This window comes from Hyaena hyaena, unplaced genomic scaffold (assembly GCF_003009895.1).
Source record: "Hyaena hyaena isolate Hyena2069 unplaced genomic scaffold, ASM300989v1 scaffold_75, whole genome shotgun sequence".
In the NCBI taxonomy this organism is placed as follows: Eukaryota; Metazoa; Chordata; class Mammalia; order Carnivora; family Hyaenidae; genus Hyaena; species Hyaena hyaena.
The window spans coordinates 3,782,802-3,926,980 of NW_024080707.1; the positions used below are offsets into that span (position 1 = coordinate 3,782,802).

A 144,179-nucleotide genomic window follows, 5' to 3' on the forward strand; every position below is an offset into this window, starting at 1 on the left:
AGAGAGAGAGAGAGAGAGAGAGAGAGACAGCGTGAGCAGGGGAGGGTCAGAGAGAGAGAGAGGGAGACACAGACTCTGAAATAGGCTCCAGGCTCTGAGCTGGCAGTCAGCACAGAGCCCGACACGGGGCTCGAACCCACGAACCGCAAGATCATGACCTAAGCAAAAGTCAGACGCTTAACCGACCAAGCCACCCAGGCGCCCCTCCAGCTTTTTAAAACTATTAAACCCTTTCCTGTAATAAATTTTTTTTGTATAGATCTTTACACACACATGAGAATTTGCAGGGAGGAATAAATAGATGGATACCAAAATGGACACAGCAAGAATGGGAATATGAGATACGCCAGAGGAAAGAGAGAGTTGGGGGATGTCGGTAGGGATGTGGAGTAAAGAGGCGGTGAGGAAATGTCATCTGAGAGTCTGCAAAGCCTGCGCTGTTAGGAGTGCAGGACCAGTCTTGTCCACTGAGCAAGCAGCACCAACTCCTACCCTACTGCTTTGTTTCAATGTTCCGGACTTCCTAGTAAACATGCAAAATTGGATATTCACTGGATACTGATTATGTGATACTTATCCCAAACCTCCTCCTAAATGAAGTTCAGCACTGGGTTTACTTTGGTATTCCATGTAGAAGGCTTTCTTTTGTCTTGCTTGCCGAAATTGAAAATCACTTGTATTTCATTAAACGAGAAGATTAGGATTTTTAGAAGCTGCCAGCTGCCACATATGTGCAGGTTCATTTTTCCTCTTTTAGTATTCATTGCACATTCTGTTCAATGTGCTACTTTGAAGATTTCATTTGATTGAATAGAGGCAGCCTATGCAAAACCCTGTGAGGGACAGAAGGGAGCTTGCTAAAGCCCGGAGCAATGCAGAAAAGCAATTGTAATGCAAAAAAAAAAAAAAAGAAAGAAAAGACTACCGAGAAGCTCTTTGGAAAGACAATATATGATAGATTCAACCTATCTTCATCACTTCAATGAAATGTTCATTTGATTAAAGCCGTCTTTAAAACTCTTGTGGTTTTTTTTTATTTCCATGTTGTTTCTTTTGCTTTACTAAGCAGTGGAAATCCTCATTTAGTAAAAAATTTGAAAAAAAAAAGCACATAGAACAAGTATAACTGCTATTGCAAATAGGTGGACTGAACTCTCTTCTTTTATCTTCCCTTTAAGAGCTCAGGTAAAGGTCAAACAATCAGAGTTTTTGAATTTCAGACCTATCACACGCCAACTGTGTGAACTTGGACGATCACTGGAGTTTAAGGTGTTAACCTATTTAGGTGTACCTCCTATTTTCTGGGACAGGGATACTGACCTTGGTATACCTTGCTAAAAAAAACTCGATTAGTTGACTCTCTCTGCTTCCTGCAACACTTTCTTTACTCCAAGGATACCACAAACCCATGACCTCTTTCTCTGGTCACTCATTGTCAGCCTCCTCTCCTGGTTTCTCCCCCAATGTCTCTGTCATATAAACATTGGAGACCCCACCGCTCAGGCCTTAGTCTCTCCTTTGGTGATCTCATCAATTCTTGAGGCTTTAATTACTACCTACATGTCATGAAAACAGATTGGTCCAACCTCTACCCTGAACTCCAGACTCATTCAACTGTCTATCTGACACATCCATTTGCATGTCCTCATGGCCTGTAGCTCCTAGAAGAGATGATCTCCCAGGTCTTCGGTTCTCACAGACATCCCCATCTCAGTAAATAGCACTGCCATTTTTCCAATGCTCACAAATCCAGGTGTTATCCTTGACTTTGTTTTTGTTCTCACACTTCATGTGCACTTAACCAGGAAATCCTATCCAGATCCTTCAGAATAAATCCAGAAATTAAATCACTTTTTAGCAACTTGAATTGATCACCCTAGTTCAAGCCACCGTTTTCCATTGCCTGGGTTATTATAAAAGTCTCCTAAGGCCCATCTTTGAAAGCACAACTATATGTAACTAGATGATTCTGCTAAAACAACATTTGTCTGTTCAAAACTTGCTAACAGCTTCCCATCCCACAAACACCAGTAGTCTAAGTCACTATGATGACCTATGAGGTCCTACCTGGTTTATCTCTGTCTGTCCCACTGACCATGTAGTAAGTACCTCAGGGCCTTTGCTGTTGCTATTTCTTCTTCGTGGAATGCTCTTCTCTGAGATTATTGCTATTGCTCACTAACACACTATCTTAAAGCCTTCCCTGGTCACTCTAAAATGGCAATCTCCCTCCCTTACTCCATATTTCCTACTCTCCTCCTCTACTTTTCCTTCATTGTAGCACTCACCACCATCTAAAATCAAGTATGTCACATATTTTATACATTGACCTCTTCATTGTCACCTCCTACAATATAAGATCCAGGAGAGCAGGAATTTCATCTGCTTTCTTTCCCCATAAATCTTGTGGGTTTGTCTGTCCGTTTACTTAAGAAGAGAGAGAGGGTGAGTGTGAGCAGGGGTGAGGGGTGGGGGGAAGGGAAAGAGAGACAGAGAGAAAATCTTAAGCAGGCATCATGCTTACCATGGAGCCCAATGTGAAGATCAATCCCATGATCCTGGAATCATGACCTCAGCCAAAATCAAGAGTCAAATGTTCAACAAACTGAGCCACCCAAGCTTCGCTTTCTCCATAAATCTATAACGCTTAGAACAGTGTCTGCCACATAGTAGATGCTCAACAAATGTTTGTTAAAAGAAAGAATGAGTAATAAACAATGATCCAATTCAATTCTGCTTCACATGAGAAGTAAATCAAAACAATGTGAAGGCATCCAAGAACTCTCAGACCTCAATGTGTTTTCTGAGGCTTTTCCATAATTCTACTATTTTATCACCATCATTGTTGCTTCTCTCTAAACTGCCACCATGTCACTGATGAGAAGACAATAACACAATGTAAACATAAGCATTTTTACTGTGCAGTATTCTTTTATTCTTTAGATCATTTCAACATGACAGTTTTTTCAACCACCTTTTTTACTTTTGACCAAAACCTTTATTTCAAAGAGATGCATAGGGCGGAGTTAACAACACCTCATTGTGCAAACAAAATCTTTCATTTCTTCAGGAGGAAATGTTTCTAGCCACCATACTAATTAGATACTTCTCGGCTTATAATCTGAGCCAGATGAAATGTGCTATGTGTTGAAGAAAATGAACAAACAAACGGGGGTACTCACCTTACAGAACATTAATTAAATAGCTTATTAATAAAAAAAACAGCTAAATTCTGAAAGACTGGGCATTCTCACAGTTGATAGGAACTTTGGCTTAAGGAAATATCACTAAATTCTACCTGAAAGAGTAGTAGACTAGAGATAATGCATTGAATTTACTTATTTATTATTTGTTGTTGCAAGTGCCATTTAATTTTGCTTCAATCTAGTTAATCTTCGTTTTGTAAACGAAGCTGAGGTTAGCTTGATGATTTGTGCAGGGGCAATTCATACCCTCCTGACTCCTAGTCCAGAGAGTCCTTTTACAACCTAAATCAAACTAGCTGTTTAGAAATGGACCAGTGGTTCTCACTTAGCTAAATATTAGAATCATCTGGAGAACTTAAAAAAACTGCCAAAGCCTGATCACCACTGCAGCCTCATTGATACTTTTTTAAAGGTTCATCAGGGGTATTTTATTCACTCCCAGGGTTGAGAACCATTCACTTAATTGTTCCTCCTTGCGCAAAGAAACTTTTTGCCTTTGTCCAGTATTATATAGCAGCAATTCTTCCTCTACCTCTTCTTCTCAGAGACAATAGATGTGGAGTAATGGAAGCCCCTGCACTTCACTACACCCCAGCTACAAAATTGCTTTCACTCGTCCTCTCCTTAGTTCCACAAAACAGAAGAAGTACAACTTTCCCTGTCAGGCTAATCTCTCTACTGGACTCTTCCCCTCATCTTGTGCCTCCTTAAGAACTGGCTAGAGTTACCTGTTTATATATCCTATTCATCTTGTTCCCATTTACTAGTTTCTGTGTCATAGTAAATATGGTAGAGATTTCTAAACATCTATTCAACATCCATTCTCACATTCTTACTAACAGAACCCCTCTATTGATGAGGCAACAATGCATTCCCCACTAAAAGACACATTTTCTAGTCTCCTTTGCCACTAGATGTGACCATGTGACTCAGTTCTGTTCAATGGAATATAAATAGAAGCTGTTAGAAAGGTTTCCAGGAAGTTTTTTTTAAGGGAGAGGCAGACAAATAGATAAATCTTTTCTCTTCACCCTCTTCCTTCTTCCTGGCTGGAAAATAGACATAATAGCTAGAGCTCCAGCAGCCATCTAGGACCATAAGGTGACCCGGAGATGGAAGCCATGTACTGAGGATAGTGGAGCAGAAAGATGGAAGAAGGCCATGTCCCAGACGATCTTGAAGAGTGATCCTAGAGCACTTATCTCCACTTGTAGATGAGACTAATGCTTTTAAGTCTTTATTATTGGTGATCCTGCCATCTGTACCTGAATTAATCAAAATGGATGCAACAGGAAATCAGAAGTTATTTTTTCGAAGAATGGATGGAGAATGCCCCTATCGTGGTCATATATTGTCTCCCAAGTTCCCCTTTTCTGGGAACTACCCCTTTCTTCCTCCACGTGTTCCTTCAGTGCCATCCTGCTCAGCTGGCTGCAGTTGATTGGTGTGAGGTATCCTCATTCAAGGTGGGCCAAAGGCCTGTCCCAGGACTTGTCTCTGGTCAGAACAATTGGGATGGAGGTGCGCACCCGACCTAAGCCAGACCCATTAAAGACTCTCCCTAGGAATTTTGGAAAAACATAGACTCTCCAGTAACAGAATTTTAGTTTCAAAGTTCAGAAGCTGTTGTCAGTCACGTTCTCCTCAATATGACCAGAATAAAAGGACAGTCTGCAGACATAGAGCAAGAAGAATAAACCAATGAACAGAAAAGGGCAAAGAGGAGAGATGGAATAAGAACCCTAAATGCATCTGAATCCCTGTTTTTTTTTTAATGTTTATTTATTTATTTTGAGAGAGGGAGAGAGGGAGAGAAAAAGGTAGAGAGAGAATACCAAGCAGGTTCCACACTGTCAGTGCAGAGCCCAATGCAGGGCTTGATCTCATGAACCTGAGATCACAACCTGAGCTGAAATCAAGAGTCAGTCACCTAACTGACTGAGCCATCCCTGGATGCTCAGGTGCCCCATGATTCCCTGGTTTTAATTGTTAATAAGGTTCAATCACCTTCATGACTTACAGTGTATGAGAAACTTTTATCATAGTCTTCTTTTTGCTTAAGCTTTTTAGAGTTGTATTCCTGTTATTTATGATTGAGAGTTCTATTATGATCCTCTAGAATTAAAAAGAAAAAAGCTTTGTATTTTGCTCCTAGAATATATATCATTTTCTTTCAATGATGATTAGCAAAGATGGTGTTTGCTTTATCCTGTACACTAATTTACCTGATATTGAATAGGAACTACTGCACAAAGATATAGTTAATGTTGTTTCCAGTAAATTGTTTCTGGAGTTAAATCTCAAGTCATCCTCAGTATGTCTCCTTAAATCAATTTCTTTGCAATTACAGACAGATGAATTGGTGATAAATGCAATTCAGCTTAAAGAAAACACCATAGGCTTAAAAAGCCTATGAAGGACTACTGACTGCATTATCAATTCATTGTGCATTCTATTTAAAAGACTAAGTTGTAATGTTTTTATTTTTATAAATGTCTATAATTATCTTCTTTCCATCTCAACAATTATACCTGGATAAAGGTATTGCACATTCTCTGAAAAAAAGAAAATTTCTTTAAATTATAGGACTGAGTTTCAGAATGTGAGTAAAGTATGGCTAACTAAAATGTTCAAGTGAACTGATGCAAGTTTCCTTTTCTATGCCTACATAAACAAAAATCTTTTGCACGGAACCACATTTTATGTGGTGTAACATGTAAAAGAGAAAGCACTTTATCTGTGTTTGCACGGGAACCAGGTAACTTTGTCATAAACTGGGGAAGAAATGACTTAAGTGTCACCTCCCACATCTCCTGGTGTGAATAGACTTAAAGGCTATTAGTTGCCATAACTGTTAAACACATAAACTTGACAAACTAAATCTCAGTGCACAAATTGGAAAAAAAAAAAAAAAAAAGCATCTCCTATAAATGAGTTCTACAAATACATACTGGGCTCTTCCCATATATTATTTTACTTCCCAATAACTTGTGAGGTATTATCATCACCACTTTACAGCTGAGGAGACTGGGTCACAGAGATGCTATGTCTCTTACCTAGCTTCTGAGCATAGGTCACCTCACCCCCACCATGTACCTCATTTAGCACTGTGTGCCATACTCCGAATTCAAGGTATGAGAGTTGCTGTTTAAGTTGTTTCTTCAATATTTCCCATGCAAGGCTGGAATCTTCTTCTTGGTAATAATAATGTACAGCACCAATAATATAGCAGTTATACTAAGAATATATTAAAGTCAGCAGGTATGTGTAACAGAAGAATTACAAAAGGCACACCTGTGAAATATTTTCAGATTCTGTCATAATAATTATTTAAAATCTAGGCTTAGGGCACCTAACTGTCTCCGTTGGTGAAGCATATGATTCTTTGGGTTGCAAGTTCAAGCTCCATGTCAGATATAGAGATTACTTAAAAATAAAATCCAAATTAATTAATTTAATTAATTTTAAAAATGAAACCTAGGCTTGACCACAAATGTATCACATGATCCTGAATTGAATTCTTTACCAAAGACAAGTAAGGAGAGGTTTGCTGGGGTGCTTGGGTGGCTCAGTCTGTTGAGCGTCCAACTTTGGCTCAGGTCATGATCTCACAGTTTGTGGGTTCAACCCCCACATCGGGCTCTGTGCTGTCAGCTAGCTCAGAGCCTGAAGCCTGTTTCAGATTCTGTGTCTCCCTCTCTCTCTGCCCTTTCCCTGCTCATGATCTGTCTCTCTCTGTCTCTCAAAAATAAATAAATGTTAAAAAAAAGTTAGCCAATGTTTATTCAACAAGGCAATATTTAAAAAAAAGAAGAGAGATTTACTATCAAGATTATTAGAACATTCAACAAAATCTTAATATAAGTGTAGATTATTTTCATTTTTAAATTGATATCTCAGAGTTAAATTTCCTACATTCGATACCTGTAATGTGAATACTTAAAAATGTGGTTTTATCTAAACAAAAGCACTCTGGTGTACAGCTAAAGGGCCAAAATATATGTAGGCAACCTCTCTTAGATGGCTCAGTAAAATAATTATATCCAACAAGCTTCCAGTTATGGAATGAATAAATCGTGGGAATAAAAGGTACAGCATAGGGAATGTGGTCAGTGATGTGATAGCATTGTATGGTGACACATGGTAGCTACACTTGTGGTGAGCACAGCATGACATACAGAGAAGTTGAATTACTATACTGTATTCATGAAACTAATGTAACATTCTGGGTCAACTACACTCAGATCTTTTTTTTTTTTTTTTTTTGAAGAGAGAAATTGTATCAAGAGAAAAAGCAGGGGGTAAGGAGGGAGAAAGAAAAAGTGACAAAATGTTTTAAAATAATCTGGTAAAAGTTATATATGAATTCTTTGTATTGCTTTCATGATTTTTCTGTAAGTTTGCAATTATTTCAAAATATGAGGTTAATTAAAAAGCAGCATTAGGCTTAGACCTAGAGCTCTGGGTACAAGCTCAGGCTTCCCATTACCCTTGTGAGTGACGGCTGTCCTTTCACATAACCTCTCTGGACCATGTAAAACAGAGAAGTTCTGTTTTAAATGTGGATTGTCATCCTATTATAGGAAACAGCTCACCCATTTCCCTACATTGGGTAGTTTTGACTTTTTCACTATTACTAACAGTGCCGCAGCTGCATACATGCTTCCTTGTGCTTGTGTACAAGCTTGTCCTAGAGTTAATCCACATGTATCAACGGGGATAAACTCAAGAGTATAAGACTGAGCGGGAAAGAAAGCATACCACAAAAGGATAGATTAATATGATTCCATTTATAAAAATTTTCAGACTTTAAAATATATCATAAAAATATAGAAACATACACTGGGTTGATATACGCCAACTTCACCAGACAGCTTACTTATAGAGGGGAGGGCAAAGGAAGGGAAGGGTAGAGTGGGATTTAGTTGTATCTATAATGTTTTATTTCTGAGAGAGAGAGGGAGAGAGAGAGAAAGACAGAGAGAGAGAGAGAGAGAGAGGATGGGGGAGGGGGGAAGAAGGGCAGGAGGGACAAAGGGAGAGACACACAGACAGACAGAGGGAGAGAGACAGAGTGTAATAACAAGATTCAGCTAAAGAACTTCTCAGTCCCTTCCAGCTCTAATGATCTATATTCAAGTTAGATTTGTTACCTTAACAGATATTATAAACTTTAGCCTCCTTGAGTGTATGTAGACTTAAAATAATGCAATGGGCACATACTGACAAAATACTTTATTTAAGGCACTGAGCTACCTACGAGGTAGTGAGAAATAAATAAAACTTGGTTTGGAATTCTTTGAAGGAAAAAGGACTCTGATGTTGTATTAAAGGAAAAATGCTGGTTAATCATTTCCTTGAGAAATTAAAGGAGAAAATGAACAGGGTTGGGGGTGCAGGGATAGAGCAGACTGTGGTTGGAGAAATGCTTTTAGCCATGTATTCCTGATGTAAAAACAGGAGCTTTTCATTCTTAGCATTGTTGGCTCAGTGAACTGCCCAAGGAAGTTACAGCCCAGAAGGAAACGTTATTACACACTGAAATTGGTCTTTCATTAATAACTACAATGTTTTAAAATAGCAGAAAAACACAAAGAAAAAATATTTTTTTTTTGATCCAGGACTGGTATTATTTAAAGTAAAATGAAGGGGACATTTGGTAATTATCCACTGAATTTCTGCAACTTGATAACCAAATAGAATAGTTCACGCAAAAAAGTACATCTATTGTTGTGTACACACAATTACATGTAGCAAAACATATCTCTCCACCTCTGAAAGCCACCTTCTATAGACATGAACGGGAGTTATCCATCAGTCTCTCTTGATACTAAAGAGCAGAAAACTTGACTCACCCTCAGATGAAAATGGGAATTTATCGGATCAAGTAAGTAAAAAGTTCAGGGATAGATTTAACTTCAAGTACACTTTGACCCAGGTGCTAAGGCAATGGCATCAAGATTCTCCCCATCTCTTAGCGGGCCTTTCTACAATGTTAGTTTTATTTTCAGGTTTCATGTGATGGCCTCAAAAACTCCAAACTCAGGTCACTCAACTGCTAGCAGTCCCAGGGAAAAGATATGGTGTCAGCTGAGTGGTTCCCACATAAATTCCAATAGTGTATTTGGCATGACATGTATCACATACTTATCTATAAATGAATCAATCACTGTTGCCCAGGAGTACAATGCTCTTACTGACCAGGCTAAGTCACATGCCCACCAGAGAAGTTGCAGGGTGGGGGTGAGGGGTTAGCTTCACTCTCAGCACATAGAAGGGATGAGGTGTTCTCAGTGAACATTTCTCATACCTTAATGTACATTAAATTGCCAGGGGAACTTTTAAAATACAGATTTCAATTCAGTAGGTCTAGAGTAGGCCCAGAGAGTCTGTATCTACAACAATCCTGGCCACAGGAAACTCCCAAAGAGCATGCTAAATGGCTATTTTAGGATTGCAAGTATAGTTAGTTGCAGACTGGACCTGCTACAAAAACTGAGGGGTCTGTGCAAAATGAAAATGTGGGTCTCCTTATTCAAAAATTATTAAGAATTTCAAAAAGACAGGGGTGACTGGATGGCTCAGTTGCCTAAGCATTTGACTTTAGCTCAGGCCATGATCTCACAGTTTGTGAATTCGAGGCCTGTATCAGGCTCTGCTGTTAACACAGAGCCTGGTTCTGGTCCTGTGTCTCCCTCTGTCTCTGCCCCTCCCCTGCTGGCCCTCTCTCTCTCAAAAGTAAATAAACATTAAAAAAATAAGAAAAAAGAATTTCAAGAAGACAACAACAGAGTATTAAATTAGCCGACTGATTTTCTCAGTGTAGAGCCTGTGTAATTACACAGGTCACACATCCCTGAAGCCAGCCTTAAATTGCAGACTTCTTTTGTGATGAATTTGAGGCTAGAGCAAGGTTGCTGTGAATAGTAGGGGAGGGGTTGAGGCAGACCTTGTGATCTTCTCTGCTTTACTCGCAAACAGATGCAGCTTCATCTCATCACAAATGTTGAGCAGTTATCTGAAAACTGTGCCCGTGAAGGATACCAGGAGCCTGCTTGTCGAGCTCGCATATCTCAGTCCACCTCTCATTAGAAGAGCCCTGAAATGCTTATCCACCTCTCCTCAACTGCCACTGAGCTTACTCCCACATCAGGCTAGGTATTCTTGCTGTGTGTCCCCAAAGCACCTTATACTTTCCTAATCACAGCACCTGGCACATACTACTTCTGTTAACTAGTTTAGTTATCTATCTTCCCTCTTGGACTGTAAGTTCAAGGAGGGTAGGGATAGTGTCTGTCTTGTTTATCTTTGTGGCTCCTTTCTCTAGTACAGTGCTTGGGATAATGCTTTATAAATATCTATTAAGTGGGTCAAGAATTATAGTCGAAGTTAATACTTTAGCACTGTTAGATGTTTAGCACTATTAGATGGGTGAGTGGTGTTATCCACGTGTGGTTTTAATTTCGTTTTCTCTGATGTCTAATGAGGTAGAACACCTTTTCATATATTTCTTGGCCTTATGAATACCTTCTGTATTAGTTGGCCGGGGCTACCATAACAAGGTACCATACACTGGGTGGCTTAAACAATGGAAATGTATTTTCTCACAATTTTGGAGGCTAAAAGTTCACAATCAAGATGTCAATAGCGTTGGTTTCTTCTGAGGCCTCTCTCTTTGAGTTGTAGATGTCTGGTTTCCCTGATTTTTAATAGTTTTCCCTCTGTGTATGTTTCTAATCTCCTCCTCTTATAAGAACACCAGTCATAATTAATTAGAGCCCATCTTAATGACCTCATTTTAACTTGATTACTTCTTTAAAGACTTTATCTCCAAATACGGTCATATTCTGTGGTAATAGAGGTTAAGAATTATACATACCAGTGAGAGAGCACAATTCACCCCATAACACCTTCTTTTCTAGAAGTGTCTTTCACATCTTTTGCCCATTTTTCTTGAGTTGTCTGCTGCCAGGAGGGAGTTCTTTACCTATCCTCAATTCTGTCCTATTAACCCTCTTTTCTCTCTATGGACTCCAGCTAGATGTATGTTAGACTTTTTTATTGTGTTCCATGTGTCCTTTATATCTTTTGTCTCTCCCTTCTTTAGTCTGGATATTTTATTCTGACCTACATTCCAATTTACAGATTTTCTCCATAACTGCATCTAGTCTAATATTAAATCAATCCATTCAGTTCTTACTTTGTATTTTTCAGTTCTAGAACTTTCATTTGATTTTTATAGTTTTCAGTCCTCAGCCAAAATTCTCCATCTTGTCATTTAATTTCTTAAACATATTCTCTTAGTTCTTTTAAAATCATTTCTAAGAACTCCAATATTTGGGGGCACCTGGGTGGCTCAGTTGTTAAGCATCTGAATTCATCTCAGGTCATGATCTCACAGTTTGAGAGTTCAAGCCCCACATCAGGTGAGCACAAGTCCCACTTCAGGTGAGCATGAGCCCCACTTGGAGTAAAACATAAACCCCAAGTGAATCCTGCTTCTCTCTCTTCTCTCTCTCTCTGTCTCTGTCTCTCTCTCTCTCTGACCCTCGTAAGATTCTTTCTCTCTAATCTCCTCTCCTTATAAGAACATCAGTCATAATTAACTAGAACCCATCTTAATGACCTCATTTTAACTTGATTACTTCTCTGCCCCTCACTCACTTGCACTCTCTCTGTCTCAAAAAAATTAAATAAATCAAATAAATTATAAGTAAAAACTCCAATATTTGTATTTCCTGTGGCTGTGTTTCTTTTGTCTTTCTGGTTTGAGTCAATTATTATTTTCACTGACTTTGTTATTTTTTGTTGAGTTTTAGACATTGTATATGAAGAATTACAAAGGCAGTTTGAGGCTCTGGGTTGACTTTTACTTCTGATAAGAAGTTTGGCTGAGCTCCATCTTTTTGTCTCCCCATTTTTTTGTCCCACTCCTCACAGAGCTTCTCAGTCACCACTTTTGTCAGACATCTCTAAAAGGAAAGAGAGTTGAAATTCCAAACTCACATATCTACTGAGTTCTTTTTTTTCCTAGCCTTGGTCCTGCAACTTCTCATTGTCTTCCCTGGTCTCTTGCCAGATGGGTTTGGATGGGAAAATAAATAACCAGAATCAGCTTTTTGGAAGCTGACTTTGAGAAAGTGTTCCACTGTCAGAACACACTGGCTGGTCTGCTGAGCTGTGCTCAGGTGTCTCATGGAACCACTGCCATTGCCTTAAGAACAAGGAGCCCCATCACCATCACCAAGGAGCCCCAACCCAACCCATCACCCTTGGCTTTCTCTAACTGGCTGGTGTACACACACCTGGGGAAAAGTAAGCCTTAAAAAATATGTTCTCCAGGGCTGCCTGGGTGGCTCTGTTGGTTGTGATCAACTCTTGATTTTGGATCAAACCTCATGGTTTGTGGGTTCGAGCCCCACGTTGGGCACGTCACTGACAGTGTGGAGCCTACTTTGGATTCTGTCTCTGTGTCTCTCTCTCTTTCTCTCTCTCTCTCTCTCTCTCTGTCTCTCTGTCTGTGCCCCTTCCCTGCTCATGCTCTCTCTGTCTCAAAATAAATTAAAAAATACTTTAAAAATATGTTCTCTATAGAATTACTGCTTTGAAAACATTCATTTTCAACAACACCTCAGACAAATCTATATATTTTTTAAAGTTTATTTATTCTGAGAGAGAAAGAGAGAGCAAGCAAGGGAGGGGCAGAGAGAGAGAAAAAGAGAGAGAGAGGAGAATCCCAAGAAGGCTCTGCACTGTCAGTACACAGCCTGATATGGGGCTTGATTCCACAAACTGTGAGATCATGACCTGAGCCAAAATCAAGAAGTGGATGTTTAACTGACTGAGATACCCAGGCACCCCTGTATATGTTTTAAAGTAGATAATAAACTTCATCATGAAGCTGGGTTTTGGATGTAAGCATAGCCAGCACATGAGGACTCTACGTGAGCAGCCCAGTGTGACAACTCTGCCTAATAGCAGTTTGGAGAGCGACTCTACTAGGTTGAATAGTGTCCCCCAAATATTCATGTCTACCCAGAATCTCAGAAGATGACCTTACTAGGGAAAAGGGTCTTTACAGATGTAATTAGTTAAGATAAAGTAATACTGGCTTAGGATGGGCCCTAAATCTAATAACTGGTGTCCTCATAAGAAGGTCATGTGAAGACAGAGGCAGCGATGGGATGCTGCCACACCATAGAGTGCTCAGGACCACCAGGAGCCACCAAAAGCTGGAGAGGAGCAAAGTATTGTTCTTCCCTACAGGCTTCAGCCTTCAGAGGTCCACCTTGATTTCAGACTTCTAGCCTCTAGAACTGTGAGAGGATATATTTCCATTGTTTAAATCACTCAGTTTGTGGCTATTTGTGACAGCAGCCCTAATTCAGTTCCTTAAATTGTTAGCAACTAATGAATTTAATCATAACTTCTCTCATTAGTATTAAATCTGAGACATTGTGCTGATCATGTGCTCCAGATTTAATTTATAGAGGCAACTGAGTGATGACATGAAGAGGTTAATGCCATTGAGAGAAGCTTTATTACTCACAGTTCCCAATAGAAGGGGCATATCAGGCCAGCTGGGACCACACAGAAAAGTTTTGGGACTGGCAGGAGGCAGAAGGAATAAAGGGATAGCATGAACTAGAGACATTTTTGTGGGGGGTGTGTGTGTGTGTGTGTGTGTGTGTGTGTTTGTGTGCGCGCCTGCATGCGCATGTAGAAACAAGTTTAGAATTGGGATAGTTGGAATAATTTCAGTGGGCTCTGGGCTACAGGGATAGTCTTCAGTCGTCTGATACCTGGGCATGGGATGGTTTGAGGCAAGAGAAATACTGACTTGATGCGTGGGAATGAGATAAAATTATGTTTGGAGATACGGGGTTTGGATTAATTGGTGTTATAGACTGAATGTCTCCCCCCACCCCACCAAATCCATGTTGAAGCCCTAATCCCCAGTGTGATGGTGTTTGGAGGTGGGGGCTTTGGAAAATAATTAGATTTAGATTAAATTATAAAGGTGGGACTTTCATTACAGAATGAATGCCCTCATCAGAAGAGGAAGAGAAAGAGAGATTTCTCTCCATGCACATGTACTGAGGAAAGGCCATGTCTGTATACAGTGAGAAGGTAGCCATAAACAAGCCAGGAAGAGAGCTCTCAGCAGGACCCAAATTTGCTGGCATTTTGATATTAAACTTCCAAACCTCCAGAACTCTGAGAAATAAATGTCTGTTTTTTAAACCATCTAGCCTGTGCTATTTTGTTATAGCAGCCTGAGCAGACTAAGACAGTTGGTTTGTACATAGGAGGAGTGTTTTTAGGCAAGTTGTTCACTATCTCAGGAATCAGTTCTGAGAGGGGTAGTATCTCCCTGTGTCTTCAAGGCCCCCAAATGTCAAAGCATCATAAAATACAGAAAATGAAAAACATGGTTAAGACAAACAGACACAAGTCCCCACAAGCAGAAGCAGTAGAGACAAGTTGAGAGAGAAGGAGACAGAATTTCAAATTTCTTCTTTTTTTCAGAACCAAATTTACTGGAAGAATAACTTATATTTCTTGTTTATTTCTCATTTCCTCGCTTGACTTTTCCCTTACCTAAAATCTAAAAATTCCCTCTTATGCAGATAACTGACTTCCTTAATGCCAAATTCAATTAATAATTTCATTTATATCACCTTCTGTGTGAATCCTTTCCTTTCCCCCTGCCACAGGTAGAATTGGTTTTCTTTTGCATTGGTTCTCTTTCTGTACCTTATGGAAATTTTTACCAAGCAACTTAAATATTTCATCACACATATTTGTTTATATCTATACTCCCTCTATTAGAATGTAAGCTTCTGGGGTGCCTGGGTGGCTCAGTCTGCTAAGAATCCGACTTCAGCTCAGGTCATGATCTTGCAGTTCGTGGGTTTGAGCCCCACGTCGGGCTCTGATCTGACAGTTCAGGGCCTGGATCCTGCTTCAGATTCTGTGTGTGTGTCTCTCTCTATTCCTCCCCTGCTCATGCTCTGTCTCTCCCTCTCTCTCTCAAAAATAAATAAAGCTCAAAAAAAATTTAGAATGTAAGCTTCCAAACTCTGAGTTTCTACCCCTAATGTTTAGAACTGCTTCTATTCTTAATGTTTAGAACCTAACACAGACTAAATTCCCAATTAACCTTTTACAAAGGAGTTAAATGATTAAAGGTATTCTTTCAGTGCAGAACTTAGCATTTTGGACTGTTCCTTCCCTTCTTAAGCTAGTTCCTCCCTTAGTTTCCACAGCCTCAATCTCTGCCCCTGTCTCTTACTGCTTCTTGTCTCATATTTTCACATCCTTTAAAGACTGGTATTCCTAAGTGTCCCACGAACTTTATAAAATACCCCAGGATGATTTCATATATTTTCATGTTTTCGATTACCACCTTCATGCTGATGACTTTAATATCTTAAGTCTTGGCTAGATCTCTCTTCAAAGTTTCAGTCCTATATAACATCAAGCCGCCTACTAGACATCCCCCATTACAGCCCCAAAACTGTCTCAAACTCATCATATCCAAAGATGGATTCATTATCTTCTTCACCAGACCTTATGCTCAAGTTTCTTTCTTTCTCTCTTCCTTCATCCCTTTCTTTTTTTAAGTAGGCTTCATGCCCAGTATGGAGCCCAATGTAAGGGTTGGACTCACCACCCTGAGATCAAGACCTGGGATCAGCTTAAACAGCTGAGCCACCCAGGCACTTGGCTCCTTAGGTTTCTTAATCTCCCAATACATCCTAGACTCATTCTTCTCTGTGACTTTCCATAATATCCTGAACAAGTCTTAGAGTGTGTTCCTAGATATTTCTTAATTCCACCCTCTCCTCTGCATCTCTCTGCTCCACCTGCAGTGTAGCTATCCTCTCCTTCCTCTATGTCATTCTCCTATTTATCTTAAAACTTAGTGACTTAAAAAGAGGATTTGGTCGATGTTTTCAGTCCCTCCAATAGCTCTCTATATACTTCAGGATAATTATCCTTCCTTAAACATAACATGTCCTTCCTTTATACTCTCCCTGGAAGACCCTTCCCATTTTAACAGCCTGGCAGTCTTCTGTCCATGTAATCATTTAGTTAACTTTGATAAGTGCTTTCCATGTGCAAAACACTGGGCTCTGTATCCTCCTTCAAAAAGCTTCCCTGATCTGTCGTCCCATTTCACAAGATAGGTACTTTCATAGGTTTTATCAGACTCTATTGTGATTACTTGTTTGTATGTCTCTTTTTTTCTTCAGCTCTACTTAAGTATAATTGAAAACTAAAATTGTAAGATATTTAAAGTGTACAACATGATGATTTGATATAAGTATACGTTGTGAAAGAATTCTCTCCCACACCATCAAGTTAATACATATATCCCCTCACATATTTACCTTTGTGTGTATGAGTGAACATTTAAGCTTACTCTCTAAGCAAATTTCAATACATCTCTTATCTCTTTCGTGGGGTTTATCATACTGTTCCACTACACCAGAGATTTAACAAATTGTTATTAGTGGAATGGATGCCTGAATCTTTTATGGATCTTCACAAAGTATCTTCTCAATCTGATTCACCGACATTTCAGCTCATTTCCCAGCACTCTACCCCATGTATCTTGTTTCACAGAAATTACTCAAAACTTCCCAAGCTCAACCTGCACTTTGACTCCTAATTCTAATCACACTATTCCATCTCCATGGACGGTCTCTCCACACTCTTTACACCTGCCAATTTCCTATCCAGACCCACCTCAGGTGTCACATCATGTGAAACTCTTTTTTATCCCTTCAGAATGAGTTACTCTTCTAATTATTCCCATAACAATGCATACATTCTTTCTTTTTTTTTTCTAGGAGAGAGAGAGAGAGACAGCGTGAGCAGGGGAGGGTCAGAGAGAGAGGGAGTCACAGACTCTGAAACAGGCTCCAGGCTCTGAGCTGGCAGTCAGCAAGAGCCCGACGCGGGGCTCGAACCCACGAACCGCGAGATCATGACCCAAGTGAAAGTTGGACGCTTAACCGACTAAGCCACTCAGGAGCCCCACAATGCATACATTCTAAAATTTACTCTTGCACATATGCTATGGGTTTTATTAATATATATATACATATATATTTTTTATATTTGTTTTCTTCACCAAAATGAGAAAAGATAGAGGACACGCAACATCTACACATCTTGGTGTTGTCAGCAATTGGCACTATGACCAAATGAATGTTGAATGGCTTTAAAAAAATGTTCCAATATGGGCTTTAGGAAGATTAAATTGGCAAAAAAGTAATTAGGAATGTAATACAAAAACAATGAAGACCTGAATTAGGATGCTAGTAGTACTGATAGAATTACTAAGAATATCATGGTGGCAAGGTTGAATGGATTTGACAACCAAGCAAAAGTTAAGAAGGAGAAAGAAAAAAACAAAATTAAATATAAGTCCATTTTTATTCAATTATTCACCTCTTTGAAAATATGAAGAAAGATAAGGGTATTCAGTTTTTACAAAAATGTACATGTGCTCATTCACAAACCTTTTTGCACATTAAATCAGGAGATCACCTTCCTAAACCCAACTCAAGTTCACACACTACTATTTTAAGGTTGTGAGATTGGATGATTTGAAGGATGGTGACACAATTAACCACCTGTAAATAATGAGAAATAGCTGGTTTAGAGGAGTGGAAGGAAGTTGGGTTTTGAGAATACAGAAGACCTTAGAGTATGCATGGTTTTGACATCCTTAGGGAGACCCTTGGAGAGCATAACATGTGTAATTTCTAAGAATGCTGAAGCATATTTGAATCCTGAGGCACTACTATATAATAGCAAAGCTCTTAGAAGTTAGCCCAGCTGAGCACCTAGCAAATACAATTTAACTTCTTTATATACCTTCTCTAACAAAATAAAAAAGATCAGCTTGTGGAATGGATACATTCAAAAGAAAATTATGACTTTAAAGGCTAAATTTAAATTCTTTAATGTGTATTTATTTATTCTGAGAGAGAGAGAGAGAGCACAAGTGGGGGAGGCACAAGAAAGGGGAAGGGAGAGAATCCCAAGCTGGTTCTGCACTGTCAGCACAGAGCCTGACATGGGGCTTGATCCCATGACTTGAGCCATAATCAAGAGTCACACACTTAACCAACTGAGCCATCCAGGAGCTCCAAATGCTAAATTTAAATTATGAATCCAAACAAGCATTTCCTTATGAGAGAATTAGTAGATATATTCCTTCATCTAGTGTATTGAGTTTGAAATACTAATGAGTCACAGAGCTAAGGATGCTCATTAGATAGTTGAAATAATTATTGGAAAAAACACTGAAGGTGAAATACTGATTTGAGAGTAATTTCTGCTGAGGAATGAATTTCACATACCTAAGTATGAGATTACCAAGTGCGGTAAGCAATAGATGGAATTCGACAATGGCCCATGGTTCCTCCTCTCTTGTATTCACACCTTTGTATAATCATCTTCCCTTGAGCGTGGGTGGAGGCTGTAACCTATTTACAACCAATAGAACATGGTAGAGGTGATAGGTTATCACTCCCATAATTATGGTACCTTATATGGCAAACATAAAAGTATTTTGCAATTAAGGTCCCACATCAGGTATCTTTGAGTTAATCAAAATGGAGATTACCTTTGGGGGAGAAGGGGTGTCTGCGTGGCTCAGGTGGTTCAACATCCAACTCTTGATTTCAGCTCAGGTCAGATCTCATGGTTCATGAGTTCAAGCTCCCCATCAGGCTCTGTGCCGACAGTGTGGAGCCTGCTTGGGATTTCTACCTATCTCTCTGTCCCTCACCCATCTCTCTCAAAAATAAATAAACATTATTTTTTAAACAAGGGAGTTTTTTTGGATGGACCTGATCTAATTAGCTAAGCCCTTTCAAGAGGCACTGAGGCCCTTCCTGAGTTCAAGGAGATTCTCTCCTTGGAAATGAATTCTGCCAACAACCCTGTAAGCCTGGAAGAGGACCCCAAGATTCTGATCATATCACAGCCCTGGTCAACACCTTGACTACAGCCTGTGAGTCCTTGAGCAGAGAATCCAGTTAAGTTGTACCTAGACTACTGACTCACCAAAACTGTGAGGCAATAAACGTCTATTGTTTTAAGCTGTTACCCTGTGGCAATTTGTGATACAACAGTAGAATACTAATACACCAAGGGAAGACTACAGAGAGAACCAAAGAGGGTCCAAAAAAAAAAATTCTGTCAAATATACCTACATTTGAGAGACAGGGAAAAGAAATAGGAACAATAATGGGTATTAAAAAGGGTTGGCTGCCAGGTGGTCATTAGTTCGGGCTGCTATATCAAGAGTATTGAAGACTGGGTGGCTTAAACAAAATTTATTTCTCATTATTTTGGAGGCCATAAGTTTGACATTAGGTTTCCAGCATGGTCAGATGCTGGTAAGAGTCTTCTTCTTGGTTTCAATACAATGTGAGAAAGATTGGTCTCTTCAACCTTTATAAAGGTACCAATCCCAACCTGGGGACTCAACCAAATGACCTCATGCAAACCTAATTACTTCCCAAAGGCTCCATCTCCAAATACCATTACATTGGAGAATAAATCTTCAACATATGAATCTGGGGTAGAAAAACACAAACATTCCATTCATACCAGGTAGAGACCTCCAGATAATATAGCAGCTGGCACAGGAAGCTGTCTCTAACTCCAAAATTACAGAAATTCTGAATATTTTTTTAAAAAATTGTTAAAATACAGAGCCAAGCCAAAAGCAGGAAAGCACAGCCCCATTGGCCAGAAATGAAGTCAGGCCAAAAGTAAAAGCATCTGGTAAGAGCTAACACTGAACAGTTCATAGGGTAAAGGAGATTATTATACACCTTTAGGACTAGAAATTTACTATCTCTGAGAATAAGCAGATAGCTTAAGACTCATGCTTGATGGAAAGCTTGAATCATCCTGTGAATGACACAAGTTTGTCCTGTTAGTGAAAATAGACAAGGAAAACTCTACCAAACCAATAAATTAAGACAATAAAAACAAGTGAGAAATAAAAGACTTAGAAATGATGAGACAAAAGGTGTCATTATTTTGGGGTGATAAATTATAAAAACAGATAAACTATTACAGCCAGCAAGTTATTATAACTATGATAAAAAGTTATTATAATAATTTATCAAAACAAGATCATTACAGTGAAACCATTACTGTCCCTTAGCCCCAGCAACATCTAATTAGAAAATACAGGGCATCTGGGTAACTCAGTCGGTTAAGTGTCTGACTTTGGCTCAGGTCATGATCTTACGATTTCTGGGTTTGAACCACACGTCAGGCTCTGTGCTGGCAGCTCAGAGCCCAGAGCCTGCTTCCGATTCTTTGTCTCCCTCTCTCTCTGCCCTTCCCTTCCTCCAGCTCAGTCTCTCTGTCTCAAAAATAATAAACATTAAAAGAAAAGAAAATACAGTCCAAATATCTCATTTATAATAGCAAAAAACAATAAAGTAAGCTGGAATCAATATAATAATTAACAATAGGCCTTTCTGTAGAACATTTTTAGTAAAAATTATCTATAATATAAATATAGCATAGAGTTTGAAATTTTAAAATACAGAGAGAATGAAATATTATTTAAAAATTCTCTCCTACCCTTCCTCCACCATTCAATTCCCTTTTCCAGGGGCAGCCACTCTTAGTTTCTGACCCATTCTTTCAGAAATATCCTAGGCATATACAGGCAAATATATTTTTTCCTATTTTTTTACAAAATGATAGCATAGTAGAATGCTTGGCACCCCATCTTTCTCCACTTACATCTGGGGATAATTTCATATCCAGACATATGAAATTGTCTCATTCTTTTGAAGTGGAGCATTGTATTCATTTACATAACCAATCCCATATAAATGGAAATTGGTACAAACAATGCTGTTGCAAAAATCTCTGTACCCAAATCATTTTCCATAATTTCATGTGCAAGAATATCTCAAGTTCAAATTGCTAGAAGAGGAAGTGTTAAGTCCAAGGATATGTGCATTTAAAATTTTGATAGATAAGCCAAATAGTCATCCATAAAAATTGCACTAATTCACATTCCCACCAGCAATGTAGGCCAGTGCCTATTTTCTCCCAATATATTCTCTACCTCAGTGTTAAAAAAAATTATCTTTGCCAGAAGATAAAAATGGTTTCATGCAAATGGCAACCACAAAGGAGTACCACATCACACACACTAGAATGGCTATAATCAAGCAGACAGATAATAAGTTTTAGTGAAGAACCCTCATGCACTACTGATGGAAGAAATTTTAAATGATTCTGTCACCTTAGAAAACAGTTTGGCAGTTTCTCAAAAATTTAAACACAGATTAAACATAAGCTACTATTTAATCAAGCAATTTTACCCCTAGGAATATACCCAAGAGAAGTAAAAACATACCACACAAAAAAAGGCACACAAATGCTCATAGCATCATCATTCCACCAAAAGATATAAACAACCAGAATGTCCATCACCTGATGAATGGATAAACAAAATGCAGTAAGTATATCAATACGACAGAATAGTGTCAGTCAACCATAAAAAGGAGTAAAGTAATAACACATGCTACAATACAGAGGAACTTTGAAAACATTATGCTAAGTGAGAGGCCAATCACAAGAGACCACAATTGATTCCATTTATATGAAATGTCTAGAAGAGGCAAATCTATAGATAACAGACAGTAGATAAGTGGTTGTCTAAGGTCAGGAGGAATAGAGAGGTTGGAGGGAATGGCTAAAGGTTACAGTGTTTCTTTGCGGGGTGAAGAAAATAGTCTAAAGTTGACTGTGATGATGATTGCACAACTCTGTAAATATACTAAAACCACAGAATTATACACTTGAAATGACTAAATTACATGGTACAGGAACTGTATCTCCGTGTATCTCAAGTTGTTATGAAAAATGGTCTCAGTGTAGTTCTATTTTGCATTGCTATTATTAAGTATGAAGTTGAGCATCTCTCCATATATTTATTTGCCTTTCACATATTTTGTAAATTGTCTATTTCTATTTTTTCTTACCAATTGATAATTCTTTGTACACTTTAGCTACATTGAGATGCTTTACAAATGGGTAAAAATTAGGAAGTTGATGTGGTTGGCAGAAAAATGCTGCTCTCGCCCCCACAAAATCTACATTCTAATTCTCAGAGTCTGTGAATAGATTAGGTTACATGACAAAAGAGAATTAAGGTTGCAGGTGGAATTAAAGTTGTTAATGAGTTGACCTTGGGAGAGGAAGATTATCCAAGCAGGCCCAATGTAATCACAAGCATCTTTAAATGTGAAAGAGACAGCCAGAAGAGGGAATTTCAGAGTGATATAATGTGAAAAATACTTGACTGGCCATTGCTATATTTAAAGAGGGAAGGGAGCCAAGAGCCAAGGAAAACAAGCAGACTATAGAAGCTGAGAAAGGCAAGAAAATGGGATTCTCCCTTGGAGTTTCCAGAAAAGAATGCAGCCCTGTCAACACATTGGTTTTAGCTCAATAAGACCCATTTTGGACTTTTGATCTCCAGAACTATAAAAATGTGTGTTGTTTAAGCCACCACAAGCTTGTAGTAATTTGTTGCAAAGCAATAGGAAAGCAATACAACTGAATAATATAAATCCTGAAAAGGATGAGGAGAAACAGACATTCTCATGTGTCCCTCATGTGAGTGACAACTGTACAGCCAATTTTGAAGAGTAATCTTGTACTAAGTGCAATTGAAGCGTGTACATCACTATGACCCAACACTTCTATTGCTGGGTACGCACATTAACACCTCAGAGAAACATCTACATACATGCACAAGAAATATACACAAGGATGTTCATTCATCAGGGTATTATTTATGGTAGCAAGGAGTTGGAAGCAACCTAGAAGACCATCAGTACAAGTACGGATGTGGAAATGTGGGTTACACTTTTGAAGGAACACTACGAGGCAAGCTGAAACAATGAACCAGAGCTACTAGTAACAACATGGATTGATCATAATTTTATTTCTCTTTAAAACATGCCTATTTTTTATTTAAAAATTTTTTAAGTTTATTTATTTATTTTGGTGGGGGGAGGGAGAAGGGGCGGAACAGAGAGAGAATCCAAAGCAGGCTCCGCCTTGTCAACACAGAGCCCAACGCAGGCCTCAAATTCAAAAACCATGAGATCATGACTGAGCAGATACCAAGAGTCAGATGCTTGACAACTGAGCCACCCAGACACTCCTCTGAGAAAATTTGAAACAGTAAAAATTTATAAAATAACATTTTAAAATATAAAAATGTTAGATATTTATCACAGATTCATATGTATTTAAATAAACACAAGGAGTATGGATTGGAAAGACATTATGTAAATGAGAATGTCAATGGGATGGGAAGGAGAACAGAACTGGAGATGGAGGATAAACATGGGGTGCAGTACAGGGGAGACAAAATAAAAAGTTAAAAGGGCATATTAACTAGTCTCACCAAAAAAAAAAAAAAAAAGAGCCTAAAATCAGAAATAAAAGGGTAGAAGTTATAACTGATACCAAAGAAATACAAAGGATCGTAAGAGACTACCATGAATAATTATATGCCAAAAATTAGACAACTTAAAAGAAATGGATAAATTCCTTAGAAACATACAAACTATCAATACTCAATCATGAACAAATAGAAAATCTGAACAGACTAATTACTAGTAAGGAGATTACATCAGTAATCAAAACCCTCCCAATAAAGAAAAGTCCAGGACCAGATGGCTTCACTGGTAAATTCTAAGAAATATTTAAAGAACTAATGCCAATCTTCAAACTTTTCTGAAAAATACCAAATTCATTTTATGAGGCTAGCATTACACTGATACCAAAATTGGACATGGCTACTAAAAGAATAGAAAATTATAGGCCAATATCACTGATGAAAATAGATGTAAAAAATTCTCAAAATATTAGCAAACCAAATTCAACAATACATTAAAAAGATCACAGGCATAATCAAGTTAGATTTATTTCAGGGATATTTGGATGGTTCAACATCTACAAATCAATATGATACACCACATTAACAAAATGAAAGATAAAAATTATATGATCCTATCTTAACAGATTCAGGAAAAACATTTGACGAAATTCAAGACCCATTCATGATTTAAAGTTTCAAAAAACCTCTCAACAAAGTGGGTATAAAAGGAGTATACCTCAGCATAATAAAGGTCATATATGAAAAGCCCACAGCTAACATCATACTCAATATTGTAAAGCTGGAAGCTATCCTTTAAGATAAAGAACACAACAAGAATGCCCACAATCACCACTTCTATTCAACATAGTACTAGAAGTCCTAGCCAGAGCAATTACACAAGAACAAAAGACATCCAAATTGGAAAGGAAGAAGTAAAATCGTCTTTACTTACAGATGACCTAATATTATATATAACACCCTAAAATCTCCACCACAAAGCTGTTAGAGCTAATTAACAAGTTTAGTAAATTTGCAAGATACAAAATCAATATACAAAATTCAGTTAGGTTCCTATACACTATCAGAAAGCGAAGCTAAGAAAACGGTCCCATTTATAACTGCACCGAAAAGAATAAACTACCTAGGAATAAATTTAACCAAGGCCTATATATTGAAAATTATAACATTAATGAAAAAAATTTAAAAGGGCACAAATAAGTGGAAAAATACTCTGTGCACACAGATTGGAAGAATTAATATTGTTAAAATGTCCATACTAATCAAAGCAATCTACAGATTCAATGTAATCTCTATCAAAATTCCAATGGCATTTTTCATAGAAATAGAACAATCTTAAAAATTTTTAATTTATATGGGACCACAAAAGACTCCAATAGCAAAGCAATCTTAAGAAAGAAGAACAAAGCTGGAGATATCACACTCCTGATTTCAAACTATATTACAAAGTTATAGTAATCAAACATAAATGGACAGCCACATGCAAAAGAATGAAGCAAGAACACTATCTTACACCATATACAAAAATTAACTCAAAATGGATTAAAAATATGAATATAAGACCTAAGACCATAAAATTCCCAGAAGAAAACATAGGCAGTAAGTTCTTTGATATTGATCTTGGCAATGATATTTTGGATTTGATACCCAAAATAAAGACAATTAAAGCAAAAGTAAATAAGTGGGACCATTTCAAACTAAAAAGCTCCTGCACAGCAAAGGAAACCATCAAAATAATGAAAAGGCAACCTACTGAATGGGAGAAAATGTTTACAAGTCACATATCTTAAGAGAGGTTAATATCAAAAATATATAAAGAACTTATATAACTCAATAGCAAAAACCAAACAAACAAAACACAACAACAACCTGATTTAAATTTGGTAAAGGAGCTGAATAGACATTTTTCCAAAGAAGATAGAGATGTCCAACAAGGCACATGAAAATGTATTCAACATCACTAATTATCAAGGACATTCAAATCAAAACCATGATGAGATATCACCTCACATCTGTTAAAATGGCTATTGTCAAAAAACCCCAAACAAGCAAGAAATAACAAGCGCTGGTGAGGACTGGAGAACAAGGGAACACTTTTGCATCACTGGTAGGGATATAAATTTCCATACTATAGAAAACAGTGTGGAGGTTTCTTAAAAAATTAAAAGTAGAACAAACATATGATCCAGTAGTTTTACTTCTGAGTATTTATCTGAAGGAAACAAAGACAGTAACTCGAAAAGTTATTCTTACTCCATGTTCACTGCAGCATTATTTACAATAGCCAAGATACGGAAACATGCTAAATGTCCATTGATAGATAAATGGATTAAGAAGTTTTGGTGCACATACACATCCCAGAAAATTATTAAGCCATTTGCAATAGCAAGAATGGACCTTGAGGGCATTATGCTAAGTGAAGTAAGTCAGACAGAAAGACAGATATTATATGATCTTATTTATATGTGAAATCTAAAAAACAAACAAACAGTGAACTCATAGATACAGAGAACAGATTGGTGGTTGCCAAGGGCAGTGAGAGGGTGGTGGGTGAAATGGGTGAAGGGAGGGGTCAAAGGGACAAACTTCCAGTCATAAAATAAATACATGCTGGGGATATAATATACAGCATGGTGGCTATAGTTAATAATACTTATTGTATATTTTAAGTTGCTTAGTTAACAAATCTTAAAATTTCTCATCACAAGAGAAACAAATTTGTAACTATATGTAGTGATGGATATTAACTAGACTTATTGGGATCATTTTGCAATATTTACATATATTTAAGTATTATCTTGCACATCCAAAAGAAAGATGTTATATGTCAATTATATCTCAATAAAAAAATTACAAATATGCACTTTCCTTTATGCTGAAAGTCTATTTCCAAACGTGTATCCTATGAAATAGCCACATGGGTTCATAAATATAAACTACATAAAGTTTCTTGCAATATCATGTGTAATAATAGAAAATTACAAATAAAAATCCATTAAAATGGAAATAGTTCATGAATTGTGGCTTATTTGTACTATAGATGTGTGATGAAGTTGTTTAAGAAAAGTATGAAGTAGACTTATACACTCTCATGTGGAAAAAAACTCCAAGACGTGTAACAATTCAAATAAGGAACAATGCATAGTCTATAGTCCCAAATACACTCACACAAATCAAGGTGTATGTTTGTTAATACAATGAATAGAAAGTGGGTGTGGAGATTACAAATGTTAACAGTAGACCCAGGTCAAAGTTGCACTTGCTTAAAACTTTGCATATTGAAAAAATAGAAAAGCGTCACTCTCAAAGTATGGTACAGAAGGACTGATGGAAATTATGAGAGAACCCGAATCTTCCTAAGCCAAATATTGACAATTGTTGAGTTTGTGGTAGAGCTGGGGGAACAAAGGTATTCTTCATATTGTTTTCCACACTTTTGTATTCTTGACTCTCAACCAATAAAAATGAAAAGTTACAACAATGTATTAATTATAAAAAACCAGAAGAGGTAGGACTTTAAAAGACAATTGTGTGCTGTGTATTCCATATACTAACATTTATAATTAACACAATTCTATACATCTAGGGCAGGGTCAGCAAACATTTTCTATAAAGGACTAGGTAGCAAATATTTTAGCCTTTGTAGATCACATAACATTTACCATCTCTAGGGATCAGTAAAACAAATTACTAAATGGGCAAAGAAGCACCCTTAATGTGACTCATAAGGAGAAAAATTGGACAATAGAGATAAACCTAGAAAGAATAGAGATAATAGAAATAGAACACAAAGATTTTACTACAACTATTTTAAATGTAATCAAGGATTTAGAGGCAAAACTGATAATAAGAGATTTGGAAACATAAAAAATAATCAAATGGAACTTGTAGAGCTGATAAATATTTTAACACCTTATATGAAACTAACTGGATGCATTTAACAAATATGATACTGAAGATAAAAGAGCAGTAAATAAACTTGGGGAGCCTGGGTGGCTCAGTCAGTTAAGAATATGACTCTTGATTTCAGCTCAGGTCACAGTCTCATGGTTTGTGAGAGCAAGCCCTGTGTCAGTGCAGAGCCTGCTTGGGATTCTCTCTCTCCTCTCTCTTTGCCCCTATACCTGCTTGTGCTCGCTCTCTCTGTCTCTCTCAAAAGAAAAATTATTTTTAAGAACAATAAACTTAAAGGCACAGCAATAGAAACTATCCAAACTAAAGCAAAGAGAGAAAAAAAGCTGGGGGGAAAAAAGAGCAAAGCCTGCATGAACAATATAAAGCACTCTAAAATTGTGTAATTGGAATCTAGAAGTGGGGATAGAAGAAACATTTGAAGAAATTATACCTGAAAAGTTTTCTAAAGTCAGCAAAAACAAAAGAAAGAGAAAGAAAGAAAGAAAGAAAGAAAGAAAGAAAGAAAGAAAGAAAGAAAGAAAGAAAGAAAGGAAGAAAGAAAGAAAGGAAGAAAGAAAGAAANGAGAAAGAAAGAAAGAAAGAAAGAAAGAAAGAAAGAAAGAAAGAAAGAAAGAAAGAAAGAAAGGAAGAAAGAAAGAAAGGAAGGAAGAAAGAAAGGAAGAAAGAAAGAAAGGAAGAAAGAAAGAAAAGAAAGAAAGAAAGAAAGAAAAGGAAGACAGACAGACACCATGGATCTAACAGATTTAACAAACACTAAGTAGAATAAATACCAAGGAAACCAAATGACAGCACATCAAATTATGATACTGAAAATCAGGTTAAGATTTTGAAGGTGTCGAGAGAAAGAAAGACATTACATACAAAAAAATTAAGGTGAGAGTTCCACTGACTTCTCATCAGAAACAATGCAAGCCAGAAGACTGTGGGATAGTATCTTTAATGTGTAGGGAGAAGAAAACTGTCATTTCATACATGGTAAAAATTTTCTTCATAAATGAAGGTGAAATAAAAACATTTTTAGACAAACAAAAGCTGAGAAAATTTGTCACTAACATGTCTGCACTACAGGAAACATAAAAGGAATTTCTTTAGGCAGAAGTGAAAAGATAACCTCGTGGAAACTTTGACCTATTCAAAGGAATGAAGGGTTCTGGTAAACACAGATATGTGGGAAATATGTAGAAAACTTTTGTTTTCTATTTTTAAATTTCTTTTAAAAAGATAAATAGTTAAATCAGAAGTAGTAACAACGTATTGTGGGTTTATATTACATATGAAATAAAATGTACAGTGAAATAGCACAGAAGTGAAGATAGAAGTATATTGTAAATTTCTTATATGCTATTTGAAGATACACTGAGATAAATTAATAACACATATTTGTAAAAACTATCAGACATATGAAAAGAAGCCTGTAGTGAAGGATATATAGCTTAAAACAACGAGATACAATTTCTCATCTATTAGATTGATGAACATTACAGAAGATAGATAGCATTCTGTCACTGATAATGTCGTATCCTATAGGAGTGTAAATTACTACAGTTCGGATAAAAATCTAGCATAATCCATGAAAGTGAAAACGCACATACTCTGATTCAACAAACCACATGTGATATTCTATTACACATAAATAATATTTCCATATAATCTGTATATATGCAAAAATATTCTATTTTGGTGAATATCTTATATTTTCATTTGGGGGGAAAGTGAAAAAATAAACCCTAAAGATCTATAAATAAGAGAATCATTAACCAAACCTTAACAGACACAGTATGGAAAAAATGCAGCTATTGAAAACATAGATCAATGATGTGTGTTATGTAATGAAGTTTATGCCATGTGGTAAAGAAAAACAAAGATGGATAGATAGATGAATAGCATGGCTCAATTTCAGTTTCAATGTGGGGGGGAAGCCTATCATATTTATATGATATTTATTCTGTAAAAGCATGAAGAAAAATGTGTACCGATTCTCACAAAACTATCGCAGAGGGAAGAGGACAAATTATTAAAATTTGATATTACTCTGTTGTATTTGACTTGCAGAAAAGGACACTTAATTAGCAGAGAGTCTATAGGCCAAAATCAAAAACTCTAACACATCACCCAGCAGACACTAGTGCTTCAGACCAGTTACTTCTGGCATCTCACATGTTTCTCCTTGTCAAAAGGGAGCATTCTCTGTTCCTGTTCCAGCACTTTACATTATGGGTGGGGTATGGGGTACAGGTAACATGTGTTTTGGGATTACAGGCAGAGGGGTCCTATTCCACTAGGTAGTCACTGTTGCTCACTACCCAGAGGGCTTGGCTCTGAACTGGATGCAGTGACAGGACAGGATTTGGGCTGTCTCTCTTGAGAAGTCAGAGATGATCTTCTATATATGGGAAGCATGGAGCAAAGGCATGTTTGGAACCTCAAGTAATGAAATACAGAACAGAATGTCAATGCTCACCAGCATCCACATTCCAGAGTGTTCTTCATTAGGCTTTTATTGAAGAACTCTATAACTAACTACTAACGAAAGGAATGTATGTGTGGTTTTATGTAGAAATATTCCTGAGAAATTTGTCTTTTTTGTGAACCATTCTTCTCTTTATAAGAACCTAGAAAACATCAGTTCTGCCTCTGATGACATGGTTACAAGCTATTCTATTATGGAAACTGTGAATCCTATAACTCCTATGTCTCTTAGATATAGCTGTTGAAAATGTTTAGCCAGACTATGAATCAAATATTTAATGTTTGGGACCCTGTAGCTGTCAGTGTTTTAAATTTGCTAATGTCTCATTGTACTCTTTAACCTTTACTTTCATTTAATAAGGCCTATGGGCAACCTAGAGACCTCCTGAAAATGCATTGCTCTTATCCAAGACATGGCATTTTCCATGTGGTTTATTCATCTGTAAACAGCATCTGTGCTTGCTAAATGTCAGTTGTGGAAAAGTTACAACTCTGCATTTTAAGAATCATTGGGGATTGTATTTTATATAAGCCTTTCAACATATGACATTACAGGGGAACCTGGGTGGCTCAGTCAGTTAAGCATCCAACTTTGGCTCAGGTCAGGATCTCATGGTCTGTGAGTTTGAGTCCTGTGTTGGGCTCTCTGCTGACAGCTCAGAGTCTTAAGCCTGCTTCAGATTCTGTGTCTCCCTCTCTCTCTCTGCCCCTCCCCCACTCACACTCCATTTCTCTGTCTCTCAAAAATGAATAAGCATTAAAAGTAAAAAACATATGACACTACAAGTATAGGTAGGAGTTATATTGGTGTCCTGTAAGTGTAACATTTGAACAGATGAATGAAGCTAACAATTAAGTGAAAACTTTTTAAAATGAAATTTTTGTGAAGTTGAAGCAGCAGCGATGAATAATTAATCTTAGATTCTGATCTTATTAAAGTAAAAGGTTAAAATATATCATCAAACTTTCTTACCAAGCTTAAATGGTGCCAGCATCTACCTGATGCACTAAATCACTCTGTCTTTATACTTAGTCTGACAAATGACACACAATTGTCATAGCACAGTGTGGGTTAAATACTTTTAGGACTTTTGGTATCAACAATGAAACAAAATAGACATGTAAATGAGTGGAAACATACCAGAAATGGAAACTGAACTAGTATTTCCTAGAAAAGTCTTTGTCACTATCACTGTGGTTATTCACTTAATTGAGCTTTTGATTTGCAAGTACATTCATCTCACTACAGCCTTACAGAAGGCCATTTCACACCCATAGACTTAATCATATTAACAGTCATAGGTTGATATTTTGGTTTGTATGTTAGGCTCTTGCTTCATTAGGCATTCTCCACTATATAGGGCTTATTCTCAGAAACACAGAAGCAAGATTTTTTTTTTCCCTCTAACTAGACAGGCAGCCACTAACAGACATGCACCTACTAAGGAAACTCCCATATACTAAGAGAAGAAGGAGGAAAAGGAAAAGAAAGGAAGAAAGAAATACAAAGGCCTCTACAGTCTATCAAATAAATAAGTTAAAAAAGAAAAACAAAAGGTTTCTAACAGAAGGGCAGATTCCATATGGAAGAGTCACTGGGTTGCTGACAAAAACTACATATAATTTTCCAACTACTTTTCTTTCAACTTGAAAGTTTTAAAGATTGAATGCCTATAAACTTCATTGACCAAAGAGAGTGAGATCTTCCAGAAGAAGTCAATTCAGCTCCATAAACATTTGTAGAGTACCTCCCACGTGCCACTCATTGTGCCAGGTGCTGGCAATGAAAGAAAAAAGAATATACATGTGGTTCTTGCATTCATGGAGCTTACAATACAGAGAGGACGCATGAAGGATGAGAGAGCTGGTGTTATCAAAAGCTATTAGCACAAGGGGCACCTGGGTGGCTTAGTCGGTTAAGCGTCCGACTTTCGCTTAGGTCATGATCTCGCGGTTCGAGGGTTCGAGCCCCGCGTCAGGCTCTGTGCTGACTGCCAGCTCAGAGCCTGGAGCCTGTTTCAGAGTCTGTGACTCCTTCTCTCTCTGACCCTCTCCTGCTCACACTGTCTCTCTTTCTCTCTCTCTCTCCTAGAAATAAATAAAACATTAAAAAAAAATAAAAAAAAAAAGCTATTAGCACAAGTCTTCCCTCAATATTTAACCCTAATTGAATGACGTAATAGACTTAGATGGACTTTGATGATAACTTCTATAATAATATTTATGTAAGATTGGTCATCTTTATGGTCATGTTTATTGGTCATGTTTATTTGCATCTAGGAAAAAAAAAAGAATAAGGAAGGCTATTGTTACCTGCATCTTATTATAGTCTCATAATTTGTTTTGCAGGCTTAACAGTAAGATTCAAGTCCTTTCTCCAATACCTTCATCCATTCTCCTAAAGAAAATGGGTCAGGTGAATTTGGAACACCATATCATATCTGGCTTAGCAATTTTGTAACATGCTACGATTAGAACGTTTTAGATTATGCACTCCTTAAGGAAAAAGGAGATTAGAAAATACATTGTCAATATATGTTCAGTTGTTTTTTTCACTTACTTACAAATTATATAAATACATAAATATGCATGGTAAATAAATATGCATGGTAAATATATATTTACTATATATAGTAAGATGTACACAAAAATAGAAATTAAACTTTAAAGTGAAATAAAGTATAAAATAAATTTTGGAATGAGTTATTAACAAAATAAAAGGCTTTCTTTTCAGGAAAAAAATGGAAAAATAAGCTAATCTATGAACTGTACAAGTTTATTAAAATTTGGTTACCATAATTTTATGATCTCTATATTGATTAGTTTTACTTTCAAACTAATCAAAAGCTACATTTTCCTATTTTTTAAAAAATGGTTTAAAATTTACTGAATTACTCAACTGAAACATTGAAACAAGATAGCAAATTGTTTCCAAGGCTAGTACATTTTTTGTAGGTGACAAACATAATTTTACCAATCCACCCCCACCTCCACACAATTACAGCAACATTTTGAAATACTGTACTTGTTTTCAAATGTTCTCTTCACAGCACTTTCTCACTCAGTGTTAAAATATTATCTTTACCTTGAAGGGACAAAAAAGCCTGTGATTTTTCTTTTTCAGAAAAATATATTCAGTAACATACTACTGATAGATGCATAACATTCCAGAACATATCAGCAAATTTAGAATATTTGCCTTTTTTGGTGAAAAAGATAAAAAATAACTCTGTTTTAAGATAACTCTTGACTTTGTTGCAAATGATTTCCACACCCTTCACCATCTCACTATACAGTAATGTTAAGATTCTACAATTTAAAATGTTCGGTTTTATCCATTATGTATGGAGACAAATGCTGAAGTGTGTAAACCACCATACATCACCGTCTGATAAAAACAAGCGAGGGTATGTTGTTGTTTCTAAGGTGTACATTTTTATATTTAATGTTTCCAACAATTGGGAGTCTTATGCCTACTGCCCACACAGGATGGGGACATGGTTGGCTCCGAACATGCTCAGCTAACCTAGGTTGGCTTTGGCCGCCTGGAAGAACACCCCAGAGACAACAGTGAGACACTGTTAAGAAATGCTGCCTTATTAAAACTCTTCTGTCACTGAGGATGAGACTGGGTGAAACAGAAAGGTGAGGGGGAGCGTTCAACTCGATGTGAATGTACCTGAAGATTATCTTAACCAATTTATTCTGCTTCTATTCCCCTTCTCCTTTTGTGAATGAACAAGAGTGTTAGATAATACAAGCATATATTTCTAAATAAATCTAAAAAGGGATATTTCAATAAATATAAATTTAATCAAAAGATGTTAAGTGATAAGAAAGCAGGTGACATAGCTTATGTGACAATTCTTATCTCTTACCGGTACCTAAGAAATGGTAGGTGGTATAGTCGATGAATTCATAGATTCAGTGAAATACTGTCATAAGTCATTCCGTCTGCATTTGTGTGCAGTTTTCCCCCTTCCCTCAGAACCCCACTTAGGACATATCGAACCCCGGACCACTCAGGGTCGGTGTCACGCCAGCTAAGTGTTCTAGTATTTTCGCACAGCCCAGGGTGGGAGCCTGGCACGAGCGTGCGGTGAGAGGGGCAGCGCTGAGCGCGCAGAGGAAGGCCATCTCGGAGGAAAGTTCTCACTCTAACATGCATCAACAAAGTGACTCCTTGCGGCTGGGCAAGCCGAGGGCACGGTTTTGTCGAGCTCGTCATACCTCGCACACAATTCACCGCACCAACTCCGTCAAGGCTCGCTCGATCTTAGAAGCCAAGGCTTTGCCGTCCGCATTTTGTGTCGGGGGGAAGGCAGCTGCCGAGCGATAACCACCTTGCTCAAGGCGACACTGGGAGCCCACGCGGGGCAGAAGCGGGTCCTGGCGGGCCGGGAGCGCGGCCGGGAAACCGCAGGCGCCCGCGGCGCAGAGCGTCGGGCCGCGGAGGCGTGCAGCCGCGCGTGCCCCTCCCGCCTCCCCGGCCGCGCGCCCCGGCGCCGCCGCCCCCGCCCCCGCCCCCGCCCCCGGGGGTCGACCAGCGGCGCGCGGCGGACGCGGCGGCGGGAGGGCGCGCGCTGGCACCCGGACGCTCGGAGCTACAGCCAGAGCAACACGTGCGCCCCGAGCGCCGGGGCCGCGGGGGCCTCGCCAGCCCCAGCCCCCGCCCGCAGACCGGCGACGCGCGGTGAGTGACCAGGGGCTCGAGTGGGATGGGGGCGCCGGGGACCCCGCGACACGGGCCTGGCTGGGTGTATGAATGTCCTGGCTTCTGTGCCTCGCCTCTCCCGGGGGAGGGCTTGTGTGGGGCTGGGGGGCTCTCCTCGTCAAGGTCCTCACTCTCTGGGCGCTGATGTGCATTTGAGGGTGCCAAGTTGGGGTTCCGCCAGAAGGAGGGGAGAGGGCGCTCAGACTGAGCCTCCCGAGACGCAGAATAGTGGGTGCGTGGGGCAGAGAGGACTGGCGTCTGGGGAAAGGGTTGAGGGCACCACTCGGGGGCCGGTCTTGGCGTGACTCGGGCTAGATAAATGGGCCTTTTCTAAAGTATTGCGGAGTCCTAAGTGTCTCGCATGGTCGTTGTAGTTTCCCATCATTGGCAGTCCTTTCCCAAAGACACACCTGGAGTCCCTACCTGGCCCCGTTAGCTACTCGTGGAAGGGCAAGCCCAGCCCACAGGCTAGCCACCCGCCTCACTCAATTTCCTCATCTGTGGATTGTCTTTAGGAAGGCCCTTCTCAGGTGATTAGGGCGCACTAAGTGTGAGCATTGTAAGAGATTAAGTATCTGCTTGATTAGATGGACATCTTAAGGGGCGCCTGGGTGGCTCAGTCAGTTAAGCGTCCCACGTCGGCTTCAGGGCATGATCTCACGGTTCGGGTTTGAGCCCCGCATCGGGCTCTGTGCTGACGGCTAGCTCAGAGCCTGGAGCCTGCTTCAGATTCTGTGTCTCCCTCTCTCTCTGACCCTCCCCAGCTCATGCTCTGTCTCTCTCTGTCTCTCAAAACTAAATAAACGTTTAAAAAAATTTAGATGGACATCTTAAACTTTGTAACCCAGAAGCATACAAAAAGACTTTTCCCAGTATGTCCTCAGAACAGGACAAAATTAATTTTTATCCCTTAACTCTGGATAAGTGTTATAATTCCTTATGTATAGATAAAAGGCTTTGCCAACCCTCTACCATGTACCTGGCCTTTGAGTATATTTTGTGATCCTGTATAAGTCTTTAAAAAGTTGGTGGAGTGGCTATTAGTATTCTTACTTTACAGATATGGAAACCTCCCTGCTTTCACAGAGATAGTGAGTTACAAGTGACTGGCTCCAAACTCTGTGCTTCTTGCCTTTGCACCTCTGGCTCTTAACATTATATCCACTTCCACTTGGACAAACATTATATTCTCATTGCCCATTAACTAGAAATGATAGAGCGCTGTTTCTCTGCCCAGCGTACAACCTTAGTGGCTAAGAGCCGCACTCTCCTTCCCCATTGTAATGTAAAATCCTCAGTCATTACCAGTACTTTGTTAGGCATAAAGGCTCTATGAGAGTCTGCAACATTCTTTGTTGATGTGTCTTGTTTCTTTAATGTCATAATGAATACATAGGACGGTCAATTTCCAAATTCTGGCAAGCTCTGGATCGTGTTAAAATGAGTTCTAGGGTGAAAAAAGTTCTAAAGCATATGTAAGATTTTTATGGGAGAACAGTCCTCTCAGTATAGTAGATGTTGCACATTATTTCTCAAGTGTGGACTTATTTTTGTATTAATATACCTGCTTTGTTCTCTGGCCAGTTATCTGTCATCTTTGTAATTATACTCAGCACTGTTCTCAACTTCTACGTGTACATTTGTGCAGACCCATGTAAAAAGAAAGCCAAATCCCAAAGAAGATTTGTCCAGTGCCCTTTATTCTTCGAATCTTGTAGTGCTCTTTGTTAATGGAAACAATGATTTTTTTAAATACAAGAATGTATTGAACAGCTTTTATGTTCAAGATATTGTGCTGGTCACTGTAGTGAATATAAAGAAATGTTAAGACCCAATCTTCATCCTCAAGAAGTGAAAACTGTTGGAGAAGACAATAATTATGAGAACACTTAGTATGTCAAAGATGATAGGTGGCATAAAGTCACCTAATATAAGGAAGGTATGAGATCTCATTTTAATCAGATCAATCTTTCAGTGATGAGTCAGGGGAATAGGAAAGCAAGGCTGTCCAACAATTCTGATAATATCCCTGAAAAGGAGGTGATTTATCCTTTTTCAGCTAATATTTATGAAACTCTTGGTATATACCAGGCACTGTAATAAGAGCTGCTTATTGAACCTCCACAATAATCTTGTGAGGTTGGTGTTATTTTTATTCTCATTTTACAGATGGGGAAACTCAAGTATGGAAGGTGGTTCTAATTTATTTAAATCTGAATTTAATTCTGGGTTTTCTTTTTTTTTTAAGTTTATTTTGAGAGAGAGAGAGAGATAAAGCACAAGTGGGGGTGGGGCAGAAAGTGAGGGTGGGGGAGAGAGAGAGAGAGAGAGAGAGAGAGAGAATGTCAAGTAGTCTCTGAGATGTCAGTATAGAGACCGATATAAGGCTCAAACTCACCAACTGTGAAATCATGACCTGAGCCAAAATCAAGAGTCAGATGTTTAACTGACTGAGCCACCCAGGCACCCCCCTTCTGGGTTTTCTGTATTAACTTGGTCAACTTGCAGATTTCCCCACCTGTAGAATAGAGATACCTACAGTTTATGTAGCAGATGACCTAATATTAACAACTCCAGTGATATGGTCTGCATTGTAATACATTGCTAAGTAAATGCCTATAAAAGATTATTAAGATTAGAATCTTAATTTACATCTCTTTTACAGTAATATGCAGAAGGAAAGTTAAACATCCTTTATTGAGTAAAACATCAGGCAGAGATGTTGAGACATGGAGTTGTTTGTATAGAGACTTCAATCAAATTTTTCATTTATATAAGAAAACTTTAGGAACATTGTGGAATGATGGTCACTAGTCTCAGCTCACCCTACCCCCAGCAGTGTACCTCCAATTATCTTTAATTGTGAAATTCCTAGAAAAATTTTAAAACAAAGCAATTGTAATGTGCTTTAATAATATTTTTGATGCCTTGTAGCACTTTATGAAAAGACTCCATGGCTGAGGTTACAAGGTGAAGCAACGTTGCCAGGATCCAAAGATAATAGTACCCAAAATGCAAAGATAACCCCCCTGCCCTATGCCTCTGTCCATAAATAGAGACTTCAAGATTGAGGAAGTCCAAGGAGAGACCCTTCCAATAAACTAAGGAAGAAAAGTTAGTAAAAGAGATTTAATTTTTTCAATAAATGTCGATTGCCATTTTTCAAACAAGGAAGAGAGACCTTGAAATGTGAAGTTACTTGGGATGGTGACACAGGTGCCTCAAACCTTAGGCACCATACTCTTTCCAGTACATCTTTCTTCCCAAAAGACAATGGCTTATTTTATTTATAGCATTAGAAGGATGCAGAGGGTGAAAATAGTTTGGATTTTTTTTAAGTTTATTTATTTATTTTGAGAGAGAGCACAAGTAGGGTAGGAACAGAGAGAGAGGAGAGAGAGAGAGCCCCAAGCAGGCCCCACTGCTGTCACCGCAGAGCCAGATGCAGGGCTTGAACTCATGAACCATTAGTTCATGACCTAAGCTGAGATCAAGAGTCGGACGCTTAACCAACTGAAACACCCAGGTGCTCCAAGAAAGTTGGATTGTTAAAACTTAACAAGTGCAGGGCATCTGGGTGGCTCAGTCGGTTACACAAACAACTCTTCTTGGTTTTGGCTCAGGTCATAACCTCACAGTTCATGAATTCAAGTCCTTTATTGGGCTCCACACTGGCAGCACGGAGCCTGCTTGGGATTCTCTTTTTCCTTCTCTCTCTCTCCCCAACCCCTGCTCATGCCATCTCTATCTCTCTCAAAATACATAAATAAATTAAAAAAAAAAAAAAAAAAACTTAGCAAGTGCCATGAAAATTGTTGGCTTGTAGAGCTAATCAAAGAAATCAAAAAGGAAACAGCAAATAACATCAATTGGTTTGAAAGTACCTTGTTTCTTCAAGATTCCATCCATGTCTTGTTTCTTCTTGTATTTCTTTTTGTAGTTCTCCTTTGCGAATGCTTGCTCAATTTAGAAGACAGTTCATAGTACAAATGATTCCAGGGTTGGGATGAGATAAGATTCCTTAGTGCCCTTTAAGTTAATTTATTTGTATGCAACATTTCAAGATCCCGTTATGTCCAGTGTAATGTATCTGAAATGGAAATAAAGGCAAATAGAATTAACAGAACATTTCAGAAAAATGTAAGAGGAAAATGTGTGAGGGAAGTTCTATTAAGAAAAATGAAGAGGTCATAAAGAGGGAAAGGATAAAACCCTCCAACAGAAATTAAAAAAAAAAAAAAGGACTTCAGAAGTCTCCTGCTTTTAAGCAAGAAAAGAATGTGCCTATGTATTGGTAAAATTAGGGGTACAAAAGCTTACCAGTGAGATTGGAGAAAATTCTAGCAAGCCTCAGCTGCTCTCTAGAAAGGAAAACAGTGTCCGGTTTGGCTCATGTAAAGTGTGTTGGAACTATTGGGTAGAAAGAAGAAATGGCAGAAGGTTTAAGGTGATGTTACTTTCCTTGCCTGTCACACCACCTAACATGACATCCTAAAGAGACTGATTTGATGATCAGGGCCAGACAGCCCAGCATTTGTCCATAGTTACAGCTTGTGAGACTTTTTCCCCAAATGGCAGACACAGAAGGAAAAAGAAGATAATGCTTCAGTCAGGAGACTGTTCTTTTTCATGACCTAGCTCATGAAAACTCATGGAGAAGAAGGTTGACTCCAATGGCTAAATTGTAAGTTCACTACTTGGTGGATTTGATTTTCTATCAACCTAGTGGAATAGATTATTAGAGGTGGTTACATATTGTCTATATACTGTTTTTGTATTTGTATGTCTCATTCTCCTTTGAGGAAGGGAAGAGGGCATCAGCAATAATGATTCAGGCTTCTGAAGATTAAAGCATAAGACATTATAACTGCTTTGCTAGTGGGTATCATAAAGAAAGTATGTAATGTGCATTGTGCCAGGAATATAGTAAGAAATCAATAAACTATAGCATTAGTATTGATGGTAGAGTTAACAGTAGCATTATTATTATTTTTTTTAAATGTTTTATTTATTTCGACGAGAGAGAGAGAGAGACAGCGTGAGCAGGGGAGGGTCAGAGAGAGAGGGAGTCACAGACTGAAACAGGCTCCAGGCTCTGAGCTGGCAGGCAGCACAGAGCCCGACGCGGGGCTCGAACCCACGAACTGCGAGATCATGACCTAAGCGAAAGTCGGACGCTTAACCGACTAAGCCACCCAGGCGCCCCAACAGTAGCATTATTTTTAATATCATGCTGCTACTGTTGCTACTGATCAGAAGCAGTCTCACCTGTTAGAAGTAATGTTAGATTAAAAATCAGGAAACCTATGTTCTGATGTGGATTCTGAAAGTCCCCTCTTTTCTCTAAACCTTGACTTATCTGCAAAATGGGGAAGGTAAAATAGGTAATCTCCAAAGTGTTGTCTTTGTACTGAGATGCCACCAATAAGACATGTCTATAAGTAGCTTTGCTAGCAGAAGGGACAGATTTTGTACTCTACCTCATTGAGTCAACTGGGTAATTAATGGCATGCATTTGTAAGACAGCCATCCTTGATAGACATCTAGAACATCATTTGGTTGTTCTGCAATGGCCCAGACTCAAATGTCAGCTGTTGGAAGGTAAGAGAGCAACAGGATCATGGTAGTGACTAGCTAACCTTTGAAGTGCCTTCCTCCTCTGACTTTTTCAATTTGATATTAGGGATAAGAATAAAGATAGCCTCAGGGAACCTGGGTGGCTCAGTCAGTTAAGCGTCAACTTTGGCTCAGGTCATCATCTCATGGTCTGAGTTTGAGCCCTGTGTCAGGCTCTATGCTGACAGCTCAGAGCCTGGAGCCTGCTTTGGATTCTGTGTCTCACTCTCTCTCTGCACCTCCCCTGCTCACACTCTGTCTCTCTCTCTCAGAAATAAATAAACATTAAAACAGAAAAAAGAATAAAGATAGCCTAGCATGTGATTTTTTAAAACCTAGTTTAACAAAAACATTCCAGTACAGTAAAAATCATAAGTGATTTAGAAAAGACATCCAGGGGTGCCTGCGTAGCTCAGTCGGTTGAGCGTCTGACTTCAGCTCAGGTCAAGATCTCATGGTTTGTGAGTTTGAGCCCCACATTGGGCTCTTCGCTTTCAGCACAGAACCCACTTCAGATCCTTTGTCTTCCTCTCTCTCTCTGCTCCTTCCCAGTTTTCTCTCTCTCTCTCTCTCTCTCTATCAAAAATAAATAAATAAACAACAAAAAATTAATGAGAAAATAAATAAAAAAACATCTAGAAGAAGAAGAAGGAGGAGGAGGAGGAGGAGAAAAGACATCCAATGGGGCACCTGGGTGGCTCAGTCGATTAAACATCTGACTCTTGGTTTTGACTCAGGTCATGATCCCACAATTCATGAGTTTGAGCCCCATGTTGGAGCTCTGTCAGTGCAGACCCTGCTTGGGATTCTCTCCCTCTCACTGCTCCTCCCCTGCTCACGTTTCATGCTCTTTTTCTCAAAATGGAAGGAAGGAAGGAAGGGAGGGAGGGAGGGAGGGAGGGAGGGAGGAAGGGAGGAAGACATGACATGACATGACATGACATGACATGCAAAAAAACAGGATCCAGAAGGGAAAATGGGAGCTAGTCTCAGTGGAGTGCTACTTTGTTCTAGGTAATCTCATGGGTCCACGACACTATCATATTAATCTTCCCAATAACTTTTCTAGGTCTCTATTATTGTACCTGCTGTAAGAATGAGGAAATGGCACTCTTACAGTTAATAGCACACAGTGGAACTAAGATTGACTAGCCTTTTTCTTTTCTTCAATACTATACTGCCCCCTTGAACTTATCATGGTGCTACCATGTTAAGTAAAGTAATGTGGAAGTAGAAAGTGTTCCTGCCTGCATGCTGTTATCACCTGTGGTAAGGGTTTTTCCTAGCCTACTAAGATACAATTTTGTAGTAGTGCATACTTTGTACTTCTTCCTGGAGCGATGGAGGAAGACACTCACTGGGGAGTAATCCTTGCTTCCGCCTTCCTACCAGTTGCAATATTTCTGGCTCATCCTTGTCCCCCTCAGTGAGACAGTATGTTCACTGTGTGGAAACTGTCACAACTTGAGTGATGAGTCAGTGACGTAGCATACTCTTTGATTTTCTGATTCAAAATAGAGTTGTAGTTTTAATATCAACCCCCCAGGCAGGCTGTCTGAAAGATGTTTACAGTTGATAGGAAGTTTCATTTTATTAGAAGATACTTCATTTACTTGAAAGTCTTTGGGGTTCTGAGTTTCTTAGGAGAAATTATTTTACTGGGTAGTCAAAGAAAATGAACAAGCTTGTGTTTGGATCAAAGTACTGTATAAAATCAACAACTCTGTCCTCTAATTTGCCTATTTCATATATAGGTGTGTGTGTATTTCATATATATATATTTCATATATATTTCTTATGTACATATTTCATATGTATTTTATATATACATATTTAATATTTATACATTTAAAACATTCTTATAATAACTAAATATTTTGCTATTACTATTTTACTTACTTGGAGAATGTCATAGCTCCATAAATTGCAAAGCATATTGAAAGATACCCTGTAAGGGCACCTGGGTGGCTCAGTTGGTTAAGTGTTTGACTTTGGCTCAGGTCATTATCTTAAAGTTTGTGAGTTCAAGACCCACGTCAGGCTCTGGGCTGACGGCTTGGAGCCTGGAGCGTGCTTAGGATTCTGTATCTCCCTCTCTCTGCCCCTCGCCTGCTCACACTCTGTCTCTCTCTCTCTCTCTCAAAAATAAATAAACATTAAAAAAATTTTTTTAAAAAGAAAGATACCCTGTAGATACCCCTTGTAGTCAAGAAGCAGAGATTTATTTAATCCCCTATGTAACTTTGTTCATAATCCAGTCATCTTTTAGTTGTCTTGACATTCTATTTATAATTTCCTTTATGACAGAATATTCCAAACTTTAATGAAGTAACTAAGGTAGTGGTAGTAAAGTAAAACTTACTATTAATGATGTCAACCATGATGTGGCAGAATCAGATTTAATGTAGTTGTAGTTACATTAAATAGAAATACAATAGATGGACACAGAAAAGCCATTTAAGTTTCTTTAAGTTCAGCACATGCCAGTATTTGTCATAAATTGTGGCCTCTGCTCATGAGGAGTTTGCAAGCAAATAGAGGAGGCAGGCAGATACCTAAATAAATTAGTTTTATATAATATGACAGATGCTAATATATGAGGATGCCAGGATGCTGTGAAGGAGGCTTGAGACTGACCTAAAGGCATAGGTGAGTCTTCCTAAGATTTGACTACTTCTTTCCTTCTCCACTGCTATAACTGTGTTCCACATCATCATTTCTTACCTGAGTTCTGCAATTGCTTTATAACTGGCCTGCTTGCTTCTACTCTGGCCCCCATACACGAAGCCAAGACTAACTTGTTTTTTTGTTTTTTGTTTTTTGTTTTTTTGCCTTTGCATGTGTTTTCTTAATGTAATTTATATCTTGTAACATCCCCAGTTAAAACTCAGTTAAATAAATAAATAAAACTATCAGTGGTTTCCTATAGATTTGAGAGTAAAATCCAAGCAGACAAACCCATAGTAGGTCTGGTTCCTGGCTTCTTCTCCTCTTCATGTCTTAACATTCTCCCCACAGTCACTTCCCCTGCCACCCTGCCCTTTTTTTTCTGTGATTTTCCCATAGTCAGCTTGTTCCTCCGTCTCTGAGCTTCATCCTGAGTCTTTACTTGGACTGTGCCAATCTCAGCTCAAGCTTCACCTCCTAGAAACACCTTCATTGACCAGCTTCTCTCCTCCCCAGGCTTTCTCTCCCCTTAGCTTCTCTTGTGTTTTTCTTTTATCATTGTCTGAATTTATTGGTTACTTCTTTGTTTTCTGTCTCCTTGTTCCTGAATGTTGGTTCCATGAGAGCAGAAACCCTATCTTGTTCTCCACTATATCCCTAGCCCTTGCCACACAACTGCTTGATACATATTTGTTGATTGAATGGCTGACTAAAAGGAGCTGGGGTGGATGCATAAGACTTCTAGGGATGTTTGGGTGGCACAGTCATTTAAGAATCTGACTCTCCATCTCAGCTCTGCTCATGATCTCATGGTTTGTGAGTTCAAGCCCTGCATTGGGCTCTGCACTGATGACTTGGGATTCTGTCTCTCCTTCTCTCTGCCCCTCCCCCACTTGTGTGCACACTTTTTCTCAAAGTAAACAAATAAACTTTAAAATTTTTTTAATTAAAAAAAAAAAAGACTTAGCCATTCAAGAACAGTGGGAAAGTAAGAGAATAGCATCAGCAAAGATACAAAAACATGTATTGGCATGAGATGTGTAGGGAAACTAAGCAGCTAGAGAGTAGAGATGAATGTGATTGGTAATACAGACAGGAATTAGCTCACAGAGGCCACTGAGGCCACGACCTTGGACTATATGATTTAGAGAAAGGGAAACTCTCAGATTTTAATGTAGATCAGTGTTTCTCAAACATTTTTAACCAAGACCCATAAGAAATACATTTCATATTTTCTGTAAACTGAGACCCATCCTCAGATTCTAGAGGCCACCACAATCTTTGGCTTATGGCACCTCCCTGAAGCTGCCACTTGCAGATTTTCATATCAGCCCTTGTCCTATCATAGCTCCCTGACCGACATTTTTGCCTCTCTCATCCACTTTTAAGAACTCACTTGATTAGTTTGGGCTCATTTAGTAACTCAAAAATTCTCAAAACAGGATACTCTCTCCGTCTCAGATAGTTAGTGGTAATTGCATCTCCAAAGTCCCTCTGTCATGTAATGTAATATATACACATGTTCCAGGGATTAAGTCATGAGCATCTTTGGCAGGCCATATTCTGCCTACCACAGGGATGTTTATAGGGAGTTTTTTAATAGCTTAGATTTCTTTCCCCTTTATCCCTTTTTCTTCCTTTTAATAAACATTTATTGAGTACTCTTTCCTAGTGCTAGGTGCTGGCATATAGCAGTGAGCCAATGTTCCTGCTCTTATGGTGGCTTAAATTCTCACACAAAGATTGATGACAAACAAGTAGTCAAGTAAATAAATACAGTAGTTACATGCTGTACCATGAAGGTAATAAAAGGGTGATGAGTAGAAAGTAGCTAGGCAAGACCACTTTGGCTAGGTGATCAGGGAGGAGCTCTCTGAGGAAGTAACACATGAGCTAAGATCTGAAGGATATAAGTCAGCCAGCCACTAAGAAACAGAGGAAGAGGATTCTAGCAGAGGAAATGGAAAGTACAGAATCTCTAGGCATCAAAAGACATGTCTTATTAAGGGCACAATCTGAAAGCCAGTATGAATAGAGCAGAGTGAGCAAGGCAGAAAAGTATGGCAAATGATGGTGGAAAGACAGGAGAAGTGAGGCCATACATTGCCTGAGCGATCATGTGTGGTAAGGATTTTGGATTTTATTCTAACAATGATGGACATATTGAAGGGTTTTAAATAGTGGTAGTATGAAACAGGTAATGGAATCTGATTTATAATTCTAAGAGGTAGTCACTATGTGAAAATGTCTTAGCAAGGGGTAAAGATGGATTAGAAAGACACATTAAGGAGCTACTCTAGTCATCTAGGGGAGAGATAACTGTCTTTTGGACTAGAGTGAGGACAGTAGAAATGGAGAGAAGTGGATTGATCTGTGATATATTTTGGAGGTAAAACTGATGAGATTGATGAGATTTGGTTGTAGGGGATGAGAAAGAGGGTGGAATCAAGGATGACTTCGAGGTTTTTGAGCAATTTGGGAGCAAACATGTTATTTACTGAAATCAAAAAGGCTAGAGAAAGAACCAATTTGGAAAAGGAAGGCCAACTGAACGTGTTAATATTGAGTACTCTATTAGAGATCCAAGAGGTGTTGCAAAGAGATAGACTGGAGCATAGAGAGATGTCTGAGTTGAAGATACACATCGGAGATCATTAGCATACAATGAGCTGAGATCCTCCAAGAGTTGAAAGTCAGGAGGAAAAGGAAGAGCAACTAGCAAAGACTATTGAAAAGATGAGTGATGACTAAGCTAGAGGTAGAAGAGTCAAAGGGGCAAGTAGGCACATTCCTATAAACCCACTAGAGCAGGGGCATCTGGGTGGCTCACTTGGTTGAGCATCCCAACTCTTGATTTAGGTTCAGGTCAGGATCCCAGGGTTGTGGGATCAATCCCTGTGTAGGGCTCTGGCTTAAGATTCGTCCTCTCTCTCTCTCCTTTTCTCCCTCTCCCCCTCCCATGCTGTTCTGCTTTTCTCTCCTGCTCACTCACATATGCTTGCCCCCCCCAAAAAAACTAAAAAAGCAAAACAAAACAAACAAAAAACACTAGAGCAGTACTGTTATATCTCTAACACTTAACATTTTGCCTGGAATATGAAAGTTAGCCTATTTAATGAATAAGTTAATTTTTCTGAGAATGCCTAGTATGTTCTGGCACATCTCTAGGCATGGGAGTAAGAGGTGAACATTTGCATTGGCTGGTTCCCAATAGCCTAACATCACAGAACTTTCCTGCCTATATTATGGATTTTTGGCTTACCTTTAAATAGATTTTAGAGAATTTCTTAATAATTAGTAGAGCCATTCATTAGGTTTAAATTTGGAAACAATCAGAAATCACCAGCTTGCATTTTCTGAACCATTCAAGATAGAAATACTTAGTAAAATAAATGAGTAACAAATAAAGAAGCAAACAAACAAGTAAAAATGAATTCCTATAGAAGACTCCAACAACTCCCTTTCTTACAACCAGAGATCAATCTTTTACTAAGTTCTATGAGAGGGTTATGAGCCACTTTTTAATCTTCTGTTAGTTCTGGAAGCACATGAATATACCGGAAATTCTCATTAGTCTTGGGATTTAACACCATTATGTTTGAATATAATGGTGCAACCCTGTTTGGAAGAAAACAATTTTTGTGTGAAACTGAGGCTCAGAAGGTTAAGTAACTTGCTCACAGTCTTAAAGTTCTTAAATCCAGTACTACAGGACTCCAGAGGCTATGCCTCTTCTCCCACCCTTTGCCGACTCCAAGAAGCATAAGTGAATGGGGGTTAGAGGTGGTTAAGATTTCCAATTTACGAGTTTTAAATGTATATTTCATTTAAAAAAATCATAATGATATAGAGAAATTAAAGGGGAATTTTAAGCCCTTCTGAATGATGTTGGTTCTGGTATTTTCTGAATGTATTTGACATGAATGAATTTGTTTTCTTTACAAGGAAAATTACAGAGGTGTATTCCAGAGTTGACTGTTCATGGCACATACAAATGGAGGGTACTCACTGGCACTTATTTTTATCATTGTGTTGTTGGTGGTTAAAGCAAATATAGGTAAGATGTTTCTATAATTGAATTAGTAGAAGTATTTGTGGTTTAAGTTCTCGGTTACAGATGAAATATGTATTTGTGGCAATTGTTCTGGTAGTTTGTCTTTTGTAGTCAATCTTCTGTCATTTTAAGTGGGTATATCTGGTTCCATATCTATAACAAATATACATTTTATTTAACTTATACTGATTAATATGAGTCCAATCATATCATTTCTCCTTAAGTGGCTAGGTAACCACAAAACTGACATTATGAATGAATGTTTTACTAAAATGATAGTGCGTTTTAACAGAGGTTGTTTATGAGTGAATTAAACTATGCTAAAAAAAAAATAACAGCTGACGTTTTCCCTGCTTTTTCTTTATTGGGAGCTTACTTTTTTACTTTCTAGCTCATTAAGATCAACAAAAATTAAAGATGCAGAGAACCTATATATGAGTAGGATGGGGTGAGGAAAGAGAAAAAGGGAGAGAGTTTTTCAGTTCTAAAATAGAATTTTTTATTTGAAGTGAATTTTTAGTATTTCCTTTATTTGATTTAAGTAACTTTTTCCTACCAATTCCTGTTTAGGGTAGTTAAAGCAATCTTAACAATTACAAAAAACAAAAACAAAAACAAAAACAAAACCCCAAGACTTTCAGTAGAAACTTTCTACCACATCTGATAATTCATTGCAAATCTATAATTCTGAGGTCCTTTCACCAGCAGTACTACCGAAAACCATTTGTTTCTGAATAGTTGTCATATTTATTTACACAAAAGCTTCTGGAGAGTAAGAATGCCCTCTCTTTTAATGAGTTTAATATAGTATCTGTCAATAAACAGACTCTTTTAAAAAGAAGAACACGTTCATGTAATATCATATTAGCTGTATTGGGTTATGGTTCATCTAGCCCAAGGTCTTGCATCTTGAAGGAATACCAAAATATGGCATGGTAAGACCTAATTTGCATCCTTGATGCCAACCACAAGCATAAGAGAGCCACTGAATATGTTCTTTTGTTATAAAATAATGTTCTAGATTATACAGACTTTATACTACTAATACGGCAAGAGAACGTGTTATTCCTAAATCTACCCCTTAGAGTTTGTGATAGCCCCTTACACCATTATTTTTCTTTTTGGTGTGAGTATTGAAGTGAGGCTTATAAATCATAAATGGGAATGGAAGCAAGTGTAATTTATTCTGGGAAGTACTTTTGAGTAGTTTGAGGAATAAGCTGCGTATGAGAGAGGTTGATATTTCCTGGTCCCATGTTCCTGAATGTTCTCCCAACACTATTTTCTCAGCACTTTTAGTTCTGGTTACAGTATTACTGTTTTGAGAACAATGCATATTTTAATTCAAACACAGTTAGACTTTAATGTGGTTACCTTCTGTTCTCATTGTGCATCACCAATTCAGCCAGAGCAATTGTAGATTATTTATATTTCCATGATTTGACCCATCAAAGGTAATTTTACCCTGCTCTTGAGGATTACACAAACCCACCATTTTGAATGGATTTCTTATGTGCTGACTTGTGTCTTATTGCAGATGTATGCAAGAGAGGAGATGTGACTGTGAAGCCTTCCCGTGTAATTTCACTTGGATCAGCTGTCAATATTTCATGCTCTTTAAAGCCTGAACAAGGCTGCTCACAATATCCCAGTGTTAACAGGTTAATCCTCTACAAGTTTGACAGACAAATCCATTTTCTGCATGGTCACTTCCTCAGTTCTCAAGTCACTGGTCTTCCTCTGGGTACAACCCTATTTCTCTGCAAACTGGCATGTAGCAAAAACAAGGAGTTTCGAATTTGTGGGGCAGAGATTTCCGTTGGTGGTGAGCATTCCATTCTGAATTCTAAAAACTAGTCATCTTTCAATATTTGTCATGTGTTATACAGAAATCCAAATATAGGACAGTGTTCTTTCTTTTCCTGCCACATGGATATATTTTATCTTGATAGCCATATGAGCATCTCATTGTAAGAAATCCAGAAATCAATAGAAATGGGGTCTCACTTAGTAGTGTTGTCTCTGTCTCTCCCTCTCTCTTTCTCCCTCTCTCTTTCCCTCCCCACTAGTGTTTTACCCATTGAGACCGTTTACCTGCTGTCCTTGGACTCCAGTGGTAGGAAAGAGAATCCCTGCAGCTGACTCTTCATGCCTTCTTGATTTATGAGAATTTATTCAAAGCTAAAACCTCCTAAAAAGATGAAAGAGGTACCTTTTTTGACTAAAGAAGTCCAGGCTGACCACCCGAGGCTGACCAGTTCTCCTTTCCCTAATTTAATGGTCCTTACATCCATACTCACTCCTGACCACTGGTTCTACTTAGCAGAGGTTAAAAGAGAACTGTTGCCACACTATCTTTAGCTGGGTTTTCTAGAAAGCTCCCTGAAGCAGAACTGACATGCTCATGCTTCATTGGGAGAAGGGAATTCTATAGTCTCAGGGAAGCAAGAATGGGAGGGTGAGCCATGAAAAAACCAACGCAAACAGAAAGAGGTCAAGTTACTGAGCTCGCCACAGCATCAGAAGAAAATACAGCTGATTGCTTGGTCACTTAGGGACATTCCCAGAAAAAAAAATGTATGGAAATACAATGACAGAGAAAGAGAAGAATTTAACTGTCTGTTATTGGTCAAAGTTTGGCCACAGGGTATCAACTCCCCTACATGCTGGCTTGCACCGCCGGTCCCTCCAGGCCACTTCCGGGAGTAACAACTAAGACATCAGAGTCGGCATCTACAGCATGACCCACAGTGCCTAGGGTGAGCTGGAAGTACACCTGCCTAATGCTTGTAAACTGCAGCCTACAGTCTATAGCCTTGAGAGCCCAGCCAGGCAGTCCAGTGAGCATGGATGGGCTCTGAGTCATCCCATCTCATTCTGTGCTTCCATGTTTCCAGATAAGCTCTGGAGTGGCCAGTGAAAGGCATGGGGGAGTAGGAGGAATTGGTATAGTAGAATGACTGACCAAGATGCAAGGACAGGGCCTCTGACATGAAGACAGCGATACAGAGCTCAATGAGACTCTTTCCTAAAGATGGAAACCATTATTCTTTGACCTGCAAGGATATGGTTGGTGCCAAGCAATTTTGCCTGAGAGTCACCAGAAGCACTGAGCAGAATACCAAGCAAACATCTGAACAAATCACTGGAGGCTAAAACATAAACCAGACCCAGACCTCCTCTTCCAGTTCAGGGCTTCCTATGCACTTATGGGTCATGTACTCTTGGCTCTGACTGCCTATGGTATCCTAAAAGGAACATGGGCTTTAAAGCCCAACCCTGTCACTTAGCAGTAGGCAGTTTCAATTCTCTGAGCCCCAGTTTTTCTGTGTTATGAAGATACTAACACCTACTTCAGAAATACAGTTGTAGTGAATAGATGACACTTGGTATGCAAAGTGTTTAATCTAGTACTAGGCACTTGGAAAGCACCTAATGATAAGCTTTAGGGTTGAAGTTTCATCCGGCTTGACTCTTTTCTGCCTGTGCACAGTGTGTCGGGGTGTGTGGGGTAGGCAACCCCATTTTCCTTAAAAGAAAGGACAAGAAAGTGATAGACAAAATCAAAACTTTTCTAAAAAAACACCATTGGCCCTCACCTTCATTGTCCTCAGAACACCTGAGTATTTCACCTGAGGTAACTTGCCATCTTACTAGACCAACATTACATGTGTATTAGATATTCCCTGGCGTAGATGTCAGTTGTGGGTGTTCACAGTGCTGCTGATGTTTTCTTCATATTTACTAGGCTAACAATAGCCTTAAAGGCAGTGTCCTTGCACATGTCTTTAGCCATCCCATTCCATTTCATACCTTTTCTTAGGTAAGTTAGAGTGCTACAACCCCTTTTCATTTAAAAATTTTTCCATCCAGAATGTGCAGATGCATTTGTGACAGTTTCAACATCAGAAAACCTAGGGAGATGGTCAAGAGAATCTTTCACAGTGCAGCAAAGTTAGGTGATGCTGCTGGAATGTTACTTGCACAGTGTGCTCCAGTGTGGTAACCACACCATCAGATGGCTGCTCTTTAACCAAGGTTAGCACCTTTGAGGTGAAGGACTGACTGGAAGCAGCACCTTTTTCTGAGTATGGCTAGTCATTCCAAGAAAAGACATAATGAATTTTGATTTCACCTAGTATAGTGAAATCCTATCTAGTGAGGGAATAAAGGGTAAAGTGAGGGAGTAAAGAGCCCCTTTTCTTTTTTGTGATAAGTGGTGTCCACAGTGCCATTATATACCCTGAGAATGCTGTCATAAAGTTGGCTGTTTTCTCAGAACTGGGAATGGGTAATTTAGCCTTTCTTCCCAGCCCTTTCTAGGGCTTGGACTGCTCTGCTGCCAAGGCCTCTTTCAAATTGTGTAGTAACTAAGCAATCAGTGCTCTAGTTTAACCTCATAGGATTGATCCACAAACTATTTAGAAAATCAAGGCAATAAATGAGGGACAATGGATTCTTGCTTGGGTGGGTTTTTTTTTAATGTGTGTTTATTTATGAGTGACAGAGAGTAAGAGAGAGCGAGTGAAGGAGGGGCAGAGATAGAGGGGAACAGAGAATTCAAAATGGCCTCTGTGCTCATAGCAGAGAGCCTGCCCCAGGACTCAACCTATGAACTAAGAGATCATGACCTGAGCCGAAGTCAGATGCTCAATCAATTGAGCCATCCAGGTGCGCTTGGGTGTTTTCAACATATGCTAGGCTGTTGATATTTCTGAAAACTGTTTTTCCAAGACAATTAATTTCCCATAGTAAATAGGGCTTTTAAAAACAACAATAACCATAGTACTCATAACAATTTATTATATTATAAGCTATTTTAATTTTAAGAGGCTTTTATTTCTGTCCTTTTTTTTGATGTCAGCTATTATACACTTGTATTGAAGAGAATAAGGTCTGTTTTCCCCTGGGACAGATAGTCTCTGCCAAAACCAAGTCCTGGGGTGTGGGGACCTCACATTGGGAAAGTTGATTTGTGAGTAAAAGCTGTGCTCTTTAAAATGAGAGTCTCTAGGGGCGCCTGGGTGGCTTGGTCGGTTAAGCGTCCGACTTTCGCTTAGGTCATGATCTTGCGGTTCGTGGGTTCGAGCCCCGCGTCGGGCTCTGTGCTGGCTGCCAGCTCAGAGCCTGGAGCCTGTTTCAGTCTGTGACTCCCTCTCTCTCTGACCATCCCCTGCTCACGCTGTCTCTCTCTCTCTCTCCTAGAAATAAATAAAAAACATTTAAAAAAAATAATAATATAAAAATAAAATGAGAGTCTCTGAAAACTTTTAGGAGTAAATGTATGAGTGAGAACTAGCTTTTTCTTTACTTAAAAGTACCACATGCTTTATATGTCATTTGGTCATCAAAGGACCCTAAGAAGAGTTAGGGTAATAATGGTGGTTTGAAGACATGTATATACATTCATCTCCCTTGAAATTAAGCCAAGATGCAATAAAGTTTTCTAGAGGCACAAACCCTAAAGGACAAAAAGATGGGAGAGAAGACATATCAACAAACTTATGGAAGCTAGAAAGCAGGTAGACCAGTAATAATTGGCTTAGCCAGCAGCTGGCAATGAGAAATGTCGTGAGGCAACATGATTGAATGCAGAAGATTCCAACCCAGAAAGCAGAAATTGGTGATACTATGTCTTTCTGGGAGTAAGGACTAAAAATGAGAGATTTGGTTGAAATTCTATTTGAAAAACAGATTCTCAGATCTCTTTCCAAATCCCATGTAGCTAGACATTCACTGCTCTACTACTCTGGCATAAGACTGGAGACTTGGCATGAGAGGGTCACTAAACTAATTCCAACCAGTTCAGCTGAGATTGGTAATACCATGCTGAAAAACAGAGGGATTAAAGGAACATCTACATATAGCTCCCTTCAATGCTGTTCCCTCCCCCACTCAAGTTAGAATATACTTTTCTGAGAAATATGACAAGGCCAAGAGGAAGTATCTAAGATTATTGACAATACTGGGGCACCTGGGTGGCTCAGTTGGTTGAGCATTCGATTTCAGCTCAGATAATGATCTCCCCATTTATGGGTTTGGGCTTTGGGTCAGGCTATGTGCCGACAGCTGGAAGCCTGGAGCCTGCTTCCAATTCTATGACTCCCTCTCTGCTCCCCCTCTCCCGTTTGTGCTCTGCCTCTCTCAAAAAATAAATATTTTTTTAAAAATTTTAATAAACTAAAATAACAGTACAGATCTCAAGATCTCCCTGGAGTGAAACCCAAAGTCAGCAAATGCCCCTCAACTGACACACATACAGAGAGCTTCAATCTGTAATTTAGTGCTTCACTTCTATACATGAGTAAAAATATAAGGATCTGGGGAAAATGTCTACTATGAAAGATAGAAACCAGAACAAACATATGGAACAAAGCATATAAGCAAAGTGGAAAAAATAGAGTGTATTCAGGGAGAAGAAATATTTTTTTAAAACAACTGTCCTTGATACCCTCAGAGAATTGAGAGAAGCTATTGCATACAGAACAAAAATAGGTTGGTGTATGGAAAGAAAATATTCAGAGAATAGAAAATATGGCCCCCAAAGATAAACAAATGAAAAACTTAATAAGCATAGACATATATACTGAGGAAGTTTTTCTTTGATGGTAGAGCAGAAAGATCAAGAGCTTAAAAATACAGAGGATAAGACAAAATTAGAGGAAGATCCAACCTATGAAAATGAGATGTTTAGAAAGAAAAAAATTGAGAAGAGAGAATCAACAGAAAAATAATTCAAGACTATTTCCCAAACTGAAGGACAAAAGTTTCCCAAACTCAGAGAATCCAGAAGAAAGTAGACCCTCATTAAGCACATATTTCTGAAAAATCAGAATAGTGGGAACAAAGAAAAGATTTTACAGTCTTCTGAAGATTAAAAACAGTGGTTCAATAATCAAAATGGCTTCAGGCTTCTCAACAGCACCCTAGAATATGGAAAACAATAGAGCATTGCCTTCGGAATCCTGGATGAAAATTCTTCTTAATTTAGAATTCAGTACTCAGCCTAAGTATCCGTCAAGTGTGAGGGTAGAATAAAGATATTTTCAGTCATCGTCAAAATAATTCCTTCTTGTATCCTTTTCCAGGGAACTACTGGAGGATATACCCCACCAACACAAATACTTAAGGGAGAAGAAAGAATTAGATTTAAGAAATAGGAGATCAAACACCAGAAAAAGAGTAATTTCCATGATACTAAGGACTGGCAATATCAGAATAACAGCTATTATACCAGCCACAAGGCAAACTTATCTTATTGGAAAGTTTACAAGGACCCAAGAAAGAGGTCTTCAGGCAAATGAAACAACATTTGAATATGTTAAACAGTGATTCAGATAACTGGCTTGAGAGTTTGGAATTAATAATAAGAAAACTAAACAAATGGAGAAACAAGACAATTTATTACTGACTCCAAGATAAATAAAAAGTAGTACATAAAATGAGAAGTTAATGTAGTATTCTAAGTGGATTGGTCATAAGGAGTTATGTATACAGATATGTACAGTGTATTTGTACATTTAACCATGTTCACAATATTTTCTTCCCTGCACCCTTTCCTAGGGAACTGTTACAATGTATACAGAGTGTGTGTTTCATATGTAATATATTTCATATGTAATTTGAAATACATATGTATTTCATATGTAATATTCATATGTAATATTCAATGTAATATATAAATATTCATATATATATGAGTCTGTTCTTTCAGGAAAAGAAAGTTTATTATTCCATCAAACAAAACTATATGAGCTTCATATTATTATACCCATTTTATAGATGAAAAAATTGAACCTCTGAGAAGTTTTCTTGTCCACCATCACATAGTGGGCAATCATCATGCCCAAGTCTGTAATGTTTGCTAAGGACGACAAAAGAAGAAAAAAGGCCATTTATTCCATCAATTACAACTTTTTATTTTTGGTGCAGAGAATATCTAGGGCTTTAGTGATATACTTTTTTTATCTCACCCAAAGGAAACATCTATTACATGTGGGTCTCAGTATTAGAATACAATGAGATGAATGATTAACAGATTGTTTTCCCTTACCTTCACTAAATCTGAGAAACTGCTAGCTTTGGGTTTTGCCTTTGACTATAAAATAGCTTAATTTACAAATACACACCTTACGGTAAGGGATCTTGCCTTGTACACATTTGTATGTCCATAGCTAACACTGTGCCCACCCCAGGGAAGGTACTCAGTGTCCATGTACATAAAGAATCATCTTATAAATGCTTATGAAGTGTTGAAAGTGATGCTACAGAAATCAGATTTAGCTGGTACAGCTCAGAAGGACATGACTAGGGCTAGTTGGTAGAAGTGTCTTGGGAGCAAATATCAGGTCTAGGAAGAGAAAGAGCCCCTAATTTTTAAAGGTTTCTAATATTTGGGGGCACTTGGGTGGCTCAGTCAGTTGAATATCCAGCTTTGGCTCAGGTCATGATCTTGTGGTTCATGATTTCAAGATCTGCGTCTGGCTCTCTGCCATCAGGTCAAAGCCTGCTTGGATCCTCTGTCCCCCTCTCTCTCTCTGTACCTCCCTGCTCATGCTCGCTCTCTCTCAAAACTAAACATTTAAAAAACCAGTAAAGTTAAAAAAATAAAGTTTAAAGGTTTCTAATAGTTTAATGGACTTCACTCTAAATCTAAATCAGTAAAATCATCACCAGTGGTAATGAAGCTAGCACTGGATATTCAGCTGCCAGGGTAAATGGTGGAGTATGGTGGTAAAAGGCTTGGACTCAAGTCAGCTGCACCAGGGCTGGAGCCCTGATTCTGCCACATCACAGTTTTGTAATTTGGGGCAAGATATTTAACTTCTGAGTTTTAGTTTCCTCTTCAATACATTGAGGATGATAACAATAGGGATGCCTGGGTGGCTCAGTCGGTTAAGCATCCAACTTCGGCTCAGGTCATGATCTCACGGTTCGTGGGTTCGAGCCCTGTGTCAGGCTCTGTGCTGACAGCTAGCTCAGAGCCTGGAGCCTGTCTTTGGATTCTCTAACTCCCCTTCTCTCTGACAATCCCCTGCTCATGTTGTCTCTCTTAAATAAAGACATTCAAAAAATTATTTTAAAAAAACAATGAATATTTGATGTAGTTGCTATGACATCTAATTGAGAAAAGCCACCCACAGTGCATAAGACTCAGCATGTAGCGTTTGATCCATATTTGCTATTGTTATTAGAAGACATTCATGCCGTGGAAGCAAATTTGAACTTGATGGAATCTAGACATAGGGAAAGTATCGTTATCTTGTTGTGAAATAACAATGTGACTAGGATATGAACTGTGTACCGTTTAAAATGCGAGGCTTTGCACTTCCTTTTTAAAGTTGTTCCGGAGCAACCTCAAAACTTATCTTGTATACAGAAGGGAGAACATGGGACTGTAAACTGCATCTGGGACAGAGGACGAGACACCCACCTGTATACTGCATATACTTTACAGTGAGTGAGAAACTGTATTTTTGCACTTGTTTTGTAGGTATTATCTTGGACTATAATTAGGAATTCAGTTAGATGTACACTTAGAAATAACAGTTTTATATTTACCAGAGAGAAGCAATAGATACCTCTAGATAATTAGATATTTTAACAAAAATTCTAGTGTTCATCAATTAAAACTGATTCATTCATCCAAATGTAAGAACTGATGTCTTGGGTCAGCAATCTAACTCAGAGTTCTCTTCAGAGCATTCAAGGCTTATGTTATGCATGTTCCTTCCTGCTCTAATAGGGTTGAACTGGCTGAATTATATCTCTTCTTTTGTGGTTGCAGACTCTTGGGGTCATAATATATAGACTCCTCCTTGTGGTAGCTTTCCATTAGCTTTGGAGGAGTTTCTTTTCAAAGCACCTTTGTGTGATCTGGAAGTCCATACAAAGAAGAGTCTGGAAGATTCTGTTCCCTGGAGTTGATTCCATAATCCTATCCAAAGATCCAGCACTATGCCGAAGTGAGCAGGAAATGGGGGAAAGAAAGTAGAGCCCAAGGTTCCAGGCTGTACTAGAAGTTGGTACTTCTTTCTGTGCAGTGAATGCCTAGGGCCATGGATCTTTGGATTACAGTTGGATCTGCCCTGAGGAGTCAGAATGTCAGCCAGGTTTTTGGGCTATGTATCTATATGCACATCAGAAAGTCTCAATCTGGAGTGCTTGGGTGGTTCAGTTGGTTAAGCCTCTGACTCTTGATCTGAGCTCAGGTCTTGATCTCAGGGCTATGAGTTCAAGCTCTGCATTGGGCTCTATGCTGGATGTGGAGTCTACTTAAAAAAAGAGTCTCAATCCTACTAAAAACGGGGAGAAAATATGGTCCCATTTATTACCATAGAATACAAATATTCCCATAATGTATCCAATTGACCTTCACAAAATGTCTAGAATTTTGAATATTTGAATATTATATCCCTTTTGTACTAAAAGGAATAAGTACTCATAAAGTATCTTGCTAAACACAATTGTCTTTTATTTACAGGTTAAATGGACCAAAAAATTTCACTTGGCAGAGGCAATGTAATGATCATTATTGTGACCATTTGGACCTTGGAATTAACCTAACCCCTGAATTTTCTGAATCCAGTTACACAGTCAGGGTTACTGCTATCAATAGTCTTGGAAATGCTTCTTCAGTTCCATCCACATTTACATTCTTGGACATAGGTACATTTTATATCACATTTTGTAGATATCATTCATTGGTACATGAACATTATTTTGAAAATCACTTGAATGTTCTATATGTGATTGTTTCAATAGGGACAATGGCACAAAGATGTTACTTTGATGCAAGGAAAAGAGTGTGTGATCCTAGAGCTTTATGGAGATGACCATACAAAATGGAATATTCAACATTATTCTCTCCATTGGAGAAAAAAGAGCTTAGTCCCATAGAGGCACTAGCTGCCAATCATACTATTTGACTGAGGAGAGGGTCCTGCAGGGTTATTCATGAAACTCAGTGTAGGCATTTGTTGTCAGAGATATCTTTTTACCCCCATGGTTACTCCACTATTCTGAGATAGGCTACCTGTGGGTTTGCTGGGCCAGATCAGAGGTGCAAACTATCAATAAAGTATACCAAGGTGCCAGGGTGGCTCAGTCAGTTAAGTATCCATCTCAGTTTCAGCTCAGGTCATGATTTCATGGTTCATGGGTTTGAGCCCTGCATGGAGCTCTATGCTCACAGTGCGGAGCCTACTTGGGATTCTCTCTCTCTCTCTCTCTCTCTCTCTCTCTCTCTCCCCCCCCCCTTCCTCCCCCTCTCTCCCCCTCCCTCCCACCTCTGCCCACTCTGTCTCTCAAAATAAATAAGCTTTTTTTAAAAGTGTATCAAGGCACAAATGTATCTTGCTCTGAGAATACCTACTTCCATTCTTCTCATCACTTGGGAGCTGGAGCGAGCCAGTCTCAGCACATTTCTGAGCGAATATAATTGGCCCAGTTGAATCAGAAGCCACTGTCAGGTATTCCCCAGGTAGGACTGGGCTTCTGGTCTGCCTTAACTTCCAGCCTTACATTATGTGTCTCTCTTCTCTCTTCCCACAACACCTCTTTGCACAGCACATATTGCTATGGATCTTGACACAGGCATTTATTATACCTTACCTATCATACTTCTTCATTGACTATTTCTCTGTAAGGCATCTTCTTTTCCTCTTATTATTTTCCTCTGTTCTCTGTTCCTGTGTCCCTTCTGTATGATCTTTCCCTACCACCATTTCTTCTTCTGAGAGGTGATCACCAGTAGCCATCCCTGCCTTGTCAGCCATTGGAACTCTTGGATTTGGTACACTGGTTTTCTTTATACACTGGATTAAATGCAGTTGATACTATCACTAATGTTGGAGGTAGTTTATTTGGTAAAAAAATGAGGGTAGATTAAGGAGAATTATTTTAATTATTTAGTAGTGGATCAAACTTTTTTCTCTCTCTCTGTAAAAGCCAGGGATTTCCCTCTTATATATGTCACCATCTTTGGTAGTCATGCATCTTAGAAATGAACTGTTCCTCCTGGCTTATGTCAAATCAAAGGTTATTTCCGATTTTGGAGACTGAATCACACTTTTTTGTTTGTCCTGATTACTAGTGAAGCCTCTTCCTCCATGGGACATCAGAATCAAATGTGTAAATGCTTCTGTGAGCAGATGTATCCTTCAGTGGAGAGATGAAGGACTGGTGTTGCTTAATCGACTCAGATACCGGCCCAAGAGCAGCAGGTCCTGGATGATGGTAATGGTTTTTAGAGTAAAGGGGAAAACCAGGGAGGGGCTCTGTCTTTTCATGCCAGCAAAATATGAGGTTTAAGAATATTTATCCCTAAAGTACACACTTGAGAGAGATCATAAAGTCATATTACACCTCTGTTTATTAAGAAATATCTTGAATTTTGATCGATTTTGAATTTTTTTAAGCCACAAGCTTCTGTAAACTCATATTAATTTTCTACAATTAGTAAAGGATTCATTGTACCTCTGTTATGTACTCTTTTACTTTTTAGTAATCTTTTTTTTACATATTAGAAAATAGGACATGTCCAGGGGCGCCTGGGTGGCTTAGTCGGTTAAGCGTCCGACTTTCGCTTAGGTCATGATCTCACGGTTTGTGGGTTCGAGCCCCGCGTCGGGCTCTGTGCTGACTGCCAGCTCAGAGCCTGGAGCCTGTTTCAGTCTGTGACTCCCTCTCTCTCTGACCCTCCGCTGCTCACGCTCTCTCTCTCTAGAAATTAAAAAAAAAAAGAAAATAGGACATGTCCATAGAGGCTTATATGGAATTGAATATTCCAAAGATAAAGCCCACACTTTTATATATTAGACATTAATTTTTTTATAATTAAATTTTAGGATTGTAATTCCTCCTAGTATATTTGTAAAATATAATGGCTTATAATAATAACAAAGGATAAGTTCCACATATAACTGGAACTCAGGAGAAATACAGTAATTACTTTTTTAGTATGATTAAAAGTTTCTTTTTGAAGCTGTTCTATGTCTGTGATAAATGCTTTATCACATTCTAATTATGACCAAATAAAAAACAGCCTCTAGAAAATTCTCCAGGTTTTTTCTGAAAAGGGGTATTTTTTCAACCTTTACTAATTTTTCAGCTTGTTTCAGTATCCCCTTTGAGACCCTTATAGATGGGTTCTTACTCCCCAGGGTTTGTTTTTAATGAGAAGCTATTTCAGATTAACATGTATATTCAGTAATCCTGTCACTGGTATTTTTTCTCAATGAATTACAGATGTAAAAAAAGAGAAAGGGTTAACTACTCAAGTTTCTTATCTATGTGTGTCAAAATTCTTTAATTTTAATAGATACTTTTAAAAATCTTGTCTGTTTCAAGGTCAGTCCTACAAATGCCAAAGGAAGACAGGATCTTCTGGATCTGAAACCATTTACAGAGTATGAATTTCAGATTTCCTCTAAGCTACATGTATCTAAAGGTAGCTGGAGTGATTGGAGTGAACCATTCAGGACCCAAACACCAGACGAAGGTATGTGTTTTAGAAAGGAGGGCGGGAGGAGAGAGAGGAGAGACAGGAGAGGGATCTCTAAAGTACTGGTACTGAATCAACAAGTTAATTTAACATATTAAATAACAAGGAAATGGGTATATTAATTAAGTTAATTTTGACATTAGCTTAAGTACTGTAATTATCCAGGGAGATATGTTTATATTTTAAGTTTACTTATTTATTTAGAGAGAGAGAACACATGTGTACAAATGGCAGGGAGGGGTAGAAAGAGAGGAGAAAGAGAATCTAAAGCAGACTCCACACTATTAGCGCCAGCCCAACACTGGTCTCAATCTCACTAACCATGAGATCATGACCTGAGCAAAAATCAAGAGTTGGACACTTAACGGACTGAGACACCCAGGGTGCCCCCTATTTCTATTTCTTGTTTCTATTACTGTCTCAGTAATTCTCTCGTTCCACAAAACCACAACCAGTAATTTCATTCCCTTATAGTTAAAACTTGATACATTTTACCTTCTGGGTTCTATGAAAATTAAAAGCTTGAAAGAAGGTAGACTCTGGAGACATACATTTTAAAATAAAGGTTAACATCCCCCAGTCCTCTCTCCTCTATATATTACAGCACTGCACTTCATCATGCCTTTGATACACACTGCTCAAATGAGGACCACCAGCCTGCCCATAGCTATGGAAAGGATATCAAATACATTTCTCAGTCTGATAGGCTTTTCTTTTTGGTAATTATAGGGAAGACAACTTACTAAGGTGTAAGGTATAATCAAACTAAGATGTAATCAAACATTTGCTTGATGAACTTGATGTCAATATTAACACAAATATTAACACAAATAGCTATTGAAACACAAATAGCTATATGAACTTGATGTCAATATTAATAAGTCTTTGGATACACAAGAAATAATCATCTGAATATTAGTCTTTAAAAGCACTCATTTACTGACATAGTGTACAGCTTTTCAGTCTGTAAATTTGGCTCATAAGAAAAATTATTGGCATATAATCCATTGCTTTATTATCTGAATATTTTAAAGTATTAATGTGAGAAATCTGAATGTTTATTTGTAAAACTTACGGATATGTATGACTGTAAATTAGTTTCATGACATGAATTCATTTTTCTGTGAGCTGTGAATGGCCTTTGATAGCTGATGACACTTATTGATACCCAGGTGACTTTCAAGTATCCAAAGAGACTATTACTAAAATATAATACCTAATATATAAATTGTAGAATAATCACTATTTCCCTTTCTTCATATATTAATTGCATTTCTGTATTTTAAAAACTATTTTAAAATAAATCCATCTAATACATTATAATTTATTCCCTCTCATTTATGATAAAAACCTCTTAAAATTAATGTTGAGCCACTTGCTCTCTGTTTAAATGTTTGTCATTTTTATAATCCAGAGCTTTTTAAGCATAGTCAAAGTAATACGTTTTTTCCAATGCTTCATGTATGAGACTTTGTTTATGTGTCCTACAGATAAAATTTTTGAAAATGGGCCATATTTTGGGGCACCTGGGTGGCTTAGTCGGTTAAGCATCCGACTTTAGCTTAGGTCATGATCTCGTGGTTCGTGGGTTCGAGCCCCACGTCAGGCTCTGTGCTGACTGCCAGCTCGGAGCCTGGAGCCTGTTTCAGAGGCTGTGTCTCCCTCTCTCTCTGACCCTCCCCTGCTCGTGCTGTCTCTCTCTCTCTCTCCTAGAAATAAAAAAATTAAAAAAAAAAAAATGGGCCATATTTTATGTCCAAGGCCAGGGTAGTAAATAGGCTGAGCAGTTTTTAAGTTCTGTCACATTAGTCTTAAATATAAACCAGGGAAATTCTGGGCTTGTGAATTCTTGTCATTCTTACTGACATTTAATAATGACCTCTTTGGAGATGTCATTATTAAAGACAAAAAATAGGTTTTTTTTCTTTTTCTTTTTTTGTTTTTCTGAAAGTATTTGTCTGTTGAATTAAAAACAGTTCAAGATAGGACCGTAACAACAGTAATTTTCTCAAAGCCCCTAAAATAAACCACTATCATAACAATGAGTGCAGCAACTTGTTATGGTTGTGAACTCATGGACAGTTATGAATTGAAGGAACTGGCTTCTTCACAGTAATTGCAGGCATTCATGAAGAGAGAAACCCATACTCTGAGATGCATCACATTTACCAAGCTCTGTTGGTTTCCTTTTAGTGTCTGCATCTCCCTTTTCTGTGTTTCATCTTTCTGGGGTTGATGTAGGACCTCTTCCCTCTTACTCTAAGCGGCTTGGTTTTTACCCCTTACCGCTATTTCTGTCATCAGTTTCTTTATGAAACACCAATTGATGTAAACCAAAAAGGTGTGAATTTTTTTTAACACTTCTTACTTTTCAGCCTTTGAATGTGTACTCATATGTAACTTGGCATTAAAAAAACTTACTAGTAAGCTTTTTTTTTCTTTTTAGTTACTCTTTAAAACTTTGAATGATCTTATGATAGAGTTCTTTGGAGCCTTTGCTGCCTATAACTAAGCAATTTTTATCTTCTGGTGGATTGGGCACAGTTATTTAGATCATGTCAGTAGAGAATAAGGGCTTTATTTACTCCATATGGCCCTTTCCTAAGTCATTAAATTCAACTCCTCTCATGGTCCTCCATGAAAAACACTTTTTAAATGGCCATTAAGTAAGGAGTAGAAGGAAAGAAACTGCTTTCCTCTTTGTAACAGGACAGTCCCTCAATCTGTGTCCATCAAAAGCAGGTCTGATACTGGGAACTGAGCAACCATATTTGGCCTGTGGTGGGAAAACATTCTTGAGTTTGGGCTGCATGGTCTCCAGGCACATCTGGCGAAGTAAGGTGTTAGAGTAGGGGATTCCCTCACCACCTAAAACACCCAGGAAAAGACTCCAAAAAAAAGATGAACAAGCCATTCCTTGGAGCTATACTATAAATTAGGTGTTTCTGTCTGCTCATTCACCATTTTTTTTAAAGTCTAATTTACATGTTTTGGTCTTGTTAAACTCTACTATATCCAATTAATAAATAAATGAAATGCTACATGCTTGAACTTACACCAGAGCAGTGAAGGAGTAGACCTCCCTAACCCCTTCCCCCACCCACCGTAAGAGGTGGTGGCATGGGTGGTTGGTGAGACTCCCAAAGGGGAGAAAATGTAGGGTCACCAGTTGCAGCTGCCGCTTCTCACATTGAGAAGCTAGGCAATTCATTCTTTCATTTGTAATTCTGAAATATTGCTAAAATGAGTTAATTTTAGTGAATAGAAGAGCTCTGACCCACGGTAAGCATTCAATAAATTTACCTGTTGTTTTCTTCATTTGAAAAATGAGATGTTAGAGCTAACAGAACTTGTTCAAAGTCTCAGAACTAAGAATTGGAGACCCCGGTTTTGAACACTGGTATGTTTTATCACATAGCCCAAGCTCTTGGCTCTGAGAAAGCCAATTAAATACTCTGAGAAGAAAGTTATTTTACCATTTTGGTTAGCAAGTACTTAATAATGGTTTAGCTTAGGGATAAGCAAACATTTTCTGTAAAAGTCCAAACAGTAAATATTTTCAGCTTTGCCGACCATCTCTCTGTCACCAGTACTAAAATTTGCTATTGTAGTGTGCAAGCAGCCACTGACATGTATAAATACATAGACAATGCCATGTCCCAGTTAAGCCTTATTTATGGATACTGAAATTTGAATTTTGTGCAATTTTCACATGTGACTAAAAATTATTCTTCTGTTTGTTTTCAACCATTTAAAAATGTAAAACCCATTGTTAGTCCACAGGCTAAACAGGGAGCAGATTTGACCCACTGGCTGTAGTTTGCTGACTACTAAATTAGTTTAACCTGAAAATATCATTTATCTGTCTATCTGCCTAAGGCTTGAGGAAAAGAATTAAAGGTTCTTAGCCTTTTAAAGAGACTTACATGCAAACATTTTCATTAGAAGGAAAATGTTATGTTTGAGATCCAGTGACACTCCCTGCCTTCCTCTCTTCTTTGGTCCCCTCTAAGCCCAACATCTATCCTGGAAGAAATCAGTGTCTGAGCTCAACTAATTTGACAAGATGGTGATCACCCCAATAGGAAGAAATACTTTCCATGAAGCCTTCCAAACAGAAACAAATGGGGCAGGGCGGGGGGGGGGGGGGGGGGGGGGGGGGGGCCGTGGGGAATAGTGCTCTAGATGGATCTGTGAGGAAAGTGTGTGTGTATCAGGAACTAGGCCAGGCGCTGGGACACAGTGATAACTGGTCAAATCCTCAGACTTCTAGTCTATTTTGGAACATTAGGGAAAGATTCCTGGAGGATGCAACACCAAGAAGAAATGCAAAGTTCCAACACAATCTTATGGCCTTCCCTCATCTGGAACATATGGCCTTCAAGGTCATTGCAGTAGGAGAAGGGAGCTATTTCCTCCTTGAAGTACTTGATTCTTTTGAATTCTTTGAAATCTCATGTTCCTGGATTTTATTCTTCTTCACTGACCACTTTTTTTTTGGTTTCTTGCTAGTCAGTTTTCTCTTCTCAATACTAATCCCTATGGCTTTTCCCTGGGCTCCTTTCTTTTCCCAGGTGACCTTATCCAGTCCCACAGTTCTGAAACTAGACAGACAGATGACAGGTACATAGATAGATATCTCTGTTTTTCTCCAAAACAAAATGTTTTCAAAATACTATTTATTTCTTATTTCCAAAATACTTCTGTTTCAATATTTTCTATTTTAGTAAATGATACCACCATCTACCTAGTTACTGAAGTCAAAAATCAAGAAATTATCCTTAAATTCTCCTTTTTCAAATAAAAAAATTCTTTTTCCTTATTCCCCAGTACCAGCACTTGACTCTCCTAAACATATTCAAAATCTGTTCATTTATTCTGTTGCCACTATGATTATCCTAGGGTAAGCTACTTTCTCCTTACAAAGATGACAGCAAAATGAATAGTTAATAAACCCACCATTCAACTTAAATACTATAAAATTACCAGTATACTATTGACACTATCCTGATTATATGTTTATCAGTACTTTTCACATAGCTTTCAGAAATGTATGTATCGCTAAACAGTTATTAGTTTTGCTTATTGCCATGGTTGCAATGTCCATAGAATGATAGGAGAAAATCTCAGGTGTGACAGGTTGAGAGTGTGTATGAAGTAAGGGATTAAAGACGACAATTCACAGCTCTTCATGAAATTCTGTGAAAGAGAGCAGAGATGCAGGGCAGTAGTTGGAGCAGGATGTGGTATCAGGAAATGCTTTGTCTGGTTTTGTTTTTAGGATTGGTGAAAATATAGTATATTTTCAAGGTAATGGTAAGGTCCCAGCAGAGAGGGAGAAATTAATAATACAGGAGAAGTCCTTGATAAAGCAAGGGAGGATGGGATCCAGAACTCAGGTTGGGTAGAACTTTGATGGGAGTAGGGATATTATGTTAGGGAATTGATGGTGAACCTTGGAGGTTTACCAGGTGGAAAGATGAGGGACCCCGGATTACTTCCTTTTGCTCAGTGAAGTATGAAGCAAAAGAATCAGTGGACAGAAAAGATCATTAGAAGTGAGGAGGTGGAGGGACCGACAATAGCAGCTACTGAGAAGGAATACCTTGTGGATGGTAGTAAAAGAAGTGAAAAGACAGAGTGAACCAAGTCTTAAACATCATTCATCAAGAAGGAAGAGGAATGGGCGGGGGGGGGGGGGGGGGGGGGGGGGGGGGGGGGGGGGGGGGGGGGGGGGGGGGGGGGGGGGCGGGAATCTGCATAAGGCTTCCCATGGAGGCATAGCAGGTGATAACTAATCTGAAAGTAAAACTTGTTTAATCAAGTAGATACTTGTAAGATCTGCTTGAATTGAGTTGCTTAAAACTAGATTTTAGATAAATGGGTCATCCCCAAAAAGTGAACCTCAAGGAACCAAGGCAGTGAATGACTTATCTCTGTCTTGCTCTGCTTAGAGCATTACTTGGACCAAAAAATCCTCATGTGTTTCATAGAGTCCACTACCTGAAACCTCCCAAGATATGCCTTTTCCATATTTGCTTTGTGTTAAATTCTCCATTTTCACTCTTCTTGGAAATCTTTATACCCCTGAGGAAACTTCTGTTGAAGGATTGCTTTCCACCCATGATTCAGTTGCTCTTGTCCACGTTCCTGATTGCTTTGACTTCAGATATGGATGCTCATTTCAGAAGTATATGGATTGGTTCAGATTTGTTTGCCACACCTACTGTTTCATAGAATCCTAGGATCTTGGGATTTTAGAGTTGAAAGCACCCTCAAGGTCATTTAGGTCAATTTCCTGCTTAATTTAGGATCTTCACTTTTTTTCATATTGGTGACTCTTTTCAACTCAACAGTTTTCCCCTTTATAATATAGGAGGTAGTTTCATCTCAAGAGACCTGACTTACATTTCTCAACACTTGTATTTTTAATCATTGGTACCCATTTGTTTTGTATTCACTTGGACATTTCAACTTTAACTTTCCTTTTTTGGCCTGCTTGTAATAGTTTTATCTGCCTTTGTTGGACAACACTGAGGTTAGACCTTCAAGTGATTTTGTGTCACTTGAATGTCAAAGATTCTCTTTAATATCAGCTCTTATGTTGCTTTAAGCAGCAGTGGTTTGACACCCCTAGTCATGAAATTTTACACTTTGAAACTCATACAGATTCAACTAATGATTTCTCTCCCACAGAGGCTAACACTGCAGGTGGGCACCATTAAAATTTTAGTTTCACTTGCAATTTTTCCTTTGAAGAGACTGTGATTCTAAAATTCAATTCTTAACTCTGTAGTAATCTGGTAGTTGTAGATCTTTAATGAGACAATGAGTGTTCCCTTTAAATTTGTTATTAATAAGTAATTAACTTGAATGCTGACAAAAACTGAGGACTGATGGATGTGGGGGAAGGGGGGATGGGCATGGAGGAGGGCACTTGTGGGGATGAGCACTGAGTGTTATGTGGAAACTAATTTGACAATAAACTATTTGTAAAAAAAAAAAAGTCAAAAAAAAAAAGTAATTAACTGGAGACATTTAGCACTAACAAGTCAATTGGCTTTGACATGGAGCACATCCAAGTTTCCACGTCCTAATTATGTAGTCAATGTCTGGGTTATCTAGTTCGCTCAGATCTTTGCTCAATGTAGTGAACTGTAATGGAAGAGCAGGGTCTTTGGAAACAGGGAAGCCTGTGCTCGGCTCTGGCTTTGCCATTTACCACCTTCACATGTTCTGGAGATCATTTAATCTTGTCAGCCTTCTTGGCCTCACTCTAAAACAGGTGTGATCATACACACACACCCTACATTGTGTGAGGATGAAGTGAGATAATGTGCAGTACATAAAATGTCCAAATATTTCCTGACACATTGTAAGTGGTTAATAACTTCCAAGTCCCCTTTCCTTCTGTTGCCTGCGCTTTTTTCCTTTTTGGATGTGGACTAGCAGATAAAAGTGCTAGGCTTGTTTTCTGGGTCACTCTTCATAATCCTGTAGGATGGATAGCATTTTCAGAATGTCTTAGGTAAGCATTTCTTACCTTTCGGTCCTCACTGCAAGGATATAAGCTACCACTGGTAGGAAAAGAGGGGAAGAAAATAAGTGAATGTTTAGAAAAAAAAAAAAAAAAAAACAGAAAAAGAAGAGGGTGAGAGAGGCAGGAAAAGGAAATTACAAAGGAAGAGGGTAGAACACAGAAGAGCACCTGTTAGGGGTGGGAGTACTGTTGAGAAATCACAAGTCTTCTCAGAGCCAGGTAACTGCGGAGTGCAGAGAGGAGAGCTCCAGCTATGTGATAAAACGAATCAGTGTTCAAAACCTGGCTTCTCCAATGACTAGTTCCATGACCTTGAACAAGCTCCATCAGCTTTTGCAGTTCATTTTCCAAGTAAAGAAACAATAGCTAAATTTACTGAGTGCTTACCTTAGGTCAGGGCTGTTCTATTCATTCAGTTCTCACAACAGCCCCATGTGACGTACAGAACTACAATCCTCATTGAACAGATGAAGAAACTGGCTTCAGGATGTGAAGTATGTATTCAGGATGTGGTTTACATTTGTTCAAGATCACAGAGCTGGGATTTGCCCATAGACGGTCTAGCTATGGAGTTCACACTTTAACCACTGTACTAAAGCTGCATATGTCATGGGGGTGAGGAGGATATGGGATGTAAGTATAAGTGGGCCCCCACAGGACCTGCCCATAGTATGTGTGGGTGCATGTGCTCCCTACCTTTCCCTCTTTCTCTTCTCCTCTCCCTGGGTGCTTATCTTCTCTTTTCCTCATGGGAGTTAATGTTCCAGAAACTTCTTTCTGGTTAAATGGAACTTGTCACCCTAGAAGGAACCCCAATGTAGCCTCATCTCAAGTATATTCTAAGTGTCACAATGATCAAGTTACGTTGGTGCAATTGAAGCTTGTTTTCAGGGGCTGCTTCTATGAGTTCTGCCCCTGGCTGTAAATCAAAATGAATCTGATAATGGGAGAAATAAAACTATTTCACCCACTCACGCATGCACACATGCACACACACTCTCTGTCTCTCACATACAGGAGTTGATTATTCAGTTTCTTTTCAAGTCTCTTTGATTGACTTTCTCAAATTAAATTAGGTCATATTTGACCATTGTCTTAAAGATTGGTGCTTTTTCCTTCTATCAGTTCATTCTCTGTTTTAGCATCAAGTAACTAATATTGTCTGAATTGTTCATTTGTGCATTTATCACCTAACAAAGAGTTATAGATAGCCTATTATATTCTAAGCACTGTGTAGGTATGAGAGATATTAAGATGAATAAGATAGGCCTTCCTTTCAAGTAGATCATTGCCTAATGATCATAAAAACAAATAATTATGCCAAAACATGGTAGGATCAGGAATGGAGGTGAACACAGAGTTAATCATTTGTATTTTTTATTTTTATAGGATCAAAAATGTGTTCCTTATGATTTATGTTTTTGTTTTTCTGCTTAGAGTTCTTTCTGCATGCAATAAAAAATAAATAACCACACATACTTTCTTTGGGTTATTTTATTACTACATATTTGGAAAGTAAGTTAGGAATCCAATTTACTCCTCATCATTTTTTTTAAATTTGTTTTTAAGGTAAAATTTGTGTTTTCTGTGGCCAACAACACATATATTCATTGTTTAACAAAAGGAAAAAATACAGGGACATAAAGAAAATTGAAATTATCTGATAATCCTACTCTCCTGGAATTATTTATTAAATAAGCAATTGACTTTGAGAGGCTTTATGTTCTGCATGTATAGATATATATATATATATGTGTGTGTGTGTGTGTGTGTGTATATACATATATGTATGTATGAAAATACATTTTTTTTCCCTTAAAAACAGAGCCTACTGGGACATTAGATGTCTGGTACATGAAACAGCCCATTGACTATGATAGACAACAAATTTCTCTTTTCTGGAAGGTAAGTTTTCAGTGTCCATGTAAAAATCAAGAGAATTGTATATTTAGTTGATTTTTTGTTTTATTTTGTTTTTATTGAGATATAGTTAGTATACAGAAAGAATTATATATTTGAAGAGTGTTTCAAGCTCAGAAAATATGTTTTATTTCCATAGTGGCTTTATACAAGGCTTCAGAGACTTGGTTGGAGCTCATTTCATCAGCAATATCCTTATGACACTTAGTGTCATTTACCTTTGTCAGATAAGAAGGAGAGCTCTGCCTGAGCTCCCTCCTCCACACAACTGCATCTTGTCCTCATCTCCTTGCATCCTTTCCCATCTCCAGGCACCTTCACACTGCCCCACTGCACTGTTTCTTCTGACTCTTGACTCTCCCAGACACTCGTATCTCCCCTACATATAACATGCCCAGCAGTGACCATGCCACCTTATTCACTTTTTGGGAAAATAAAGATGGGAAGTCTCTGGATGTGGACATCTAGGAATATATTTGCAATAGTCACTGAAAAGGGAGAGGCGGATAGAAGGCTGTTCTACCTCAGGAACTCAAGTAATCGTAGATATCATGTGAAGAGGAGTGGAAAGCAACTCTTCCTCAGGAATAGTAGTAAAACAGTAGTGATTCAAACAACCTTCCAGAAAACAGTGAGGCCTGATGTTATTATGGGATGTGAGAGTTTCACACAGTGCTGAAATCTGGTGTGTTTGCTTCACTTAATCCTTTAAAAGCCCTGTGAGGTAGGTTCTAGGTATCCCCACTTAACAAGTAGAAAACCTGAGGGTCAGAGAGAGGATGTTCTTCCCACAGTCACCCAGCTACCAAGTGGAGAAGTGAGACGAAACTGCATCCAGAACTTTTTCTGCTCTATCATGACTCATCTTTGTGAAAAGAAAATACTATTTGAATTGAGCTCCTGATTGGCATGCTCATAATACGAGGTTTTCAGGTGAGCTGTACTCCTCTTTACTTCCCTACACCTGCATCCCTCTCACTACACCTCTTCCAGTTAAGGGTAAATCAACAGTTTTGGCATTATGAAGCTGATGAGCATGAAAGCAGAAGAGTCAGAGAAATGAATATCGAGTCCTCTGATGGGGTTAGCATGATAAATTTTGATAATTGCAGTCTTCTTCAGTTTTAAGAAATGAGCCCTTTCTCCCTCTTTTCCTTTCTCTCTTACATGCGCACAAAATGTCTGGTATGAGACTACTATAAATAGCTTGGTGAGTCATAATCAAGCTCTTCACTTTGAAACTAAAACTGCAGCTTAAAATTTATTTTAAAATGAAGCCATGCTTAAGAGCAAGACAATTCTCAAAGCAAGACATTTAGAGCAGCCATAATTGTTGAATATTATAGAAGAACCCAGCTCAGTTCTTGACTGTTGGTTTTCGTTTGTGTAAGTAAGCAACTGGTTAAAACCAAAATTCCTCCTTCCATAGAGATTCCTTCTCCCTGAGTGTCCTCAGCAGTGATCTGAAAAGATAGACTGTTTTAATTCCAATAAACATTTTTTAGCGGCAGGTAATACTCAGCCAACATGCATATGCAAATTATTCTCTGCTTTTCATTTTAATCATGCCCCTAAGCCTGGAAAAAGCCTAAATTCAAGTGAGGTCTTGGAATTCAAAAGGGTTTGAATTCTCTTCTAGTCCACCCCTCCTTTCATTACCATATCCCCCACTCCAGCCAGGACTGACACATGCCCCTGGCTGGGACCTTCTGGGACAGGGAGAATTCCACTTTGTAAGCAGTTCATGCTATGGTGGGCATCTCTTACTGTTAGAAAATTTTCCCTTTTGGGGCGCCTGGGTGGCTCAGTCGGTTAAGTGTCCTACTTCGGCTCGGGTCATGATCTCATGATTCGTGAGTTTAAGCCCCACATCGGGCTCTGTGCTGACAGCTAGCTCAGACCCTGGAGCCTGCTTCGGATTCTGTGTCTCCCTCTCTCTCTGACCCTCCCCTGCTCACACTGCCCCTCTCTCTCTTAGAAATAAATAAAACATTGAAAAAAAAAGAAAATTTTCCCTTTCGTGGTGCCAGAATTTTGGGTACATTGGACTGGTACTGGCTTGACGAAGAAACCAAAACTGTGAATACTAGAAACTTCCACAACATGGCACCAGATGTTGATCAAGACAGGGCATCTTCAAGACCTTCTGTGACTGTGCAGTTTGAGAGAGGCTTCTTAAGGAATGTTGGATCTAGTCCTGAGTTTTGCTGGGCATCTTCAGTGGCCCCAAATAGGCCACTCACCTGGGAGTGGCAGTAAAAGACTGACGAGAGTTACTGAGATGAGCAGGTCTGCTTTGACCTCAGAGCTACAGACCCCAAGAACCAGAGGGAATGTAAGCAGCCTGCAGGCCTACCACGCTTTCATAAACAGAAACACGTCTAGGGAGATGACGTGATTCCTAAGAGGATTTCAGGTACTATGGTGCTTGCTGCTGGGAGCCTTTCCTGGGCAGAAGTCACTGCCTCTTCTGTCTGGAACCACTCCTGTCCTACTTGTCCACATGGGGATTCCCCATGCCACTTGAGAATTGATGGGGTGGTGCCATGACATAAGGGACCTATTTAAATGTCAGACTAGAAAGAAACACTGCAGCTAGATCAGGTGCTTTGTGGTGGGACCCAAATAGACCTCACTGAGGAAAGGAAGCAAAGACGTATGTGTGTTGGTTTTGGCTTTTTTTTTTTTTTTTTCACTTTGATCATTACTGGGAACCCCAGTGAGAGGGACACCCTGCCACTGCAAAGAGGGGGATTTCAGGTCTTGGCACCAAAGGAAGCCCCAGGTAAAACCCCATTAGTCTCTGAACAAAGTGAGAACATGTTTCTCTGACAGCTGGGGGAATGTGAGGTGACCTTTCGTTTTTGTAGGATGTTTACATCAGAAGAGAACAACTTGGTGCTGAATGAGTACAGCCCATGAGTGTGAGGGAGTGAAGTGTGAATATAGGTGAGTGTGAGTATGTGTGTGTGAGTGCGATATATGTGGTAGATCATGTGAGCACAAGGAGTAAACGTGAATGTGTGTGTGAATGGGTATAAGTTTCTTATATGTGTGTGGGATGTGAGTGGGAGTATGGGTGTGTATATACGAGTATGTGTGTCAGTGTGGGTGCATGAAGGTGAGTGTCTTAGTCCATTTGGGTACTATAACAAAATATCATAGACTGGGTGGATTATAAACAACAGAAATCAATTTTTCACAGTCATGGAGGCTGGGGTGTATGTGGGTATGAGTGTGGGTATGAGTGTTCGTGGATGAATGTGAGTGTGGGGGTGTGTTGAGGCTGAAGGACATTTTTGCCTTATTGTTCTGACTCTTACCTACTTACTCTGGGTTTCTCCTGAAAGATTTCTTCCAAAAGTTCTGTTTCCTCAAAAATATCTGGTAGTATTTTTTTCTCATTTTTTAAATAGTTTATTGTCAAGTTGGTTTCCATATAGCACCCAGTGCTCATCCCAAGAAGTGCCCTCCTCCATGCCCATCACTCCCCTTCCCCTCTACCCCACCCCCATCAGCCCTCAGTTTGTTCTTGGCACTCAAGAGTCTCTCATATCTGGTAGTATTTTTTGCCATAGCTATTTTTAAGAGGAAAAAATACTTTCTATGTTGAAGCCAAAAAAGTACAAATTAATCTAGGAAATAAAACACCTCAGTATTGTTCAAGCAATAAATGAAATAACAAGTAGAAAATGTTGCTCTGTCACAAACAGCACCAGTGTCATGTTAGAGCTCTTCACGGGGCTTTTTAGCATCCCCTCCCTCAGATTCCCTGTATCTTCCATCTCTGCAAAGATTCATATTGTTTCCTTTGTTTTGATTAAGCATTTCAATCCACAATCCAGTACACAGTTCTTTCACTTAATGCAGCATGTATCCTTTAGGAAGAAAAATCACTAGATAGATAGATGGACAGACAGACAGACACACACACACACACACACACACACACAATGTATGAAAGGATATGACAATAGGTTAAAACCTCATTAACCTTTCCAGTTTCCACTGTTAATTTCTTAATCGTGGCAGATCATAAACTTTCTGGAATTATGTTTGAGGCCATGGATCTGGAAGTATGTGTGTATAAATGAAGCCAACTTCACTTTACTCATTCATGCATTCAAACTAGCAGATACATTGAAACCTCTCTTTAGTATTGAACACTGTGCTGCATGCCAGGGATACGGAAGTGAACAAGACAAATGCAGTCCTCAGGTGCTTGAGCTCACAATCCAGCAGAAGGTCAGACATGGGGATAATGAGGGCTCTCAGGTGTTAAGGAGGAGATCAAGATTCAGCTAGGGAGATGATGATTGGGGTTAGCCAGTAGAGCAAGGGAATGGGTGAGGAGTCACAGAGGATCTCTTGCAAGGTGCTACTGGAGCTGACCCCAGAAGAACAGATTAGCTGGGATGAGGGTGGGAGAACATTTGGCTGGAAACCAGGGACTGTGGATTCAGCACATAAAGGATCACTGTAGTGAAGCCCCATCCCATAGAAATATAAAGCAAGCCACAGAGGAGAGCCACATGTATAATTTAAAACTTTCTTGTAGCCACATTTAAAAAATAAAAAGAAACAGGTAGAATCACTTTTATTTTATTTTTTAATTTTAAGAATGTTTTAAAATTTTTTAATGTTTTATTTACTTTTGAGAGAGAGATAGAGACAGCATGATCAGGGGAGGGTCAGAGAGAGAGGGAGACACAGAATCTGAAGCAGACTCCAGGCTCTGAGCTAGCTGTCAGCACAGAGCCCGACGCGGGGCTTGAACCCACAAACCGTGAGATCATGACATGAGCTGAAGTTGGATGCTCAACCAACTGAGCCACCCAGGTGCCCCTGGAATCAATTTTAATAATATATTTTATTTAAGCCCAAGTTTATATGGAATATTATCTTTTCAACATGTAATCAATATTTAAAAATTATTGATTAGCTTTTACATTCTTACCCTACTACGTCTTTGGAAGCTGATGTGCTTCCTAAGTGCCAGTGGGTCCAGTGACTAAGAGCTCACCTCCAGAGGGCGGCACATGTCAGTCCCATATCTAGAGTTCCATGGCTGCCTGCAGCTAGCGGCTCCCTGGTGTAGCGAACGCCTCTCTAGGGCCTTAACAGGCAATACAGAAGAGTTAGAGAAACTCCGTTCCAAACTGAGGTGAAGATTTGGTGGCTTTTATTCATTTATGAAATGATGTAATTCATTTGGATGAACAGCTACCCTCAAATCACAGAAGGCGAGAAGAACAAGTCCCATACACCAGTTACAGCAGAGCCTCAGAAAGGCCGCTGTGACCAGAAGCAGCTTACTTAGTACATTCCCTTCGTCTCCTTCTCTCTGTATTTCTCTGTGTCCTATGAAGACTGTTTCAATCCATATCACGTTACAGTGAGGAGGTATGTCCTTTAGCCTCCTCATAAAGAAATCCAGTAAATGTAGGAAAATATTGCTTGTAATCTGGTTTATATTGATGTAGAACAAAAGTCTGTCGTAAATCCACAGGGAAGATTGGCTGCCAGGAGCCTGAGGCCTTTATATAATTAGAGGAGGCATCCAATCTCAGAATCAATATTTAAATACAAAAGCAGCAGATTGGAAGATTTTGATAGTTTTGTTGCAGTATTCAATTCGGTCTCCTTTCCCAACCCTGGTCCCATCACAGGCTGGCACAGCATTTCTGAAGGTATTTTCAGAAAGAACAGGATGTTTTCCCTTGCTTACTAGTCACACATATTATACAAGCTGTAATGTAGAGAAATCTCAGTTGGATAACAGAATGTGGTCAATGACAAGGTAAGAAAGTGGGTAGCAGAGAATTAACAGAAGACAGAAAAAAAGAGATGGAAGGGGAGTTCAAGTTTTGCTCTAACAAAGTTTCCATTATTTTCCTGTTTTTCTGCTGCAAAACAAGTCAGAATTCATGATGTCTCAGTAACTACCATGAAGTATTAGTATCCATTAAATAAGTTCAGGGTAGCAAAACACCTGGGAGAATCTAGAAAGTGCTAACATGACAGCAGTTAAGACCTCACCCTCTGGGCAGAGCTGTGCTTTCTGGGTTCAGGTTGCAGCTTCACTCCTTGCTGGTTGTGTGTTCTTAAGCAAGGTGCTTAACCTCTCTGTGCCTTCCTTTCCTCACAAATGTGGATAATAATAGTATATACCACATAAGGTTGTTGCAAAGATAAATGAGAGAATTACGGAAAGTGTTTGCTCAATTATTTGGAGGCAGGTGTTTTGCAGGACGCTGAGGACACAAAGATGAACTGGCAGGCTCATGGGAGGACAGATCCATAGACGGATCATTTCAATACAGTGATTTTTAAACCTTCCAGATGAGAGTTATCTTTTGAGGTGCTCCTTCCCTTTGGGCTGGGTTGCTGAACGCCATCATGAGTTCTGAAATCAATACCCAGGCTTAAACCCACAAGTTATATGTGCTTTGTAATCAACTGTATGACATTGGTGAGATTTTCATACAGAGCTGTGGTGAGAGCCAAGTCAAGATGGCCTGGCCTTCCATAGATTGGTAGGAGAGTCATATGAATATAATGGAAAAGTGCCAGGCATGATGATTTTTATACTAGAGTAACCAACAGCAGGGAACTCACCAAGTGTCTTAACAACTGCCATGCACCCAGCACTCTTTGAAACGGTTTGCCTCCTTCAGCCCATTGAATCCCTCAGTAAGTAAGTCTATGCTATACATAGAATCACCTCATTTTACAGATAAGTAAACTGAGCCTCAGAGAGGTAAAATAACTTGGCCAATGTCACACAGCTGCTATATGGCGGAGCAGGAAAGCAAAGAAAAGCTAGGTCAGTAGTGTTCCAAAACCAACCTTGCCATCCCAGAAGTCTTCATAGACAAAACTGTGACATACTCAAATTCCCCAGCTTTGTACCAGGTCTTGACCACAGACTCTCTTCTCTGATATAGGCTAAGCTCTGACAAATTTGTTTGTTTGTATCAGGGGAAGTTAGGATAAACTATTATTTTATGACACCTGAAGTAGGTTTTTTAAGTCTTAAGAAGACATGATTTATCAGTTCACAGAAACCCTCTTCCTCCTATATACTTAAAAACAAAATAGGGGTGCCTGGAGGCTCAGTTGGTAGAGCATGTGACTCTTGATCTCAGGGCTGTGAGTTCGAGCCCCATGTTGGGTGCACAGATTACTTAGATAAAATCTTTAAAAACAGAACAAACAACAGAGGTCTTACATTCTGACATGTCCTATCAGAGATACGTTCACCAAGTTATTTTCATGGTGAAAGCCTTTTCACCCAACAGAACTCTCACAGTAGTTTATGAGGGAGCTGTTTGCTCTTTGCTTCTCAGACAAACCTAAGTCAGAAGAGCTAACTTTACTAAGTTTAGATCATTTCTTACACATGGAGCAGAAAATTTAGATCATTTCTTGCACATGGAAACTGAAGGGGGCAGTGCGACAGCTTTTTGTGCTTAGCATACTCTTACCAAAAGGAGAGGGTGACAATGACAATAAGAACACTGGCGTGAGGCCTGCTTTCAACACTGCCCACAAAGGTACAAGAAGTACCAGAGATACTGGACACATTCGAGACATCGCCTTCCTCTCCCATGCCCACCAGGGGATGCACTAAAATCTCAACTCTTCTGTGGGGACTACTTGAGTCAGTGTCTTAACCTATCCAAGCTTCAGCTCCCTCAGGACAGGGAGATGTGAGGATTAAATGTGACAATAGATGCAAAACTTCTGACTCATGGTATGGCCCAATAAATGATAATTTCTCCCTATCACCCACCCAAATATAACCGGAATAAAACATTGGAAGAAATGTTAAATATAAATATATAAGTGTATAAATATAAATATTAGAATAAACGAAGTTCATCTAGAAAGACCCAGCTGGCTCCTCAGGTGGCAGTTCTTTGAGGTTCACAGCTTGTCTCCTTGTGACACAAGGCCTGTTGGCTCTGGAAAAAAGGAATTCTGGATCTCCGCCCTCACAAAATTGCTAACCCGATGTCTGCTATTGATGCTTCGCATCAGAATATACCACAACCTCACAATTAGACAAGCTGCTTTCCCACATTGGGCGAGAGGGTGACTAGGGATTCTTACTATGAAGCATGGTGCCCCCTGGTGACCAGTTGTCTTAGGCTTGCCAACATAAGGAGCAGCACATCAGAGTAGAGGGATCGCTAGTCAGGAGCCTTGGATTCCACTCTCAGCTCCCTATCTATCCCTTGAGAGCCCTTAAGTAAGTCACTTCATGTCCTGGACTTAGTTCCCCTATTGATAAAATGAACCGTTGAATTAATTGTTAAACTGTACAGTCCTTCCTGGTTCTGAAGTTCTGTGATGATATTCCATTATATCAGGGTCAAGTAAAATCTGGAGGTGATGGATTACATGCATTATTTGCAAACTTTATGTTAATATTTTTCTTAAAAACCAAATTACACTGTTTTCAGTTGCTTCAGAAGACTGTGTGCCCAGCTGGATAAATACTTGTTTTCCTTTTGGCTCGTTGGGGTTTTTGTTCCATGGACCATGTTGGTTGCACAAGTTATGCCCATTTTCAAATTTGTGAAGACCAATTTCCTGAGTGATGTCAACCTTTATCCCAAAACTTGAGCTTGATATTTTATACAAGCATAATTCATAGGATACCATATTTATTTCTCTAAGTACTGTAACTCCACCTTCACCTTCTCAATGATATCTTCAATTCCAAAATATGGGATGTAGAGGAGAAAAGTACAAGGGTTTGGGTCCAGGACCTTTACTACTGTCTGGGAACCTTCACTCATCTTTCAGATCCACATTTCTGTTTACTAGGTCACTGCAGTGTGTAGTGTGTGGAAATCAGCTAGATTTCCGCAGCAGTCCATAGGCAGGTTCATTGGATCCAAGTTGATTTGGCATTTCCGCCTTCTTCCAGCACTCTACCATAGGACTGAATGAGATTGCTGAGGTGTCTGTGAAGGACAGTGGGAGGAAGGTAATGAAGGCTGATTTGCAAGGTGTTTTTTTCAATTAGGGCTCGGTTTCCTCAGTTGTCAGAATAGGACTGAAGCCCCTTGCGTTCCTGTCAAGAATGGGGAGTTTTGTGAGCATGGTTAACTCGAGGAGTGCCCTGAGGGATGCATGGTGTGAGGGTGGACTAATAGTTCTGTCTCTGGACCTACAAAGGAGACAGGGAATGATAGAGTGACAGATAGCTGAGGGAATGATCTTCCCCAGCCAGCTTTTGCTTTAACTTACCCTGTTCTTTCTCCTGTGACAAAGGGCATGTTGATTAATAACAATTCAGTACATCACAATCTCAAAAGCATTCGCTTTAATCCACACAACAGGCCTATAGGATTGATTGTGGTGGACAATTAAAATACTAATTTCCTTGGTTCTTGCCAGAATACAAAAATGTCTTCCAGGGAAAGACTGAATATGCACTCAAAAGAACCCTCAGCAACATGGCATTCACTTGGTGCATTGACCATGGTTTAAGATCCAGTGCTGGACCTTGTGGATCCAGAAGGGCACTTAGGATAGGACCTGCATTAATCAAGTTCCCAGAGACTGAAATATAAAAAGCTAGATGTTCATGGATTAATTTATAGTGAGGAATGCAGCTGTTGGGCTAACTAGAAGGCTTGAGTCAGCAGATAGGAACATTCTCTCTCAGCATGCTAATTATTTCAGAAGCGAAATTATAATCAGAAGGCCAATTTATTCACTTAAAGTGAAAAACATAAATTTTAAGTAAACCAGATGTTCATGTTACCCCAGTCTCTCCTGAAAGATAAACTTCACAGGAAACCAAATTATTAGACGACTGCTTAAAGGGTAGAGAATCAGAGAAAAGGGCATTTGGCAGTCCTAAGCTGTGGCTTTCAGTACCTGCACCTATGAAGGAATAGCCTTGCCAAGAAAATGGTAATGCTTAAGTCTGGCAAGTTAAAGCTTCCTCTCCCTGTACTAGGCATGGATGGGCACTGCCAATGCTAGCCTTGGCAGCTCTCCATTTTCATAGCTTCTGTTTCCCATGGTCCTTATCCAAACAGGGTTACAATACAAATAATTAGTTTTCTGCTTACTTTCTGGGATCCCTCCCAAATGATCTCAATTGGAATTCTTGCAATTCCAAAACTCATTAGTCACACATTTATAAACAGTGTCGCACTTTCCTAGGACAGATGGCTAATGCAGTTCATGAAGTGTGGATTTTACTAGTTTAGCTCTTGAAAAATCTCATTTTTGATTTAATGAGCAGCATTACACTTTCTGTATAAAAAGTTAAATATGTGTGTGTATGTGTGTGTTTCACAGATTTAGAAATGGAGATTCAGAGGCACTGAATGCCTTCACTGGCTCACACAGCTAGGGATTGGTAGGGCTGGAACTGAAACCCAGATCATCTGAGTTCAGATTCCACTCTTGTTCCATTGGATGTAATTGAGTTCTCTACTGAAAAGTTTCATTTTGAAACAAGAAAGGAAAACTAATGTGCCTTTAAGAATTAGCTGTAAAGAATATTAACTGATTTTTCCCCTAAATGGTGGGTTTGGGTGGAGGCATAAAAATATGCAGTGCAGGAGATGAGAAAATGTAAATAAAAGGGTCATTCAGGTATAATCTGCTGCTGCAGGAGCCATAAGGTCCAGGCACAAAGCATCCAGCGACCTTGTTTGAGACTACACAGTAAGTGGATGTGTTTCTTTGCAGAATATGAGTGTATCTGAGGCAAGAGGAAAAATCCTCCACTATCAAGTGACCTTGCAGGAGGTGGCAGGGGGGAAAGTCACAATACAGAATATCACAGAGCATACCTCCTGGACCTGGATCATTCCCAGAACTGGGAACTGGGCTGCAACTGTGTCTGCAGCCAACTCAAAAGGCAGTTCCCTGCCAACTCATATTAACATAACGGACCTGTGTGAGGCAGGTAAGTACCAACTTTCCCTCAATGATTCCCTATGGGAAACTGTGTCTTATCTACGTTCTATCTCCCACAGGCTCAGAACAGGGCCTGGAATGAGTTAACACAGGAGTTTGGAGCCAACAGCCTTCAGAGGCTCTTTTGTACCCAGTCTTGGACAAGTGAATTAACATGTGTGAACTTCAGTTTCCCCCTCTCTAAAGTAGGGATTATATGATCTGTCTTGCAGGTCATCATGAGATTAAATACAGAGACTCATATATAGCAGGTGCTTAACTAATGTTAGTTGGAAAATATTAGTTACATTAAATTGAACACTAATATTTGGTTAATTTTTCTAGGATCAAGAATAGCATGTGTTGTCAGGTTCTAGAAAAAAAATTCTACACTTAAATCAAGCATATTCTGGCTGTAATGAAAGTACAGTAAAATTTTTCTGTACTATAGCTCTTTATTACACAAATTTAGATATGTAACAATTATCTGTATTGAAGATCTCCCTACTAGCTATACACATTTTACAGTTACATGCTCTGAAAACTAATTTCTCAAGATAAAAACCTATGATTCGTCAATAAAATGGATATAAATGTTATTTCTCAACTCCATATTATAAATTAATTCCATGTCAAGATCATTGGCCTACCTTTTCCAAAAATGCCTAATAAAACTATAATTAAATCCTTTCTTAAAATTCAGTGGAAAAACTTTATCTACATGTGAGTCTAGCAATCATCATTTGAAAGAAGCTTCTACTCAAACATGACATTTTATATACACTGTTAAATCTAAGTTATATATCTTTTCAGTCATATAGCCATAAACATAGAGATAATAGAGGAGCTAAAAATAACTAGAAGAAAATACAAGTAAATATTCATGTAACTTTGGGTTGGTATATGAGTTGGGAATTGCTCTTAGCAGTAAGGGTTTGCTCTTACCAGAGGTCTGATTAGAGTGGCTTATTAATTCTCTCACATAAAAGAAGTTCAGAGGTAGACAGCCCAGGGCTGGTGTGACAGCTTGGTGACATCATTAGGATTCCAGGCTCCTTTCTGTTCCCTCTGCCAAGTTGGCTTCCATCCTCGAGATGGAATTTGTCCAAGATGGCTGCCAGAGCCCTAGCTACTTTCTTCTAGGAAAAGAAGAGAAGAGGGCCCTCACCCCGAGGAGCTTTCCTCCAGGTCATACAACACACTTGGAGTCATTGACTCTGCCTGGTCACCTGGCCACATCCAACTGCAGAGGAGACTTAGAAATATACTCCAGTCAGCAGTGTTCCCTTGCTGAAGATGATGAGGAGAGAGTGTTTGGGAGTTAACTGATAATCTCTGTCAAATGTGGGTAGGTATCCAAGGCAGAAACCTGAAGAAAAAGATGAATTAACTGTCTGGAAAAAAAAGCCTAAACTCCATGCATAGTAAAATAAAAAATTTTAAACCACCATAAACAAAGCTTTAAAAATGTAAATAGCAATTTGGGGCACCTGGGCGGCTCAGTCGGTTAAGCATCTGACTTTGGCTCAGGTCATGATTTCAAAGTTTGTGAATTTGAGCTTCATGTCACTCTGTGCTGACAGCTCAGAGCCTGGGGCCTGTTTCAGATTCTGTGTCCCCCTCTCTGCCTCATCCTGTTCATGCTCTGTCTCTCTCTGTCTCAAAAATAAATAAAACATTAAAATAAAATTTTAAAATAGCAATAAAGATGTGAAAATGTGTTCAATGTAACTAGCAATCAATGACAAGCAAATTTTGAAAGAAAAAAAAAAAAAAAAACCATGAGAAACCAAATCAGACTGAGAAAGAGTAAGTAGAGTTAGTATAACCCATGTGGCGGAGAGTGTGGGGAAGAGATACACTGGTACCCTGCTGGTGGGTATGTAAATTCATACAACTTTCTGAAGACATTTGGCCACATCTAACAAACTTCAAATACTAACATATTTTTGGCCAAAGAATTTTACCATTAGAAATGTATCCTCAGCAAACGGTAGGTGCTTAGAAGTGTAGGCACAAAGATGTTTGTTGAAAATTTTTTGAAATAGTGAAACACCACAAAAAACCTAACTGTAAAATAATAGAGAATGGAATGGTTTAACATATCATGACTCCCATCTGCCTTAATCCCACACTAGCATTAAAGTGATATTATAGTTGTACTTGTATTGAGAAGCAAAAATGCTCATAATAAGAGGTAGACTTTCTGAAGTATGTATGGGATGATGCTATTTAAAATATGTATTGGGGTGCCTGCGTGGCTAAGTCGGTTAAGCATCTGACTCTTTATTTCAGCTGCCACCCAAGCATCCTCCACTTTTGCTTTCTATAATTTAAAAAATTTTTCTCCAGTGAGTAAGTACTGCATATATAATTTTTAAAGTGAATTCTGTGGGGGAAATTGAACTCATACCACTATTTAGTATCCTGTTGTTAAAATGTAATATGTCAGAATACCTTGCTTCTTCAAATACCACTGCAGATAGGTCTTGAGGATATAACCTTTGTGAATTTTCTGGGCTTGTTCCAAGTGTTTTATTTGTTTGTTTGTTTATTAAATGTTTATTTAGAGAGAGCAAGAGAGCATGCACACTCAGGAGAGGGACTGAGAGAAAGGGCGAGAGAGAATATACCAAGCAAGCTCCATGCTGTCAGTGCTATCAGTGCAGAGCCTGATGTGGGGCTCGATCCCACAACCCTGAGATCATAACCTGAGCCAAAGAATCAAGAGTCCGTTGCTTAACTGACTGAGCCATGCAGGCACCCTTATAGGTGCTTTATTTAGATTTGGTGACAACTTCTCAAAATGACACTTTCATTATGTTAGAGTTGGTCTCTACTTTATTCATTTATCAGTCATTTAATGAGCATATACTACATAAGGCAGAGTCCAGAAAAAGGTAAAATTTACCAAGTCAACAAGTCTTGTGGGAAAGGCACACAAAAACAAGTAAACTCTGGTGCAGTATAATAAATATGAGATTAGAGGGATGCACGGGGAACTCTAGGAACAGAGAAAAGCTGTAGCATGGGCTTGAAGAGAATGCCAGGGTAGGAGGCAACATGGAGAGTTCTGTGTGAGCCAGTTCTGTGTGTGGGAGTGTAGGTGTGTAGGTGTGAAGGTTTATTTTAAAGTGAGACCTGAGCATGCAGGTAAATTGAGAAAAAGAATTGGGTAGGGAAGAGTATGAAGATTAAGGGGAGAGAGGGACTAATTAATGAAATGAGGTCCCTGGGGAGATGATGGAAACCAGTGACAAACAAAACACGTGTTCCTCTCCTCTCAGACTGGATAGGTGTTAAATAAAGATGAGGCTCAATAAGGATGAACACGCAGGGGAGGTAAGATAGGATAGTACTTGAATTGAGCAGTAACTAAGAGAGTTCTGGTCCTGGAAATCTTGGAATATCAAGGGTGTATTGCTTCTCCTAAGACCACAACTGAACCAGCCAATACAACCACCCAATACCCTGTGTATACCAGAGTGACATGGAGGACACATTGACAAATTACATGGTCCCATCCTTGAGCGCTCTTGTCTCACACGTATTCTGAATGATCTGTAGGAATAACGTACTATGATTTTGTCTTCCTTTCTTTCAGTATATATATATACACACACATACATACACACACACACACACACACACACACACACACACACACACACACACACATATATATCTTTCCTTTTAGGAAAAGAAAAATAATACCCCCAACCCACCAGACAGAATTATGTTGATTTTGAGAAAGTAGAGAGAACTTTGTTGTAAAAAGCACCTGCCATAGCATTGCCTAGAAAGAAGCACAAGAGTGATTTTGTTGTTTTGTGATGAAAATTGTATGCTAAACCCATCAGTCAACAAGTAAAAACATATTTAATATTTCATACACATCCCTGTACTCAAGAATTCTCAAAACTATGGGAAAAGTCAGAAGCTATAGAGGGGTGCTTGACTGGCTCAGTCTGTGGGGTGTCCAACTCTTGATTTCAGCTCAGATCATGATCTCATAGTTTGTGAGTTTGAGTGCCACATTGGATTCTGTGCTGATCATGGAGCCTGTTTATGATTCTTTCTTCCCCTCTGCTCTTCCCCTGCTCTCACATACTCTGTCTTTAAATAAATAAATAGACAAATAAATTTTAAAAAATTTAAAAGCCTGTACAGTCATAAACAGAGACCCACACAGCTGTCAGAGACTGAGGCCCCAGGAGGTGAAATAACCTAGCCAAGACCAATACATCCAATTGGTGGCAGAGCTGGATTGGAAAACCAGGCCACCTGTCTCTTAGGTGGGCACTTATTCCAAATACCTTATGAACTTCATAACTCTGTTCAGAAGGTCTCAGGGGAAAAAGGAGATGGGAAGTTGAATGATTGAAGCTAAAGGCATAAGTCTGAAAGGTGATAGAAAGAAGGTGAGTTGTTAGCAGAGTCCTCAAGGAGAGAACAAGCCCTGACAAACATCATGGGAAGGAAATTCAGGCTGGTTCCTGGTAAATACAATGAGTCATGCAGAGCAATGCCAAGTTGATTTGCCTAGCTAATTCCAGAGAAAGCAGTGGTCAGAAGGGCTCTTTGGCTATTTTAGTCCATCGCTTGGCAAGGGTACTGGAACCTATAGGTGCTCAATAAATATTTACCAAGTGAATACATTTCATTCTCAAAAAGAAAAAAAAAAATCTCACGGCATAGCCAGAACATTGATAACAAGGCAAATGAATATAAGGGAACCCCTACTGAGGTATTTCAGTGCCTGACAAGATAGCCAATACTCATGTTACAGGCTCTCACCACCAAGCACAGTACTGAGGATGCCACAGGAGGGACAGGACAGGTGGCTGAGAGCAGTGGGGAATAGTGTTGAAAAGGAGTGCTCAAGTAGCACTTTCTGGTTTCACTCTTTCTTCTTGCGCATGTGGTCGTGATATGATCATTGCTTGGGCATTTCTACTGTGGAGCAGGAAAGTCCTTAGAGAAGAACAGAGTAACTTCAGAGAAGCCCTGGCACCTGGCTATGGAGGGGAGCTGAAATCAAAGACTGCTTGTGAGCTGGCGGGCCCTTGAGATTTCTCCTGCCATCCACCCCATGGGCCTGGCAACTACAGAAGAGAATAACAGTCCTGATCCCCCATGCAGAGCAGTGCTAGCCATAGAGGCATGAGTACTGGGTTCTGGAGGTACTCGGTATACCTCAGGAGAACCTGAGGACAGGTAGAGCTCAGGCTGCATCACTGTAGGCTATCTGTCCTGGAGCTTTCCACCCTGAAAAGCTCCTCCTCCTCACCTGAACTTACTTGGAGAAGCACAAACTACAGTGAAGGTTTCACTCTCTCCCTGAGAAAGATAAAGGCCGGGGAGCCTGGGTGGCTCAGTCGGTTAAGCGTCAGACTTTGGCTCAGGTCATGATCTCGCGGTTCGTGGGTTCGAGCCCCGCATCGGGCTCTGTGCTGACTGCCAGCTCAGAGCCTGGAGCCTATTTCAGAGTCTGTGTCTCCCTCTCTCTCTGACCCTCCCCTGCTCACGCTGTCTCTCTCTCTCAGAAATAAACATCTAAAAAAAAAAAAAAGATAAAGGCCAAGGATGCCCAGCAATCCAAGAAAATAAGACAAGATCCTAAAGGAGAAAATTAGGGGAAATCTGAGGGGCAAAAGTTCTGGGAAAGAAAGGCAACAAAGGGAACAACATGTACCATAGAAAATCTCAGTAATGCCACAGAAAAAAACAAGAGTTGAGTATAAGCATAACAAATATCCTTAGAAAGATTAGCGAGGATGCTAGAAACATGACTCAGTCAGGTCAGGTGGTTATGAAGAAGCCCCAAATGAAGAGAGTCAGTATGGAAAGTTTAATTGTTGAAGTAAGGAACGCAGCCAAGGGTTGGATAGCAGAAAGGATTCATGACTAAGTGAGTGGAGTGGAAGATTGGGTGAGAGACTTCCAAAAGGCATCAAAATCAGGGAAAGAAGCCAAAAACTGAGAAAACTTAAAAGATTGAAAGAATAGAAAGAGAAATTATGACAGCTACTTAAAACGAGTTCCAATCAGAGTAAAAAAAACTAAATGAAGTGGGAAAATACTTGAAAAAATGTATTAAAAGATCTTATGGTGTATATTGCTCTGGTGCAGGATGTCAGTAGTGGGACAGGCTATGTATATGTGGGGTAGGGGTACACAGAAAGCCTCTGCAACTTTCACTCATGCTGCTATGAACTTAAAACTGCTCTAAAAATAAAATCTGTGTTATAAAAGTCTCTTGCAAAAAAACAAATTAGTAGGAGATAAAGGATAGGGCAAAAAAAAAAAAGGGGGGGTGACAGAATGATCAACAGATTGATCCCAAGAATATAAAGATGGATCAATATCAGAAAAATGTATTAATGTAATTTATCACAATAATTTAAAAAAGAGAGAAAGGGGATATGTTTTAACAGATATACAAAAGTATTTGGTGAAAATATATTTTAGTAAATAGTATTTTATAAAAATAAACCTAACTGGAAACTATGAAGAAGAGAAATTGTTTTAGTTTTTAAAGACTTTCTACCAAAAACCTTCAGCAAATATCATCTTAATAAAGATATATAGGCACATTCTCCTTAAAATTTGCAACAAGATGAAAACATAAAAGGAAATAAGGGATTTAAAGATTAGAAGGAGGTGATTTATTTTGAAAAAAAAATTTAATGTTTAGTTTTGAGTGAGAGAGTATGCACGCGGTTGAGGGGTAGAGACAGAGGGAGACACAGAATCTGAAGCAGACTCCAGGCTCTGAGCAGTCAGCACAGAGCCCAATGCAAGGTTCAAACTCACAAACCATGAGATTATGACCTGAGCCAAAGTCACTCAACCAGCTGAGCCATTCAGGCACCCCAGAGGATGTTTTAAGTATGCAGCTAATAAAATTACTAAGTGGAAAGTTCAACAAAGGCAACAGACAAATGATTAGAATTAATTAGAAATTTTGGCAGGTTTGCCAGAAATAAGAATGACACATATTGTAGAAAAAGCACTAGAAAATAAGATGTTATTTAAATAGCAAAATAAATGTATAAAGTGTCTAGGAATTAGCCTGTAACAAGGAATGCATAAAAACCTTAAGAAGCAATTTTTAAAATTTCATTAAAAGATATAAAAAAGGAGCTGAATAATTTCAGTGAAATAGCATATTTATGAGTGGAACAAATTAACATTGGAATACCATCAGTTCACCTTGAATTAAACTATAAATTTAACTTAATTCCAATAAAAAGATACAGCTGGAATTTCTGGGGACTCTAATAAACTGATTCTAAAAGCTATATGGAAGAATAAAGTGTCATGAATATCCCAAACCACTTTGGAAAATGAAGGGCAAAATGAGGAGGGGAATTTACCAACCAAGTAGTCAGACATCACAAAGGCTAGTAATGTCAACAGTGTGTTCTGGCAAAGAAGCTGACCCCAGGTATGGACCCATAAATATATGGAACTTGATGTATGTTAGGGATAGTATCACATTTGGAAAAATTGACTCTCAATATGGAAAAATATAATAAAATTTATTCCTTTAAAAATTTTATTCCCTTGTCTAGATTTGGATTAAAAACCTATATGTGGAAGGTAAAAACCTTCCCAGCCAATAGGAGAAGATGCAATTGAGTATCTTCATGATTCCAAGATGGAAAGATTTCATAAACAAGACTCAAAATGCACAGGCCAGGGCCATCTGGGTGGCTCAACAGATTAAGCATCTGACTCTTGATTTTGGCTCAGGTCACAATCCACAGTTCCTGAGATTGAGCCCCACTCCCAGTGCAGAGCCTGTTTGGGATTCTCCCTCCCTCTCTCTCTGCCCTTCCCCCACTCGTGGGCACATGTTCTCCCTCCTTCTCTCTGTCTCAAAAATAAGCATTCTTTTTTTTTTTTTGTCTTTATTTTATTTTGTGAGACAGAGACAGAGAGTGAGTGGGGGAGGGGCAGAGAGAGGGAGACGCAGGATCCCAAGCAGGCTCCAGGCTCCGAGCTGTCAGCACAAAGCCCGACGCGGGGCTTGAACCCACGGACTGTGAGATCATGACCTGAGCTGAAATCGGACGTTTAACCGACCAAGCCACCCAGGCGCCCCAAAAATAAACATTCTTTTTAAAGTTATATAAGCCATAGATAAATTTACCTATGTCAGAGCAAGTGGTTATGTATGACAAACACATCATAAAGTTATCAGAGATTTGAAAGGTTGGAGTATAATATTTCTAGTGTTGAAAGCTGACAAATGATTGATACCTGGAATATAAAACCTATTTCTGTAAATCAGAGAAAAGACAGGAAACTCAAAGGAAAAAATGAGTTAAGTATATGAGCAGGGAGTTCACAGAGGCGGAAGTCAGAATGCTAGTAATATATGAAGAAAAACAGCATCATAAGAAATCAGAAAATAAAAACAAAACCACAGTTAAAAACCACTTGTACCAGATTGGCAAAAATTAGAAAGTCAGAGAGTACCAAGTGTGATGGGGACATAAGCATCCTTTCACTTTTCTTTTTGGAGTGTCAACTGATTGGCTGTTTTAGAGATCAGTCTGACTGTGTTTAATGAAACAATACATGGATTTACTCTATACTTGAACAGCTTTGTGCAGATAAATCCAGAGACACTCTTGCACAGGACACACAAGGACATGCAAGAAAATGATCATTGCATCTTTGTGTGTATTAGCAAAGAGTTGGAAGGAACCTCCTAACTGTCACTTGGACAGGAAAAGTTTCAAGATAGCAATCGGAAGGAATAAGCTGTATTTACATATAGCAGCAGGATGGACATATACCAGAAATGTAATATTGAATGGGAAAGAAAAAGTAAGAAAAGCATTGCATTTACTCCCAGCACATTTCACGAAAATACAAAGCATAAACACAAAGCCACACTAATTTTCAAGGATACATAGGTATCTGAATAAACATATGGGAGGCAGATTAAAAGTATGCACATTATATTCATTAGAGCAGGTACCTTTGGGGACACAAAAATGGAAGATGAAGGGGAAAATAATTCTACAAATAATAACTACAGAGGGTCCTTGCACTGATGCCAGATTTGTTTTTAACAAATCTGAAGTCCTTTTTTAAAATGAAGTTTATTTTATTATTCTGGGGAGGGGGGGGAGGGGGAGAGGCAGAGAAAGAGGGAGAGAATCCCAAGCAGACTCCTCACTGTCAGTACAGAGCCCGCCCGACAGGGCTCTAACCCATGAACTGTGAAACTATGACCTGAAGTAAAATCAAGAGTCGAACACTTAACCAACTGAGCCGCCCAGGGACCCTCAAATCTGAAGTTCTTAAAAAGAAATTGTTTTGTTTTGTTTTCCTTTTTTTTTTGGAAAACTTTGTTGGGATAAGTAGTTCTTTATATCTTTATCCACCTGTGATTTTATTTTTGTCCTTCCCCCCCTTTTCCCATTAAGAGTTGTTGGCTCCTCGTCAGGTCTCTGCAAACTCAGAGGGTATGGACAACATGATGGTGACCTGGGAGCCCCCTGGGAAAGCTGCCCCTGCTGTACAGGAGTATGTGGTGGAATGGAGGGAGCCCCATTCCGGGAGTGGCACACAGCCCTCTCTAAACTGGCTGCGGAGTCCCCCCTACAGTGTGTCTGCTCTGATTTCAGGTATGTAATTGTTCACCTTCCTTTCAGAGAGTTCCTAAGTTTACTTTTTTTGAGGAAATCACAGGTGGGAACCCAGAACCTTCATCAATACAGGCAGCTTTATAAGAAGAATAGTAATGACCTAGAGTCCTTCAGGACAGCACCTCAGAGTATACCACTGCAGGCATAGAATACCAAGTGATTGACTAAAATCTCTAGTATTTATGGAAAATTCATGTGCCTGGCACAGAGCTGTATGTGACAAATGCATCATTGAACCCAACAAACATGGCTGGGAGCTAAGTAGTAATCAGTCAGTGTCATGGGCACCTTTCACTTGGGAGTTTACACAATTCTCAGATCATATGTAGCAACTTCTATAAGCCATTGTACAGATGAGGAAACCAGGAGATCTTTCATTTCCCATTTCTGCTGCGTAGTATTTGTTTGATAATAAGTCCAGAATTATCGATGTAATTATTGGCATTTCTACTCCTCAAATCCAAACCCATCAGTAGTTACAATTAAGTGATAGAAAGCATCTGAAAAATATATTAAAACGATGGACAGAACTTAATCAATGTCACTTTTAGGAATAAGTTCAGCATAGTAGTTATAAGTGCAGGTTCTGTGAGTTTAAATCCTGGCTCTGTCTCTAGGCTGTGTGACCTAGGGCAAATTATTTAACTTCTCTTTACCTCAGTTTCCTTATCTGCAAAATGGAGAAAATAATAATACCTATGTCATTGGGTTATTGTGAGGACTAACTGAATTAATGTAGAGAAAACATTTTGAACAGTGCCTAACACATTTTAAGTACTTGATAATTTAGCTGTCACTGTTATTATTATTTGTGACAGAGCTAAGATTCTTACAGGCTTGCAAGCTCTAAATTCTATAACATTTTTATTAAACCATGGCAGTCATTACACCTGTCCAGGAAGATATACATGCCCTGCATTTGGAGACAAGACATAAAATAAGCAGAGCCGAATATGTGACAACACGTGAGCTAGTCATTAACTGTGTGCCTCTTTTATACTGTAGCTGCTCAGACTTCTAGTGGGTTGCATTCAGTTTTAATCACTGCCCTTAAAGAGAATGCTGTCTAGATAACCCAGTGAACATCAAAGGAAGATGAACAAGTCGTTGGAGGTCTGCAAATTTAATGTGGGAACCATTTAACATGTAGAACAGAATTCTAGTTGGGGGTGGGAGGTTTGATGGCTGTTGCTGGCTTTGATGTATACATGAGAAAGAGTATGTGTCCTTTGTTGCTCTGGAGAACAAAACTAAGTCCTCTATGAGGAAATTATAAGGCAGATGTCAGCTCGATTTTGAGAAAGAAATTTCCTTACATGTGATGGTCTCTAATAAGACAATTGATTGGCCCTCAGGGTAGTGCATTCCCTGTCACTAGAATTGTTGAAGTAGAACCAACTTCCCATTAGGGCTGTTATGCCCTTCAAATCAAATGTAACAGTGGATAGAAAGAAAAGGCATTTACTTAACTCCAAACTGCTACAAAATTGTAAATGCATATTATAAACTATATTAGGATTTACCTCAGTGGGATACTTTGAGCTCTGTGGCCCCTATAGTTTCTTCCTTTTAGGAATTCTATAATACTACCCAAATACCATAAAAGAGATGACAAGAGAGAATGTTTTGCATATTTAAGAAACTAAATTATTTTTAAGCACTTTATAAATACTCATTTAAATGAAAACAGTATACTGGGTAAAATAACTTTACTAATTAAAGTTGTTCCCCTGCTTGAAAATACTTGGTTAGCTATTAGTGTTGATGTTTACATTATGGAAGTAAACATTTTTAAAAAATTAAGTAATTCATACTTATGAATTCATTATGGCACTCTCCAGTCAGTAAGGTGACTCATTGCCTTCAGATCCTTACTCATCATCTGGCTAGGGCAGAGTTGGGTGTTTTGGAATATGTTCTGAAAGTCATAATACAATCCAACTCCTGGATTATAGGTTTATGGGGCCTAGGCTATACACCATCAGTCCTGTCTTGTGTGGGTAAAAATGGTTCTGACCATATAGAGCCACCCCTTTTACAAATACGTAGATATCTATCTGTAGCTGTCTAGAAATACCTTCCCTGATGCCTGGCTATTTGGGTCTCTCTTCTGCATGCTCCCACCAGACTTCCTTTATGATCACTCCTCGTTACTGATCATTTAATGTTTGTCTTCTCCCACATTTATTAGGTGAAATTAGCTTTCTGCAAAAAATCCACCAAAGCGATAGTTTATAAACATGGAGACGGAGCCTTTGCCCAAGAATGCCAGGTATATATGTATGCATGGAAGTAGTGGGAAATAGGCCTGGAAGTTGGGACCAGACTATAGAAAGAAATAAAAATCTTAGGAATGTGGACTTTGTGCACTGGACAGCAAAGCTAAGGAATTTGGAGCTAATGATTAGGGTGTGTTGGTGTAAGAATTAGCCAATAAAACAGGAGTCTTTAAGGTCAGAACCAGGGATCAAGCTTATTAGGGCTCTCCTCTGCCTGCAAAGGGAAAAGTTAACTAAGTTATGGGGCCACACCTTCTCCCCTCCTCCCCTAAGGGTAGACTGTTCACAAAAAGAAGCCCCTAGCTTCTTTCTGATGCAGCAGTCCCAGACCCTTTGCCCTGAACTCACATTTTGCATGGCAAAATGCAGTGATACTATTTGCCTAATGAGCTCATCTGGAATTCCCACAGCTCTACATGGCACAGTGGTTGGCTGGCTGCTTCCAGCACTAGCAACAGCAGCCAGGCTCTAGCCCCTCCAAAATGAAATAGGATTCCATATTCCTTGTTGCCCTTTCGGCTCCTGGGTCTGCATGCCACCGTGAAGAATCTTCGGATGACTGGACTAAGCTGACTATGTCCTTTCTCCATATCACTTGGTTCATATGACAAATGGGAACTCACCACGGCATGAGTTTGGATCTCCTTGTGGGCTCTTCTGACAGTACTGGTTGCTCTCTAAGGTTTATGTTGGTACTTGCTGGAATGTTTAAGGAATCATGGATTTTCATATAAAACATACATTATTTACTAAATTATTCTGTGATACAAAATTCCTCTTCCCCCAAAATAAAATGTTAAACAATTTATTTTGTTTAATCAATTGTCAGTGTAGGGATCTGCATTAAGCAATATGGGAGACAGTCCTTACTCTGACCATGTGATCCTATAGTTGCCTAGTAGGAATTTGTTCTCTTTTCCCTTAAAATTTCCAATGGGAATTTAAAGATATGTCCTGGGCAGTATCTATGAGAAGGGCCTTTTCTTTACAGGAAGTAAAATCTGAAATTCATAGAAACAGGCAACTCACCAGCAAACTTCAGGACTGACAGAAAGTTGCAGAGTGTGGCATTTTAAAAGCTGGGAAGGGGCATTAACTTTCCCAGGTATCCTCCTCATCTCCAGGCTGTGAAGCAACTGAAATGTTATTGGAGCATGGAAGGGGCCGTGGGGGAGGAGGGGAAGGAACAAGGGGTTGGATTACACTGAGCGTGCCCTGGTTAGAATGTGTCATTCCGCAGCCCTGTCAGATCCCCAAAAGCGTCTGTGAAGTTAGAAGAGTGTTCAGGTTCCATGCCTGCAAAACACTGGCTGTGCTTGTCTGTAAATAGCAAATGATTTGCTTGTAGAAATCAGTGGGGGATTTTTTTCTTGTGAGTTTTGTTTCAAAAGCAGTCTGTGTGGTTATATTTAAATCTTTGTTGGAAATGGAATAGCTTTTGTATCCTTAATTACGATGACCCTGAAAAGAAACTTCAGGTCTGCCTGTTGTCTCACCTTGAGGTGAACTTGAGAGGCAGGAGCAGTAGCTTCCAGAAGCCAGCAACATGGCAAATAGGATGCTGAGATTCTGTGACTTAGGTCATCCCTTCACCCTCAGTCCAGACTGTACTTGACCTATCTTCAAACTAAGAAAAGAGAAGTACTTTGCATGCATCCATATCAGATTTTTAAATGTCTCCCTTTAGTGACTCACATGTGATGGCAAACCTGCTATAAGAACTCCCTTTTCCTTGCAGAGAACATAAAACCCTACAGCTGTTATGAAATCTGTGTGTATGCACTGTCAGGGGACCAGAGAGGATGCAGCTCCATCCGGAGTAACTCAAAGCACAAAGGTGAGCCTTGGAAACTTTTGCCGAATTTTTACTTTAGTTCAATAGTTCGGATTTAAAGGGTGACAAAAGCCTCCTGTGTTCTACTTCGCAGCACCACTGAGTGGCCCCCACATTAATGCCATCTCAGAAGAAAAGGGAAACATTGTAATTTCATGGAACGAAATTCCAACCCAGGAGCAAATGGGCTGCATCCTCCATTATAGGATATACTGGAAGGAACAGGACTCCAATTCCCAGCCTCAGCTTTGTGGTATGTGTGAGGCACAAATGCATTGGGGCCTTTCTTATTTAGATGGGAAAACACAAGTATGTGCCTGTGCATACATACACACAGGTGCTAGTACTGTGACTAGCACATAGTAGGTGCTCAATAAATATTTGTGAAATTAATTGAGTGAAGAAAAAATAGAAGATATCTAAACACACACACACACACACACACACACAACATTACTGAATATATGTTATGTGCCAAGCAAATTGAAGAAATGAAGGTAATGGACTAGGCTGTCAAGGAGCTACTCACATGGGGAGATAGCCTTTCAAAAAGCTGTAATACCTGGAGTGCCTGGGTGCAGTTGGTTAAGTGTCTGACTTCAGCTCAGGCCATGATCTCACAGTTTGTGGGTTCAAGCCCCACATCAGGCTCTGTGCTGACAGCTCAGAGCCTGGAGCCTGTTTCAGATTCTGTGTCTCCCTCTCTCTCTGCTCGTCTCCTGCTCCTGCTCTGTCTCTGTCTCTCAAAAATAAATAAACATTAAAGAAAATTAAAACACACACAAAAAAACAAAACCAAAAAGCAGTAACAGCCTATCAGTACTATTACATAGACCCTTGAGGTTTGTAACAGATGAGTTAGAACTTTTGAATCCCCACATTTGTAAATACTGTGGTAGCATATTATTTTCTCCTTAAAATGGGTAAAATACAATACAGTTTAAGTAACTTCTTATGACCAATAATTATTCTATAACTATAAAAATCCAAAGCTATTAAATCCTGGCTAGAACATTATCTCAAATGATTTCATCTCTCATTTATGTAGCAGCTCCAAGTCACTTGCCAGATATGATGTTTTAATCTTTGACTTACTCAGAGTTGTTATGGGGTTTTTTCCTGGCTTGACCTTCTTTTTATTTCATAAGCAACTGGCTTCCTTTCAGGAGCATTTATCATAAAGAAGCAATATTTTTAAACTAACTTGAGAATAATAAGAAACAAGGAAGCAATATTTTTATTCTTTCATGAGAGCAGTTAGGTCCAGGAGAATGTAACCTGAGATGTGTGTGCCAGAGAGCTGCCTGCAAGAGTGATTTTTTACCTGGAAAACTTTACAAGTTGGTCCTTTCTCTTGACCTTAGAAAGTCTTCAGTATTGCTTTTCTGAAAGTTATGACTTTTAATGCTAGTTACTTTTTATTATATAAGTGCAACTTGCACATAGTAAAAACATTTAAATAGTTCAGAAAGATATAAAAATGGAAATTATCCCTTCCTCCACACTTAGGCTGTTAGCAGTTCTTTACATGCTCTTCCAGGAAAAAAAAAATTAAAAAAACTTAACACATATACAAGCATATATTTGGGGCAATCATCTGTATTCTGACCTACACCTTGCTTTTACCCCTCTCAATAATACAGGCTGGACATCTTTCCATCAGTCCATATGAATTTTCTTCCTTCTTTTTTAAGGGGTCTGTAGAATTCCATTATAAGGCCACACAACCTGTCACTTAACTAATTCACAGCTGATAAACAGCACATATCATTGAACAGAACCGCTTCCTACTGGGCCCGTCAGGGTCAGTCAGTTCTGAAATGCACCCCAGCACAGTTGAATTGATTGACCTCTTCCTAGGCCATTTGGACACGCCCACTTTCCATTTTGGCAGAATTTAAACCAAGATGCCTATTTACAATCAACGCGGTCGGTTGGTTCTTAAAGCTGCTCTTGTACATGTTGAAGAAACTACATATCTTATTTTACCACAAAGCTGATGAATCTGAAGTCTATGTAAGGGCGTTTTAAAATAAATTAAAAGGAGAGGAGGTGCATTGGTGCATTGACAGCATGGAGCCTGATTCTCGGATTCTCTCTCTCTCTGCCCCTCCCCCGCTTGCGCTAATGCGCTCGCACTCTCTCTCTCACAATAAATAAACATTAAGCAGACTCAAAGTCCTATTTCACACCAGTTTAAGTTTTCCTTTTATTCAGTATGCATTCATTGATAATTAGACATGTCCCCTGTCTTCAGGGAGCTCAGTCTCCCAAGGGAGATGGAAAAGCACATAGAGTGATGTGACCGCTGTCATCAAGGGCTGACAACTACTTATTGTATTTGGTAACTAGAAATCATGGGCAAAGCCACACGTGTAGTTTCCAGAGAGTGGTAGAGGGCAGTAGGTTGAGGAGTGAGGAGGAGGGAGAAAGACACGGGGCGGGGGGGTTGGGGAGGCTCACGAACAGAGGAGGAGGATGGAGAGCCAAGGAGGAGGGGCCCCTGTCCCGTGTGTCTCGGCGCTGTGCACTGGGCAGCAGTGCTACGGGCACACGCAGTGTGCAGTGGGAACACTCTGCCCTGCCTGAGCAGACAGGAGGGCTACACCTGGGGTGGGGCATCCTCAGTTTAGTGTCTCCCACAGGTGATTCCGGTTCACAGCCAGTCCTCCAGAAATGTGTTGATACTGCCATGTGCACCAATAGCGCATTTCTCTACTGTCGCACACATTGTGCTTTGTTACTACTTGGCTGTTTTTGTCAACAGACTCTAAGCATCGTGAAGGCAGAAGCCCGGGCGATTTGCTTACCGTTGTCTCCTCCAATGAATCTCCAATACAGCCAGGCATACAGGAGTGAATACTGCCTACTCTTTGTTAAAACAATGTAGATTGTTAGATAATAACTAGTTTCTAGTAACAGTGTGGCTATTTTGTCTGGTACCACTTGATCTTCTTACCTGCAGCCATTCAAATGACTGGCAACTGTCCCTTCTTCCTAAACTGGTGCCTCTGTCACTTAACCACCCCGAGCCTAAAGTTTCAGCCCCCCAAGGATTGAATGTCCCCCTTATCTCTGTTGGTGATCAGAGCCCAGACCAGGCAGCAGAACCAGTATTTCCTGCATGACTTCCTTCTCCCATTACTCAACTCAGTCTGTTTTGCTAGCCAAACTGAGGGAGCCATCAGCCTCCTCACTGCTCCCTCCATAGAGTTTCTATTTTTATTCTTCAAGTATGTGTGTGTTTGTAAATAAACTTCTTTGGCCCAGCAAACCATTCAAGTCTCTTCACTTCTGTTCTGAGGTCTCATTTCACTCTGAGTTAAGTATGCCTTCATAGGGTCGGACCCTTGACTCTGATGCTCACTGATGCTTTGCTGCAGCAAGATGAGCAGAAGGTCTCTCCAAAATTAATTTTTTAATCTTCTGCCATAGGAATAAAGACAGAGTTTTTTAGTTTAATCACATAGCTTAAGTCTGCACAAATTCATCAGGTTAGAGTAGGCTTGGAAATTTTCCACATGGTACTTTTTTCTCAACAGGATGTTAAATATAGGGGTGCCTGGGTGGCTCAGTCAGTGAAACACCTGACTTCGGCCCAGGTCATAATCTCACAATTTGTGGGTTCAAGCCCTCCTTTGGGCTCTGTGCTGACAGCTCAGAGCCTGGAGCCTGCTTAGGATTCTGTGTCTCCTTCTCTCTGCCCCTCAATAAATAAACATTAAAAAATTAAATTAAAAAATATATAAAATATAGAAATTGCTCTGATAGTCACAGCTGTTAAGTGATGTGCTCAGGCCCCTTTGGATTGAGGGGCCATGATATTACAGGACTCCTTGCTGGTAACCCACAGTCATCAGGGGTAGGGGAATACAAGGGCTCTGTTTCCCCACTAGCTGGTGAACTCTTTGAGACAGATTCTGTGCCTTTGTATACTCGGTGACTTATCCAGAGCACAAGCTCAATAAATATTTATGACTGTGGAGATAAATTTAGTAAACAGGAGCATTGTCTGACCTGCCCTGGGGTTTCGAGCTGGTAACTGAAGTTGAGGCTCAAAAGTGCTGGGTTCAAGTTTCATCTTTGATCACCAGCACAGGTACATGTCAGCTGAGGGAGCCAGCAGGTCACTCCTGCCAAAATTCTGCCTTTGATCTTCTAGTCCTCCCGCCTCTCATCCCTAGCTTTTGAGAAGTCAGTCCAAAACTCACATCCAGCAGGTCACTGGAAAAGGAGATTGCCTATGTACTACAGAGGGGAAGAACAACATCATCCTAGTTGCTCAAAAACAAAATCTTCCCTGCGGAAACTCTGTAGGGGTATTGAGAGTGTAAGGGACTGATAATCTAGTTAAACTGCCAAATAAATCCAATCTACATGCCACTTATCTCACTTTTAGATTTTATGTTAAATTGAAGCAGATCATCATTTTAAATCCATTAAGACCAGTATCCAGAACCTACCCCAAAAAAGCAGAAAATCAAAATTAGTGTTAAATGTTTATTTCATTAATTAGCTAACTTAGCTTTCTTGAAAATTCCACTGAAAACAATTGGTATATTTAATTTCCTCCCCAAGAGTTTTCAAATATATCTAATAAATGTTGGAAACGGTATAGTCATAAGAAATAAAAGGAGTTGCTACAGTCAAATAATTTCCAAAGCAGAATGATAAAAGTTCTTTCAAAAGATTCTACCACAGAAAATTATTTTGGTATGTTGTGAAGTGAGACGTCCATAAATGACAGTGTCTTAATACTGTAAAGTATTAAGTACTAATTAACTTGAAGTTTTAAAAAAATTAGTTTTAAAACAGCAATGTGCTTTTTGCTTTCAAATTAAAGCATTAACAACAACAACAAAATAAGTAAAAGCCCACATTCAAATAGTTCCTATAACGTGTGCCTTTCTTTCTGTATCTTTATTCTCCCTTCAGAAATTCCCTATAGGGTATCCCCGAATTCACATTCAATAGACAGCCTGCAGCCTGGAGTAACATATGTCCTGTGGATAACAGCTCTGACAGCTGCTGGTGAAAGCCCCCCAGGAAACAAGAGGGAGTTTTGTCTGCAAGGTAAGAACTTTAAAGATGGCGCAGCCACCCTGGATTCCTACATAGGTGTACAGTCCCACTTGTTTGGCATGGAGGTTATCCGATTTTCTTGAATTCATTAATTACTCTCTTACTGCTCCATCTTTGCACTTGCTGTTTCCTTAAACTGGACTACCCTGCCACTTCATGGTCTCCTTGGAGAAAGTATCTACTTATTTTTCAAAATTCAGCTGAAATGTTTCTCCTCCAGGAAGCCTTCCCAACAGCACCTCCGTAATTCCTTCATAATGCACTACATTTGACCCCTCTTCAAAACACTGAATCCAATAGGCAGGAACTGGTATCTGTTTATCTTCAAGGTCTAGTTCAGTGCCCAGGACATAGTACTTATTCACTAAGTATCTGTTCAGTGACCAATGAGAATAATCTCAGCAACAACAAAGCAGTTATTGCATATCAGATAGCTACTATGCACCAGTCATTGTGTTTAGTGCTTTGCATACTGTAGTTTGCTGGGGTTCTTGTAACAAAGTACCACAAACTGTGTGGCTTAAACAACAGAAGTTTATTTTCTCACAGTTCTGGAAGCTGGAAGTCTTGAGTTCAAGGTATCAGCAAGCTTGTTTTCTTTTGAGGACTATGACAGAATCAGTTTCCTGCTTCTCCTCTCATCTGCTGGCAATCTTTGGCGTTCTTTGGCTTATAGATCTCTGCTTTCATCTTCGCATGGAGTTTTCCTTGTGTGTGTCTCTTTGCTCAAATTTCCTCTTTTTTGAGGACACTAATCATATCAGAGTAGGGCTGTCCTACACCAGTTTGACCTCGTCTTAACTAATTACATCTGCAATGATCCTGTTTTATAATACAGTCACTTTCTGACGCTCTGGAGGTTAGAACTTCAGTGTATGGATTTTTGGGGTAAAAGGACACATTTCACCCTTCATAACACAAACTTTTACTCATTGAATCCTGACCACAACCACATAAAGTGCCTGCTTTACACGATTGTACCTGGCCACACAGTATCAGGCACTCAGTTCAAAATGAATAAAGGAATGAGGGATTAGGATGCCTTTTTACAAGGTCCAGAATGTACAGAAAGATTACCCAATGTCATACAAGTGTCAAGTGGCAGAACTACAAATCAAGCTCAGATTTAATTACTTGAGTTAAATTGGAGTGACCTACCTAACATGGGCTTCCCTCCACTGGCTAAATTGTGCTGTTCTCTCTGGCAGCAGGCGTCTGCATCTGCTCTAAGCATGAAACAAGCTGTTCTTGCTTTGCAACATGGAGTATCAAGTTGATCATTTAGGACTTTGTTCTATGCCAGGTATTTCTCCACTGGGAAAGTTGACAAACCCTCTTCTCATCTCCTAGCGCTTCCACGAAAGTTAACTTGCGAGCAATTAATCAATTAATGGCTCAGCATCTTTCTACTTATGGTACTCTAGACTTGCCCCATCTGCCCAGGAAGGAAGACATATGCTAAAGAAATGTCAGATTGTGTTGTGTGGGGTGAAAACAAAAACTGCCTGCACTGACACCTGTTCAGCCTTGGTGACACGCCTCCTACACCCTCCCTGCTCACCCTCCCCCTGAGCCTGTCCTGCACTCTATCAGAGGAATCTTTCTGTAAGACAGCCTGCTCCATGTTGACATTCCACCTCCTGTTGAAACCCATCAGTGGTTCCCCAGGGACCTTCAAGCTAGAATTCAAACTATTTCATCACCAAACCCTGCAAGATCTGCTCCTGTTCACCCATCTAGCTTCGTCCTCTTAACACACACTCATCTTTCATACTTGAAAGCATGACCAAACTACCTGTGGTTGCCTGAAGGTTCCATGCTGTTTGTTCTTTCCATGCCTTTGCATAGTTCTGTCTAGTATGCTTCCCTAACTTGACTGCTTTGCTGGCTCCAAATCTGAACTTATGACATCATGCCTTTGGGGACAACGTCCTGGTTGCCCTTGGGACCATTTCTCATGCTGTTCCCCTGCTACACTGCCTTCTACATGCCTTTTTTAAAAATGCATATCCCGTGGCATCATGGTTACCTACATGTTTACACATCTATCTCCTGGACTAGATTAATGATTTAAGACAACAGAGCCCATGTCCTCCTCATCTTTGTATTCCAGCACCTAAAAGGGTCTGATACATGGTGAATGCTCAATTCTTAATGAAGAATCCCAACACATAGCAAAATACATCTTCACAGCAAGGAATCCAAACAATTTCACAGAGCTAGTTAGAAGGATTATCCAGTGGTTTGGTAAAATTAATAATACCATTTCTCAAAGGCTTCCTATGTTCAGATACATTGCCATGTGCTATGGACACCATCTCTAATCTTCACAACAACCTGCAAGGTAGATGTCATCATTCACCTTTTACAGATCAGGAATCTGAAGGCCATTGATCACAATCAGTCAGTGGCAAAGCCAGGATTAGAATTCAGGGCTCCTAGTTCACAGCCAGTGCTTGATGCCATACTCCCTCTCCTTCTGCCCCTTTTAGAAGAAGGAGCCCTTGTGGACTGGAGCCCCTTCCTTAGAGCCATAGAACTGGACCCCTTAGGGCCCATTCTCCCTAGCTGAAGGAACAAAACCAAGTTGGCCTTTTTCCTGATCCCATCTACCCAGTAGCTATGGGTAGGTGCCAGAGGGTTCATGCAAGTGAGTATTTTTATATGTTCACTGAAGGTAACTCAGTCACAGGGTTTGCTAACTTTTCAGGTAAAGCCAATTGGAGTGCGTTTGTGGCACCAAGCATTTGCGTTGCTGTTGTCATAGTGGGCATTTTCTCAACGCGTTACTTCCGGCAAAAGTGAGTTGGTTAAATTTTCCAATTTCAGTAATTTATTTTCTTTTAATGATAATAGCTTTTGCCACTTTGGGTCAAATAAATGGACGTTCTCATACATTGCTGGTAGCAGACTAAATTTATTCAACTTTCTTAGACAACAGTATTTTGTTAAATTTTTTAAAAAAATGTTTAAATAGACCTATGACCTATCAATTCCTAACTGGAAATTTATTCTAAGTATATGCAGATATTTAGTGGCAAATATGTTCACTGCAGTATTGTTCATTAAAGGAAAATAATTTGAAATAACCTAACTGCCCAGTGATATGGGATTGGTTAACTACATCACAATAGATCTCATGCTGTATAGCATATTATATCCATAAAATTATAGAAAATGGTGTATTTGCAATATTACATTTTTAAAAGGTTGCAAAGCAGTATGTACTTTCACTTTAAAAAGTACATGCACACATGCATACCTATATGCAAGACAGATCATTTAGCATTGAGTTTGGTTCTGTATGCTACAAGCCAAAATATGACTTTAAAACTAGCTAATACTTTATCCCCCAGGTTAAGAAAGTAAATTCAGGTTGAGGGCTGGTGTAGTAGCTCTACAGGCACCAGGGATCTAGGATCCTTCCATCTTTTTGCACCATTATCCTGACTTGGCTTCCTCAAGCTCACTTCACGGTCCAATGACTGCAGGAACTATAGCCATCACACCTGCATTCTACAACTGTAGAGAGGAGGAAGGTGCCCACATTTCCCTTTTCAGGAGGCTTTACATGAAGAAGTCAGACATGATACTTTTAGTAACACTTCACTGGCCAGAACTTGGTGGGGCAAAGACTTAAAATTGTGATCTTACAGCTGGGCTTGTCGTCATCCCAGTGAGTCAGGGTGCTCTTCCAAAGAGGATGTAGTATTGGGTAGTAATTAACACTCTCTACTGCAAGGATATGCACCAAAACATTGATAGTGGTTTATCAGAATATAGAATAATAGGGGATTTTAGTTCTATTTAACTATTTTCTACAGTTTCCTTAAATAGGTATTATTTTGTAAAGAATTTTTTAATATGTTATTCAATACAGAGTTTTCTTCAAATGTTGTGTAAAGAGAAGGGGTCAAAATAAAACTAGCTCAAAGTCTGTCTCCTAGCCATTGAACTTATCTGAAAGGCTTTACATTTATTGAAGCTCCCATATGTGATAGATACTTCAAAGCAGAGTTCTATTTTGGTAGACTTTGAAAAGGTTTAATTCAAATGGAGTCAAGTAGGATCACATTCATCCTCTTCAGGGAAATATTATCAGTTAGGGTAAAAGCTTTTTTTGTTAAAAGAAAAAAAAAAAAAAAACACCCGCAGATATATGGCTTTAAAAATAGTTTATTTCTCTCCCATATAATAGTCCTGAAGTAAGTCATCCAGGTTGGTTGGCAGCTGTGCTACCCAGTCGTTAGGGACCCCGTTGTCTTCTCCTTTATTGGCTGAGATTCCCTTGGACACTGTCCTCATCTGCATGATCTGTCCTGGGTCACAGGTACCTCTACTCACAGTTGTTTGCAGAGAAACCAGTCACATGGGTACATCACTTGCTAAACATCCAGGGAGCTTTCCATTCTTATTAAACATCAAAGCTTATTAAAGCCAATTCTTCAAAAATGTCTCAAATTTGCTTTGAATTAAAAAAATAAAACATTTAAGTCATGTGCATTTATTAGAAACATTTTTAGGACTTTTTTCCTTTCATGTGATAAAAGTAATATAAACACTTTTTAAAGTATTTTTTAAAACCCAGAGATGATAAAGAAAAAAAGAAGAGCCGTATTTCTTCTGGTCATCAAATACAACTACTGTTAACAGTTTGAATATTTCCCTATGGTATTTTTTTCCTAGGCATTTTTTAAAAACATGGTTATGTTCCTGTTTTGTTCTTTGTTGTGTTTTTCGCCCCCTTTTCCTTTTAGGCACAATACTTTACCTGTTACTACAAACTCTCTTAATTTTTTTAAATTTACATCCAAGTAAGTTAGCATATAAAAAACTCTTTATAAACATTCTAAATAGTAAGCTCCCCACAGGTAGGAAGCATGTCTTATTTGTCATTTCATCCCCAGTATATGGAATGGGCTCATTATACATTAGGGGTTGAGTCAATGCTTGCTGAATGAATGCATGGCCAGATAGTGACAGCTAAAATTACGATGAGTAAAAGTTCCATAATTTATTTAGCAACCCCCAAATGGTTGCATCATGACTCTATCCTCTATCTAAACTTCAGAGAAAACTAGTCTAGCCTTAGATGATGCATCATCCTTCTCCTTCAGTGTTTTTATTTTATTCATTTGCACACCCTACAATGAAATCACTGCACTAAGAACTGATGCTTGCATGCCACCGTGTGCACGCTTAACCAGATGTCATTGTTTTCTTTATCTACAGGGTATTTGTTCTCCTTTCAGCTCTCAGACCTCAGTGGTGTAGTAAAGAAATTCCAGATCCAGCGAATAGCACGTGGGCCAAGAAATACCCCACTGTGGAGGTAAGGTTATAATACCTTAGTGGTGAGTTGATAGAATTCCAGTGATCTAAGTTTCCATTAGAGTTATCAGGAGACCTAGGTGCTTATTAGTTCCTATGGATAAGCTGAAGCCCCTTGTGCTAGGTTACCAACTGAGTCGCTACTCCCCTGCATAAGACTTTTCTGAAGTTTACGACCAAAAGACCCATAGCTTTTCATTCCTCTATGCCATACGTTCCCCTCCTCACCTCCATTCTTCAAAAGAAATAAAACAAGTATTTTTGCCATTTGCTGAGCACTAACTAGCCTGACTCCTCCAAATTCAAGAGAACTGAAGCTTTACTCTGACATTTCCTGTCCTGAGCATTGAACAGATAGAGCTCAGACTATTTTGGCGTTGGCAGGAAGCTAGTCATTCCATTGTGCAACGAGGTTTTATAGAAGGAGAGGTTGCTCTGCTGGCAGATGGGAGAGTGGAGAGTAAAGGATGGGAAGGGCATTGCCGCACAGCCAGGAGGTGAAAACAGCTCACGGGGGGCTAGATGGTCATCTTCGGTGTGTGTGGGGGAGTCTGGGAGTTGCAAGCATCTGAACATGGAGCAATACTGTGCATATAAGAGGAGCAAGGCAGTATGCCAATATTCTTCCCATTGCCCAGGACCTTAGCAGACCCACACTCCTCACACCTTCTAGTCATTCTCCTCCAGGATTCTTCTCCTCAGTTATCAGTGCATTCTCTCATCCACACCCTTCCTCAGGCCAGAAGCCAGTGGTACCAGCCACTGCTCAGGGAAAAGGCAGGTTTCAGCCATGTCTGTCTCAGTGGGAACTGAGGTCACTGCCATCAGTGCCTTTGAAATAAAGTTTGGGTGCAAACCCTACCTTGCCACTTACTATGTGGATGGCCCTTGGACAACTTGCCTGATGATCTGAGCCCTGGTTTCATCCTCTATAAAACAGGAATTGATAATCTCTCTCATGTATACTGTCTGTGAGGATTAAGTAAGATACCATGTAAAGCACATGGTTCATACAAGGCAAAGATCCTTCACTTCATTCCCAGGAAGACTCACATTTGACATCTTCTTTCACTATTGAGGGATTTTGTTTCTGTTATAATAGCAAGAATAATAGTAACAACTTTTATATATGTGCACATATGATTATATATTTTATATGTTATATACAGAATACATAAGTATATAGAATATAGTATATAGTTACATTATTGAATAATATATTCAGGGGTGTCTGGGTGGCTCAGTCAGTTAACTATCTGATTTCAGCTCAGGTCAGGATTTGTGTTATGAGATCGAGCCCCACATCATCCCCACACTGGGCATGGAGTCTACTTGGGATTCTCTCTCTCTCCCTCTGCCCCTCCCCCACTTACACACATGTACTCTCTCAAAAAATAATATATCATATGTTTATACATACAGGCACATTTATTGCAGATTTGGTTTCAAACAACTGCAATAAAGCAAATAATCGCAATAAAGGTAAATGAATTTTTAGGTTTCCCAGTACACATAAAAGTTATATTTATACTATAGTCTATTAAGCGTGCAATGCAGTGTCTAAAAACAATGTATATACCTTAATTTAAAAATACTTTATTAGTAAAAAAATGTTAATCCTCTTCTGAGCTTTCAGCAAATTATAATCACTCATCATAAATCACCATAACAAATAATGAAAAAGTTTGAAATGTTGCAAGAATTACCAAAATATGACAGACACAAAGTAAGCAAATGCTGTTAGAAGAATTATGCCACTAGACTTGTTTGAAGCAGGATTGCCACAAACCTGCATTTTGTAAAGAATAGTATCTGCAAAGTGCAATAAAGCCAAGCACAATGAGTTGTATCTAATATATTATATAACTTTTATATGCCAGGCACTTTAAAAACCTTTCTCATGCATTAAAATCTAATCCACACAACAGCTTTATGAGGTTGTACTACTGTTATGCTCATTTTTCAGATGAGAAAACTGAGGCACAGAGGACTAAGTAACTTGCCCAACGCCAGTCAGCTAGTAAATGGTGGCTCCTGGATTCACATACAAGTAGCATGTGCTATCTGCCACTTACTGTATGCTCTAAAAGATCTTTAAGCATAGGGTGAGGGAAGTGCTTCTAATATTCAACACCTCTGAGCTGAACAGACTAACTGAAGATGTATTCACACACTGGGCCCTCACTTGGTGGCAATCTTGCGATGACCTATGGGCATGCAAGTACCAGGAGCTGAGTCAGCTGAGCTTTAAGATCCCTGTCTTCCAATGCTGACATTCCACCGTCCCACGTCCTAAGAGCCTGAAATAGCATGGTGGGAAACAGCTCTGGGTCAGTCCCGGACACCTGGCTCCCAAACTTGTAGCTTTGGCGTCATGGTCTCTGTTTACCTGTTTGAGCATGAGGGGATACAGAGGCATACAAGGCCTATGAAGGGCCCATAAAAACCTAGAAGAAATGCTGAGAAAGATACACAAAGGGTTAGAGATAGTAACAAGGGAAAAGAGAATGGAAATGGCCATACGTATGCCCCAAGTTGTAGAAGTATGTTCACTGTAGCATTATAAATAGAATGGCAAAAAATTGGGCATAATGCAACCTGCCACCAGGGGAGCAGGTTAAACGTGGGCACAGCCATATGACAGGATATTATGCAACTACTGAAAAAAAAAAAAAAACCCTGAGATCTATAATGTGTCTAAAAATCCCTAAGACACCTAAAGGTTAAAAAAAAAAAAGTTTGCAACAGCTGTCTAAAGTGGGTTCTCATTTGCATAAAAAGGAGAGAAATTTTATATACACTCTCAACTCCAGCAGGTGTATAGGGTATTTCTGGGAAGCCTACATAGGAAACTGATAATGTTGGTCACCTTTGGGTAGTGAGTTGTTGGAGATAAGAGGGCCACTTAATTTTTATTAGAAAGTCTCTTTGAACTTATTTTACAAAACTGTTTGCATTTATATCTTTTGCAAAAAAACAAAACTAAACTAAAAACCGGTAAGTTGGCAAATAAAATTTAGCTTAAACATGGCATCCGTAGTGATGGTCTTGAGGCAGCCTCCGGAACCCTTGACACTCAACCCCTGAAGTGGGCAGACTGCTTCTAAAGACCCAAAGTGCTCTCCCGGTGATAGGCTGAGGCAGACACCATAAACACAACAGTCTGTCTTTCACCTCCAACAAAATTCTCAGGCCTTAGATCCCCCTACTTCTTAAGATGTGGCTAAAAAGCAGGTCTTCAAGCTATGGAGGAAAAGGCCAAATCATAAAGGGGACCACTAGGATGTTCTCCATTTTGAACCTATAGAAGCTAAATAGGGTCCTTGAGGTACCCGAGGACTGCCCTAAGATGTGTTACCCAGAGGGCCTGCTTCGTACATGCTCTAAGGAGCAAGCTCCACCAACATGGTCAGAACCTTCAAGGAGGCAGAGCACATGCCCCACCTATGGAAAATAATTAGCCATGTGTGTATTCCACATAGTCCCTCCCACCTCTGGGTAACCGTGCTTCGGCAGCTGTGCTTTCCAGAGCTGAAGGCCATCTTCCAAGCCAGACTGTTGTGCCAGGGTCAGTTTGGGTAGCCATCAGAAAAGAGCACATCCTCCCCCACCCCACCCCCAACATGCACACGCACGTACACGCGCGCACACACACACACACACTTACCCTCTAGCTTGTCAGTGTCCTTTGTAGAAGTCTGTTCTGAGACAGCACCATCATTCACTTTTGGATGCTTGCCGTGCTCAAGGAAAGGAAGGGGACATCAGAAGCAAATCCAGACCAAAATCCACTCTTGCACAACTTGGCATTTGACAGATGGGGGAACAAAAGGTCAGAGAGGTTGATGGAGTTTCCCCAAGCTATAGAGCATCAGACTTGAGACTAGTCCTCAGGGTTTTCCCTGTCATCCTACTCCTCCCTTAAGGCCTGAAAGATACCCATTCAAAGATGGCTTAAGAACATGTAAGAAAAAACAAAAAAACGACGACAGTATAAAACATCATGTGCCAAGAACCCGATTGGTGGTTTCTTTGCTGGTGTAGGAGTCCAGGGAAGGAAACAATCACTAGGGGCTCACTAGGGGCGCCATGAAAGAGGAAGGCATCAAGCAGGAAAAGGGACAGCAAACAAAAGCAGGGTGGAGGCTAGTATGGAAGCCGAAGCGTGGTGGTAGCACTGAGAAAAAATGTGTTTAGTAAGACCAGGACAGTCCTGAAAGGTTTTGAATGGAAATATGGGGAGGTAGAGGAAGGTGCAGAACCCACTGCCAAACTAAAGGCTGGAAGGTTCACTGCATATTTAAGTCTGAGCTGTTGAAGTCTTTGGAACTCTGCTTTAAAAAGATCAGTCAGTGTGAAAGATAGTTTTGAGGGTGTAGGTTGAGCCCAATAAAGCCCAGAAAGAGAAATGTTAACAGAGTGCTTGGACTTGGAGGACTCAGGAATCCACAGTTAAGTTTGGAAAGGAAAGAGCTAGGACACTGAAGAACTGGTAACTGAAGTGATGCTTACTAAGGTAAGAGTGTAACAGACCAAATTAGCTGTAGGGGGGAAAAAAGATAAAAATTTCTTCCAAGTTACTCCAGAGGGTCTTTCTTAAGAGCAGAACTGAGGAGAATATTATTACCCTGAACCTTTGAGTAGTTGCACCAAAGCTCAAAGTCATTAGCATCTCTTAAAAATCTCTTCATAATATTTCTCAAGCCTATGTTTACCTATCAAAAGAACTAGCAGGTTCCAGAACAGACCAGTACTCCTTGCCCATCACCTTCCTACCTGGAAAGTATCTCTCTCAAGATTCAGTTCTAGAGTGACTTTCAAAGCCCCACAACTCTCCCCCCCCCCCCAATCCTAAGGAAGTACTCACTGGCTGGGGGTTGAGAAGTCCATGGCTCCTGTCAGTTCCCAACATTAACTGCTTCACTCCTGCCACAAAGTCAAGGGCCCACAATGTCCCACCTGGAGCCAATTAGGCAGTACAGAACCCTGAAGTCCGTTGTCAAGGGAGAAGTATCCTTTGTAACAGAGCTGTATTATTAGCCTGTTTCTCCCCTTTCTCAGAAGATGCAGCTCCCCTTGGATAGGCTGCTGACAGACTTGTCTACTCCTGAAGAACCTGAGCCGCTGGTTATCAATGAAGTCCTTCAAGTGACCCCAGTCTTCAGACATCCTCATCACCCCAACTGGCCAGACAGGGGACGAGGGGTCCAAGGTCACTATACCTCTGAGGAAGACACCCGATACAGTGCCTCAAGCCTACCACCTCCCAAAGCTCTCATAGTAGAGACAGGACAACTCGTGGATCTATACAAGATGCTGGGGAGCAGGGGCCCGGACTCAAAGCCAGGACACCTAGCCGGCCCCGTGACAGTTTTCCCAATGGACTACCTTCCCACCCATGAGGGATACTTACCCTCCAATGTAGAGTATCTTCCTTCACACGAAGCTCCTGTAACTGATCCTCTGGAAGAACTAAAGCCTCAGCAAATCTCTCTTTCCATTTTCCCCTCAAGTTCTCTTCACCCACTCACCTTCTGTGATAAGAAGCTGACTCTGGATCGGTTAAAGATGGGGTGCAGCTCCCTCATGCTGTGAGTAGGGAAGCTTGGAAAGCCCTTGTGCCCAACCCCCAATGTGTCCCTCATCCCCAGCCCACTGCCCCAGCAGTCATCCCCTCTGGGGTTTTGCTATCAAGTCTGTTTCCAAATAAAGGGCAAACAAAAAGCTCAGGGTGAATCTTGGGAACTGAGAAATGGCTGTAACCCAGATGCCTGTCTTGCCTTCTCAAGTTAACCCTTGAACAATGTCAAGGTTAGGGGCACAGGCTTAAATCTGCATAATTTCTGACTCCCCAGAAAGTTAGCCATTGTTGGCTTATTAACCACTCTTATTGGTAACATAACCACTTATTTTGTATATGTATTATATAAAGCTAGAGAAAAATGTTAAGAAAATCATTAAGAAAAAATAGATTTATAGTATTTATTGAAGAAAATCCACCTAAGTAGACCCACACAGTTCAACCCTGTGTTATCCAAGGGTCAGTGGTATATCGTGTGTACCTAAAGACTCCAATGTAGGTTCCCACACCTTTCTTCACCAGGTTGACCAGTAAAGGGAAAGAATAGAATGGAAATCAAGTCTCTTACTAGCAATGGCTAACAGTCCAAGCTTTATAAAGCTGCTGCTCCATACCAGGTCATACACCTAGATCAGTAGCATCCAACAGGCCTAAGACAGGAATGTTCTCTAAATCTTTACTGTTCAGTGCAGGTGATATGAACCACGTTTGCTGTTGACCACTTTGGAATGTGTCTAGTATGACTGAGAACTGAATTCTGATTGTAATTAGTCACATATGGCTAGTGGCTACTATCTTGGAAGGCAGAAGTCAAAATGACAGATACACTAAAGTATTACAGGGAGTCTTCAAAACAGATCAACCCAGTTTTATAGGGGAGGACATAAAAGATTGTGGTAAACATCAGTATTAAAAGGGCTTCCAAGATGGTCATGACTGTTCTTATTTGTGAAAGACTATACAAATATACCTTTTGTCCTGTTGTTTTATTTTCTTTACCCTCTTTCAGTGAATGAAGAACAGCTTAATGGTGGAAAGTTACTGTAAACTCACTATATGACCTTAGGCAAACAGCTTCCCCTCTCTGAAATCTAATGTTTTAGAAAGGAGTGTGCCAAAAGCTTTCTGACACCTTGCTTCCTTTATGCTGCAGCAGCTGCTGCCTTCAGGATCTAGGCTATCTCAGGGTCTAAGACCCAAACCACTATGATTGCACTCACATGCATCCTGCATTTCCTTCCTCAGAAAGAGGAACTGGTGCTGAACTGAGCCCAGGAGGTAATTCTTTTCCCAACATGAACTTGGAACATGATACATGTTTTACTCACTTAAAGCTGTGGCCACTGGTTTGTCACCTTCCCCACCCCAACACTGCTTCTATCCCTTCACTGTAAGCCCTTCTGCTAAGCTGGTAAGGGAAGTCTTCTCAAAATGTTAATCACCCTTTCCAAAGTTAACAGGATGAAAAGTCCAAGAACCTTCTTAAATTCCTGTCAAGCCCAGGGCCTACACCCTAGCCTGATCCCAACCCAACCACTGGCACTGAGACAGCTTTGGTTTACCAGATGTCCCTCAGAGCTCTAGGAACTGAAGTGATGAACATTTGCTCTGCTTGTTCATGTTTTTCTTTATGCTAAGTGCCATTCCAGATTTAATATAGTTCTCTCAGGCTTCCTTTGAAAAGCTAAGTTCCTTCCTTACACCCCTATTCTACTCTATTTAGGGGCTGAGCAGCACCCCCACACATGGTTTCCTGAATCTCAACAGCTTGAGCATTTCTCTATACCCAGGAGGTGGTGCCCCTTGTTTGAATGTTTATAATAGGTCATAACAGACAAGGCCACCTCCTCAGAAGCAAACTAACTTGTCACCTCTTGGCAATGGGAGCCAAATTCTCTTCTTGAAATAGCTGCTTTACCTAGCTCTGATTTTCTGTTGCTGGCCTGATATACATCTTAGTCATTCTTCCCCTCCTCACTTGGACCCAACACTCAATCTCCCTATTACCCAGCTAGACCCTTTCCATTCCCCGAGTGATCCTGTGGTCATCTATTTTCCTAAAAAGAAAATAATTTACTGGACTATAAATAACGTTAAGACAGGAATGATATGCTTCCCTCACACCATACATGGTTCATAGTAGACTATCAATAAAAATTAAGAGCCAACACCTGACAGTTTTCACCTTGTTCTTTCTGTTCCAGAAGCTAATCTAGCTGTGCCAGCTTCCTTTTATTGGGACACCTGAGTTTGTATTTGTTCTTCATTCCCAACATTCTACCCTACTGTTCACTGACAACATTGCTGTAATACATGTAGCAGTGGTTCTTAAAGACCCATTTGAGCATGCCTTTGGCTGCTCACTCTTGCCAGATAAAATATCCTCTTTCCACAAATGACAGAGGATGGGTACCCCTGTTCTGCCCTTGTCAAGTAGTTTTTGGTTACAATCCCCTCGTCCTACAGATGCAGTCATAATACCAAATTGGGCTGCCTCCTAAATTTAACCAGGACTAGGTCAAACTCATTAATATTCATGCATATTCACACACCCAGCTATCATTACACAGGAAAATTAGCTATGATATTAAGCCTTACTCCTTCCATACATCCCAAAGGCAACACAAATATCTGCTCTATGGAAACACATCGAATTCCTTAATTTTCTGAGACCTAAATCTAAAAGTCCAAGTTCACTCAATGGATTCATGGGAATCTCCACCACTAATTCTTGTGTAGATTCTTATCTTAAATTGTCCCTTGAAAGGACCTTCTTTCCCAGAAGCTAGAGATTCTATTTCTTTGGGTCTCTGTCTTCTTTTTAGGCAATAAGAAAGTCAAATTAGTGTTATCTAGTTCTTTCCCTTTACTGACTTTCCCCTTCCATTCTGTCCTGATTTCTTAGCTTCCATTAATAGCCCACAGCTGCAACTCACCAATGCCCTGAGGCCAGTGAAAAACATGCCAGCTAGGCACATTCTATTCTTGTCAATCCCCTATGTTCAATTCTTGGTTTTTCTCCATTAGGCTGTCTTTTTCTTTCATCTGATACAGTTGTGATCTGTTCCAATATCTCAGCTCAAGCCCCCCAAAGGAGCCCCGTTTTTCTCTTCCTAACCTGCAAGACTCCTGGACATTCATATTATCCACCCTATGAAAGGCTGATAGGTGAACTCTCAAGTAAATCACTTCTCTATCATTTCTCTAGAGTAAGAGATCAGAAAGGTCTCTTCCTTCCACTAATAAAAGATAAAGCAATTCAATCAATTGCCTGTCAATGGAAAGAAGTCAGATCTTTACATCACAGCCTATACTAGAATAAATCTCCAACAAATTAAAACTTTGCAAAACACACATACCAATTTAGATAAAAATATTTGCAATATATGCCCAAGAGAACTAACTTAATTAGGTGCTCTTACAGATCAATATGAAAAAAGCCAACACTTAAAAAAAACAACGGACAGAGTAGAGCCAACTCACAATACATGTAACTGCCCAGTAAACATGAAACAATCACCTATAGTCAAAGGAATGAAAGATACCGTTTTTCACTTACCAAATTAGCAAAATTAAAGGAATAATTATTAACCAGTATAATCAGAGAAACTGGTGCACACAACCAGCAATGTTTAGTTGGCTTTCTGGAGGCAGTTTGACAATATCCAATAAAATTTGAATAAGCTAACTCAACATCTAGCAATGTAGACTAAAGAAACAGTATAAATACCAAATTGGATAAAGGATTGATCACACCATAGATTAAAATGGAGAGGGGGCCTAAATGCCCTTCAGTAGGTACCTGGTTAAATCAAACTATACAATAAAACTCAATTTCATGGAATCTTAAGATTCCACTAGTTTTAGAACAAATCATTACTTTATGCTCTGAGTAGGAAAAAGTGCTAAACTGTAATATGCCATCAGTTTCTATGATGGATGTCCCCCCTGTACACACAAATTGGAATGGATCTTAGAACTCATGAATGGCATATTATACAGGCTTTTTCCAAGTGTAACAATATTTGACATGGAAATGGTCAATTACAAAAGGCTGAATAAAATCACCTCACTTTTGTAAATCAATGCAAAACAAAAAACCCTAGAATATACACCAAAATACTCTAGTGACTATCTCTAGCCATAGTTTTTTAAATTACATTTTTGCATTCTCACCAAATACTCATTACTCTTGTGATTGGATTAAGTCAATAAAATATTAAGTTATTACCAATTCCTTCCTGAAGACTTGAAACAGTGGATCTAGAGACAGACCCTATTGAGCACTTTAAGCCCATGCCGCTTTCATCCTCCAGTGTTTGGCACTTTCACTGACCATTAGTACTCCTGTCAGAGGGCACAGCAGAAAAGTAAAAAAGGCAAAGTAGATGACATACTTGGTGAGGGTGGGGGTTGGAAACTTTAAGGTAATAACTTAAAAAGCAGTGTATCTTGGAAATACAAAGTTTCTATCATAAACCAATTTTTCCCACTTCCCCGATTCTAACAGGAATAATGACCAATTACATCATAGTCCTTAGTACATGCAGTTGTGAAGGGTGTAGTTAATGCAGTGCTCACCCTGACCGGTTAAGGTATTACACCAACTATAGAGGGGGAGAAACATACAAATTATGACTTCTAAGTCATATAACTAGTATCTGATACTGGAGTCTTGTTTCAGAGAATACCTTATCATTCTTTCCTATGCAAAAGTCTGCTCTACAAATTGATGTCAACTAGGGTTGACTATAGTTAACTATACAAATCTTTGGTGCTATTTTTACTAGGTAACAAAAACTGGTTATTTGCATACTTCTACTAAAGTTCTAGATTATTGTTCTTGAGAAATGTACATAAAACCTTGATAAATCTTAAATGACCAGAAAAAATCTGCACTCCTGAACTTGCTAAGTTATCTATCCAGCTAATCTAAGTCCTATAATAGAAGACACAGGTAGGAAACAGAAATAGCACTCCCAGTCAAGTCCATTATTTTAGGAAAATTGATAAATGGAGCATTTAAAGCTATAAATAAAAACATTGTGCCTTTTCAATAGAAAAATAACCAGAGCAATGTTGTTTTGTCTTTAATTAAAATAGCAATTACTGCATCTAACTTACCTATTGATTTTTCCCAAGTAAAAGGCTCTTAGAGCTGAATTTGACTGCATTTTTTTTTCTTATGTGAATTTTTGAGACATTAATGTCCTTCTTTCCGTTCTGTAGTAACTGACTCCACATTTTGCTAGTGGTCATTTATTTACAGTAGCAAAACCACTCTTAAGTTGATTTTGCTGAGATTTCAGTCACATCTCTATGAGACACACAAACCTATTTATGTGCTGTCATAGGTTATCTTTAAGTTAATTCATGCCTCTTTTTAATTTCCACAAGTTCAAATTCTTCCGTAAGAAACCCCGACCTTACCTAGGTAAAAGAATGTTAGATTATGTTGTCAATTTTAGATATCTTACTACTAAAAGTTACTAGGATCCCAAGGATATACTACAGTAACTATTAGGTAGTTTCTCAGAGAATAAACTGTTCTTCAAGCCCTGAATTGTCATTGAAAAGGCCTGAACACCCCATAGTAGGATACATCTTCTAACACATTAGTGGACAATATGCCTATGTTAAACTGTGGGGACATTTCTTGTGCCATCTAAACCAAGGAGCCTGGAGACCCCCATCCCCAATCCTCCTCAACCAAAAAACCTCTCAAGGTGAAAATAAGGGGTCATAAGATTTCATTTAGAACAGAAATCTTACTTTATTCCATCACATAGAGAGCAAAAGATCATTTGTCCCTCTTTCCACATTATAGAAAAATACCTTTCCTAACTTTCTTCTTCTCATACTTGTATTACAACTTTGACTAGATCCCTTTGCATTCCTATACATCCCTGTTAGTTTAGCCCTCCTGGTCTATGGCAGGGTAGATTGAGAGCAGCTGCAAAGACAGTTTTTAGAAAACACCCACTTTGACCTGCTTGCAATACACTAAAATAACTTGCAAGGATAATTAAGTCAGTAAGCCATTTCTCCAGCTATAGATGCAATCTTCAAATCAATTCAGATTTCTTTCCTCAAAAAAATCTGTAGTTATTTTTAAAGTCTAATAAGTCTAAGGAGCAAGACTGATGATCATCTATGCTCTCCTATAACGGGGATGCTTGTTACATTGCAATTATTTAATCAACAATTTGTACTGGCTATTTTCTCTTAATAAATTTTGCTCATTTTCTCTTGAAGAGAATTTCTTCTCGGACTAGTGCACTTAGCATTATGCAGCATCTAAAGCTCTTCTCTTCTTCAAGCAACGGGACTTCCAGAGCTTCTACCAAGACTCAAGAAGTGTGTGTGTTGGGGGTTGGGGACATCACTCTTTTATTAAAAACGTTAGTTTACTGAATTTTGTTAATACAGTGACTAAATGCCATTCAATCTTCCAGGGATGCCTTTTTTTTTTTATTTTAAATTTATTTGAGAGAGAGAGACAGTGAGAGCAAGAGAGGGTCAGAGAGAGGGAGACACAGAATCTGAAACAGGCTCCAGGCTCAGAGCCAGCTGTCAGCACAGAGCCCAATGCCAGGCTTGAACCCACGAATCGTGAGATCATGACCTGAGCCGAAGTTGGGACGCTCAACTGACTCAGCCACCCAAGTGCCCCCCCAGGGATACCATTATTAACAAAATATGCCTGCGAGGGATGCTGACTTCCTTCCCAGTGACCAGTAAAACTTACATCTTAAAAGTAGCTTTTTCCACTCTTCTCATGCATCCCTCAGAAGCTTTTAGACTTTAACAGTTAAATGAAACCTTGGTAACCATGTGCATGAATCAAGTTGAAACAAAATTATCTGTAGTTTTTGGAAAAGTTCTTCCTTTACTGGGGGGGAAAAAGTGTGGAAACTTCACTGGAAATTCAGAATTTCCAGGGAAAGAGACCAACTATCCATCTCTAAACAGAAACCAATCATGAAAGCCTACATTTTCAACCATGAAACTGGGGGTTGGAGGGGGTGGTAGTGACAACCAGCATCTTCTTTACTGTGTTTAGTCATCAATTTCCACAACCACCTCTGGCAGTCTGAGCACTTTGAGTGTGGCTGCCAAACAAAGCAACATTTTGCAATGGATTACATCCAAGTTGTGAGACAAGGAATTCAACAAGTTCCCAAAACAAAGTTTCTGACACTATTCATCAGCTAATAAAAAAAATTTAGTCCAATGTAACAAAACCAGGCAAACAAGTACCACATTCAGCTGGACCACTTCATACAACTCTTCACGCTAGGCAGATGGGAACCAGTGCTATTTCTTCAAACTAATTTAAGTCCTAAAATCTTTAATGATCAGCTACAACTGTAACTGAGGGTAAGAGTGTAATCAATACTGTCCATTTTCCTTACTCAGCTCACCGAGTATCAAAATCCTGAATATTAACCAGCCCTTTTCTCTTCACATTTCCATACCAGTAACACTTAATACAGCTGTTTAATAAAACCAGAGATCAGTTCAGAGCTTCTCTCTCAAAACCTGGTATGTTCACCAAATAGGTTTTTAAAAAGCTGTTATTAGTTAGAATTATCAGGAATAACCAGTTATCTTTTACAGGTCTTCCTAGCACAAAGCTTAGCTTGTATAAGCACACTAGAAACTGCCAAACCCTGCCAAACAGGTGGCAAAAGGGACAAAGTTACTGATTTTAAAAACACTTTAATGGGGCGCCTGGATGGCTTAGTCGATTAAGCGCTTATCTGGCTTCAGCTCAGATCATGATCTCGCAGTTTTTGGGTTCAAGCGCCGCATCGGGCTCTGTACTGATAGATAGCTCAGAGCCCGGAGCCGGTCTTGGGTTGTGTCTCCCTCTTTGTCCCTCTCCTGCTCACTCTCTCTCTCAAAAATAAAAAAAAAACATTTAAAAAAAAATAAAAACTTTAATTACCTAACATCTCAAACAAAAACGTAACTAGGTTACATAACTATTTTCTAACTTGTATGGGTCATTTTTCATCTTTTCTCTCCTTCCATTTAGGAGTGAAGGATGGACTGCTAGTTATTTATAAGGTAATCAATGGCAAAAAAATCTAAATTCTGCCCAAATGATTATTTTCCTGAGTAAGCTGAGAAATGCTGTCCTCAAGAATCCAGTAATTGATGCCCCAGCTCAACCTATGAAGTTAACGAAAAGACTTGTTTTCTCTCACCTATACAAAATGTTCACAACTCTCACCTCATTGAAAAACAAATAGATCAGAAAGAGCTTAGCATTGACAAAAACTGCCAAAACATGAAACATTAAACTATAATCATGGCATTAAGTGTAATCTTATAGCAAATTTATACTTTCCTAAACTTTCAGGAGAATATATTTAAGTTACAAGCTATATGTTTTTTATAAACAAAACAAGACCATCTTTACTTAAACAGGCTACCAGGCATCTTGCCCTTATTCTGACTGAAGAAGAGGTAACTTGCTTTAAAATACTTCTAACTTCACAACTTCCCATGGGGTAGGAGGATTTAATTTGTACCTAGAACTAACTCTTAGACTGGGAGTCATAGCTTAGATCATAAGTCAGCAAAGATTTTTCCAGGAAGGGACAGATATTTTAAGCTTTGTGATCTACATCTTTGTATACGATTAGTTTTTAACCCTTCAGAAATGTAGAAGTCATTATTTGCTCATCAACTATACAAAAGCAGGCCACGGGGCGAAGTCTGTGGACTCCTATCTTAGATCTAGCACTTATTTAAACAGTCATTCCCAGTGTTAGTTATCTCCCCGAAGCCACGATCTTGATAGCCTTAATAATGTATCTTTATATCCTAATCATTTTATGAAATTAAACTTCTCATCCTTTAGTTACAATTTTTCTTGCTCTATATTCTTTGGTTTAGTGAATTCCTCTTAACCTGAAAATGGCTCACTTCAGTCACTCCTCCTACGACCTCCCTATTTACCTAACTTAAAAATCATGTTGGATTTAAGTTGAGGACACATCCAAGGTAAACCTAGGCTGAGCAAAAAGAAACTGGACCCAAATTTCTAAAAGCTGACACTTAATAAACATCATCTTAATGATAAACTTTGACAATTTTGTAAATCATGTTAATGAATTATTTCACTAATTTCTAGGTCTGAAACTTTGTTAAGAGCTCATTTTACAAGTTGTTATTACTCTGTAAAGCATACTAGTAATCACATTTTAGGCATTCTCCAGCTAATGTGGAGATGTGATTGATGTTTAGACTTGTTAAACACAGGTTAATTTCAGAATTACAAAAGTATGGATTATAATCTTTTAAGCATTACTTTCCTTAGAAAGTAGAATTTACATGTACCTGAAAGCCCTAGAATTTGCTGTACTAGTTCCTTCAAAGTTGGAACAGCTATCCATTAATATACCTGATATAATCTTACCTTAAAGTCAAAATCATTCAGGTTCCAGCAGCTTCACGCTTCAGTGGTTTTTTTAAACCTTTTAGTATTTTTGGTTCCTTCCACATAATGCTAGTGCTCTTAAAGATGTGTTTTAAACATCCAATACACAATATTTAGATTTGTATACACCTCCCTAATGGCACAATACAGTTTTCCTATTTCAGTACAATGATCTCTAGCAATTAAAAAAAAAAAATAATTAGATTGAGTACTTAATATTCTCCCTTCAAACTTATACCAAGAAATAAGCCTCAAATATATTTACAACCCTAGAGATGTGTCCTGCTTCCACATTTAAAATAAAACAGTAAAGCAGACGTGTAGTACCTACTGCACATTTTAAATCTTTTCTTATTCTGCACAGGTCTCAAAAGACTAACAAACTAAGAAAGAAACTATATCTGAATTATGTGAATGCAAGCTGAAAATGTCTTAATAATAAATGTCAACTCTGGCATTATTCCCATGTAGAAGTACCAAAATAAAAGTTCACTACAACATTCAACCAGGCATACTATTATTTAAAGATTTGTATTGATTACAGGATTTTCTTTAGTATTGTATCATTTGTTTAAAAAAAAGGTGGTATTCAGTATGATTAACTTTCACACTCAAAATGTGATTTGCTAAAAGAAATGCCAATTGTCCTGTCAGTCCTTGAAATTCATTATACAAGTTAAGAATTCAACTTTCTAATTGAAATAGGTACCCCTTCTAAATGTGATCCAACAGCCTGGTTTAACAAAAACCCCACAAAACAAAATCTGAATCTAAGGGGGAAAAATAAAGTATGATTATCTTGGGGATGCACACACAGGTCAGAAAACACGTAACGATAAATGGGCTCCTATTTGATTGTTTTCATGACTTTTAAGAAGTGAGCATGAAAATAAAATCTTTATTTTCAGTTATTACCCACCAGTAAGAGAAAGTTAGGTTCACAGTTTTAGCTCTTGACACAAAGTGAACTAGGAGGCAAATTTACATCCATCAGATACAACTAATGGACCAACTTTTTGAAGTTCAGGCTATCTTGAAAGTTTGCAACATACCAGATATTGCTGTATTCTATAGTGACAGACTGCCAGCAATGGCTGACACTAAGCAGAACTTGTGAAGTGTTTTTAATAGGAGGTGTTTTCTATATGTTGCTAAAAATTAAAAAGTTTCTAAACATTACACGTCCAGAAACAAGAAACTTGAAAGTCTAGCCACAATGATTTAGGAGGGTGTATGTTGCAATCTCAAGAGGGGTCAATAGTCCATATGGACTAAATTAATACTTGCCTCTGGGTAGCAGGTATGTTTGTAAATATAAAATTATATTTGACATTAGCACCAGTGCAGAACATGCTCAGCATCATAAGATCTAAAACACCAGCACAAAAGTTTATCCATCATTAAAAACCAATTACCTCCTTCCTAAAATGTCAAACTAGCAGGTAACTAGATTATAAATCTAATCCAAATGAATAACTCTTGTACTGTACAATTTCTCTTTTAGAAGTATATGGGAGAATTAATCAGCTAAATAGCAGACATCTTAGGATTTAAGATCTTCAGTATTAAAATTGGATATTACCATACACAGGTAGAAAATACTGAGTGACAAAAGATCTTTAAAACTGTACATTAAGTTCCTTTCATATTTACCAATAAATGTAACATAAGACAAAAAAAATCCTAGAATATTCTGATCTGTTTGAGAATTCTCTCCTTGTATGTTTTAGTTAGGTGGTGATGCTCCCATTCAAGGAACCCATTAACCTAATTTTCTGAGGAAGAGGTAAAAGATACTTACTTGTCATTTTCTGTGGAACGGTCATCTATCAACTTAAGACCAAAATTAATAGCAATATAGGAAATTCAGAAACAGATTTTTGGTTTATATTTCATGGACGGTGCTGCTGTTCCAACCTTATAAAGTAAAGCTGTCTGCTCTCCAAATTCCAAAAATTAACATACCCCCCCATCTTACCATACAAACCAGTGCCCTTTGGTTTCTTAAGAAAAAAGGAAGGGTTTAAAGGGTTGTTGATTATGGAAGAACAATTTTGATTTGGGACCTTCCACACACACAAATCATACTGAATGGCCAGACAACTATTTTACAGAACAGTTTAAAAATGCAGTAGCCAAATCAACTTGTCCCATCCACCCTTCGGAGAGGGAAAAAACCCAACACCCATAAAACTACTTCACTTGATAGGATGTGTATCAGCAAGTAGCTTAAACTTTCACCAAGGAGTCTAGTTTGGTTTTTAAAATGGGAAAGTCACACATTTTAAAAGTAAATATAGTTGGAATTGTGAATCAATTATAAATTTGAACCTAATGAACCATGCAGGAGCAAGGGTTAATAAACCAATGTGCTTTGAATTTGTTCAAGTACTGATATTTCTGTATATAAAGATTTAGCATATATAACAACTATCATGAGTGAAAAAAGATTTTCCCCAGAAATGAAAATATTAAAACTAAGTTAAAATACATAAAGTAGTATTAGTATTCCACACAGCATAAAATCTGACAAATCAAAGTTTACATGACCCAGCTGACCATGTGTGAAAATGCAAAGCAGGTATTAAAACTGATATTATGTCCAATATTTAAAACCAGTTTGTAATTGGGAGAACATCTAAATCCTTAATTAAAAAACACAAATGAAGTGAAAGCTTTAAACTGGTACACACTGTTCACACCTATATTTCAAGTTTGGAAATGCATATTTGCAAGCAGCAATACAAAAGTATTCATGAAGAATGCATAATCTCTGAAAATTATGAAAACATCCCTGCTACCAATACATTTCTAAATACAAAACTGACTACCATATTGTTACTTCTGTGTAGCGAGAGAAGTTCATTTTCAAAACAGATAAAATTCAGTCTTTAGGTGTGAATGGTATGAATGACAGTCTTTTTTTTTTTTTTTTTTTTAAATTCTTAAGTCGTTTGGGATCCTTAAGCATGCAAAACCTCAGATGGGAGGGTCCACAAAGGAACCAGGGTTGTCTTATGGCATCCAGTTAAGCCAGAGCTGGGAATGCCTCAGGGTCATCTACATCAGGAGCAGAAGCACTTGACTGAAAAAGAAAGAAACCAAAATTAACAATTCTCAAATCTTGGGACTGCCAGTGTCTATATTCAAACACATCACTCTAAAACCTCATGAAGTTAAATGAAATGCTAGGTAAAATGTGTCAAAGCTTTACTTAAAAGTCAAAGTTATGAAACAAAATAAAACTATAAATATTTGCAATGAGCCTTGTCCTCAGTTTTTATCAAGACCTACAAAAATTGCTTAATAACATCATGGGTTTAGTTTTCTAATAAATCACACAAGTAGATTTACATGAGATATGTATGTGGAATTCTTTGCTTAGTAATTTTTTCCTCCCTCGCTCAATACAAATGACATCAATTTCAAAGCCAGGCTAAGAACTATTAAAATGATTTAAGCAGCACATTCATCAGTGTTGGAAAGGGACCCAACTGCTATTTACAGTCAAAGTACAGATAACAACAGAAATGTGTCAAAAGAGCCCGAACAAAAAATGTGTCAATAATCACCTTAGTGTCACACAATTATGGACACAAATGTTATTAATATAACATTTAACTGAGACCTAAAAAAAGCAGCAAAGAGTCAAAGCAAAGGAAGAGGCTGGCATTTCAAGTAGACCTTACTTATAGCAAAGGCCAAGAGTTAACTTGGTTCCCTGTATCTAAACTTCGTATGTAAAATGGGAATGTCAATGTGGTAATAAGAATTAAATGTTATAGTACATAAAACGCCTAGCACATCACCATGACCTGCACCTAGTAAGTACTGAATAAAGTGATAATTATACTAACAGCAGAACTCAGTCACTTTTAAGTGCTTTAAACAAAAATATAGCCTAAAATATAGTTTCTTGAAGGTAGGTCTACTGCTTTTTTCTTTTTCTATTCATATCCCCAAAATGGATGTACAGCACTGATTTACCAAAGAGGTCCTCAAATTACTTAGTCTTAAAAATTACCTTGTCAGTTCTGCTGCCACGGTTTGGACGTCCACCACGCCCACGGCCACCTCGTCCTCCCCTGCCACCACGTCCTGGGCGGCCAAGGTCTCCAAAATTGATCTCCAGCTGAGACGTTATATCATTTGCTGGCTTCCGGAAATGATGGTCCATAACCGAATCTTCAGCATGAGCCTAAAAATTGAAGAGTGAGCCATGGGGTGATTAATAGGAAAGAGCACCACAAATTTCTAAATAATGAACTTTCTCTTAAAGACCATAAATCCAATCTGCAATTTGTGTGAACAAATATACGAACAAATATATCAACAAATGATATATGTCCTACAGATGAAGATTTTTGGATAGAGGTAAGGTTTCTACTGATGATTAATACGGATTCCCTTTTTAAGAAAACTGGTTCTGTACTAATCCAAATATAACCTGGGAAAAGAAATCATGTATAAACTTCTCAGAATGCTTTTCTGTTCACGTACAACTATTGTATGTTCTTCCCTATAAATTGGACTACAGATTGAAATGAAACACAACTTTGTATCAGGGAAACTTGAAAGCTAAGCACAACTAAATCCAAGCTTTAAATACAGACAGGTAACCTTAAAGTCAACATGTTTATGAAATCCAGATTCTCTTTTGTATTTATGTATAAGGTATACCACTCACTCTGCAAAACAAAAGAAACGCCAGAGAATTTTACACTGTTTAATTCTTAATTTCTTCTTCTATGTTTGGGAAGAATGGGTTTTAATTTTTTTAAACATTTATTTTTGAGAGAGAGAGAGAGAGGCAGGCAGAGAGGGAGACACAGAATCTGAAGCAGGCTCCAGGCTCTGAGCTGTCCACACATAGCCTGATGTGGGGCTTCAACTCACAAGCCATGGGATAGTGGGATCATGACCTGTGCCGAAGTTGGATGCTGAAATGAGTTTTTATCTTCTACTTGGAAACTTTTCTTACACTACTTTAAAGTATGTTTTAGTTTTTCTAAATACAGATACAATCCTTTTCTGAAGGGACAATGAACATTTTGCTCTTTCTAAACATTGTTAACACTACAACTATTAATGACTACCCTTTACAGTACAATTAAACTTTGTAGTTATATCCATGCTTTCACCTCTGTAATGGTCTAATATCCAAACTGTCATTCCTCAGTGCTAGGCCAACCTAAAGTGAGAAGATTCTTTTTTAGAATATCAATTTTAAATTAATGTTTAAATGTAAATCCACAAAACAACTGGAAAGTTAAAGTCAATTATTATACTAATTGTTTCGTTTTTAAATGTTCACTATTGCAAAGACAACAATTATCAATTTGTTAATAGAGAAAAATTTGGATGTTCAGGGCATATCCCTTGAAAGCAGCTAGTAGGAAAAATCTGCAGTTTTTTCCTAGAACAATGAAGGATAATCAAGAAATAAAGAGTTCTGACTTCACTGTCAATTAACAACCTAATTCAGTTTTCCATTTCTGAAGTTTCTTCTTTTTCCTAACTACTACTTATTCCTGAGGATTAGGATATGTAAAAGAGAAAGAGCAATTAAAATGCACTACAACAATCTTGAAGACCTACCTATATTAAAACTGCAGTACCATATATCCACATATAACCACATCACAAAAGCAACATGAACTAAAAGGATCCAAACACATAAAAGGGGGTCTGATAACAAAAATATCCTGGTTTCAAAGTTATTCATAACAAATTTCACAATTTTCAAAAATTTCTGATCATTTACATCACTTTGTATAATCATTTCTGAAAAGCTCAATGTAAAATAGTACTTAAAACTACCATAATGGGGCTCCTGAGTGGCTCAGTCAGTTAAGCGTCTGACTTCGGCTCAGGTCATGATCTCAGTTTGCGGGTTTTCGAGCCCCGCAAACAGCTAGATCAGAGCCTGGAGCCGGTTTCAGATTCTATGTATCCCTCCCTCTCTCTCTGATCCTCCCCTGTTCATGCTGTCTCTCTCTCTCAGAAATAAATAAAAAACATAAAAAAAAACAAATAAAAAACCTACCATACCTAACCCAAGGTTTATAAAATGTGTGAAGAGGCTTCAGGGTAATTAACGAACCATGTAAAATATATCCGTATTTTGTGTATGTGTCTTGTTCTGGAGACAAGTTCTGTCAGGACCCCAAAAAATTTACAAATCATTTTGTCAAGGTGCCTAAATAAATCTTTCCCATTTTAACCTAAGTAGCTTAATAATTAGTACAAATTAACAATCTCCCCAAGATGAACTTTTATGGTTTCTTTAATCAGAAATCCTAGTTGCTTGACCCTAATACAAAACTTTATCTGCAAAAACTACAAAAAAATAACCAAAGGCATTCAATATAAAGCAAAACTTTTTTTGTCCTATAGGACTTGGCACTTAAGACAACGTCCCCCTTTTATTTTTATGGAGCCAATGTTTAAAATATCATCTCTAAACATCTCAAAATGTTTCCAAATTGTTTCACAGGTATTTGTTTAGAAAATTAAGATGCAGTATCTTACTGAATCTTTTTATTGCAGGTTGTCTTAGTAACATTTCAACTTAACTTTATGATTAAAATCTCATACTTGCACAAGCCCTAAATAATGTGGCCATGGGCCATTCCTCTAAAACCCTGCCCCAATGACTGTTACCAAATTATAAACCACCAACATGTCTTTCTCAAATATTTTTGTTAGTGAACTTATTTGCTGGTTCCTATCCTCAGTAAAGGATAACATCATTTATTGAAAAGTCTTGTTCATTACAAATGGCATAAGCAAAGTTTGAAAAACTAAATGATAATGAAGCCACTGACTTATTTTAGATTAAACCACATGAAAATGCAAATCTTTCAACTGATTCCCAGTTAGGCAAGACTTTTTAAATAGAAGCACAACTTTGAAAAGACCTACCTTATTTCTAAAACACTAATTTTATGATCCACAACTAACTGCTTTTTAGGATAAACAAAACCACCTCATTAAATACATTGTGGATTGATTAAAGGACTACTTTTCATGAATGTATAATGAAGTTTATTTTCCTTTTTGAAAGTTTATCTACCCCAAACGATCCTAGGTAAAGGTTTTATAAACAGATTACTCAGGTCCTATTTTTAAAAAGTATAAATAAAATTCAACACACATCTGAACATTTTCAAACACCACAAAACTTAATTTTACCTCTTCACTCTTTGACTTATGAAGAACAAATCCCTTCTTCCACTGCCCATCAGCACCTTCATTTGGTTTTCGGATATTAAATTCTACTTTTGCCCGGTCCTTATTTTGAATAGCTTTCCACTCATCCAAAGTCATTTCTTTTGGACCCTCTTCCTTTACTTCTTCAACTTCATTCTCCCTGTGGAAACATATTTGTTTTATAGCTGGTAATTCTTTTATAGCTGATAAAATCCTAACTTATCATTATAAGGAAGAAACTAATCTTGACTAGTTGGTAATCTTTAAGAGATTACTCAAAGACAAGAAGACCCTTTATAACCCAATGGTTAACATGTAACCTGGTGGATGCTAAGAACTCAGTGCTTGTTGAATTAGTGAAAGAATGGATAACTGACGAATATACACTTACTTCAAAAACTATGAAATGATCAACTATCTACAATTTTGAATTGTCTGTACCTAAAATACAGATTTCTTAAAAACATACTTCTTTAAAACTGTACCCTTATGTGTGATTAAAACATTTGGCTTAGCTTCTCCTAAAACACATTTTTAATTTTCCTAATTTCCCACAATACAGAACTTTTAACAAAAATAGAGGCCATCATCTAGGATGACGGTGAACAACCCACGACTCATTCTAGAAAATAAAAAAATTGCTCCTCTATCCTTCCTTTTATCAACTAACACTTATAGCAAAACAATTTTAAAAGCCAAGCACCTATAAATCCAAAATACTGTATACTCCCAACTTTCAAATCAGCCTGTACATGGACAGGAGACTGCAGCTTTACTAATACTGGAAACTTCCACAAAACACACCAATTTCAATACTTAATATTAAATTAGTTATTTGCAAATAAAATTCTCAGGATATAACTATTATATACTATCCTTTTCCCTTTTTTCAAAAACAAAAGCCAAAGCATGGGCCTAGCAATCCATTATTTTAGTGTAATCTCAACTTGCAATTGTCACCAAACAAGCTGTTTGCTATTCTGGGAGCCTTGCTTCCTTCCAAAGATAGCAGGTGATTCAGTTGGCCTTAGAGCTCAAATATCTATCTCCGTTCCTTGCTACTCGTCACTGTTTGACATATCCTATCTTAAAGCTTCCTATACCAAGTTTACATTTAATAAATGATACCTTGGCTATCAATATCAAATTCAACCCTGTCACTCTGCAAATGAGAAAACAAAGATCAAAAAAAAGATCCTAGTTATTCCCAACTCATGACACAGCCAAGAATAGAACTGAGCATACCTTTACCACGTCATGAGATCATGACATCTATATTCAAGGGTTGTTCTAAGGATCAAATGAAATAAAACTGAAGCTCTGGGAACTAAATGTAAGGGAGTTAACCAAAGTCAACCTGTGACTCTTAATCAAAGCTGTGCTTCCTAAATTTATACTTCCACAAATAAGATAGAATACTATATTCAGATTCTCCTCTGCTCTAATGTCATAACCTTGATCTTTAGCTCAAATACTCTCAACTGTACTCTTGGATCCTGAGTGAAAGATTTGTTTGTAATACACTATCAATATGTCAATTTCTTCTGATAATCAGTTATAATCTTTACAAATCATTCCTTAGGTGATTTATTTATTTATTTATTTTTAAATATTTTATTTATTTCTAGGAGAGAGAGAGAGAGACAGTGCGAGCAGGGGAGGGTCAGAGAGAGAGGGAGTCACAGACTGAAACAGGCTCCAGGCTTCGAGCTGGCAGTCAGCACAGAGCCCGACGCGGGGCTCGAACCCACGAACCGTGAGATCATGACCTAAGCAAAAGTCGGACGCTTAACCGACTAAGCCACCCAGGTGCCCCATTCCTGAGGTGATTTAAACATAGGTTCTTTATTAAAGGAACACCTGTGCTGGGCATTGTGAAGTACTTAAGGTACATTAAGGTTCATTTCAGTGGCCCATCATAATTTTATTGTTTGACACTCAAAATTATGATTTCATAGTTTCCTATAAGTGAAACTTCTATTACCCCAAGTTCAAGAGGTCACTTAATACCAAGTATGTTTATCTACTCTAATAGTAAATCAATTATTATTCCTTCTTCAAACCAACCCATGGAATATGATACTATGATCAATAATGGTTCACTGTAGGAGCAACTTTTGGAGAAAAAGGAGGAAAGCATCTCCTCTGTGACTGATTTAAATATGCTCTGATTAAGATTACACAATCCCAGGGAGCTTGGGTGGCTCAGTTGGTTAAGCATCTAACTCCTGATTTTGGCTCAGGTCATGATCTCACGGTCCCATGTCAGGCTCTGCTAAGAGCCTGCTTGGGATTTTTGCTCTCCCTCACCCCACTCATGTGGCTAACATTCTATATAAACAATAACAAAAAATTTATAAAAGATTTATGAAAGAATTACACAAATCCTAAATAATTGGGAATTCCAGACTTTAAACCACAATACTACATATAATAAATGACTGGCATATAACTTCTGCTTGCGTTGGTGGAAACTAGGGGAAGGCAGTAAATTATTTCTACCAGCAAAACTTGAACCTTTACAATTCTTCCACCCTTCAATGAAAACTTCAAAACCAAGTCTCATAACCTAAAAAACTAAGAAAATGAAAAGAATTAAGAAAGCCAGTGAATTAATAATACATTCTGGTCCCTGCTCTCCTCATGTTTAAAAACAAGACAGTAACACTATGTTCCAAATTCTCTGATGGAAAAAAAACAAAAAACAAAACTTCAGAGATGGAGAAACTATTTTAAAATGGTTATATTTTCTAGTTTTAAGCTACTTTGGAATAAAATTTATACAGACTTCAAAGTACTATGACCTATTGTGTTCTAATTACTACAATTGTCTTACATCAACCATTCAGTCTAATTTTTAGAAACTCCCAATTTTAGCTTCCAGTTCCCAACTATTCAATGTCTCTGGACAGCTATCATCAGCAGGATTTTTCATTACAATTTCTCTACCAAACAAAGTATAATTAAATAAAATGCAAGATTCCTTTTTCCTATTCTCCATTCTCAGGTTAAACAGTTAATTTTTGTTCTTAAGGTGAACAGGTATTATTAAAATATGCATTTTCCTTACCTTTTAAAAGACAACAATGGTAACTTCAAATAGAAATAGCCATTTCTATTTTCCAAACCATTTATAGTTCAATATATAAATTGTAAAGCAGTCCTCTGAATAGATACTATTTCAGGGATTGGGGTACAATAAAGTCTCCTGTTAAAAGCCACCAAATAGTAGCATTAAACTTGTAGGCTATTTTCTTGGTAAAAACCCAAACTGACTGCAATGCTGGAGCATTACCATTATACATAAAAACCACTTACTTATTTTCAGTGTCTGCAACTGGATGTTCTTCACCTTCAGGTGTTTCCTCAGTCACATTTGATTGATCCAAGTCACTGCAATTATAAGATATTTGTTTCTGAATGTATTTTGGGGACTCTCTAAGGAAAAAAGAAAAAGAAAAGCATCTAGGTCCATTTACATGTAGCTGAAGAGCTCTTTATACAAAAATGTCTTAAAAGTCTTCACATTCCCTAACAATCTTTTCTTACTAAACAAACTTCCCGGTAGATCTCTAACAGAACATAACTTAAAAATGCATACTGATCCAAGTTATAGTTCAAGTAATTTGTTTGAAAAGTAGGACAGAGTAGCTTGCTCAAAAAAAGAGTTTTACCAGCCTATTATACTTCTCTAATGACCACACATGTTAAGAGCTAGAAAAGGAACTAAAACGACATACAGAAAATCAGAATACCCAAATAACTGAAACACAGGGTTTCAGGAAAAGCTATACGGCCATATGAAAAGGAAAATTAACATCATATATATTGAAATATACAAAGATTGGTCATTTGACATACTGTACTCAAACATATCCAACAAGACATTATAAGGAAGTAGCTCTCGGATGAAAGCATTTGTTCTTGTCCTAGGGACAAGTAAAACTTAATGAAGTTATAGATAAAACTCTAATATAGAATCAATCTTATTTAAACATTATTTTAAAAAACTGGAATACCAACGTTAATTCATCTTTGACAGTTCCCCAATTATGAGAGCCGCTACCTCCACGTTTGTCTTCGTGCTTCAGGCCACTGTAATGTGAAAAAGAACTAACAAAACTGAGTTAACATAATACTCTTTAATTCTAGAAATTCAAATTTTGTCTAATTAAGGAAGCAAATACACATGTAAAAATATAATAAAAACCTATATAAGACTTACGATCTATCACTTCCACTATGCCTATCAAATTCACGTTTGCCACGAGAATCAAATCCATCTCCTCGGCCCATTCCACGTCCACGGCCTCCTCGACCTCTTCCAAGACCACCACGGCCTCGGATAGGCCGATCAATAATCGGTCTACAACAAATAAAAAATATTATATATATCCAAGGTTTCCAGAAAAAAAAGCAAGGAAAATTCATCCAAAGACTCAAATGCAAAAACATATTTAGTGGCTAATAATCCAGTGGTTAAACACGTTCCAGAAAATTCAAAATAGTCTACTTCTAAACACATAAAAGAAATCAGAACTAGGAAGCTCCCTGCAACCAGAAATTTTTGCTTTCTCTAAAATTTTACTGCCAGTGCCTATACTTTTTCATGGTTTATTCATTTCACATTATACTCCAGTAAAACCACTACACCTCACCAGTCCACTTCAAAATTAAATACATCGAACATACACGAGTAATCTATTTTGCTGTAAACAAATGCCCAACAGGACTTTTCTGCTAACATCTGAGGACACTCAGGAAAAGAAATCATCCATTGATTCAATCGAAGTATTTCATTACAAGAAATCCAAGACTGAACACTTAAAAACTCACCAAAATGCTCATGATAAAACAATGCATACACTCAGACATTTCTCTGAAAAACTGATAAATGTAACCAGCCACACTGCTACCTGACAAAGTATGTCTAATTCATTGCTTCGTGTTAAGATATGAATCTATAAATTGACAAAATATGAAGAAATTAAAAAATCTTGCCTATCAACGGAAAATTCTCCTCCTTCACCCTTTTCTTCAAGTGGCTTTTCAAATCTTCGTTCACGAGGTGGTCGCCTTTCTGGTCTCCTATCAATTATTTTCCCTTCACCCTGCAGCTGTTGATCAGGTCTTCTTCCAACACGTCTTATTCCTAAAATGATAAAAAACCTGCATAAGCACATTATTTGTACAACACAAAAAATTAGGCAGACTACTTTCAATCCACTAACTAGCACTTATTGCTGAAAATGGCAAAAAATGGACAAAGCATAAAAGTACTTCAGAGAAATTCTATTTAAAGACAATAAACTTGTATCAAACTTCTATTTAGTTTGCCAAATCATGCCCTTTCCCCTCCCCATTCTCTGTAACTGACTTAAGTCATCTGGATAGCCATCATTCCTCACTCTTCAAGATGCCACAATCCCTTAATTTAAATTCCCACTTTTAAGAAATTTTAGGCATATGATACATTTTGGCTTTAAAGATACCAAAGACTAACACCAGTAGCCATTCATTAGTTAATACTGAAGCAAATCAACATACTCACCAGATAAAGACCCTCAGAAAAAACACTGAAGGCCACCTACTTTATTTTACATAATGTGGAGGAAATAGAACTAATTTCTATATTACAAAACGGACAGGAAAACATGGCATGGAGTATGGTATCTCCATTGTTTCAAACAGCTAATTAACCAGAAAAAAGTATTATTTTCCTCTATTAATTTTTATATGTGTTCCCGTATGTATCCACCCATATCCATTCACAGGGACACACACACACAACCACTGCTATGCAACCACTAGGAAATAGTCCCATCATTTTATTATAATAAATGGAGAGCTTTCTTCATTTGCCCTCACAAGTATCTTTGTTTCCAAAGAATCTTTAAAAACCACACACAAACACACACACCCCGACCCCTTTAAAACAGAAATAAAAACCATCAGTACGTGATGGCTAAACATTTACTGATTTTCCCATTATTAGTTTTTTCCTGTGTCAGTGGCCCACAAATGCAACCAATATGCATTATCAGTGGCCCTAAGTAGATTAAATTCAGGACTGTAAAATTTCAGGTATGCCTCAACTCCTAAACCATAATTTCTGACGGAGTCAGGAGTCAAAAACAGCTGAGGAATTGGTTTTGTAACAAGATCTTAAGTTGATTCACTCTGATTCTTTCTAAGAAAGTGACTACCACAAGAATGCACTCAATCATTCAGTTGCTTGTAACTAACATCAAGTGGTAAATATCAAACTCTTAAAATGTAAGGTCCATTCCACATAAACTCTCAGGGCAAACCACAAATGTTAGATCTTAAGGCATTTTAAACATATGCTGTCACAGGTATAGTGTACTGGGGTGGAGCTATGGAACCAATCCTTATATAATAATGATATCCAAGCCAAACACACCCAAATGAACAATGGCTTCCTTCCCCACCCAATATTCATTATGCTTACAGAACCTAAAAAATTTGCTAAATAAATTCACCCAATGACAGATATTTAAGAATTCAAGCTTCTCTTAACCTCTTATCGGCACTCGCAAACTCACTTGATTTTCAGTAGATTCCAGGCTTTCAATAATAAAAAAATACTAAACTAAAAAAAAAAAAAATCCTTAGTCTACACTCGTAGTGATGCTCTGTGTCAGTTCTCAAACTGTTCAAATGGACCAGCTATGAAACTCATAAAGTACTAAATACATATCTAAGATACTTCTAGCATTTGCCAGGACCTATTATCAAAAGGCAAGGAACACATACATAACCAGGTAGCAATTCTTCCCACTACAAGAGGTAGGGAGACTGTTTACAGGTCTGTCCTTTTCCAATGCCCAGAACATCAACTGACAGGTAGCAGAATCTGAAGTATTTTTCATTCAACATTCTTCCTATTATTTATAAGCATATGTTTTCTGCAACTTAAGGTTAATGAGTGCAATGTATTGCTGATCTGAAATAAAACGTTGATAGCTAAGTTTTCCTAAAGAAAGTATGGAATGGTGAACTCAGTCCTGGATATAAATTTATGAAATAATTCCGTACCTTTGTAATCTAAAATACTAGGTTCCACCTAAAGAGCTTACCTCAAAGATGGGCTTTATGATCACAACTGAGGTGGTTTAAACCAGTCTTCATGCTTTGAACATTCAAAATGGGTGAACATATCTACCTGATATACTTTAGATTTATACAGTAGACTCAATTTTTTCACACACTTTTTTTGGATTAGCGATCAAGGGGATGAACTTGAGCAAAAATAACTACGCAGGCCTGTGTTCCTTAACACAGAAATTAAATCCTTATTCCATTGTGCTACAGGTTGCTTTAAAACTTAGATGATTAAATACTTGGTCTAATCGACATACACACATGCTTTCCAACACTGCAAATTGTGCTTCACCCCAACCTGTAATTTTAATACAAGAATTGTTTTATTCACCACATAGGTTCTTCATTCCAAGCATCACAAAACTTCTGTATAAAAAAAAAAATCACAAAGCAAAACCTAACATAATTGCGATTTTTAAAATTAGCCGAATGCTATGGAATTCATCCAAAATGAGAAACTGCTTTTACGAGCACGTGGCAGTGAAAGATAATTTCAACTTTCGACATAAAAAAGCAACTATAATTCAGAGTTTAAGTACTACACCTACCTGCCACTGATCATGTATGCTTTTTTCTTATCCTCAACTGTTTCTGCTTTTTCATCCACCACACAAGACAAACCATGACAAAGTCATAAGAAAGCAAAAATCAACCTCAAGACAACTGTGACCGGCCAATGAATCCTGACCATGCTTCACGCACATGTGGAGAAAAAAACTACACACTCAAAAGGGCTCTGCGTGGCTAACGTTGTGACAGCCTCTGCACTCATTTCACCACGAGGCCCAGGCGGGGCCACCATATGAAATATTCGGGGGGGGGGGGGAGACGGGGAAGAGGACGAGCCTCAGGATTTCCTGCAATAAAGGTCTTCGTTCAGAATTCCCGCTTATTTCAGTGTAACAAAATTTTTCTTCCCAAAAGCTTCCTTCACTCCAGCATGTTAATAGTTTTTAACAGTCGAAGGGATGGGAGTGCGGGGGGGAGGGGGTGTACAATAACGCACATGTGGCACCTGGAACAGTAGCTTGCTCCACAGTATGATAGCACAGAACACAGACCTAGCTCAGGTGCAAACTCCGACACCCCAGCTTTTCAGTGGGGTACCCCGCGCCATCGTGGGACAAGATGGCAGGAGAAAAACCAACCGCACCTCAAAGCAGCCTCGGGAGAGCTCTGAGCAGAAGCAGCTGTGGACCCCACGCTTCCCCGTAACTACAAAAGCTTCAGCAAGTGGCTAGCTTCCCCGAACCTCGGTCCATGCGCTCGCCCGCCAAGGAATCCGGCGGGAAGTCAACAGCCTCCCAGGATCGCGAACACGCTCGAGCAGCAGCTTATCTCCAGAGCACGTTCCTCCGCTCAGAAACTGAAGCGGGAAGGGGGTGGCTCCAGGATCCTTGCAGGTGGTTTGAACTTGGGGCTACCACGCTCCCAGCACCTTAGCGAGACCTGGCTTTTGTCGTGTGGGGGAAACGTGAGAAAATCGGCGGCGAAGTCTCCCGCGGACCCTCAGAACTCCAGAAGCAGGTGGTAGCCGTAAGTGCCCTCGCTCCTTCCCTCCATCCCGGGTCTCCCCCACCTTCTACCACAGCTTTACCTTCTTTCTTAAGCGCCACGGGCGGCTGCGTCTCCTCTTTCTTGTCAACCACGCTGACGTTGGGGGGCAGCGGGTTCTTGCGGTCTTTCTGGGACTCTTTACGCAGCTGTTTGCCTGCCGCGTTGGAGTTGGTCTGGGCTGCGGCCTGAGCTGCGCTCTTGGCCCCGGGGCCCCCAACGCCGCCCCCGCCGGCTTCTTTTTTCTTGTTCTCTGCTGCCTTCAACACCTCAAAGGGGTCCGATTCGTCGTCAAATAATTGGTCGAATCGGTTGGTGACCACGCAGCCGAAGCCTTCCTGTAAGTGCCCAGGCATGATGGTGGCTCGGCGGCGCGTTCCTCCACGGATTGCAGCGGGCCGCGCCGAGCCAAGAGCGCCTGCTTCAGCTCTTCCCACAAGATGGCCGGGCCGAGAGAGGGGGGCCGTCTTCTCTTCCGGCGCCAGGCACACATCCGGGACCGGCCAGAGCCGCACGGCACCATGGGGTATGTAGGCCAGAGTCGCTTATCCTGAGGTGGTTCCTGGCTCCAAGACTACAAATCCCAGAATGCACGGCGCGGCAACTCTTAGCGCGCGCCTAAGAGGCGGGACCTCACGGAGGGAGAGGAGCGTGCGAGCTGAGGGCGGGGAGGCGCTGTGGTGGGCGGAGTCCTGCCACCTGCTCTTGCCACCCTTAAACTCTCTGGGTCTCAGGCTAAACTGAAAACAGGAAAACGTGACGGCGTATTTTGCTCGCGAAAGTTCCCTTCTCTGACTTTGGTTTTACTTACCCGCCTCCGGCCCAGGGCTGACTTTCCCCACCTCCCCGGGGAGGGTCAAGGTGACTCCAGATTTTACGATTAGAGACACCAACTTCCAGGGCTGGAGGGTGCGGGGGGTGCTGCCTCGAGAAGGCATGTCCCGATCTGCTCCAAGTCCTTAGCTGCCCAGGTATTGGAGTCGCCTTCTTGCACCGCCAATAATGAGTCGAGGCTCTTCTGTTTAAATGAAGGAGGAATACGCTTTCTCTCGCGGGGACGTGAACTCGGTTAGCAGAATGAAAAAGGCGAGTTGAACTATCACACAGTAGCGTTGCGCGCCTTTCCTGACTTGGCGATCGCTACTTTAATTGCTGTTAACTCCTAAGAGTGCGGCACTAGCTAGATACGGGACAAACGTCGAAAAGGCACTGTTTGTAGGAACACTTTCTGAACTCAATCCTATTGTCCATTAGCGTCCAGCAAGGTAAGGTCGGTAAAATGTGTTTGAAAAATAATACTGTAAAGCATCTGAGTGTGTGGGGTGCCGAGAAATGCAGCGAGGGGAGGAAAATGTGTCGGCGAATTAATTGCTGTTATTAAAAGCATCGATATTAGTTGAGAATAGTGAGGTCCGTTAAGGTAATAGACGTCAGTGCATATTCAAGCATATTTGGTAACACTCTTTAAGTATTTAAATACATCACCATAATTTTTCAACCTTTTCCCATTTACACAAAATAGAAAATGTACCTCTTATGTTCAAGGTGTTATGAATAACCTTAATCTCAACAACAGCTTGTTAGGTAGGTAGTTTTCTCTTTTCACAGCTGACGAAACCATGTCAGAGGTGAAATGAGTTACCAAGTTCACACTTCTTTAAGTGCTAATGCCAGGAGGTAACTAGTCTTCTAACTTCACTATGAGACTGTTGACTTTTAAATCCAAACTCTGCCTTCTGATAGAAGTCAATCCATTATTAATTAATTTCCAATCTTTAATATGATTTAAATATTGTTGCATGTCAGGTAGGGTATGTAAACATGGCTGAATGTAATCTTATCAATTTCTGAGCAGATTTTAAATCAATTTCTTAACAGGGAAAATAAAAGAGTCCTATTTCAGGCATGTGGCAGCAAGCCTGGTGGTTTTCTTGTTTCTAAATCCAGCCCCACTCCTCAAAGTCACTTATTTCTCTGTTGCCTCAGTCCCTGCCACACACACCCCACCCGCTTCCACAAGCTCTGACTCTTGTGGCTCCTACCAAGACAAAAGAAAAGGAGTTTTTGACTGTACTCTTTGTGCCTCTTTGAAAATAGCTCAAGTGCAATTTGGAAGATCTCCATGCTTTTAACACACCCTTCCTCTTTACCAAGGGCTGTTAATATTTGCGTCTTTGAGGCATCTGCTGCAACTCCTTTTTACCTCTTTCAGGCCACTGCCACAACAATAAGAGTTAAAACTTGGCATTTTACTGTGTGCTTGGTGCACTTTACGTGTTTTATTTCCTTTAGTCTTCACATCAACTCTGTAAGTTCACGTATTCCCTTTTTAAGGTGAGGAAAATGAAGTACAAAGAGACTAACTTACCCACTCTTACCACAGTTAGGGAAGTGTGGCAGGCCTATCCTTAGTAATTTTTATCCTATGTACATATCCCCAGTTTCCTCAAACAGCTCTTTCTGACCACCAAGTATTATTACATGAAGAATATTTATAGATAAGCTTCACATAGGGGAATTGTGTGGCTAGGAGTTTCTGAGGTTCACTTAATGCTCTTCAGAATTTTACCTATTAATATAACATACAAATAAGAATAAACCATCAGGGAAAAGGGGAGAAACTTATAAGTACTTTTAGGTTCCTACTCTCCCTTTCTTCTCTCCTGGAATTTTGGTTAATATGGGAAAATTTTAAGGCCCACTTTTAAAGCATACAAATAAAGCTCAAAATGGCAATTCTTTTACCACAATCAGTTATTATTTTATAAGTGGTTATTTTCACTAATGTTTCCCTTCTCCTAAGAAGTTAAAATAGTCCTAAAAAATAGAAGCTCTTGCTACTCTCCATAGAAAAATTATTGGCTGAATAAACCTCAAAAGAGGAGGAAAAGAGACTTCTTGGAAGATTTGTTGCTCAAATTACAGGCATGAGTTGTAAAGTGACGACATGATAAGATACCACTAATTAGAAATGTAGCCTAAAATATCAGGTCTCTATAGCAGTGCTTGAATCACATATTGTTCTCTGAAAAATATTCATACAACTTCACAGCTTTATCTTTAGCAAGCTCTCTAAGGAGTTTTCTAGCAGTAAATGCTTTAAACTATCCAAATATCTTGATTACATGTTGAATATAGTTACCTAATGTTAATGAAACTGAGAATAAGAATTTTTTACATCCTTCTAGTCCTCACTTTTAGGATTCTAATACTCAGTTCTCAACCACACTACAACTTGTTTTTACCTGTATCTTAATAATCTCAATCCCCTATAGCTAACTGTTGCTAAATTAAAATAATATTTGCTAACAACTACTACAATTTGAGCATTTACCATGCTCTTAACATCTTGTGCTAAATTCCCTACGTGTATTATTTCCTTTAATTCTCAGAACAACATTATGGAGTAAATAGTTTTCTACCTCTACCTCCCTTTTACAGATAGGGAAACTGAGGTTAAGAGTCTCTCCCAAGTTCACATTGCCTGAAACAGTCCAGGTAATCTGATCGCATAGCCTGGGCGCGCAACTATTATACTTGTGAGAGACATGTTAGAGGGAACAAAGTCTTTCATCTTTATCTTGCTATCATCTTTTAGCAAAGTTAAACTATTATTATAACACTCTGGGGACACTAACCACATAAATGTAAACAGAAGACTAATTTTTAGTGTACTCTAAATACATTATACATTTTTAAAACAGAAACAGTAAAGGTGGTACTTATAAAGAAAAGGGCAAATCTTCTGTGTCTGAGGATGCAATGCTAAGCATAAAATTGCAAGTCTGTGTTCTTGCTAAAGTTAGAATATCTAAGCTAAAAATAGAAATATTACACTATTTTTCCACCTCAAACTCACTTTGAAGTTTGATCCTCTTCATTTTAAACATCCCTTCCTTTTACTCCCCTGCATTGTACTCTTAAAAAAAAAAAAAGATTTATTGAGATGTAATTCATAGGCCATATGTAATTCGCCTGTCTAAAGGGTACTATTCAAAGTTTTTTGGTATACCCACAGAGTTGTACAACCATCACTGTTACCTAATTTTAGAAGATTTTTATCTCCCCAAAAAGAAACCAATACCATCTTATTTTTAAAGTTTTTAAATGTTTATTTATTTTTGAAAGGGGCAGAGAGAGAGAGAGAGACAGAGACAGAGAGAGACAGAGAATGAGTGGAGGAGGGGCAGGGAGAGAGGGAGACACAGAATCCAAAGTAGGCTCCAGGCTCCGAGCTGTCAGCACAGAGCCAGATGCAGGACTCAAACCCACTGATCACAAGATCATGACCTGAGCCAATGTCAGATGTTTAACCAACAGAGTAACTCAGGCACCCCGTCTTATATTTTTAAAACATTTTATTTTGGACTTTATAATAAATAGCAAGTTTTTAGGTTTAAATACATCCAATGAAGTTCCAAATGCATCTGTAAAAACCTCTTTGAAAGTTGAAAATATAGTTCACACTTAATGCTACCTATTCATCTGATAATTCAACAATTCAATAATTAATTCAACAATTATTTATTAAACACCCACCTGTGTGTCAAGCACTATTCTGAGCCCTGAGGATTCTGTGGTGAACAAAATAGGCACAGCTTTCATTTTCATGGAGTTTACACACTGGTGGAAAGAAGCAAAAAGAAAACAAGGAAACAGATACATCACTAAGATTATTTACAAAGTGATAAGTACTGTGAGAGTATAATGTGAGGGAGGGACAACTTTTTTGGATTACATGGTCAGAAAGCCTTCTGAGCTGAGGTCTGAATCATGAGAAGACACCAGCATTGCAATGATTTGGGAGGAAAACAAAACAAAACAGAAGAAACCGAAAGCAAGAGACCAAAAGTTAGGAAAGAGCTTGTAATTTTCAAGACAAAAAACAAGAGCAGAACCAAATATTTCTTGAGGCAAAAGAGCACAAGATTGGGATGGCAAACTGGAAGACAGATCCTGAAGTGAATACAAGGATAATTAAGTCTGTGTATACTTCCAGAGTCTCTTTTTTTTTTTTTTTTTTTTAATGTTCCTTTATTTTTGAGAGGGCGCAAGTAGGCTGGGGGCAGAGAAAGAGGGACAGAGGATCTGAAGCAGGCTCTGCGCTGACAGGCTGACAGTAGCGAGCCTGATGTGGGGCTCGAACTCACAAACCATGAAAGCATGACCTGAGCTAAAGTCAGATGCTCAACTGATTAAGCCACCCAGATGCCCCACCCTCTAGATTCTTTTTTAAAGAAGAATCCTCAGCTAACATGGTAATAAAGTTTAAATAAGAAAAATATTCTGTAATCAAAATTAGCATTTCTCATTCTAAAGAGGCCAGATCAACACATTCTTGAAATTCTAACCCAATACCTTGGTCATTGGGAGGCATTCATACTTGATCCAGTGGGAACTCAGACTTCATTTCATTTTTCACTAAGAGAAAATCACCCCCACCTTCCCATACTCCAGCTGTTGTTGGCTTCTGTGAAGTGGATTAGAGGAAACAACACCAAAGATTGTTGGCAGAAGCTTTCTTCAGAGATATCATATTATTTATCAGGAATTATCGTAGAGCTGAGACAGAACATGTCCAGGTGTTATCCCCACAACTGAAAAATCAGAAGAGATAATTAATTATAAGCACAATGCTCAACCATAATAAGCACTAAATAAATGGTAGCTATTATCTCAATAGCTTTGGCTAATCTTCAGTGATACTACTCTTGATTGCTGGCTGCAGTCTCTTAGGTTTCTGTTGCTCCCAAAGCAAACAAATGATAAGGGGGAAGGGGATGAAGCCTCCATCCTCCATGGTTAATGTTCACAAGTGGAGATTATGTGTAGATACTTTGGAGCAAATTTTGCTTATGCAGAGATCACAGGTTAGGCAGAGATACAGGTTGTGAGGGTTAAGAGCTCTTACTGCCACCGGCCACCACTGGGAGTTTCTTCCTTCCTTTAGTGCCAACTTTGTAAAAAGGTCTACAGGGCACTGCACTAGGTGCTTTGAATGCATTATATTATCATATAATCAACTTTGAGGTAGGATTATTATCCATACTAAATATGAGACTAACAAATGATAAAACTGGATTTGAATTCAGTTCCATTCAGCTCCAAAAACTCATGTTCTTTCCATTACGCTACCAGTACTTCTCAAATTTTTCCAAGTACCCATAATACCTAGAAGGATTATTGCCATTTTTGAGGGCAACGTAGAATTGTCCTCATTCTTCCGTTCTCCTCTAATCAGTCATTAGATTCCAGCAGTTCTTCCTCTATCTCCCAAACATCTCTTCTCCATCCTCATGGCCAGCACTCCAGTGCAGACCATCTAGGAGTATCACTGTAATGGGATACCTGGTTTCATGTTTCATCCTGGTCTGGATTACAGATGATATCATTCCTAGACTTGACAACTCTTCCGCTATTGCATACAAGATAAAGCCCAAAACCCTCAGCAAAGCACCGAAAGCCTTTAATAATCTGGTACTACCTTCTTTCCAGCCTCCCACGCCATGCATCCTAACCCTCAAATCCTATAGGACTCCCTCACTCTACCCCATGCACAGGCACAAACTCCATATCCTTTAGATACCTTACAATTCACATACTGTTTCCAAGAATTCTTGTGGCAAATTCCTTCTTATCCTCCAGGTCTACTCTGAGTTCACTTCCTGTAAGAAGCCTTGTGATCCTTAAACATCATGTTCCCCTGCCCTACTTTGTGCTCTAATATTACCCTTTTCTACCAGCAGTTGCACTACTTACCACACTGGATTATCATTGTCCATTTACCTCTTCCAGTAGTTTGTAAATATTTGCAGTGGGATTGTTTTGTTTAGCCCCCATTGCTGGTGCTTAGCATGTAAATCTCTCTATTGAAGGAATGTGCCCCTTTCCCCCCACTCGATTACAGACTTCTATTTCTAGTGCCTAGCATACTTCTATTTCCTAAATATCTGTTCAATGATACTTCATGCTTGAGCATTTACCATGTGCTGGCACAGTCAAAATATTTAATGTGGATTAACTCATTTAAAACTCATAATAACTATGTGAGGTCAATGTTATCATTAACCCATTTTACATAAGGAACGTGAGACACAGAAAGTTTCAATAACAAGCAGTGTGACCTTGAGCAAGTCAATGGCAAAACCACCATTCAAACAGAGTACAGTTGATCCTTGAACAACACAGGTTTGAAATGTGCAGGTCCACTTGCATGTGGGCTTTTTCCCCCCATTTATTGCAGTATAGTACTATAAATATATTTTCTCTTCTATATAATTTTAATAGCATTTTTCTTTTCTCTAGCTTACCTTATTGTAAGAATACAGTATAAAAGATGTATGCAAAATATGTGTTAATGGACTGTTTATGTTATTGGTAAGGCTTCCTGTCAACAGTAGGCTATTAGTAGTTAAGTTTTGGGGGAGTCAAAAATTATATGCAGATTTTTGACTACATGGGGGTTGATGCCTCTGACCCCTACGTTCAAGTCTGGTTTGAATATCTGCACTCTGACACTATGCCATGTTGCTTATGTGTGTCTGTCCAGTGAGGGACTGAATAAATAGAATCCTTTCCAGTTTCTTTTTTTTTTTTAATTTTTTTTTTATTTATTTCTAGGAGAGAGAGAGAGAGACAGCCTGAGCAGGGGAGGGTCAGAGAGAGAGGGAGTCACAGACTGAAACAGGCTCCAGGCTCTGAGCTGGCAGTCAGCACAGAGCCCAACGCAGGGCTCGAACCCACGAACCGCGAGATCATGACCTAAGTGAAAGTCGGACACTTAACCAACTAAGCCACCCAGGCGCCCTTTCCAGTTTCTACAGGAACAAAAGCCCAAGAGTCCTGAGCCTATTTAAGGAGGGATTAAGGAGCCTATATAAAGAGGTTCTTAATTTCTCATAGATTTCATTGCGAATGGTTGAAATAACTGTGAGAGCTTCAGGTACATGACAGGCAGCATAAGCAACAGTGAGTTAGAGCCCATCATGCCAGTTGTTGGCAGAGCCTTGTGCCTAAGACTCTGTAAAGTTGATTCTCATGATAGAC

At 38.9% G+C, this 144,179-nt stretch overlaps 2 protein-coding genes and 1 long non-coding RNA gene across 8 annotated transcripts; 1 reads left to right on the forward strand and 2 right to left on the reverse strand.

Moving 5' to 3' along the window:
* Positions 1-34,717: 34,717 nt before the first annotated feature.
* IL12RB2 (interleukin 12 receptor subunit beta 2) lies at positions 34,718-111,877 on the forward strand. Of its 2 annotated transcripts, XM_039233463.1 has the most exons (16): positions 34,718-34,762; positions 47,012-47,123; positions 48,658-48,945; positions 56,462-56,576; positions 57,604-57,788; positions 59,215-59,357; positions 60,471-60,621; positions 69,990-70,069; positions 80,807-81,026; positions 90,463-90,663; positions 94,702-94,800; positions 94,892-95,050; positions 99,733-99,870; positions 102,590-102,680; positions 105,112-105,211; positions 110,272-111,877. In XM_039233463.1, exons 2-16 carry the CDS (start codon positions 47,048-47,050, stop codon positions 110,803-110,805), a joined length of 2,580 nt encoding a protein of 859 aa, XP_039089394.1. In that variant the 5' UTR covers positions 34,718-34,762; positions 47,012-47,047; the 3' UTR covers positions 110,806-111,877. The 2 variants fall into 2 exon arrangements, with proteins under 2 accessions (XP_039089394.1, XP_039089395.1); XM_039233464.1 differs by lacking the exon at positions 102,590-102,680 and having other exon boundaries at positions 110,272-110,383.
* On the reverse strand, positions 104,038-110,362 carry LOC120232629. 2 transcript variants are annotated; one of them, XR_005528614.1, is made up of 4 exons: positions 110,078-110,362; positions 108,878-109,012; positions 107,396-107,669; positions 104,038-104,344 (listed from the first exon to the last, which is right to left on the reverse strand). It is a non-coding gene; the product is annotated as an uncharacterized LOC120232629 (long non-coding RNA). The 2 variants fall into 2 exon arrangements; XR_005528613.1 differs by lacking the exon at positions 110,078-110,362 and having other exon boundaries at positions 108,878-110,007.
* A 9,245-nt stretch (positions 111,878-121,122) lies between the features above and the next one.
* SERBP1 (SERPINE1 mRNA binding protein 1) lies at positions 121,123-136,601 on the reverse strand. 4 transcript variants are annotated; one of them, XM_039233418.1, is made up of 8 exons: positions 136,177-136,601; positions 132,456-132,606; positions 131,680-131,820; positions 131,478-131,549; positions 130,773-130,892; positions 127,437-127,614; positions 124,267-124,440; positions 121,123-123,327 (listed from the first exon to the last, which is right to left on the reverse strand). In XM_039233418.1, exons 1-8 carry the CDS (start codon positions 136,487-136,489, stop codon positions 123,271-123,273), a joined length of 1,206 nt encoding a protein of 401 aa, XP_039089349.1. In that variant the 5' UTR covers positions 136,490-136,601; the 3' UTR covers positions 121,123-123,270. The 4 variants fall into 4 exon arrangements, with proteins under 4 accessions (XP_039089349.1, XP_039089348.1, XP_039089351.1 ...); XM_039233417.1 differs by having other exon boundaries at positions 131,478-131,567; XM_039233420.1 differs by having other exon boundaries at positions 130,773-130,847; positions 136,177-136,600.
* Between the last annotated feature and the right edge of the window lie 7,578 nt (positions 136,602-144,179).

What these genes read in the sequence shown, in the direction of transcription:
- IL12RB2 (XM_039233463.1), top strand. Translation starts at nt 47,048, where the DNA reads ATGGCACATACAAATGGAGGGTACTCACTGGCACTTATTTTTATCATT. An exon ending in GGCAGAGATTTCCGTTGGTG is followed by an intron (nt 48,946 to 56,461) that starts GTGAGCATTCCA and finishes TCCTTTTTAAAG; the next exon opens with TTGTTCCGGAGCAACCTCAA. An exon ending in AGAAATACCCCACTGTGGAG is followed by an intron (nt 105,212 to 110,271) that starts GTAAGGTTATAA and finishes CCCCTTTCTCAG; the next exon opens with AAGATGCAGCTCCCCTTGGA.
- SERBP1 (XM_039233417.1), bottom strand. Translation starts at nt 136,489, where the DNA reads ATGCCTGGGCACTTACAGGAAGGCTTCGGCTGCGTGGTCACCAACCGA. An exon ending in CGTGGCGCTTAAGAAAGAAG is followed by an intron (nt 132,607 to 136,176) that starts GTAAAGCTGTGG and finishes TTATCATTTTAG; the next exon opens with GAATAAGACGTGTTGGAAGA. An exon ending in ATAAGTCAAAGAGTGAAGAG is followed by an intron (nt 124,441 to 127,436) that starts GTAAAATTAAGT and finishes TTCAATTTTTAG; the next exon opens with GCTCATGCTGAAGATTCGGT.